Genomic DNA, 144,179 nt, shown 5'->3' on the forward strand with positions numbered 1-144,179 from the left:
CTGGATGATAAGGAGTGATAATTGACCACCTGGCTCATGAATCTTCTGTGCAGCCCAACCACACATGACTAACATGTATAGAATGAGAGAAATGCTGCCATATGAAACATCATTGAGCAAACTATTGGAGTGCTCAATCAATGCTTCCCCTGCTTGGATCCCTCTGGAGGAGCCCTGCAATGCATGCACAACTGGTGTCACGATTTGTCTTGATCTGCTGTAACCTGCATAACCTTTCCATCATAAGGGTATGCCCTTGTGACTATGGATACAGCAAACAGCTTAGGATGAGGAGAGGGAGGGGTAGGAGAGGGAGGGGTAGGAGAAGGAGGAGGAGGAGGGGAGAAGAAGGAGGAAGAGAAGGAGGAGGAAGAGGAAGAAGAGGAAGAGGAGAAAGACGACGAGCAGGAGGGAGAACGCAACCAACACATCGTTTTCCAGCCGGGCTGTCCATGATCACCTGATCTGACTACAGAACCAGTAAACATAACCCCAAAGCCCTATTCTACAAAAGTCTCACACCTTATCTTCCCACCATCACTGGCCATCATTTTGGACACAATGCAGAAATAAAAGCCACCACAAAACAACCATTCCAAATCCACTTTATCAAATAACCCATCCAACATTCCATACAATCACCCTTGTGCATTCCCTTAGTACCTGTGTTGCAGGTGCATTTGTCTGGTCTAATGTGCCTACACAGTGCTACCCCAATGGCTGTAGCATGACTGGTGGAAATCTGCTGACTTTCAGTGGAGGAGGCTACAGATGGCCTAGCAGGATGCTCTCGAACCGATCTAGGTCTTTTAGACCCAGCTTCGAACTGCACCATCTCAAGTATGGGTGACAGCAGTTTGGGTTCGCTGGCTGACAGGCAACAGCAAGGCCAATGGCAGAATGGCAGTGGTAGGAGGATGAATGCTGAAACAGGACAACAAGTTCATGCTCCATGGAGCCACTGCCACTCCCAAGGGCCGGCAGCTCAGCAATCCTAGTAATCTGTTGGAGGACAGATTGCTGGACTGCAGTGAAAGCCTGCAAACCCCTTTGAGAACTGGTATCCGCAACCAGTTGCTGATGGCAGCAGTCTGAGCTTGCCTGGCAACAAGTTAGGATTGCATGACCTCAGTCTGAGTTTTCATTGCAGTATGGAAGTGGTGGCTACCCGCATGAGAATACTTGCAGACTCAACCATGATGCAGTGTCTCATGGCTGATGTCTCAGTTTCCATTGCAGCACTCAGACTCTGGGTGGCTTCTGCTTCACTGCCGGGTCCTCTGTTGAAGGGGTGGTAGTTAATTAAGCAGTGTGTGAGACTAGTAATTTGTTTGTTAGAACATGGTACCTGATGATGAATTAACTGATCTTGCTCACTGTTGTAAGGTCATTAAAGATCCTACTGCACAGCATGTAGGTCCTCAGGGACCTGCTTGCATTGATGGCAATGGCTATCTGGTCCAACTGACCTCTAGGGCTGAACTTTATCAGCCCTTCAGGGAGGGGCAGAGAGGGAATGGGGGGGGGGGGGGGCGCAATAATAATGAGGGAAGACGGGGGGGGGGGGGGTGGCGGGTGGTGTGGCGGAGGGGGGTTGGCGTGCCCATTGCCTTCCTGATGCCATTCAATTTTGTCAGGGGCGGGGAAGGCCGAGGACAGCCTTCCAGCCCAGAGGCCACATTTTATCAACGGTAGGTTGGTGGGGTGGGGGGGGGCGGGCGCACCCTCCACCACATTGGGAGACTGCCCAGTAGAACCAGGCGACATCCCTGTGGGCTTAGGGGGCTTGGGGGTTGGTGTGGGGATCTCCTGCTTTGGGAATCTGTGGCCCACAGAGGGCCCCCGGCACTGAAGGCTGCCCCTGTACCAACATTCCCTACCACCCTCAAAAATAACCTCCTCCCCACCTCACATACCTCAACAGAGCCTGCCTGACTGGTCCCGGCGAGCCTGCCCCCACTGAGCTGCTCTCCGGGGCTCCAATGCTGCTTCTGGTCCCGGGCCTACTGTAGTACCAGCAGAGGCCACCACTCCCAGTGACACGGCAGAGACTGCTGAGCTTGCTGAGCTGCTGCCCCTCTGGTTGGTCGACAGCTCTTGGAGGTGGGATCCTCGTCCTTATCAGGATGGTGACCCCGGCGCCAGGCAGTTAATTGCCCGGGTGCCGTAAAATACAGCCAAAGATTCCCAAAATGACCAAGGCGGGGTTCCTCTCGTTTTTCTGGCCCAGCATCAGGACCCCCGCCGCCTGCATAAAATCCAGCCCTCAGTGTCCGTCTGTAGGGCCTTCTGTCCACCTGTGGATAGAGGACCTCTCACCTCCTGTCCACCTCCTGCACCAAAGTCTCCAGTGCCTCAGTGAATCTTGGAATATGCACTCTGCCCTGTTGCACAAATGTTACTCTTCGTCCTGCTCAAGCTCTCTTGAACAAGCAGTTCTGGTACCTGCTGCAGCCAGAATGCAACTCCCCTTTAAGAAGTGCAGGCTGGCTTTAAGTTGTGCAGGCTAGCTTTAAATGGTGCTCGCCTCATACAAACATGGGGCCCCTGCTGAGGTGGACAGCCACTCAGTAGTGCTTTTAGCACTGGGCTGCACAGTACCATCATTACAATTAGCAAGCCACACAAAGTTTGAGTGCTGCCTGCATTGCAACGAAAGGGTGCAGGTTAATTATGCATCGCATCCCCATGGCCCTTTTCAGGCCATATCCAACTTTTCCCCCATTGGGCTTTAGTCTGTCTGTGTGGATATGTGGATACAAATGCTCATTACATTTACTTTATACAGAGTAACACCTGCATTAAAATAATAGATGAAATAGCTTCATGCGAATATGTTAAAGACAATATCAGCACAGTGGAATTTCAAAGGCTGACCTATTCCATATTGAGGCCAGGTTTGGCAAAAATGGCTTAAAATATTGAACAATTTATAATGGGGAGGACAACACATATGCTGCTTACTGTCTACCACACCTGATATGAGTTGTGATTTAAAACTTTGGTGGGGACGAAACAAAGGTGGTAGCAGTTCAGTCACCCATTGTACATGCAACCTATTGAACTTTGATCTGCTTTTTTGCCCCTGCCAAAATTTGTGATGTATTCTTGGCCACTGAATCGAAGTTCAACTCTCATTTACAAATGACATTTACCCCTGGATTTTTGCTATGGATGAGTTTCATTAATTTTTAATAATTGATGTAAATCAGGCTGAGAAAATAATCAGGGGAGAATGATGAGTCCCTTCTCACACTAGTCAAGCACACGGGCTGTCAACCTACATGCCCAGCTAAGGAGATTGGTTTGGGTATAGGGAACTAATGTGGCAAAAAAAGGATGTAGTAAAACAGTAAGATGTGGGATTATGACCATTTCAGCAATGCTGTTGACTTGCGAATATTCATGATAAACTTATCAAATCATTTGAAAAACAAAATGTAAACTTAAAAATCTGGATTCACAGTTGTCAGAATTTTGCAGAAATTATTAATAAGTACAAAGTTTTCACTGTTTAATATTCTCAGTCACCAAAAACCCTGAAGAATACACATGTCCCACTTTTATATAATTACTTAAGTCACAGCACTAAAAGATTCGCTCATGATGTAATGAGATTTTCACTCTTCTGAAACCCACGTTGACATCACATTATAATGTAATAAAGAAAATCCTTTACTGCGTAGAATTATTTCCAATGCATTGAAATGTTCAATTAACAAATTTGCTCAGGGTTTAAATTGAGGAAGAGCAATAAATACCACAATGGTTTAAATCGAGAAACCTTGTTAATTAGGACCAACTTCACTTTTTAAATAGAGAAATTAAACCTGACCAGTTTAAGTGGATTGACAATTTTAACGGTTGCTGTAATTTAAATGCATAAGATCCATTAGTGACTATCATGGTTTGAAAGATTTGAATTGCAGCCATTACCAGAACCTACGTTTATGGCATCCAGAAGTTTGTTCTGTGTCCAGCAAATATCATCCCTCCCAAAAATATACTTCTGCCAGATCATTGATTTCAACTCTTTTTTTTGAATTGTTGGTAGATGCAGTTAATCTTACAGAAGAAAATAACACTTGGTTAAATATTGATATTTCTACTTTAAAGTTAGCACAGTGCTGAAACCAGTGACTAGCTCTTACTTGTAGATATTGGACAGTATTTTATCCCTGGCACGCCATTCCCGATGGCAGAACAGGAAGTGGATGGCTCTTCCGCTCTTTCTTTTTGCTGATTCACATGCAATTAATATTGAAAATTAAATGGTTGGCAGTGGGCACAGGAGACACACACCACCTTGGAGTGGGGGATGTTTCTCATTGGTGTAGCCCGGCGTCAGTCAACAATGTATCAAATATGGATGGGCTATAAATTAGCCTTCAATGTAAACAGGGAGGTTCTGCAGCATGGCTGTTATTCACAGAAGACGTAAGTCTAATTTGTTTATTTTTTAGTTTGCATAAGCTGTTACTTACCCTCACTGACCCTCAATCCTCTCATATGCCATCACAACATAGAACATAGAACATCGAACAGTACAGCATAGTACAGGCCCTTCGGCCCACGATGTTGTGCCGAAACTTTAACCTACTCTAAGATCAAACTAACTACCTACCCTTCATTCTACTATCATCCATGTACCTATCCAAGAGTCGCTTAAATGCCCCTAATGTATCTGCTTCTACCACCACTGCTGGCAGCTCATTCCACGCACCCACCACTCTCTGTGTAAAGAACCTACCTCTGACATCTCCCCGAAACCTTCCTCCAATCACCTTAAAATTATGACCCCTGGTGATAGCCCTTTCCACCCTGGGAAAAAGTCTCTGGCTATCCACTCTATCTATGCCTCTCATCATCTTGTACCCCTCTATCAAGTCACCTCTCATCCTTCTTCGCTCCAATGAGAAAAGCCCTAGCTCCCTCAATCTTTCTTCGTAAGACATGCCGTCCAGTTCAGGCAGCATCCTGGTAAATCTCCTCTGCACCCTCTCTAAAGCTTCCACATCCTTCCTATAATGAGGCGACCAGAACTGAACACAATATTCCAAGTGTGGTCGAACCAGGGCCTTATAGAGCTGCAGCATAACCTCGCGGCTCTTAAACTCAATCCCCCTGTTAATGAAAGCCAACACACCATACACCTTCTTAACAACCCTATCAACTTGGGTGGCAACTTTGAGCGATCTATGGACATGGACCCCAAGATCCCTCTGTTCCTCCACACTACCAAGAATCCTGTCTTTAAGCCTGTATTCTGCATTCAAATTTGACCTTCCAAAATGAATCCCTTCACACTTTTCCAGGTTGAACTCCATCTGCCACTTCTCAGCCCAGCTCTGCATCCTGTCAATGTCCCGTTACAACCTACAACAGCCTTCCACACCATCCACAACTCCAGCAACCTTCGTGTCATCTCCCTCATAATTAATTTGTGTTTTTCAGCACCCGCACCATGTCTGTTAACAGACAGAGACTGGCCTTACGGGTCAGCGATGCCTCCCTGCCCTCAGGGAAAAGCGAACGGTGTTCTTTCCTACAAATGGCATCAAAACTTGACCAAGGCGGCCTGGATGGAGGTGGCAGAGGAGGTGATCAACTGTGGGGTCTACCCAAGAATCTGGGTGCAGTGCAGGAATCGGGTCAATGACCTGCTGAGATCTGCAAGGGTAAGTGCCAGGGCCGCTTCATAACAAATGGTCTCTCGTGGGGTCTTTAATGCTTTATTTCTGCAAGTGGGCATCCATGCCAGGTGGATGAAGGTGTGATCAGCCTTAGAGCTACACTGTAACCAAGGCCAAAGCTTGTGGAAGTCTGGCAAGTGTGTGCGTTTGGATGCAATGTGCAACTGACAGGCCAGTATGTGTGATTGGGATGCTTACAGATTTATGTGCCTTACTTGATATGTCAGTTACTCTGCACTTTATCATGCGGGATAAACTGACCCGTAATGCACATGAGAGAGCCGAGACAGCGGGTGGAGTGGCAGACTTAAAGATACTCACCCCAGCTGAGGAGGAGGCTAAGCAGATTGCAGGAGAGGAGGGAGGATGAAATATTGCAGATGGTGAGGCTGGATCGGCTAGGCGTAAGGATGAAGAGGCAACCATAGTGGTGGTGGCATACGGGCACACAGAAGGTTCGTGAGAAAATGTGATGAGTTCATACTGTGATAATGCTTAAAGTGGTTCTGTTTGTTCTCCACTGCTGATGCCTGCAATCCTCCAGCCAGGCCACAGACAAGCCAGCCTGTGGACTCCGCCTCTGGGGACGATGAAACCAATGCGCCGGAGGATTCACCATCACCTTGCCTCTTCAGCAATCTCCACAAGCACAGTCACACACACATGGTCCACAGGGGGTGGTGGGTGGTGGTGCAGAGGTCACGTACAGAATCAGGGTCACAATCTGGTGAGCACAGCACAGACACATCCCAGTAACTGAGGGAAAATGTGACAGCAGGTACGCTGAAACTCGGAGGATCCCTGGGGTCCAGGCCCCACGCTGAGTCCCACGCTGTTGACAGTCCTTTGGCCGCAGTCACATGAAGCCTGCTGGCCATGCAGCGATAGTTTGGGGAACATATGCCAGAGATGTCAGAGAATTAGAGAATTAGAGAACATTACAGCGCAGTACAGGCCCTTCGGCCCTCGATGTTGCGCCGACCTGTGAAACCATCTGACCTACAATTCCATTTTCATCCATATGTCTATCCAATGACCACTTAAATGCCCTTAAAGTTGGCGAGTCTACTACTGTTGCAGGCAGGGCGTTCCACGCCCCTACTACTCTCTGAGTAAAGAAACTACCTCTGACATCTGTCCTATATCTATCACCCCTCAACTTAAAGCTATGTCCCCTCGTGTTTGCCATCACTATCTGAGGAAAAAGACTCTCACTATCCACCCTATCTAACCCTCTGATTATCTTATATGTCTCTATTAAGTCACCTCTCCTCCTCCTTCTCTCCAACGAAAACAACCTCAAGTCCCTCAGCCTTTCCTCGTAAGACCTTCCCTCCATACCAGGCAACATCCTAGTAAATCTCCTCTGCACCCTTTCCGTAGCTTCCCCATCCTTCCTATAATGCGGTGACCAGAACTGCATGCAATACTCCAGGTGCGGTCTCACCAGAGTTTTGTACAGCTGCAGCATGACCTCGTGGCTCCTAAACTCGATCCCCCTACTAATAAAAGCTAACACACCATATGCCTTCTTAACAGCCCTATTAACCTGGGTAGCAACCTTCAGGGATTTATGCACCTGGACACCAAGATCTCTCTGTTCATCTACACTACCAAGAATCTTCCCATTAGCCCAGTACTCTGCATTCCTGTTACTCCTTCCAAAGTGAATCACCTCGCACTTTTCCGCATTAAACTCCATTTGCCATCTCTCAGCCCAGCTCTGCAGCCTATCTATGTCCCTCTGTACCCTACAACATCCTTCGGCACTATCCACAACTCCACCGACCTTAGTGTCATCCGCAAATTTACTAACCCACCCTTCTACACCCTCCTCCAGGTCATTTATAAAAATGACAAACAGCAGTGGCCCCAAAACAGATCCTTGCGGTACACCACTAGTAACTAAACTCCAGGATGAACATTTGCCATCAACCACCACCCTCTGTCTTCTTTCAGCTAGCCAATTTCTGATCCAAAGCTCTAAATCACCTTTAACCCCATACTTCCGTATTTTCTGCAATAGCCTACCATGGGGAACCTTATCAAACGCCTTACTGAAATCCATATACACCACATCCACTGCTTTACCCTCATCCACCTGTTTGGTCACCTTCTCGAAAAACTCAATAAGGTTTGTGAGGCACAACCTACCCGTCACAAAACCGTGCTGACTTTTGCTAATGAACTTATTCTTTTCAAGATGATTATAAATCCTGTCTCTTATAACCTTTTCCAACATTTTACCCACAACCGAAGTAAGGCTCACAGGTCTATAATTACCAGGGCTGTCTCTACTCCCCTTCTTGAACAAGGGGACAACATTTGCTATCCTCCAGTCTTCCGGCACTATTCCTGTCGACAATGACGACATAAAGATCAAGGACAAAGGCTCTGCAATCTCCTCCCTAGCTTCCCAGAGAGGTCATGTGCAACTTTGCATAGGTGATGGAGGAGTCCATACAAGTCATGTGTTCTGCCATGTCCCAGGCATGTGAGGGCATGGCTTCCTCCATGGAGACGATGGCAAAAACCATGGAGGACCAGGTTGAGCAGTCAACCCATATGCGCTCTGACCTTCATTCCATCACTGTAGACATGGGCTCGATGCAGCAGTGGCTAAGCGAGAGGGGGACAAAGCACCTGGACCTCCCTCCAGGTGCCCCTTCCCCTCAGGGAGACAGGCAGGTGCCATTCTGCACACAGATGGAGGAGGAGCACATGCCAGCTGCCCCATGGCCTTCTTCGCAGGGCACCCCCTGGATGAGTGGCATCTCCTCATTTCCCCCCACCCCCAACATTGACCCTCTTATCTCCAGCAGGTGAGGCCAAGGGGGATGCCCACTGCACCAATGCAGGAGGCCCCCAATAGGATGGAGCCCTCAAAGGGAGACGGTGGCCTTGTGGTAATGTCACTGGCATAGTAATCCAGAGGCCCAGGCTAATGCCCTGGGGACATGAGTTCAAATCCCACGATGGCAGCATGTGGAATTTCAATTCAGTTAATTAATAAAGATCTGGAATTGAAAGCTAGTCTCAGGAGTGGTGCAGTGAAACTATCATCGATTGTTGGAAAAACCTATCTGGATCACTAATGTCCTTTAGGGAAGGAAATCTGCTGTCCTTACCTGGTCTGGCCTACATGTGACTCCAGACTCACAGCACTGTGGTTGACTCTTAATTGCCCTCTGAAATGGCCTAGCGAGCCATTCAGTTGTCAAGGGTATCAAGGGATGGGCCATAAATGCTGACTTTGTCAGCGACGCCCACATGCCATGAAAGAATTTTTAAAATGGCCCCATCCCTTCAGAGGATGCATGCCACAGTCATCCAAGGCAACGGGGCAGCGCACTGAGCAGACTGCCTCCACCTCAGCTATTGATGTCAGGGTAGCACCAACACATAGTGAGATGAAGCAAAAACTTAAGAAATTCTGAGCACGAAGATAGCATGGGTGTTCAACACAAATAGATATCCCACGTAAATTGTGCATAATATATATTGTTTCTGCTTTATTAATGTGTAGAGAATTGTCATTTTTTGGGACTAGCCTAGTCAGAGAGCTAAATGAATGGCACGCCTCATGGCAGTCAAGTTTTGATGGTTACAGAGGAGGAACAGACATTGCCTTTATTGTGGAAGATGCTTTGTCTTTGCATTCAATCTCCACTGAATGTTAATGTGAACTTTCAGTTTTGTACTCAACAGTCTGTAGGACATGGCTTAACATGCAGGCTCAGCTGGCTCTCCCTTCTATGCATTGTAAAGGGGATTGTCCAAGTATACTCTCTACTAGGAGACTTGAGATGGTGTGGGTGCACTCAAAGCACTGTAAAGATGAGCAGGATTTGATTTTTGGGGTCATGGTAGGATCAAAGAGATATGTCCAAGTGCGGCACAGATTTCCACAGTAACAGTATTCACATGCGAGCATGTGTAACAAAGCTGCGCCTCCTATGCATTTGTAGATGGCAGAGGACTCAGGTTTTGGATTTGGTCCACAGGGATACTGGCAGAGGTTGGTTTACATCCCAGGAAGGCAATGGAGTTCAGGCAGTGGAACAACGGTCATGCAGGTGCCTCACTCTTGGCCAAGCTGAGTGTATATATGTTTGTCCTTGGTATCCCATGCACATTTCTCCATGGCCCTGGCATCCAGTAAAGAGTCATTCACATTCATGGCCTCCTCCTCAGGCTCATCCAATTTATTCTTATCTGAGGGGGAGTGCTGTTTCTCCCACTCGTCCTGTTGCAACAGATGTCCACGTTACATGGCCAGGTTGTGTAGTGCAAAGCAAACTAGGACTATTCGTGAAACCCTCCAGATCAGCCAAGGCAGTGGAAGTGTATTTTCAGCAAGCAAATGGTGTGTTCAATGAGGGCTCTGATGGAGGCGTGAGCTGCATTGTATCACACTTCTTCTGCATTCTGGGGATGCCTCACTGGTGTCATGAACCATGTCTGCAGGGGATTGCCTTTGGCACCCAGGATCCTGCTGTCAACCTGGTCTGGGGCCTCAAAAATCTCTGGGAGCTGTGAGTTTTCGCAAAATGATTGTATCATGACAGCTCCCTGCTTCTTTACCTGTGGTCGCAAACCAGTTATATGTTCAAAGCCTTTGCAATTCACAAATGGAGCTGGCTGGTCTCAGGGAGCTCTAATAGCCACATGAATGCAATGACAGCTAAAATTCAATGTTCAAGTCCAGAAGACACCAGCATAAATCTGTAAAATTGGACCTGTTATGATTTATTTGATATTTGGTAACAAAACAATTTATTGCAAAATCTTAGCCAATCAAAGATGAATTATATTTGAACATTTTCAAACAAGCCAGCATAGCGCAGATAGTTTAATATCGTTTCCTTCTGATAATTTATAACATCACAGTCAAATCATTTGCCACAGAGCCTGCTTGTCAAGAATATTTATTATGTAGTCATTCTCAAATCGCATTTCATTCCACTGGGTGTGGAGATGTCATGCAGGCCTCCACCTGCCAAGAATGAGGCATATTAATTTTGTCATATGAACATTGATTTTACACTTGCTGGGAAGAGGAGAAGGCCTGTTACAAGGGCTGCGAGACACTTAGCAGCAAAACATTTGCATACTAACAGGTAGTGCTTGTGGAGACAAAAGGACCATTCCCTGACACATTCAACCCACAATGGATTTTAATCACCAGACATTGAAGGTGTAAGGAAGAGCATTCCAGAGACTGCTAAGGCGATACAATCCAAAAAAGCCAGGACTGATTAAATCAGATATTCACATGACTAACTGGCTGGTCCAAGGTTTTTGAATTAGCCGCAGAGTTTTTGAACTCAGAAAGACTATTTGCTCCTGGAGTGACAAGACCTTTGCTGTCTGCTCCCATCTCGTCCTCACAAGCCTCTGGGCCCATTGAGGACACATGAACTTCAAGAGAGAAAAGTCGCCTACATTGAACAAGGTTTAAGACGAATACTGGCCCCCAATGAAAAGCAAGACCAACCTACAATCAAGGGCTTTACAGCAAGCTCGAAGAACAGTAAGCAAAACCATCTTCAGATATTGCCTCAAACATTTCCACTTTATTTCTTATGCTCTTTTCTGTCTCTATCTGCATATGTGTATCGCGTATGCTAGCGTGGGCGTGTCATGCATCCATAGGCGTTAACTGAATTAGTGTTTAAGTTTAATAAAGTTCAACCTTTTTTCTTTAAACCTAAGAAAACCTGTTTGGCTAGTTTCTTTGCATTATGATTGGAAGTTAGTGAACAAGGATTCACTAAGGGGGAGCCAAAAAATGGTGTGTTTAAAATAAAACCCTGTTACAGTAAGACCAGGTGAAGGCTGAGAGGGAACCCTAGACCCCTTTCTCACCTGGTCGTAACAACAGCTTCACACTGGTCTGTGTGACTCCTCTAAATCCTCGCTGCATCTATCTGCAAGTCTCACATGTGATTTCTTACATTATCATGGTAGGAGGTATTCTTTACACTCTCTCAATATTAACCCTTTCAGACCCTTATACTACAGGAAAAAAGCTGACCTACTCCCCTGACCAGGCTGCAGTCCACTCTACACTACCCTCTAAGATATGTGCTGTGCAAGTATCTGAATTGGTGGCTGCGAGTGTCAGATCAAGAGGTGGTGCTTCTTCCTCAGCTAAATGCTACTAGTCTCGCCCTTCAACATGAGGCTGCAATAGCTGGCCATGTGGCAGTTCTTGACTATCTGAAAACACGAAAGCATGAGGGAAGGGTATGGGTGAGAGAAGAGTGGGTGGAGAGGAAAGCAGAAGGTCCAATGTCACTGTATCTGCAATTTCCATTTCATGGCACCTTTCGGGATGAGGGTGAGGAGTGGGGAAGGTGCATAAGGCAGCAACACATTATTATACTCGATGGCCTTGGCACCACCGGGTGCCACTGGCTCTGTGGCATTGGTCCTGAGAATTCTATGAACCATCTCCTGGAGGGTGCTGAGGGGACGCAGGTGTGCTGATCCTTGACCGGTTGTGTGGGTCGTGCACCTGCTGTGGGGCACCTTATTCTACAAGAGAGAGAGGGCCATATGTTAGTGACTCTGTGCCAGTGTGTTTGGCTAATGTGCCTACCACAGCTGAATAGCTGGAGGTTTGCTGTGTCATATAGAGGTGTTTGTAGGGCTGGTATGATTGTTGGTACAGGATAAGGATGTTCAGGCTGCATCCTGAGTGCCAGGGTGCGCTGCTGGGTGAGTAATGGGGGTATGGTGCATTGAACAGTGGGAGAGGTGGGTGGTGTGGTGAGTCTGAGATGTGAGGCTGAATTTAATTGCCCTTCGTGGGCCCCAGTGGTGGCACTGGATGAGGGTGGCATCCTGCTCATCACGTGTGCGGCTGACCAACTAGGGTCACATGGCGGTCATCCCATTTGAATGCAGGAAGTGTGGGGCCAATCCCATTGGAGGGTGGGGACAGGCGGCGAGAAACCAATGGCATCATCAGCTGAGACAAACTCAGGTTCTGGCACCATATTTAAAATGCTGCCAGCCCTGCTTGAACTGCTGCTTCACTTGAGTTTGATGCTGGTTTGCTTTTGTGCTCCTATGCTACTATGCTGCTGACCCCTCCTGGCTGTAGACCCTGTACTACTGTGCTGCTGACTGTAGACCCTGTGCTGCTGTGTTGATGAACAAGGCCTCATAAGGCCTCATAAGGCCAGAGCTGACCAGGAGCCAAAAGGGATCATGTCAGGTGGAAGACACCGGGTGGCCCCACGGTTCAGCAATACCTCCCTGCTGGTTCTCCTCCAGAATGTAACAGAAAGACGGGAGCTTCTCTTCCCAAGGGATGGCAGGAAGACACCCTCCCGCCTGACAAAGCAAGCCTGGATGGAGATCTCAGAGGACGTCAGCAGCCATGGGGTCACCCTCTGAAACTGGGTTCATCATTGCAAGAGGGTCAGTCACCTCCTTCACTCGGCCAAGGTGAGCCCTCTGTACTCATCCCATCTTTGGGCCTTGCCTGTGGCCAAGCGGGAGGGAGTGTGACATAGTCATGGAGCAGCTGTAAAGGGGGTGGCAAGGTTCTGAGGCAACAGCAGATCACATAAAATGCATGGCTACATCTCCAAGACAGCTGGACTTCTGTCCTAGCTTGCACCCTGCATTTTCCTTGAGAGTAGACATGAAGAGGAGGTATTTGGGATTTTCCATCAGGGGCCAAAGGACTGCCACCAGAACAAGTACCCTGCTGGTCTCCCTGGGAAGTCGAACTTTCTGCTCACAGGAGAAAATGGCCACTAGAGAAAGGGAGAAGGCTGGAGGTGGGATCCCTGACATCCAAGAACTGAGCCTAACAGAGGAGGAGGCCCTGGAACTAGCGGGATCCTAGGGCGGCCGTTCCATAGCAGATGGGGAGTCTGGAGTACCCACCCAAGAGAGTGAGGAGGCAATGTGTTCCTGTGCCTACCACTGCCCTTCTAGAGAACCACATCGTGCATGGTTAGCATGGGCAGATTCATTCAAAAGAACCCCTAAATCTTTGTGTTTTCTCATGCAGGTTGTGGCATCTCGGAGGAAAGATCGTCTGTTGACACCGCTGGAATCCCATCAGCCACTGAGGAGGAGGAGGATGAATCCTCAGAGGGTGCACTGTCACACTGTTCCCCTGCACTTTCCACCAGTGCAGATACTCTCACATCGGTGGGTATGGGCTTGGGCTTAGATTCAGTGTCACAAACTGGTGAGAGCACCACACATGCCTCCGAACAGCTGAGCGAGGCCGCGACAGCCAAAGCCACTGACAGTCGGAGGACAGTTAGAGGCCTGGCCCATGCTGGGCCCCCAGCTGATGATGAGCACCTGGTGTCGGAAACACAGAACATGCTGGAGTTGCAGAGAGAGGTAAAAGAACATATGGGGGAGCTGCCAGAGGCAATGTGCAGTCATGCAAGGACAATGGAGCCCTAGGAGCCCGCTAGTTCCAGGGCCTCCTCCTCTTCCGGGTCAGTTCTTGGATGTCAGGGATCCCACCTCCAGTCTTTTCCCTTTCTCTAGTGGCCGTTTTCTCCTGTGAGCAGAAAGAAGGACACTGTTAGACTTCCCAGGGAGACCAGCAGGGCACTCGTTCTGGTGGCAGCCCTTTGGTCCCTGATGGAAATTCCTAAATATCTCCTACTCCACACCATGAGTGCTTTGATGTCTTCGGCATGTGAGTGCATGGCTTCCTCCGTCAAAAGGTTGGTGACCCTCCTGGAGATCCAGATCCTGGAGATGGGCTCAGACCTGCACACGCTCGCCTCAGCAATGAGCTCAACACAGCAGTGGCAAGGCGAGAGGGGGACGAGCCACCTGGAGTCTTCTCCAGGTTCTCATCCTCCAATGGTCAGCAGTGAGGTTCAAGTGAGTCTTGAAAGAGAAGAGGAGAGACTGCCCTCCACATCTCGGGGCTCCTTTCAAGGTGCTCTGAGTGAATACAGTGGTATTATGTATTTTGTTTCATATGATATTTTAAGGACCCTTTTCATTGATTAAAATACAATGGTGCAGTGGTTAGCACTGCAGTCTCACAGCTCCAGCGACCCGGGTTCAATTCCAGGGACTGCCTGTGTGGAGTTTGCAAAATCTCCCTGTGACTGTGTGGGTTTTCGCCGGGTGCTCCGGTTTCCTCCCACAGCCAAAGACCTGTAGGTTGATAGGTAAATTGGCCATTATAAATTGCCCCTAGTGTAGGTAGGAGAATGGTGGGGATGTGGTAGGGAATATGGAATTAATGTAGGATTAGTATAAATGGGTGGTTGTTGGTCGGCACAGACTCGGTGGGCCGAAGGGCCTGTTTCAGTGCTGTATCTCTAAATAAACATGGACTGTTTTGGAAAAGGTTGGAATAATAGCAAGTCCACCAAAGCCCATAGGTGTTGCATAAGTTGGTGACGGCCTCCCTAGAGAGCCGTACTCTTCTCTGACACTGCCGCTCGGACATTTGACGGTAGTTGAGGCGAGTCCAGTACACTGTCTGCTGCAGATAGGCCTTCTTGGCACAGCAGATAACAGTGGTTCCCCTGGTCAACTTCATTAGCCTGCCCAGCCGCCTGGCCCTGCCTCCCTTTGAGTCTCTGCTGCGCAGGGCGGTGATCTACAAAGACTGGGTGTATGAAACACATGCCAGCCAGTCGCGCTCCCTCCTGTGCATTGTCCCTGGAGAGAGGACCTGGCCTTTGGACCCTTCCCCTTGCCACTCCCCTCTGAACATGGGCTAATGTCCCTCAGCACACTCACATGCAGAGAGTCCACCACTCTTGCCATGATAGCTGCAACCCCTCCGTAACCACACTTGCCTCAGGGGCCACACCGCTGATGGGCAATGGCCACTGCACCCCCCTATTCCCCTTCCTGCAATCATCCAATGCTCCCCATGGCTGCTTTACATTGGCAGCACTGAGACCTTGCCTCGCTGCCATCACCTTTAACCAGGTGGGGATCAGAAGGCATGTGATACCCGTGCACTGTTGATTAAATTCAGAACCCTTCATAAACTTGGAGTGAGGTCCATGAAAATGCATATTAAGTACCTGCTCAGCACCACCCTCATAGGCAGCAAGTTCCAGGTCATTATCACTCGCTGCATAAATAGTATTTTCCTCACATTTCCCCCGGCATCTCTTGCTGAAAATCTTAAATTTGTATCCTCTCCTCCTTGTACCATCAACTAATGGGAACAGTTTTTCTTTCGCTACCTTAACCAAACCTGTCATAATCTTGTACACCTCTATCAAATTTCCCTGCAATCTACTTTGCTCCAATGAAAACAACCCCAGCTTCTTCAACCTAACCTTGTAGATAAAATCCATGGATTCGCTCACCTTGTCCACCTGAACGAGGTCATTGAACTTTTTTCAGCACTGCTGCTACTCTGGGCATTAACCACCCTTGCCACCTGCTCCCATTCCCTTCTGAGGCTCTGTCTGGAAGGCTCCCTGCCCCCTGGCAGAAACATAGGCCCCTTCTTTGCCTTCACCTATCTGGCCAGTGCCTTCAGGGCAGTGTCACAGAAGCGAGGAGCTCTTTCCTTGCATGCTGTGATATCCTCCTTGTCCCTCAGAGCTCCAATGTGATTATCCAGCAGTCTGCAGTGCATTGCTACAGCTTCTCTTTAAAAGGGACTACACCATTGAAAAGGGAAGACTGCCTGGAGCGGGTGGTTTCTTCAGAAAGTTACGCAAACCCTGTGGTGCGCAGAGATGGCCAGTAGTATGGAGACCAGTTCAGTGCAGGAGCCACTTGAGACCATGCTACAGTCATGGAGATGATGTGGGCACATTAATTTTATGTGCTCCCCACCTCATTTCCAACCGGTGTGGAAGGTCATAAATCATGATCCCCCCGCCCCCCCACCCACTCACCCAAAAAATGGCACAAACAAATTTCTAGACATCAAAGAAGCCCACTTGAGTAATGTGTCTGTGGCTTTTGATACTATTTTGAACCAATTGAACATTTTTTTTGTACTGGAGATTAATATCAGGTCAATATTTAATGTCCTATCTGTGTACTGTATGAAAGCACTAACTTCAGCAGCTCCTTGGTCTTGGACTTTGACTCTGTGACTGGAATATTGCAACAGAATGAATTGCTTCTGTAGACCGGCCCTCCTTTAAACCTGACTGCCTTCTATTACAAATTATTATAGCCGCTCTATCGCTGCCTCAAACGTGAGACATGAGAACTCTACAAACCTTACTGAAGGCCCTATTTGTATCACTGCTGTAGCTCGTCTCATCACCAAATGGTAAAATACATCCAACTTTTGTTTTCAGATTTAGCTTAACTCTTTCCAATTATAACTTCAGTATGAGCACAGCACTTACTTTTCAATGCAATGGTGATTTTAGCCGCCTTTTCCACCTCGCACAATGTAGAGCATTATATTCAGTCATATTATAAAAGAGATGAAACCAATATCAGTGAAGGCGCACTTATTCAGAGTATGGTAAATTTGTAGGGAGAACTGAGGTAATTAGAAGGTCTCCTGGGTGAAAGTCCATTAGATGACTCTAGCAGCTGGCAAAGGTGGTTTAATAGCAGCACCATCAACCTCCTTATCTTCTATAAGTTGTCTCGTTGCTGATTTTTAAAAAATTTCTTCTTTTGGCTGGTTCATTTACATTTTTTGCTGTACTGAAAAGTTGTAGAGCATGCAGCAGACCAGAATGATGTATGAGACTCTTGACTACATCAAGTCGTACAATACTCACTGGGCTGTCTAGCAATTTGAGTCATGGCTTCATCATGTGTCTGCTGTGCTTGATAATCACTCCCATAAATAAAGGCACCTCATTTTATCTGTGCTCAAAATATATATGTGGCTTTTGTTGAGGGATCATGAGACATGGATACAGAGGGTAGATATGGTCTTTTAGGAGCTAACCTTGAGCTGTTCTTTATGGGTCAAATAATGGGAGCGCAATGGATTGCTATTAAATGAACATATTATTGTTGCCAGCTAAAATAGGTATTGAGCTGCATGATCCTAGCCAGGTGGACACAGATGATCTTCAAAGTGATGGAGTAGTGGCCTGTATGATTCATGAAAGCACCACAATTACATTCAAGAGCACATAAGGCTACCTGAGTGCAATCAAATGATGTCTTGGACTTTGAGAAATTCTGGAAAAATCCCAGCAATCCCGTCTGCTGTTGCCAATTGTATGTAGGTTTTATGACCAGCTCAGAAAGAGATCTAGGGGTTCCCTTTCAGCCTTCACTTGGTCTTACTGTAACAGAGTTTAATTTTCAACACATCGTGTTTGTAGCTCCCCCTTGGTGAATCCTTGTTCACCGTTTTCCAATTATAAGGCAAAGAAACCAACACAAACAGACTTTCTTAGGTTTAAAGAAGAAAAGTTAAAATTTATTGAACTTGAACTTAAACTCTAATTTGGTTGACGCCTATGGATATACAATGTGCCCACGCTAGCATGCATATGCGATACACACATGCAAATAGAGACAGAAAAGAGCAGAAGAAAAATAAAGTGGAAATGTTTGAGGCAATATCGGAAAAGTTTTTGTTATGGTTCTTCGAGCTCATTGTATAGTCTTTGATTTTAGGTAGATCTCGCTTTTCATTGGGGCCCAGTATTCTTCTTAAACCTTGTTCACTGTAAGAGACCTTTTTCTCTTGGGGTTCATGTGTCTTCTGTGGATTCAGAGGCTTGTGAGAAAGAGATGGGAGCAGACAGGAGAGATTTACTCAAACCAGGAGCAAACAGACACTCTGAGTTCAAACTGTTTGTACAATTCAGAAAAACCCAGGTTGCCCAGTAGGTTAGTCATGTGACTAACTGGTCTGACCACATCTTGGATTGTATCACCTTAGCAGTCTCTGGAATGCTCCTCTTACACACACTACCTGGTTCTCAAGGTCCATTGTGGGTTGAATGTGTCAGGGAATGGTCCTTTGTCCTTTCAATCACTGTCTGTCAATATGCAAATGTCTTTTCTAGCCACAGCTGATCTGTTTAACAAGTCCTCTCTTCACTCCAGTAACAGTTTAAAATCAATGTTCATGACAAAATTAATGTGCCTCATTCTTGGCAGGTGGGGGCCTAGCATGACAGTGGGGAAAAGTGATGACGTTGGTAGCTGTGGCAAACCATGTCTCAGTCACTTGCTTAATACATCAGTGGATTACAGTTTGACCAATGCTACTAATGTTTCATGCAACAGTTTGGAATGACCCTGAAGAATACAAGTTCAGGGTCAAAATGACACATCTGCCCTGACATTTGCAACAAATAGCACAACTCTGCCACAGCCATTCTGAGTAAATCTTAGCCTCAGCATACACTATTCCTCACATAAGTTCAGGTAAGTCTGCCGTTGCAGAGAAGGGTCATTGTGAATCAGTAAAGTCCTCTTCTAATGTAATTTGACATACTTGTCTTCCTTCTGTTCCTCTTCTTTTCCCTCTAAATAATCTAAAGAGGAACTCTGTTAAGGACACTCATTGACCTGAGAAATATGTTATGAAAATAATAAATGCACAAAAACTTCACATTTGAAACTGATATAAATTTCCCTTTAAATAACTTTGTATTCAACACTGTATGCCCAAATAATGTAGGCAAATTTAAGAAGTAGTGTACTTCTGGCACAAAAGCGTGGAAATAGCATTGATGTCTAATTGCTGACACTTCAGTTGAACTACCATGTTAAAAAAATATGTTCCCACCTGTTTCTGTCAGGAGCTTCCTGCACCGTTCATTTTTGTTATGTGCATTACAATTGGAGATCCGGAATAAATGATCTCTACTCAAATTTCCACTGTGATGCGTAGATTGTGTGCCTTTATGTGTCATTATGGAGATGAAAGTCAGGACCGATGACAGTTAGAACTGAGTCTTTCAGACATAGGAAAAGTTTTGTTAGATTTGTTCCAGACAGTTTTCCCACAGAAGGGCTAACTGATATCTCATTATGAAGAATTTTCCCTCCACATAATGCACTGGTGAAAACTTTAAAGCTATCTTAAAACTTTCTGGCTCGACGATGAGCAAATCAAATCCTACCATTCTATTTATAATGCAATTATTCTTTCCATAAATTTAACACTAAATTATGCCTCAATTATTATTACGGGCTGAATTTTATTTTCCCACCGCGAAAAAGCACTGCCATACCGCAGCGATCTAACATGTGGTAGCTCACTTCCATATACAGGGCGGTCCACCGCCACCCCCACCTCCCCCCAAATCACGTGGCGGGGCGGTCTCTGTGATGCCAGAATTGGCGTCAGCTGCCTCTGTGCAGGTGCTGGCACCACTTTTAAAGGGCTTTCAGACCCGCACAGAGAGAAAAACGTTCAACCTCAGGAACCCCACCCCCCCCCCCCCCCCCGCACAACTACACTGTACATAAATGTGTGACCCGTCCAACCCCTCAAAAGACAGAAAATAAAATAAATGGTAGCCCCATTTCCCTCTCCCCCAAAACATTTAAATTGAATAGTTGACACTAAGTGCAGAGATCACCCCTTCCACACTATAAATGCAGAGTTGACCCCCCACCGCGCACCCCACCCCTCCCCCCCCCTCCAACCCAACTACACGAAAAATCCTAAGCTCCCCCCTTCCACACCTCGGTGATGCCAGCTTTCCCTGGACAGGAAAGTGAAGGCTCGTGAGTGCCGGCCGTCACAAGGAGGATCACGGACAGCCGGTAAGACTGCAGCAAATGGTATGTTAATGCAGTCATGTCCTTAATTTAAATAGTTTGGTCCCATCGCCAAGCAGTGGGGGGGCCGCCACAGAGCATTGCCACTGCCAGGAAGATCGGGCCCTGCAATCCCGGCATTGGGCTCCATGGCGGGCCGCTGCTGCTGCAATTTTCCAGCGCCACACAGCGAGCCCCACTGACAATCTTAAATTGGTTGTCAGCGTAATTCTTAGCCCATTGAGAATTATTTAGCAAATAACCTTTAATCTAATAATCGGCTCACAGTGTGGTGCATTTACGCGTACTGGAAGCTACATATATTAATACACAGGGCCCTGTTCTTTGCAGACAGAAAGAACATGTATACACATGCACCTGTTTCAGCTAAACAAAATAAAGTGACAGCCATTCGCTGGTTCATTCCTCAGGGCAATGCCTTGACCAATCAGAGTCAAGCTGCCTGGTTTAAATTTCAAACAAAGCTTGGCAGTTAACTGTCAGTCACCATAAATTGGTGCATTCTCCATGGTAATGCCTCTACCAATCAGAGTCCACTTGCCAACCAATCAGCACTATCTTCTCGTACAGTATAAATTTGTTGTTTTCCCTTACTTTGGTATTCTTGCGAATTGTCCTGATGAGTGCAAGATGAAAAGCTTCGAAAAAATGTCTCTATTTTCAGCAATACTCAAGTTGTGTACTACCAAATGACTATTGTATTCTTTAGACTAATTTTGAATTCTAGTCAATAGATTGAATTTAAGCTTAATTTATTAAGTGATGAAAATTTGTTTCATTTGCAATAGCAATGAACTGTTAAAAAGTATGCTTTGCAATTTGAATGCACCAATATTTTAAATGTTCTTGACATAGTGTTATCAATATCAGCAGTTGCTGTTCAGAGTTCAAACTTTCACATTTGTTTCATTATGGATTTAAAAGTGCAACTTTAAATGCCAATTTTCATTTATTCAGTAAACTTCTGAAGACAATTTTCATGATGGAAACTGAGTGGGGAAGCAGTGAAGATTGCCCAGGTTGCTTACCATCAGAAAGAAACCAAGAACTCACTGTTCAGGAATTTTATTCAGCTTTATTACTCAACTGAAAAGGCAGCAAGGACAATTGCCAAAGATGGCAGGGTCATTCTTTACCTTTGGCATCATCGGGACATGACTGCAATTTTAACTGGTGTCCTGAGCAGGAAAGCTACTTTGGCTGTCCTGCCAGGTGAAGACAAGAGGAGGAGAAAGCCAGGGCTGGAAAAGGTCTAAACTGGTATGTTTCTTTACTTTCCTTGTGGGTCTAGAATGTGCAGGAGTGATTCTCCTGGTGCCACAAGGAAAGCCTCCCCATTCCCCTTCCCAAATGTAAGACCTTGTGAAATGGCCCCTGAAGCCAATCTCGCCACCTACTTTGTGTTGGGAGGCAGCATCTGGGCCATACAATTGTGTGCCGACTTTTCATCCATTGCAGATGCAATATTGGGATTTAAATGAAACCTGGGAGTTAAAACAGCCCTGCTTCATTTCTGGAGCAGCAGGTGAATTTCCAACTCATCGCACTAACCATCCGACCAAACATTGCATGGAGCTAAACTGGGGTCCTATCTAAAATCATGATTCAGTAGGTTTCTATCACATATGATTCAGAATTTTCTTCTCATATTCCATCAAAGCATTTTTCTGGTGATAATGAACTAACCAGTCCCTTCTCTCTAATTAGTGTCAGTGCTGATGATAATGGGTGAGATCTTGTCAAAAAAATAACAGCATATGAATGACACATGCAATTATCAATGTACAACCTGTAGTGAGGAAGAGATACCCTGTGAATCACTACAAGTTGCTGGTGGATTTGTGCCACTCTACTGTTAGCTTTGCGAAAATGGCATTTCACGCTTAATCTCTCCATAATTTTCATGAAGTTGATGTATTTGCATATTAAGTGTCCATTAAACTCGTCACAGAAAGTAAAGTCTAGTAATTAACAATGTAAGTAGCCTTATAACAATAATTGATATTTGTTAATGACTTCCAAGCAACCTTTCTTGTTCAAAAAGAGAACAATTATTAATGGGGACTCTTTCCTTCAGGTTGCGAACTGGTTTTGGAGATTTAAAAAATGTCTCATTTTAAATTTTTACATTTTTTTTCTTACTTTTCCTTTTTTTTTCTCTCTCAATCTTTCTTTTCCTCTCTCTTTCCATGCCTGATTTGACATTGAATTCACTCACTCTAAGTCACCCTCCTTTTTTTATTCGTTCATGGGATGTGGGTGTCACTGGCTAGGCCAGCATTTATTGCCAATCCCTCATTGCCCTTGAGAAGGTGGTGGTGGGCTGCCTTCTTGAATCACTGCAATCCATGCAGTCCTTCTTTGTCCTTTCTCGACTTCACAATCTTTAATTCTCATTGGTTAAGGTTTTGTTTGTCTCATTGTTCCCAGGTGCACTGTTTCCCTCACCGCACCATTATCAGCTCGCACTTCTGGCAATTTTGTAGGCAAAAGATTTTAAAACCTAAGCCTGCACAAACAAGTCCAACTAACAGAATGAGCCACAAGATGTCCCACTCCAGCAAAATGTAGTCTGTTCCATATATTTATTGTGTGGAACAAAATATTCTATCTTCCTATTTATTTCTAAGCACAGAAATTGTTATGAAATTATAAGAGGTTCTGTTCAGGAAAATAGGGAAAAGCAACTTGCCAAGGGCAGCAGATGCATGAGAATGCCACCACCTGCAAGTTTCCCTCTAAGCCACACACCATCCTAACTTGGAACTATATCATCGCTTCTTCACTGTCACTGGATCATAAACCTGGGACTCCCTCCCTAGCAGCACTGTGGGTGTACCTATGCCAGATGGACTGCAGCAATTCAAGAAGGCAGCTTACCGCGTCCTTCTCAAGGGCAATTAGGGATGGGCAACAAATGCTGGCCCTGCCAGTGACGTTTACATCCCATGAAAGAATTAAAAAAATTTCAGTGGGTGGTCAGACAATAGCTAGAGAACATAGATTGAAGATCATCACCAAATGAATGAAGAGAGAGGTGAAGAGCATGCTTTTTAATACAAAGGGTTGTTAGGACATGGAATTAAAAGACAGTTGATAAAAAGACCCATAAAAGCTTTTAAAAAGGAATGTGAATAAATAATTGAAAAGAAAAAGAAAGCTGGTATGGAGAATGGGGCTAAGTGATATCTCTTTCAGAGAGCCAGATGGTCTCCCTCTGTGCTATAAAATTCTATGATCCAGCCTGTAACAGGGGTGCACATCTGGGATGATGTGCTATTGAGGACAGTGTAATACAGTATATCTTGGCACTGGGTTTGCCAGTCAGAGCAATGGTGAAATGCCTGATCTAAATGGGGATAATATTTGAGAGTTTCCTGGGTATTTTTGCAGATGAATTGGCACTCTACTGGATGATTGAATGTCAAAGCTGAAATTATTGTCTAGTTTTCCTGGCAATTGAATATTGTGAATGCGTTCTAGATATTTACACTTGTTGAATTGTAACGCGATTCCCTCCAACACATACTGTATATGCACTGCATTAACTAAATAAAACTGGGCTCTCTCAAAGTTAAAAACAAAAGTATACCTACTGGTCTAATGGTCCAGGTCTTTATGGAAAGTTTGGCAAACTGGACCCATGAATTCCCTCTTGATAAAATTCACAGTGGAGTTTGAGTGCATGCAGGGCCTCATTGGTAAAATTGGCCTTTCCTCAATTGTTGAGCCATGTTGACAAAAACTGCATAATCAGCTTTTTCACACAGTCAAACTTTTCAATATTCATGATGGCTAAGGGGTCATTAGATACTTGAGGAGTATTAAAGGATCATTATTGCAACTCTGTCACATATGGCTGCGTATTTGTTATTGCTAATGAAACTGCAATCACCAGAAAACTTCATTTTAAAACTGCTTGTTCCCACAATTTTGTGTGTGGGTTATAAAAAAGGATGAGAAATGGGCACTTCTTCCATTGTCAAAGAAAAGAGAGGAAAATATGGCATTATGAGAGATCAGGAATTGGTGAAAAAGGATTGTGAATTTCTAAAGGTATTGTCAATGATGATGTGTGGTCCAATAGTTTTAACCTGCTTACTCTGTTGTCATCCCAGATGTTCACACAGGATGAGATTAGGTTGTGCAATGAAAATATGCAGTTGAAGGGAGCTGTGCCTTGAGCATGTTATGATATGTTGATGTGTAAACAGACAGAATGTTACTGTTATGGAGGAGCCCGGTAAGATCATGGGTTCAAGTCTCCGTAAGAACAGCTATTGTGTTGGCATCTCAAGTCACATGTACAAAAACTGTAACATTCCATTTTCAATTTGCTTTCAAGAGACTGTAATCAAACACGAGCGCACTCCTACATTTGTACGTAGATGAGAAAGTACCTCCATTACTGTGAGAATCAAATTAAGAAGCAGATTGAATAAGCAAAGAACTGACAAGAACAAGTAGGTTATAAAATTCCTCAGAGCAAAGCAAGTGAAGCATCCATCTGAGAAGCCGCAGAGCTCACCTGGACAGATCCCCTTCCTACAAAGCACTAAGTGGATGATTAAAAAGGAATGGGGGCTTTACTGTGGGGTATGCTTAGCATCCCCTGAGTACAAGAAAGCACTGAACCGAACAGCTACAGCTGTCCTCTAAACAAGTCAAACATTCTTTATTTATTTGTTATAAAATATTTATTGGTGTTACGAAAGGTTTAAAATAATGTGTCTGCCTTTTTTTGCCCTCACTCACTGTTTTCTAATGCATAAATAATTCTGGCCTGTGGACAGTGGGACAGCACATTAGGTGGGATGTATCCGCTGTATCACATTCTTTCTGCCTGAGAGAAAATATCATCCCCAGTAATTTTCTACACTTATACAATCTGCGTTGACAGTAAATAATTGATGTATGAATTTACGAATAAAACTCCGACACAATATGACTTTATGTCAAGGGTTACTCCCAGCAGATTTTGAGCTAAATCATCTCACAAAATGGGTTCCTTCAGTGGAAAAAAGCTTTTGAATTTTTTTAATGGAAAGATGGGACCTTCGTGTATCTTTCCTTTTGATGAGGTCTTGCTTTGCATGGGTGGCAATAACTAAGCAATCTAGCACATTATGAGATTGGAAATGTTTCATTTTGATCATAAATGGGTTTCACATTGACAGGAACCAATTTTGATGGTGTTAGGTAAGTATGAATGTGATGTGGCTGCCCTCTGCTTTTCATCACAATATCTGCCAAGTTACAATTACACTAGAAATTAGAAATTACCAACTCGATCCATTTACAAAGTGTACATAGAAATAAAGAATGTCAGTAAGAATTGTGAAGTAACTCTTTATGTACCACTATATTGCAATAGCAGTTGCAGTAATACAGTACAAAAATAAAGCATCCAAAAAGTCTGGTTGATATTCCTTGTGCCAGTTGACTTGAACTTTCACTGAAGCAACTTGTTCTGTTCAAATATTGCCATCTGCTTGTATCTGGATACAGTAAAGTGCAAAGGAAATAAGAAGCATTCATTTGCCAGATTGTAGCTTTATGATCATTGCCATATCTGCCAGCATTGCATTAATTTGACACCGCCCCCCACCCCACCGCCAACCAAGTAGAAAATTTCCTCACCGAGGTGGCTATTCTGCACCTGTGGATAATGAGTATCAACAGGCAATTCAACAATGGAAAGCAGCATAGTCCAGTATAATGCTCTCCTTATCTATTGGTACACACACACACTCCCACTATTGAACTGGTAATAATCACTTTTAGAAATCCTGGCAAACTTTCCTAATCCAGGACACTAAGGCCAAATTATACCACCTCAAAAACTGCCCCACATGATATCAGCTAATTTATTATAGACTGGGGACAGATCCTGAGATCGTCCTGCTCTTTATGACTCAGTATTTAATGGGTGTTGTATTTTCCTATTTTGCCATCAGAAAAGCTTTGGAATTATATAATTTGCTGGGTGATTGGATCACAGAGGGGGGTTTCTGTTAGTACTTTATTTCCCATTAAAAACAATGGAAACAGGGTTGTGTTTGCAAATGATAGGTAATGCAGTGTAACATACATTTTCCTACCTGTTGTTAATTGCTGACATGAGTGCACACTGTTATAAGAATAACAATGAGGTACATTTTTGTGTCAGGAAGGTTTATTTTGATGCAATCAATGGTCACAAAATTAATTTATCATGGAGACTTTAGTCAGATTCTGTCAGTGCCTCAGGGTCATGCAGGCACAGTGCACAAATCGGAAAATTAGACACCTAGGGCTGAATTTTCGGGGCCCCTGAAGATGGGAACGGAGGCAGGGGGGCCCCAAATATATGCATCTTGCGGCGTATCGCTTTCAGGGTACAATCCTGGCACCAGCAATAATGAGCAGCATGTGGAGAGAGCAGGACAGGAATCCTTTTTTCCCTCCAATTGACACCAATTAACATGGTTTAGAAGCTTGTTAAGAGCTTGTCAGCAGCTGACCTTTTAATTTTTAAAGGGGTGGACAGTTTACCAGCACCTTCAGAAACTGAGCAGCTGAAGGCAGGTGCATAAAGAGTGGGGAGTCAGTCATGGCAGCCCTGGGGCATCACCCTGACCTCATAAGAGGGTCATCAGGGAAAAGGGGGATTGGGCCCTTGGTACAGGTGTGCCCTTGGTGCTGCACTGGGGGCAGGGTGAGTGGGCACTCAGCACCCAGGCTTTGACTGGGGTCGGCACCCCCCTGGCATTGTGGGGGCAGAAGAGCAGGGGGCAAGGCTGCCAAGGACAATTGGGCAGCCATCTACCCAGAAGGAAGGCTGCAGCTGACAATGAGGACACGAATGTCAGATTTTGGGCGCAGTGGCAATGAGGGTCAACACCATCCATAGGAAGGGCAGAACCATGAGCAACATGAGGGTACAGTAGAGGAAAGAAGGGCAGGAAGGCAACAGAGGCCAAACTCACAACACAGGATCGACCGCCGAAGACAGAGCTACCTGGAGATGACCAAGAACCAGTGCTGCAGGCGACTGCAACTCTCTGGGTAGATGGTCACAGACATCTGTGCTCTCATCACCGAAGACCTTGCAACTCGCAGCACTGGTCACCATGCCCTGTCAGTGACCATCAAAGTCACTGTGGCCTTGAACCTCTTCACTTCTGGCTCATTCCAATGATCATTCCAGGACCTTAGTGGCAGCTCAAAAAACCGCTGTACACCACTGCATCTCGATGATCACTGATGCCCTCTTTGCCAGAGCTGGACAGCACATTCATTAAATGACAGACACAGCCTTAAAGGGACAGAGGGCATTGGGTTTCGCCTCCATCGCTGGATTCCGGCAGCTGCACAGCATCATCGATTGCACCCTTTGTGCCCATCAAAGCACCCAGTGACCAAACAATGAGATCCAGCAACAGGAAGGGCTTCCACTCCCTTGACGTCCAACTGGTCTGCAACCACAACAAGAGCTTCCTCCATGTGTGCACTGACTTTCCTGGCAGCTGCCATGACTCCTTCGTCCTCCATCAGTCCAACTGCTGCAGATCTTCACTCCAATCCCCAAAATGCATGGATGTATCATAGTGAACAAGGGAAATCCCTTGACGAGATGGTTACTGACACCTCTATGACAGCCCCAGACAAAGACACAGAGGTGATACAACCAATGCCACCTGCTCAGTAGTACAGCCATTGAGCAGGCCATTGGGCTTCTGAAGTTGTGATTCTGGTGCCTGGACCGCTCAGGTGGTGCCCTCCAATGCCCTCCTGGAAGGATCTTGGTCATTGTGTTGGTCTGCTGCATTCTCCATAACATGGCCCTCCAGAGAGGTGTGGACCTTGAAGACAGTGAGGCACTGGAAGGAGACAGTTCATCGGGGGAGGAGCAGGAAGAGGAGTAAGAGAAGAGGAGGAATTGGAGGCAGAGGGAGATGATGCTGAACAGCAAGTGCCCCTCCTGCACGCTGAGGTGGCCTCCTCCTGCCACCCTTTGGGAAGAGGACCTCCCTCCTTTCCCTCACAGCCTCCAACATTAGATCCAGGTCAGTGTCAATGAAGCTTCCCCACCTCAGGTCCAGAAAAGAATATGTTTGTTGAGGGCTGAATTTTGGGTTGGACAGTAGGGGGAACTCCCCAGTTCTTCTTCAAAATAGTGCCATGGATCTTTTATATTCACCTGAGAGGAAAGGCAGGGTGTTGGTTTACTGACTCATCCAACATGGCACATCCAACAGTGCAGCACTGCCTCAGTACTGCACTGAACTGTCAGCTTAAATTATGTGTTCAAGCCTCTGGAGTGTAACTTGAATCCATGGCCTTCTGACTCAAGTAAGAGTGCTATCACTGCACCAAGATTAACACTTAAAAAAGATCACACGGAGTCTCATCCATGCAAATCAGAACAATGTAGATAGCAAACTTGTGATTTCTTGCTGTTGAGTGAAGTCCTGACCCACAGCAGGAATGCAGAAAATTATCCTCTGAGAGTAAGATAGGGGAAAGAGGAGAATTAATTCTAATATAATAGTAACAAGATATAATAGTGGTCTATGTGTGGCAGCCACTTGCTGCCATCAAACATCTTTATGTTTGGCATGTGAGGTGACCTCTCAGGTACGTATGTGAATCACACGCCTTCCGAGACACAAGGAAAAGCACACTGGCACATCCTACTGGCCACATTAACGACACTTTTCTTATAGATTGTGCTTATTAGTTTTAGAGTCATAGAGTCATAGAGTCATACAGCATAGAAACAGGCCCTTCGGCCCACCGTGTCCATGCTGACCATAATGCCTATCTATACTAATTCCACCTGCCTGCATTAATTCCATATCCCTCTATGCCTTGCTCATTCAAGTACCTGTCCAGATGCCTCTTAAATGTTGCTACTGTTCCTGCCTCCACCACCTCCTCAGGCAGCTCATTCCAGATACCCACTATTCTTTGTGTGAAAAATTTATCCCTTTAATCCCCATTAAACCTCCTCCCTCTCACCTTAAATCTATGCCCTCTAGTTTTAGTCACCCCTACCATGGGAAACAGACTCTGGCTATCTACCCTATCTATGCCTCTCATAATTTTATACACCTCTATCATGTCCCCTCTCAGCCTCCTTCGCTCCAGAGAAAACAGACCTAGCCTATCCAATCTCTCTTTATAACTCAAGCCCTCCAAACCAGGCAACATCATGTGAATCTTTTCTGCACTCTCTCTAGCTTAATCACATCTTTCCTGTAGTGCGGCGACCAGAACTGCACACAGTACTCCAAGTGCGGCCGAACCAACGTTATGCACAACTGTAACATGACGTCCCAACTCTTGTACTCAATGCCTCAGCCGATGAAGGCAAGCATGCCTAACCCTAACCCTTCTTCACCACCCTGTCTACCTGTGTTGCCACTTTCAGGGAACTAGGTACTTGCACCCCAAGGTCTCTCTTCCACAACACTCCCCAGGGCCTTGCCATTCACTGTATATGTCCTGCCCTGGTTTAACTTCCCAAACTGCATCACTCCACACTTGTCTGCGGTAAATTCCATTTGCCAATCCCTTGCCCGCTTTCCCAATTTATCCCCAGTTTTGTTAGTGTGCTCATCAGAAAAGCAGCCAATAGCACTATGAATTAACAATACGTACAGATAATTGGACAAAACAGGTCGGATAAATCAAATAGGAAGTCCAAGTTAGCAGGGTTCTTGCACATTTCATTGCAATGACAATGTGTAAGATTCAAGAGACGAAATTAACTTTGATAGCCAGGGGCAGTATTGCCCTAACTGCACTGTTGCTGCTACCTGCTGCACATCATTTTCCTCCTGGACTTGCATAATATCTTGCTGCTCTCAGCAAATTCCGTGTTAAGACTTCTGTCTGCAGCAACATTGTGCATCATACTACACACCACTATAATTCTGTAATAAAAGCAAAATACTGTGGATGCTGGAAATCTGAAACAAAAACAAGAAATGCTGGATTCATTCAGCAGGTCTGGCAGCATCTGTGGAAAGAGAAGCAGAGTTAACGTTTCGGGTCAGTGACCCTTCTTCGGAACTGACAAATATTAGAAAAGTCACAGATTATAAACAAGTGAGGTGGGGGTTGGGCAAGAGATAACAAAGGAAAAGGTGCAGATTGGACCAGGCCACATAGCTGACCAAAAGGTCACGGAGCAAAGGCAAACAATATGTTAATGGTGTGTTGAAAGACAAAGCATTAGTACAGATTAGGTGTGAATATACTGAATATTGAACAGCAGCAAGTGCAAACCTGAAGAAAAACAACCTGAAAAAAACAATGGGTAAGCAAACTGAACAAACTAAGATGAAATGAAATAAATGCAAAAAAAGATTGTAAAAAATGTAAAAAATGTAAAAAGGAATGTAAAAAAAAAGGAAGAAAAAATAACTAAAAATGACTAAAAATGAAAGTAAAGTGGGGGGCTGTCATGCTCTGAAATTATTGAACTCAATGTTCAGTCTGGCAGGCTGTAGTGTGCCTAATCGGTAGATGAGATGCTGTTCCTCGAGCTTGCGTTGATGTTCACTGGAACACTGCAGCAACTATAATTCTGTAACCAGTTCCTGAAGCACCTTATAAGACCTCTGCTTGAATAGATCAAATGCAGAACATTGCTTGAGTGCCAAAAATCTTTGTGCCAGTATTTGCCTTTTGGTTTATCTATGTGCTTTGTTGTAGCTGTTGTCTGCCAGGATGCAGGTTTGAGTAGAGGTGCCATCTGGCATGGTTGCAGCTGGTAAGTTCCAGGTTCCTTTGAAACCAGCTGTTCATCTTCCTCTTAACAACAACTTGCCTTTATACAGTGCCCTTAATGTAGCAAAATGTTCTAAGGCATTTCATAGTCAGACATCAAACTGAACAGGAGGGAAAGGGGATGTAAAGAACATAAGAGCATAAGAACTAAGAGCAGGAGTTGGCAATTCAGCCCCTCAAGCCTGCTCCGCAATTCAACATGATCATGGCTGATCTCATCTCGTCCTTAACTCCACTTTCCTGCCCATTCTCCATAACCCTTCAACCCATTACTAATTAAAAATCTGTCTATCTCCTCCTTAAATTTACTCAATGTCCCAGCATCCACTGCACTCTGGGGTAGTGAATTCCATAGACTCACGACCCTTTGAGAGAAGTAATTTCACCTCATCTCTGTTTTAAATCTGCTACCCCTTTTCCCAGAACTATGACCTCTTGTTCTAGATTGCCCCACCAGAGGAAACATCCTCTCTACGTCTACTTTGTCAATCCCCTTAATCTCTTATATACCTCAATTAGATCTCCTCTCATTCTTCTAAACTCTAGAGAGTAAAGGCCAAAACTGCTCAATCTCTCTTTATAAGACAAATCTCTGGAATCAATCTAGCGAACCTCCTCTGAACTGTCTCCAATGCAACTACATCCCTCCTCAAGTAAAGGGACCAAAAATGTACGCAATACTCCAGGTGCAGTCTCACTAATGCCTTGTACAGTTGCAGCAACACTTCCCACTTTTATACTCTATTCCTTTAGCAATAAATGCCAAAATTCCATTTGCCTTCCTTATTACCTGCTGCACCTGCATACTAGTTTTCTGCGATTCATGCACGAGGACACCCAGATCCCTCTGCACTGAAACACTCTGAAGTTTATCTCCATTTAGATAATAATTTGCCTTTCTGTTCTTCCGACCAAAATGGATAACCTCACACTTGTCCACGTTAAATGCCATCTGCCAAATTTTGGCCCATTCACTTAACCTATCCCTATCCATATTCATTTGTAAATTTCTTATTTCTTTATTGCATATTACTATCCCACATATTTTAGTGTCATCTGCAAATTTGGTGATAGTACCTTCTATCCCTGCATCCAAGTCATGAATATAGATTGTAAATAGTTGAGGCCCGAGGACCGAACCCTGTGGCATCCCACTAGTTACATCTTGCCAACCAGAAAAGGACACAGTTATCCCGACTCTCTGTTTTCTGTTGGTTAGCCAATCCTCTATCCAAGCTAATAAATTGCCCCTAACCGCATGTGATCTTACCTTGTGGATTAACCTTTTGTGCGGCACCTTATCAAATGCCTTCTGGAAGTCCAGATATACTACATATACAGGATCCCCATTATCCACTTTACTTGTTACATCTTCGAAGAACACTAACAAATTAGTCAAACACGATTTACCCTTCATAAAACCATGTTGACTATGATGGATTGCGTTTTGACTCTCTAAATGTCCTGTTACTACTTCCTTAATAATAGATTCTAACAATTTCCCAACGACACATGTTAAACTAACTGGTCTATACTTTCCTACTTTCTGCCTCCCTCCTCTTTTGAATAAGGGCGTTATATTAGCATTTTTCCAATCCACTGGAACCTTTCCCGCATCCAGGGGATTTTGGAATATTATAACCAATAGATCCACTATCTCTGCTGTCACTTCCTTTAAGACCCTAGGATGTAGGCCATCAGGCCCTGGGGACTTGTCTGCCTTCAATCCCAATAGTTTGCTCAGTACTTTTTCCCTAGTGATGATGATTGTTCTAATTTCCTCCCTTCCTATAACCTCTGCATTACTTGTTATTATTGGGATGGTATTAGTGTCCTCCACCGTGAAAACTGAGGCAAAATACTGATTTAGTGTCTCCGCCATTTCTGTGTTCCACACCATTAACTCCCCAGTCTCATCGTCCAAGGGACCAACATTCACTTTAGCTACTCTCTTCCCCTTTATATACTTATAGAAGCTTTTGCTATCTGTTTTTATATTTTGCGCTAGTTTTCTTTCATAATTTACCTTTGCTCTTTTTATTACTTTTTTAGTAACCCTTTGGTGATCTTTAAACATTTCCCAATCTTCCAGCCTGCCACTGGCCTTTGCAATTTGGTATGCCTTAGTTTTTGTCTTCATGTTACCTTAACTTCCTTGCTTAGCCATGAATGTTTTTCCCCCCTCTTACAATCTTTATTCCTCTCTGGAATATATTTTAGTTGGGAGGATTTGAATATCTCCTTAAACATCTGCCACTGCTGTCCTACCTTTTAGTCTTCCTGCCCAGTCCACTAGGGCCAAATCTGTCCTCATGCCTATATAATTACCTTTGTTTAACTCCAGAATGCTAGTGTGGGACTCCAGTTTCTTGCCCTCAAACTGAATTCAAAATTCTAGCATGCTATGATCACTCTTCCCTCGAGGATCCTTAACTATGAGATCATTAATTAATCCCACCTCATTACACAATACCAAATCTAGAACAGCCTGCTCCCTGGTTAGTTTCATAAAATATTCCTCCAAAAAACAATCCAAGTCTCCCCTTGCCAATATGATTAATCCAGTCTATATGCATATTAAAATCACCCATGATTATTGCCGTACCTTTCTTACAAGCCTCCAGTATTTCCTGGTTTATACTGTGCCCCACTGTGGAACTACTGTTTGGGGACCTATAGATTACTCCCACCAGGGTCTTCTTTCTTTTGCTATTTCTTATTACTACCCAGACTGATTCTATGTCTTGATCTCCAGTACCTATATCAATTCTCACTACAGCACTGATCTCTTCCTTTGCTAACAAAGGTAAAAGTAGGTGACTGATGTTGATCCTTAAGGTCAGGAAAGGTGTAGCAAGATGAAGAAGTATAAGGAGTGATTTTCAAAGTGTGGGAAAGATGGCTGAAGGCTCTGCCATCCATTGTAACCTGGATGGAGGACAGAGTGGCAGCTGACCAAAGTTGGAAGAGAAAAGGGTGCAAGCAGTGAAGTAGAACAAAGGAAGTTTGAAAAGTAAGAATGGGCAAGACTGTGGAGTGATTTGAATACAAGAACAGGGATTCTCAAATTGATATAGTCAGAGATGATCAGCTAATGGAAATTGCCAATGACAGGTGAACAATATTTTAAACAGGAGAGGGGCAGCAGAACCCTGGATAACTTGGAATCAGTGTACAAAAATTGGACATGTATGACTGTCTGAGAATGAAGAAATTGTCGATGCCCCTGCACCCATGCATGATTTTCTGTGTCCAGCTGAGCAGAGTTTGTAGAGTCCTCCGGCCTGTTGTCCCTGCTACCACCATCTGCTCTTGCTCACTTTTGAAGAGTGAATCACCAGGTGAAAACCCATTTATCTGTCTACCATTTCTCGTACAACAAGGGAAATTACAGACCTATGAGTTACTGTACTAGCATGTGTTCAGCTGTTGGATGGGCATTTGAGGAAGTGCATTGAAATAGAAAGATGGGGGGGGGGGTGCAAGTTACGTGGGTGTGATGAGTAATGTGATAGAGTAGGCTTGAAATGGCAGAGTGAAGGTGATGGGTGGGGGGCGGGCGGTGGTGGTGGTGATGCGCACAGCAGGGAAGTGGAAATGTACCCACCTTTCCTGAACTGGTTAGGTCATTAAAGTGCTTCCTGCACTAAATCCAGGAACATGGCACAATGCTGCTGCATCTCACTTCCAGCCATGCCTCTTTGGTGTCAGCAGCAGGTTTCTTCCATTGCTGGTATTGGTATCTCTCTCTGAGTACCTCAGCAGTACATCAAGGAGGCGTCGGTGAACCTTTGCCCGTCTGCAGTCCATGGTCGGACTTTGTCTTGGCTTATTTCAAACTCCTACTCTTCCAAGTCCCATCTTTGAATTGACCATTTAAAGAGTGGAGTTGTGTTTGCATCATGCAGGTCCTCATCATGCCCACTGCTATGCATTGCTCAGCAAACTTGGAAATAAAATGATAATGAGCTGGCTGGGTTAAGAAGCCACTGGCAGATGTGCTGAACTTTCCTCCATGTGTCCCATATGATATTGGACCCTCTCCATGTCTCTGAGTTAGCATCAGCTAATATCAGGGCCAATGTGTTTGTCACATTGTATTTGCTTCCTGGGCATTAACATGCTAGAATAACAAAGGCGGAAGTTAGAAGCAATGTTGCACAGAGATCCTGGCCCCAAATCATCATGGGCTGTTGTCCCAGAAGTAACGCTGGGATCCTGCACACCAGAGTGCTCCAACACTGACCCTTCCAGAATTTGCAAGGTCATTAAGTCATCTAATTACCAAAGGAACAGCAGGCAATTACTAAGGACACATTTTTAGTACCCATCAGACATCACAGGCTGGAAAATCCAAATTCCTGCCGCTATAGGCGAGCCAGTGTGATGCACAATTCCACCTCCAGAGAAACAATTTGCTGGCCCCTTGTTAAAAAGCCAATTCAAAAAAAAAACATTTGATCTCATTGTTGGCAGTAGGCCTCTTCCCTGACCTGGAATAAGCCACACCACCAACACCAGCAACACCCCTGCCTGCGCCCCGCCCCCTCCCACCACCACTTACACCCTCCAGGAGGTTTGTATATCTCATCTCTGATGTGTGGACCATACTAAAGGTGGATAGGAATTCTGCCCAGCCAAGAATTCCCAGAGAATTCCAGCAAAGCTATATTCAGCTTCTGGTCTATTCTATGGGTATTTTGCTAAACTTCCGTTAGGGTTACACTGAGAGCAGTGTTGGTCACAGAGGGGGGTCGTAAAATGTGGTTGGGATGCATTTGGCTGGAAGTCATGACATTGCTTCCAAAATTTACGTGAGATAGGAACCATGGAAGGTGGACGTCTCACTACAAAATGGTGGGACATCAATTAAGTTAGCCAAACAGTGATCAACTCAAATTTAACATGCTTTTAGAATTATGTGAATGGTGCATGGGAACTAGGGGGCTTTAGAACCCTGCCTGGTTAAAGAAGGCAGCAAGGAGGTGAGAGTTCAGTGCTGCCTCTGTCAGCCAGCCATACTGACAGCCAACATGCAGTGGAAGGAAGGGGGGTGGGAATGGAGGCCATTGCCGGACAACGGCAGAAGTGAGATAAAGGTGGCTGCACTAACGGATATGATTTGTTGCAAGTTTCACAAAGGGGCCGTGGCAAGGAGCAAGGGACTAGCCAGGGAAAGGTGTTGGGGACAGTGGGCTGCAAAGAATGTGCAGTATTAGGAGAGAGCCCACCAGCCATGAGCCTGATCCACCCAATCTTCCTGGTCCTGCCTGAGGAGGAGCAGCAATGCAGAGGAAGGGAAGACCAGGCACTGGTGGGGGCACAGCAGGAACATCAGAAGCAGCAAGAGGGACAGCCTCCATGTGGGCACACCAGAGAAGGGTGCAGAGGGGCACCTCCTACGTGAAGAAGGGCCTACCCTCAGGAGAGCGTCTACCGTACATGGCTCAACTATCTCCAGATGTCCAAGTGTCAGCGTCAGTGTAGACTGAGGCTCTCCAGGGAGGCCATTACGAATTTATATGCCATGCTGCAGAATGAGCTGAAACCCATGGAGTTTGGTGGACACCCAATGCCGTGGCCCTAGAGATCACAGTTGCTCTTAACTCTATGCCTTCGAATCTTTCCAGGATCTACTGGGGACATGTGTACAATCTTCCAAGCTGCCTCTCATTGGTGCATCAAGGATGCGATCAAAGTCATGTTCAAGAGGGCCGGCGACTATCTGCACTACCGCAATGACCTGGACAATCAGATAGAGTTGTCCATCGGTTTCAGGACCATCACAAACATTTAGGAGTTTAGAGCTTCCCATCTCCTCATCCCAACCATGTCTGATGGGGAGCTCCATGTGTCCAGTGATGCACACATGAGCGCTATGCCTCATGTGCTGCCCAGAAGCAACCCTGTGGCCCTGCACTCGTTCACTCACTGTCCTGTGTTGACACTCCTGTTTTACCATCAGCAATCTGTCCTGCGACTCAGCCAGTTCCAGGGCCTCCTCCTCTGGCAGGGTGACGACATTCAGGTCTGGGAGGCCTCCATAGGTCTTGACCCTTTCTTTATTGTCATATGCCCACTTCTCTTGCAAGCAGAAGGAGCAACACTGTTAGTTTCCCCACAAAGATTGGCACAGTACTTATGCTGGTGGCAGTCTTTTGGTCCATGATGGAGGCTCATGAATGCCTCTTCCATTTGTCCACTCATCAGAGACCTTCGGCTGATCGGCGGCAAGCTTCAAAGATGGTGGCATGCACGTGCAGGATTTACTCTGTGGAGCTGCCGCGATATTAAACATGGCAGTTCACTTACATGGGCGGGGTGGACTGCCACCCCATCCACCCCTTGATGACGTGGGAGGGCGTTCCGTCCCCGACAACGCGTCTGGTGCCATTGCGCAGGTGCTGACGCCATTTTTAAAGGACTTCCAGCCCTTCAATGTAATTTAAATTTTTAAAGATACATGATTGTAAAAAAATAAAGTGATCGCAACCCACCCCGCCCCCAAATGACCTTAAAATTTATTACTTGCTGTCTCACCGCCAGAAAAACCTACGCTGTGATCCCGACTTTCCCCCACAAAGTTCATAAACTATGAAATTTACCCCTTCCCGCCACCCCCTAGACCAATAAAAAACGTTTCACGCCGGTCCTCCCCCTCCCGCTCTGAAAACTTATCTGTTCCCCCCTCCCACCCACGAACGGAGATCCGAAGGCGCGGGAGTGCTGACCGCCACCACCAATATGGCACTGGGACCAACAGCGGGAGAGGGCAAGTATTTAATTAATTAGTTTAAATACATCAACATATTCAAATTGCGATGCCACCGCTGGGCAGCGGGGGGTACCACTGGCAATATGGGGCCGGGCATTCCCGGCCTCGAGGCCCATAGTGGGCCTCTCACGGAGCCATTTTCCGGGCCCCCCCCCACCATGACTTCCAATGTCGGGGGGCCTGTAAAATCCAGCCCTTGTGTGGGGTCAGCAAAGACAGATGGCTGCCTGTCGCCAAGATGCAACCATGCATCAGACAGGATATGCTGCTGCCTGACCCCCTTGCCACCAGCTGGCTGATCAGTCCCTCCCCACATAGCACATCCCCTTGCATTGTCACATGCAAGCTTCAAAGAGAAAAGCGGTATGGAGAACTCACCTTGGTGGAGCAAAGGAGGTCATTGACTCGTTTGCGGCACTGGACCCATGTTCGGAGGGTGACCCCATGGCTGCTGACCTCCCCTGCAATCTCAGTCCAGGTTTGATTGGTCAGGCAGGTGTGTCTCTTCTTGTCGTCCCTTGTAGCTTGGAGGAGAATCTGCAGGGGGGAATTGCTAAATGGTGCAGCCACCCAGTGCCTTCCCTCTGTCTTGGTTGCAGCAGGCTCCCATTCAGCTCCTTTGGATTTATTTATTTTATGTAGAGATACACCACTGAAACAGGCCCTTCGGCCCACCACGTCTGTGCCGACCATCAACCATCCATTATACTAATCCTACATTAATCCCATATTCTCACCCCATCCCCACCTTCCCTCAATTCCCCTACCTACACTACGGGCAATTTACAATGGCCAATTTACCTGGGAGAAAACCGGAGCACCCGGCGAAAACCCACACGGTCACAGGGAGAACTTGCAAACTCCACACAGGCAGTACCCAGAATTGAACCCGGGTCGCTGGAGCTGTGAGGCTGCGGTGCTAACCACTGCGCCACTGTGCCGCCCCAACATTGGTTCTTCGGCACTGCAGTCAGTAGGAGGGGTCTTCTGCACTGTAGGTCAGGCAATTGTTTAAAACATGGCAGCAGTGCATGGAGGGCTGGCAGCCCTTTAAAAATGGTGCTAGCAACTGCCGCTCATTCAACTGCTGCCACCGTAGGTGCGTCGTTTCCCGCCTCCACTCTTTAATTGAATGGACCCCATGCCTCCTGCGAGTTTATTGTCCAGCCGCCGCGAGATCGCGTTCAACCTGCCGCATGTCACTTGAGTGGAAGCGGCATGTTGCCGCCGCTGGAACCTGCAGCCTATGTAGAAAATTCAGTCCTAAGAGTTCGCCAGAAGGCTTGTGCATTTTTGAAATTCAATTAAGAATACTGCAAAATACTGCAGATGCTCGAAATCTGAAATAAAAACGGAAAATGTTGGAAATACTCAGCAGGTGCGGCAGCATCTGTGGAGAGAGAAACCTGGTGCCTTCCCTCTGCCATGATTACAGCAGGCTCCTGTTCAGCTCCTTTGGGCTCTTTGGCACTCTAGTCAGCCGGAGGGGTCAACGACCTGAAATGTTAATTCTATTTCTCTCTCACAGATGCTGCCAGACCTGCTGAGTATTTCCAGAATTTTGTGCATTGTAGTTTTTATTATCAACTATAAAGGACTTGGAGTAATTATTTTAAATGGGAGAATATCAAAGAAGACACTTAAAGGGCAGGGAAATGCAATTGGGGGAGATAGCTCCATTTAAACAGTTAGAACTGCCATAGGCACAATGGTTCGAATAACCTCCTGCTGTGTCATCATTTACATGATTCTATGTTGCTACAGATTAATACTGAAGTCTGTGTATATGCTTGCATGTTTATGCATGGCAAACTGGTTGGCACAAGAGATGTCTCCTTTGGGTGGCTAGGAGAAAACTGTCAAGGTGATGTTGACTTTTACTTCCATTAGCAGTATCATGCAAGTGGGCTAGATGGACCAAATGGCCTCCTTCTGTGCCTTAAATGACTCTATGGGCTGGATTTTATAAGCTCGGAGCTTCAAAAGTGGCAGTCCGCCCGTGTGGACCGCACTCCACAGAGCCGCCACGATATTCAGTGTGGCGGCTCGGACTGCTCCCACCACCCCCCCCCAATGATGTGGAGGGGGCAGGCAGTCCGTCCCTGGCAATGGCGTCAGGCACCACTGTGCAGGTGCTGACGCCATTTTTAAAGGGCTTCGAGCCCTACATTATAATTTAAAGTTTTAAAGATACAGTGCTTTTAAAAAATGAAATAAATTTATCCTGACACTCTCCCACCTGCCGCCCACCCCCGCAATAACCATAGAAATAACAACCTGCCCTCTCTCCCCCTTCCCAAAACACTTACCGGACGGAGATCTGAAGGCGTGGGAGTACCAGCCACCGGCACCAATATGGCACCGGAACGGACGGCAGGAGGGGGTAAGTAATTAATTCATTTATTTTACTAAATTAACATATTTAAATTTTGGTCCCATCGCTGACATTTAAATGAATTGCCGTGCTGAATATCAAGGTGGCTCCGCGACATGCAGTCTGTGCGGGTGGACCGCCATTGTTTTCATCCGCCACTGTAATTGGCGGCGGAAATATAAATTCCTGCCCAGTGAGTTGCCTTTTATGTTTCACCCAGTGTAGCACTAGTGAGTGTATCCACGCTGTCATACACAACATTAATACTCTGTCAGTAGTTATATGACTTCTCTGCTCCTTTTTGAAATTCTATTGGCTCCCTTCTTTTGCACTATCAATGGTTTTTATTGTGCAAGAAGTTCAAAGCTGTGGATCTTTGCATAGGCTATGTTTAACTGGCCTTAACAGTTCCAACTTGACTTATCTTGAAACTGCTCCCCCTTCAGCAAAGCTTCCCCACTTCACTACACATTTCGCCATGCACCCCATCCAAATCATCATTGCAGTACCGCGGCTGTCACTACCAGACCCCAACTCAGGCATTCTCCCTACTCATTTGCCAGTGACTCCTCATGTAAGCACCTCACCCTTTTCATTCCTGTCACCTTTCATTTAAAGTCCTCATCATCTACCAAGACACGTAGCAACTTCCATGCCAAAATCTACATCTTTAGCTTTTGTATGATGTGATTACTCATCCTCAATGACTTCTCTGCATTTCCATCCTCACTTAACCTCATCCTTCCCAACCCACCCATAGACCTTGGTGTCGCATTTCGTGTGGTCTCTCCAACTCTGAGATCTGGTCATTGATAAGGACATCCATGGCCACTTTGATTTACAATCCTCACACTCTGTTTGTCTTCAACCCCACTTGCCCTCATTCTCCAACCCTGCAAAAACTTCCCCCATAAGAGTGGTGCTTTTGGAAAAACAAACATATTCAGTACTAGACTTCAGCCAAAACCAAAACACTGCAGATCTGGAAGTCTGGTAATAAAAACAGAAAATGCTGGAAATACTCAATCGGCTAGGCAGTAAGGAGTCTCCCAACATTTTTTGATTTGGCTGCTAGACTTGAGCTGCAAGGTAAAAAAAAGACTGCTGACATTTCAAAACCTTTCAATTGTTGAATGTTAGTTTAGCAAGAAAATCCCTTATGGTGCTGGTATCTTATTTATGACCAACACTTTGAGCAGAATTTTACCAGCAAGTGGGTGGTGGGCTGGGAGGCGGGGAGGGCTGATAAATAGCAGGGAGCCGAGTCAGGATGGCTCCCCACAATATTCAGCGGCAGACTGTAAGGTGGATCAGCTGTCCATTCCAAGCAGCCAGATCCTATTAAGGATCACTTTACAGAGCGACTAGCATTTTGCCGACAGCAAGGCCTGCCGTGTGGGGAGGCTGCCGACTTAATGGAGCTGGCCTCCCTGCTGCAGCCTAGGAGGTCATCAGACTCAGAGGCCCTCAGCCCCCTGAATTTTTCCTTTTTTTTACTTACCTGGAGGCACCCTGTGGTCTCCTGCCTGTCTTAGAAGCACCCACATCTCTCAGTGGTGGTGCTGCGGCTTCAGAGCTTCTGGCCTTCTGAATGGGCCACCATCCTTAATTGTGGGCCCGCAGGTAGCCAATTAGGAGGCCACTTGCAGTAAAATTGCCAGCAAGTGCAGACTTGGGACCTTCTTTTCTCCCTTAGGTCGGGGACCCAACGCCCGTGGTAAAATTCAACCCTTTGGTTTAAATGTTATAAATGTAACTACTTTTTTCTCAGTCCCAATCAGGTTGCCAAATAGTCAGGTTTATGGTGTTCAAATGGATGACAAGGTCATCAATATCACAATGAGCTTCCCAGTCCTTGATTGAAATGATGCCACATAGTATTAGTGATTGATTTGTTGAGCTGACCTTTTCATTCATCATTTCATAACTAAGAGAAGCATTGTTTTCCAAACCTTCTTTCATTACATGGATCTATTTAGAGGGATATGGTTTCAGTCATCTATAGTTTAACAATCTCAAAGTTTTAAATACCACACATAAAGGAGCAACAACTCCAACGTCTGCATATTCTTGGCTACAATGTAACCAATTTTGCCTGCTAAAACTGACAAGATACCATCTTACGTTTTTTATATTTCATCTTTATTAATCATTAATACAGCAATAACATCATTTTGGAGGGCATTGCGGTCATTATTAGCCCTTATGCGATTGCTTACTTGGGCTAATAATGAGAGCCTCAGGACTAGTAATGACCTAGAATGTCTGAACAAGATGATGTTACCATTATTAATGTGCTCTTTTTCAAATCTTCCATTCTCTGTCTATAACTTTCTTTGCTTCTCAAGTGGTTTGTAAGATAAAATTTGATGTCAGATGCTACATTTGACATTTACAAGGGCTTTGATTGGCAGCTTGGTTCTAGTTAAGTTAAATTTCAGCTGTGGCATTGTTTATTGATCATTTGCCAAAAAATGTTTATTCAGTGCACTGGCACAAGCATTTTGTTTTTAAATTATGTAATTGTATTTTGAATCTCATCAGGCCCTCTTTTTCCGATGCCAGGTCCCTCAATCAGGCACCATGTGCCTTTTAATGAGGGACACTCCCCCGGAGCTGGCAAGCAACCTGCATGGGTTTGCTTGCACGCTCCCCGTGTGGTAACACTTCCGCCTGCTGCTGGGCTAATTCTGGGAGTGGTGGGATGCGAATTGAGCATCAATTGTCCACTTAAGGGCCTCAGTTGGTGGTGGGGCAGGAAGGCTGTCTATGAGCCTTCCCACCTTGGACTTAGTTTGGGTGGAGGCAGGAAGGTGGTGGGGTCCCGCCCCGGCATCATCCCACCCAATTATATGTTCTCCCCTGCGGCAAATTTGGAAAGCCACTGCCTGTCCTTGCTGCCCCCTCCCTCATGACCCCCACCTCGCAAAAACCCCTCCCGCCCTGCCTCACCTGTGGCTTGGGTCCAGTGCCTCCGATAAGTCCAATACTTGCAGCAGCCACTGCATCTGCGGTGGTGTTGCTCAGCTAAAGAGCTGCTGGCCTCTGATTGGCCAACAGCTCTCAGCAGTCGGGACTTCCCTTGGCCAGGTCCTTAATTCTGTGGAAGGCCCATCGCTGTCCACTTAAGTGCCTAATTGGCACATAATGCCATGGTCCTTCCCCAGAGGAGGCGATGCAGGGCTGTCGCCGGCACTTCAGTCAGTGGCTGAAACCCCGTCGCCCAGATAAAATCCCAAACCATGTGTTTCATTCGCATATAATTTAGATATTTAAATTAGATCTTGTGGCAACAGAGGTGATAATGTGATATTCAGCTGCTACTTTTTTTTCTGCTGAAGACAATGGTCAATGTGCTAACGTCAGAAAATACAAATAGATGCCGAGAAGCTAACAAGGATCAGATCTTTTAAGGGAAAGAGAATGAAGTAAAAACAGTTTTGTTTATTTGGTTTGACTTTTAATTACCTGTTCCTTATTATTTTTAATGAAGGCACTGTTTTTGCTATTAAGTTTACACACATGTGGCATTCAATAAGTGAATACATCTCAATGCATGCAGCAAATTTTATATTTGTTATTTTGAAAGCTTCACAAAAATCAGTCATTCTCTAGTAGAACATTCATTGACAGTGCAAAACAACTACTTAGTAGTTTAAAACTTGTACCTATGATCAGAGTGAATGAGATTAGATTGTGCACTTATGTATATGTTGAAAACAATCATATTGGTTAAGATAAGTGGAGATAATTATAATTTTTCCATCAAAATTAGCTGTTGTTGATTAACAGATGATTAAATGCACCTGTTTTCTCAATGAGCCTCCAGATAGTAGAATCTAACATTGACTTCCCCCAGAAGCTATTCCGTTTGGAGGCCTGAGCCAACAGATACTCTTTTGTTCCCTTGCAGGGTTGTAGATTGCTGGATGTAAATGTTATTCCAGTAGAGACATTCAGCTTACTGGCTGCTTAACAAATTGCCATAACAAATCCAACCCCTGCCATAACACTTCCACATGAAAGAACTATTGTTGAACAAATGGTACAGTAAATTAAGTCAAGATCACTAAAAGGGCAAAATAATGTTAGCACTGATTTAAAAGCATTCGTCCATCTATCGTGATTGTTGGGATGTAAGTGCTGTGTGTTAGAACTGAATGAACTTGTACAATTATTGACTTGGATATGTTTTTAAGTAAGAGGATGAATTGAAGGTAGAACATTCAAACACAGCAACCTAGCTCTGCAATTCTCATCATTCATCAAGTTTTCTGATGTCCCCTCAAATTTTTGTGCAGGTAGTAAATTTGTGAACTTTACTGTATAATTGTTTTATATTTGTACCTTGTGAACTTACTTTTTAATGTAAGACAAGTTAAGTGATATAATCCAACAAATCAATAATAAATGGGCTAAAGTGGCAAACATCCTTAAGACTGAGGCCAATTATAATTTCCCTACTAGACAACAGTAACTGGGTTCAGATGTTCTTATCATGTGCTCTTTAGTTGATTTATCATTAGCAGGTTCAACCATAGGAATGGAAATTCAGTATTAAATTATAAATGGCAGTATTGTCATGTATGTTAGTTCACCCAGGTGAACTAGCTTTCATATCATGGGTGTATTCACTTAGAACTATTTGGGCTATTGTGTCTGAGCCTCTGACTGGCTAGGTGATGAACTGACTATTTGGTCTTACTAGCTTTGTGAGAATCCCAATTTCAGTCCAGCTACTTTGCTCACATAGTTTGAAGCAAGCACTAATGGTTCAGCACTGTACAATGTTGCCAAAGTGAGACTTAATGCTACAAATCAAAGGAAAGAAAGAAAAGATAAAACTTATGGCATGAGTTCACTAAATATCCAATCAATTACAATACGCAGACAGAAAATGATTGCCACGAAACACTAGCGAGATTGTTGTAATACAAAAGTGTGTGAACAAATTAAACAGATGGGCTAAATACCTGAAACCAAAAGAATTTGGCAACAGTAAGTAAAACTAACCAGATTTAGGACATGAGACAGACGAATAGACCATGAATCCCAGGAAATTATGATAAATCTATACAATGCTTGTACGTTGACACCTGGAGTACTGTGTACAATGGGGGCAATTTTAACCTAACCCACCAGTGGAAAACTCACTAGATCAGGTGGAACACTGATTTTCTATCTCACCCAATGTTACTTGTTGACTTTAATCAAGAGTAAAATCAGGTGGGGTGTAAACCCAATATTGCACCCAATCCTGAAATGGACTATGGAGTCTTTTCTGATCCAATACCCATGTAAGAAATGGCAGGTCATTCTTAAAGTGGTTAACTATATGGCAATGCACATTGGAACAACTACTAATGGGTGTTCATTCGCAAGGATAGAGAAAGAAAAGGGTGGATTTGGCTATCAACCATGCAATCTGAAGCTGCTATGAACAAGGCTAATCAAGTATTACTTAGAATTACATAGCATTTACAGCACAGAAATAGGCCATTCGACCCAACTGGTCTATGCCAGTGTTCAGGCTCTGCATGAAACTCTTCCTACCTTACTTCATCTAACCTAACAGCATATCTTTCTATAAATAAAAGCAAAATACTGTGGATGCTGTAAACCTGAATTAAAAACTGGAAGTGCTTGAAATACTCAACAGGTCTGGCAGCATCTGTGGAGAAAGCAATAAAGTTAATGTTTCAGGTCTGTGACCTTTCATCAGAACTGGCAAAGGTTAGAAATGTAATATCCTTCTATTTCTTTCTCCCTCATGTACTTATCTAGCATCCCCTTAAATGCTATTTGCCTCCACTACTCCATGTGGCAGCAGGTACCACATTTTAACCACGCTCCTGAATTCCTTATCTATTTATTAGTAACGATCTTATATTTATGTCCACTAGTTTTGGGCTTACTAACAAGTGGTAACATCTGCTGTGTGCCTACCCATATAATTTTAAGGAGCTGAGGATGCAGTATGGGGTGAAAATTAAGAGCATTAGGTTATAAGTTAAAACAGTTTATTTCACACTTGTATAACTGGATAGAAACTGAGTGGGCTCTGTTATTTTTCCCTGCCCAGTGGGTTTTCCCTGCCCAATTTTTCTTTGTTCATTCCACTCAGGCAATTATTTACACCCAAACAAAAATGAGGAAAATCTACCCTGTATCTTTAAAACGATATTGATGCAATGGAGTCTTTTCAATGTTTAAATTTGTAATATGAACAGAAACTCAGAGATTAATTCTTTTCACTGAAGAAAAAAGAATGAAGCAAGAAATGACCAGCTCTTTTAAAAAAATGGTTGTGGATCATGTAAATATGAGAAGGTTATTTGGCTGATTGTGATAACAGAACTAGAGGATACAAGTGAGATGATTATTTTTCTGACAGATTAGTGGATATGTATGGGGTCATTTTACAAACTCATGCTCCTGGTGTGGATTTTATCCACTGAGAGCATACACAGGGAATTTGGGCACAGAGGTCAGTGACTCTACAGAATCTTCTAATCATAATGTTTGAAAAATCCTGTGCGACCTGCTAAGTACTGCTTCCAAATTCCCGATTTGGGCTCCCAGAGGGTGATGCTCCACAGTAGGCATGCAAGATATTACAATTTACCCTGTGGAACTCCCAGAAAAAGCAAATTACCCTGCTAGTTAATTCTTTTAAAAATGCTGGATAAATGTTGGTTTTAAGAATGATCTTGATGGTTGGAATGAGAAATATAAAGAGAGGTGAACAAATTCTGCATTGAACACAATGATTCCTGTGCAACTAGGACCTTAAAAATGTAAGCCTGAAAACCCGTGGGTCTTTGATCGTAGCATAAATGCAGGGATCCGGTGACCTGCAGCACTGACCCCACCAAAGTATAATTGAAAATGTGTTTGTGCCATGAAAGAGAGGAACTTTGCCTAGGATTGATAATTCAAAGATCGCAACTCTTGCCTCCCACTGGAAAAAAAAAGTAGAAGAGCTTTGACTTGTAATGTAATGATTCCAGTTTTAGCTGCTTTCTCCTAGCACTATTTCTCACCCATACCTTGCAGTGTTGCCAATCTATGTGCAGTAAATTTACATAAAAGAATGTTTTCATAAGCTCTGTTTAAAGATAAGTGCACTGGGCTCCTCACCAATAATAAGAAAATAATTAATTACTCCATCAGCCACCCATTGCGAATTGACATCAACAGTGCTTGGAAAAAATGGTCTAATTTAAGTGCTATGGGAGTCATAATCATCTCTCATCTCACCCTTGTGGGAATTGTGGTCTAAGTAAGAAATCGCTGTTCCCAGAGAGTGTTCTTCTGTACTTGATTGCAGAATCGTAAGCACCATTTCACATTCTTGCTGGCATGTTTTCAGTCATCACAATCAAATCACAGGAAGACGATAAAACAAAGTGAAGTAAAAGTTACCTGAAAACAGAAACTAAAGTGAAGAACCTGGGAAGAGTTCAGTTTTTGTACAAATATTTAGTAGACGCATCAGATCATGTGAACAATTTTATTGCAGGTAGAGAATTATATAAAGGCCTAAAAATTCAATAAGGCCTATTAGTGGGCACGGGAATTGCGATGCACAATTATTCTACACTTGGTCGAAGTGATGTAGACAATTCATAAACTTCATGCTGCCTCCTCACCCGAATGATTGTGGCATGCAGTCCAGCGCTGAACATGCTGCTGACTGGCTACACACGAAACAGAGGGCCCAGGTGCCTGTGTGGCTAGCATGAGTCACAGCTAGCTGGCACTTCTTAAAGGCACTATGAGCCGTTTATAGGAGATGTGCATTCAGGCTGCAGCAGCTGGTGGAGCTGTCTTCAAAAATGCTTCAGAAAAGGAATGACTACCAATGGAGCTGTGGGCCAGAGAGATGGCTCCTACGGTCTCTGATGTGGCATTGGAGGCCATAGTCCAGGAGGTCAATGTAGTATAAGGTACATAGCTTTTGCTGGATAGACTATGTATATAGACAGGATGTGATGTCACGAGTCTGAACCTCGTGTTGCTCAGTGTTAATGTAGATGCCTTTGAGATAAGACTCCTGTAAATAAACTCTTGTTACTTTGACCCAAAGTCTACTATCCTCATTTAATATTAACAGCGCATTGACCAGTATATTACATGGTGGTAATGGTAAAAATGGCTTTTGTAGGGTAAAGATGGAAGATATCGAAAACATCAGAGAGAAGCATGGAAATGTTGATACCCTTACCAGAGAGCTTCGAGCAAGTGGCGGGGCCCAACCAGGCTGAGACGTGGCTGAGATGGATTCAAAGATTCGACAGATGCCATCTGCATCAGGTCTAGCGGCATGACAAGACAGGGAGCAGGTCAGTGTTTTACTTTACACCATGGGAGACAGTGCGGATGACATTTTAACTACCCTGGGGATCTATGAAAAGGAAACTCCACATGGCGAAGTAATAAAAGCCTTGGAGGAATACTTTAAGATTAGAAAGAATGTAATCGTGGATAGGGTGAAATTTAGCAAATGCACCCAAAAAGATAGTGAAAGTACTGATTCATTCATTAATGATCTATATAAAATAGCAGAGGATTGCAACTATGGGAGCTTATGAGAAGAACTGATTTGGGACAGAATAGTAGTCAGGGTCATAGACGAAGTGCTGGCAGACCAACTTCAGTCGAAAGAGGATTTGACTTTGCAAAAGGCCATTCTGATGAGCAAGCAGGCAGAGGTTTTATTTATTTATTTAGAGATACAGCACTGAAACAGGCCCTTCGGCCCACCAAATCTGTGCCGACCAACAACCACCCATTTATACTAACCCTGCAGTAATCCCATACTCCCTATCACCTACCTACACTAGGGGCAATTTACAATGGCCAATTTACCTATCAACCTGCAAGTCTTTTGGCTGCGGGAGGAAACCGGAGCACCCGACGAAAACCCACGTGGTCACAGGGAGAACTTACAAACTCCGCACAGGCAGTACCCAGAATCGAACCCAGGTCCCTGGAGCTGTGAGGCTGCAATGCTAACCACTGCGTCACTGTGCCACCCTAAAAATTAAATCAACTACTAATTCATGGGGATTGGTGGAGTCCAGCTTTGGAAATTCTAGAAATACTCAGCAGGTCTGGCAGCATCTGTATAGAGAGAAACAGAGTTAACGTTTCAGGTCTGTTCTGAACATTCATCAGAATGTTCTGATGAAGGGTCACAAACCTGAAATGTTAACTCTGTTTCTCTCTACACAGACGCTGCCAGACCGGCTGAGTATTTCCGGCACTTTCTGTTCTCATTTCAGAGTTCCAGCATCCGCAGTATTTTGCTCTTATTATTCGAAAATTCTAGAAACAATTGAGTCTATGGAGAAGGCAGAGAATAATGGTGCCAGAAAGTCCAAGAGGCGGGAAAAACATCTACAGGCAGCAAGACTGAATTGCAGCAGGTGTGGCTGGGACCGGCACCGGCAGGAAAATTATCCAGCCTGGGAAGCTGAATGCTTCTGGTGCAAGAGAAAGGGGAACTTTCAGCAGGTCTGTCATAGCAGAAAACAAACGCTGCAGTCTAGCAAAAAAATAGATGAAATAAAAGAGAAACAAACGATCAATACTCTCATCCTTGGGGAAGTGCAAGAGAAAAGCAAAGATTGCTGCGAAGCAGAAATCTTAATGGGGAAAAATAAAACCAACTTCAGGTTTGATACAGGAGCAGCAGTTTCTGTCCTATCTGACAAAACACCATGGCTGAGGAAGGAAAGGCTTAGGAAACTCAATAAGAAATTATATGGGCCAGGAGGAATTCAATTAAGGGTTGCAGGAGAAATGCAAACAACCTTAATACACAGAAATAACGCCATTCTGGAAACACTATATGTTATATAGTGTGTTACATGTTATATAGCCTGTTCATTACTCAGTAAGAAAGCTTATTTAGCCTTACAGATGTTACACAGGGTGGAATAGGTCAAGGAACAAGGGAAACAGGTCAGTGATTTTAGAGATGAGTTCCCCAAATTATTTGGAGGTTTAGAAAAAATAAAAACAGTGTATCACATTACTCTCAACAAAGAGGCAGTAGCGGTATGTTTGTTCACACTGAGAAAGGTTCCACACCCACTCCTGGAAAAGGTAAAGAAGGAAAACGATGCCTTGCTAAACCAAGGTGTTATTTCTACAGTAACTAAACCCACTAGGTGGTGCTCTGGGATGGTTCCAGGAAGAAAACAAAATGGGTCTATTAGGCTTTGTGTGGACCTTGCCGAACTCAATAAAGATGTAGAGAGAGAGATTCACCCTATGGTGTCAGTCGACAACAGCCTTGCCAAATTGAGAAAAAGCTCCATATTCACCAAATTAGATGCAAATGGTGAATTCTAGCAGTTGCCTTTAGACAAAGCGTCTAAATTGATATGTACATTTATTACACCCTTCAGTAGATTCTATTTCAAAAAAATGCCATTCCATATTGTGTCAGTGCCAGAGATATACCGGCTGACAATGTCAACAATCCTGGAAGGCTTAGAAGGGATCATCTGCCACATGGATGATATTCTGATTCATGGAGCAAACCAAGAAGAACACAACACAAGGGTAAGAGTGGTATTACACAGATTGCAAGAAGCAGGTCTCATATTAAATGAGAAGTGTGTATTCTTACAGTTGCCACTGAGGTTCCTTGCCCACATAATTGATGGATCTGGCCTCAAGATAGGTCCACAGAAGATGAAGGCAATAAAGGATTTCCCAGAGCCAAAGAACATAATAGATTTACAGCAATTGACGGGTATGGTTAACCAGGTAGGGAAAAACCTACCAAATCTAGCCACTATTAACAAGCCTCTATGACAACTGCTAAAGAACAGCAATGCCTGGTGGGAGGGAGACTGCCAGAAAAAATCTTTGAAGAAGATCAAGGAAATGAGCCGCACCCCATCCACCACCTTCAACATTCATTCCCTTTACCACTGGCACGCAGTGGTAGGAGTGAGTAGCATCTCCAAGATGCACTGAGGCAACTCACCAAGGCTCTTTCGACAGCACCTTCTAATGACCTTTACCACCTGGAAGGACAAGGACAGCAGACAGATGGGAACACCACCGCTTGTAAGTTCCCCTCCAAGCCAGACACCATCCTGATGGTGGGTTCCGATGAAGGGTCACTGACCCGAAACGTTAACTCTGTTTCTCTTTCCACAGATGCTGCCAGACCTGCTGAGTGGTTCCAGCATTTCTTGTTTTTATACCATCCTGACTTGGAACTATATCGCTGTTCCTTCACTGTTGCTGGGTCAAAATCCTGAAACTCCCTTCCTCACAGTACTGGGGTGTGCCTACCATCTTCTCAAGGGCAATTAGGGATGGGCAATAAATGCTGACTATGCCAGCAATGATCACATCCCAAAAATAAATAAATTTACAAAAACGAATGGGAGTAGGTAGCCAGGGAAGTGAATTCAAAAGTCTAACCCTGAGGACTCTGACCCTGCAAAGAGTTCAATGAACTCAGCAATCCTAACATTCAGATGCTCCATCTCACCGGCTCACACACCATGGGCTGAATATTATTCTTCTGCCACTGGGAGCAGCGTCAGGCAAAAAAAATGGAGGCCTACATGTGCGAGCCGCGTGCTGCCATACCACAGTGATCAAGTGCGCTACAGTTCATTTGCATATGTTGGGTAGTCCGCTGCCCACGATTGCATGGCGGGGGCGGGCTCTGTGACGCTGTTAACAGCGTCTACTGCCTCTGTGCAAGCGCTGGTGCCATTTTTAAAGGGCTGCCAGACCTGCACTATTGAAGTCCATACCACGCACCCCCCCCCCCCAACCCCACAAAAACACAGGGAATTGATTTTTGGCCCGTAGCCCCCATCCCCTCCATACAAAGAAAAAAATGGCTGCCTAGTTCCCCTCCCCAAAATACTTGTATTTAATATGTGACCTGCAACTGCACATTGCGCAGAGGTCACCCCTTCCCCCCTTCCCTACACTACACAGATTTGAACCCATTTCCCTTCCCCCGCCACCACAACTAAAAATCCTAAGTTCACCCTTCCCCACCTCGGTGGTGCCAGCTTTCCCTGGATGGGAAAGTGAAGGTGCATGAGTGCCGGCCGATGCATGCAAGATTGTGGACAGCCGACAAGATCGCAGTGAAAGGTATGTTAATGTATTCATGTCCTTTATTTAAATATTTAAAGTTAGGTGCCATCACCAAGCGGTGGGGGCGGGGGCCACCACAGAGCCTTGCCGCTGCCGGGAAGATTGGGCTCGGCAATCCCGGCGTCGGGCTTCCTGGTGGGCTGCTGCCTTAGTGATCTTCTGGCCCCCTCCCGCCATGGAGCCCAAAGTCAGGAGCTCAACAAAATTCAGCCCTACTACTGCTAATCAAACAGACACCTTGAAACACACTCACTGACATTCTTCCCTCTCCTTTTCAGGACAAGGTCACACATAACAGGAGGAAGGTGCAGAGAAATGAAGCATGACAGGCATGCCTGCATCTCCTGAGCCCCTTAGAGGAGATGGTGCTGTGAATTATTGGGCCGGCTGTGACTGAGGCTGTTGCAGCTGATGTCACTGAGAACATCCATGATGACGACACTATCTGGCATGAAGTGCAAACTGCAGAGGGTGTGATCATGGACCTCTTGCTTTCCACCCATTCCCCCTTCCCAGACTCCAAACCTCCACTTCAGCATTTATGTTTTCAAATACCCAAGACCTGCCACTTGGCCAGCCAGTGCTGCCTCACCATGAAAGACACAAGCAAAAGCAGACATCTGAGGAGAAAGTACTGTCACTTGATCTCACACTCTGCCACAGCACATACTTTAGAGGAGAGTATACACGGGGGATCAGCAAGTGGTGAGTTACTGGGCATGAGTGTGCTGCAGCAAAGTCGGGGGAAAGGATAGTGCATGTGCCACCCCCCTCAATGGCAGATGAGTTCTAATGCATAGGATTCAGATTAGGGCTTTATGATCTATGACTCTATGACTTCATGACTTCAGTGGAATGCCACTGTCACTGTCAATGAGCATGGAGAAGCTCAGCTTCAACTCGGCACAGAGCTTCGTGCAGAGATTGAAGTCCATCCTTTCCAGCGTGGAAGTGGTGGCGAACCCCTTTACAACAGTTGCAGGCTCAGCTGTAATGCAGCATTTGGTGGCTGATATTTTAGCTTCCATTACAGCACAGACAAACATCAGCCAACATTAGGTTGCTGCAATGGAAGCTTAGGCTGAGCTAATGAGATTTATACTTGCTGCCATGCAGGCTCAGACTGTTGCCTTTGTGGCTGCCGATTCCAGTGCTCAAAGGGACATTTAGGCTCTCACAGCAGTCCAGCAATCTGTGCTCCAACAGATTACCAGGATTGCTGAAGTGCTTCCTGGAGAATGGCAGTGGCTCCATGGTGCAATAACCTGTTGACCTTTGTCAGGATGACAACATTCATGCTCCATCTATTGCCAATCCACCAGAGCCTTTGCTCTTGCCTCTCAGCCAGCCAGCTCACACTGCTGCTGTTCATGCCTTGTGGTGAAGTCTGAAGCTGGGACCTCAAGGCCCAGAAATGCTCAAGGCCATCTCCAGACTCCCTCAGTGAAAGTCAACAGTCTTCCATCAGGCATGCTCCAGGCACAAGGGTAGCATTGCATAGAAGCACGAGACCAAGCAAAGGTTCCTGGAAGACAGGTGCTAAGGAATGCATAAAGAAGAATAGTTGAGTTTAGTGTGCATTATTGGAAGTGTTGTTGGATAAAGTTGCTGTGGAATTCTTTCTGTGGTGTCTTTTATTTCAAGATTTTGGCCAAGAAGACACTGTGATGGTCCACAGCAGAGTGATGGATTACAAAGAACAAAGAGAACAAAGAACAGTACAGCACAGGAACAGGCCATTCGGCCCTTCAAGCCTGCGCCAATCTTGATGCCTGTCTAAACTAAAACATTCTGCACTCTATTCCTTCTATTCCCATCCTATTCATGTATTTCTCAAGATGCCACTTAAACGTCGCTATCTTACCTGCTTCCACCACCTCCCCCGGCAGCAAGTTCCAGGCACTCACCACCTTCTATGTAAAGAACTTGCCTCGCACATCCCCTCTAAACTTTGCCTCTCGCACCTTAAACCTTATGTCTCGTAGCAAGTGACTCTTCCACCCTGGGAAAAAGCTTCTGACTATCCACTCTGTCCATTCCCCTCAGAAATTTGTAAACCTCTATCATGTCGCCCCTCCACCTCCGTCGTTCCAGTCAGAACAATTCGAGTTTATCCAACGTCTCCTCATAGCTAATGCCCTCCAGACCAGGCAACATCCTGGTAAACCTCTTCTGTACCCTTTCCAAAGCCTCCACGTCCTTCTGGTAGTGTGGCGACCAGAATTGCACACAATATTCTAAGTGTGGCCTAATTAAGGTTCTGTACAGCTGCAGCATGGCTTGCCAATTTTTATACTCTATGCCCCGACCAACGAAGGCAAGCATGCTGTATGCCTTCTTGACTACCTTATTCACCTGCGTTGCCACTTTCAGTGACCTGTGGACCTGTACGCCCAGATCTCTCTGCCTGTCAACATTCCTAAGGGTTCTGCCATTTACTGTATACTTCCCACCTGTATTAGATCTTCCAAAATGCATTAACTCACATTTGTCCGGATTAAACTCCATCTGCCATTTCTTCGCCCAAGTCTCCAACCGATCTATATCCTGCTGTATCCTCTGACAATCCTCATCATTATCCGCAACTCCACCAACCTTTGTGTCGTCCGCAAACTTACTAATCAGACCAGCTACATTTTCCTCCAAATCATTTATATATACTACAAACAGCAAAGGTCCCAGCACTGATCCCTGCGGAACACCACTAGTCACAGCCCTCCATTCAGAAAAGCACCCTTCCACTGCTACCCTCTGTCTTCTATGACCGAGCCAGTTCTGTATCCATCTTGCCAGCTCACCTCTGATCCCGTGTGACTTCACCTTTTGTACCAGTCTGCCATGAGGGACCTTGTAAAAGGCTTTACTGAAGTCCATGTAGACAACATCCAATGCCCTTCCTTCATCAATTATCTTCGTCACTTCCTCAAAAAACTCAATCAAGTTAGTGAGACACGACCTCCCCTTCACAAAACCATGCTGCCTCTCACTGATAAGTTTGTTTGTTTCCAAATGGGAGTAAATCCTGTCCCGAAGAATCCTCTCTAATAATTTGCCTACCACTGACGTAGGGCTCACCGGCCTATAATTTCCTGGATTATCCTTGCTACCCTTCTTAAACAAAGGAACAACATTGGCTATTCTCCAGTCCTCTGGGACCTCACCTGTAGTCAATGAGGATACAAAGATTTCTGTCAAGGCCCCAGCAATTTCTTCCCTTGCCTCCCTCAGTATTCTGGGGTAGATCCCATCAGGCCCTGGGGACTTATCTACCTTAATGCTTTGCAAGACGCTCAACACCTTCTCCTTTTTGATAACAACATGACCCAGAATAATACACTCCTTTCCCTAGACTCATCATCCACCAAGTGCTTCTCTTCGGTGACTACTGATGCAAAGTACTCATTTAACACCTCGCCCATTTCCTCTGTCTCCACACATAGATTCCCTCCTCTGTCCTTGAGTGGGCCAACCCTTTCCCTGGTTACCTTCTTGCTCTTTATATACGTATAAAAAGCCTTGGGATTCTGCTTAATCCTGTTTGCCAATGACTTTTCATGACCCCGTTTAGCCCTCCTGACTCCTTGCTTAAGTTCCTTTCTACTTTCTTTATATTCCTCAAGGGCTTCGTCTGTTCCCAGCCTTCTAGCCCTTATGAATGCTTCCTTTTTCTTTTTGACTAGGCTCACAACATCCCTCGTTATCCAAGGTTCCCGAAATTTGCCAAACGTATCCTTCTTCCTCACAGGAACATGCTGGTGCTGGATTCTAATCAACTGACGTTTGAAAGACTCCCACATGTCAGATGTTGATTTACCCTCAAACAGCCACCCCCAAACTAAATTCTTCAGTTCCTGCCTAATATTGTTATAATTAGCCTTCCCCCAATTTAGCACCTTCACCCGAGGACTACTCTTATCCTTATCCACAAGTACCTTAAAACTTACGGAATTATGGTCACTGTTCCCGAAATGCACCCCTACTGAGACTTCGACCACCTGGTCGAGCTCATTCCCCAATACCAGGCCCAGTACGGCTCCTTCCCTAGTTGGACTATCTACATATTGTTTCAAGAAGCTCTCCTGGATGCTCCTTACAAATTCTGCCCCATCCAAGCCCCTAGCACTAAGTGAATCCTAGTCAATATAGGGGAAGTTAAAATCACCCACCACTACAACCCTGTTACCTCTACATCTTTCCAAAATCTGTCTACATATCTGCTCCTCTACCTCCCGCTGGCTGTTGGGAGGCCTGTAGTAAACCCCCAACATCGTGACTGCACCTTTCCTATTCCTGAGCTCCACCCATATTGCCTCGCTGCATGACCCCCTCCGAGGTGTCCTCCCGCAGTACAGCTGTGATATTCTCCTTAACCAGTAATGCAACTCCCCCACCCCTTTTACATCCCCCTCTATCCCGCCTGAAGCTTCTAAATCCCGGAACATTTAGCTGCCAATCCTGTCCTTCCCTCAACCATCTCTGTAAGAGTAACAACATCATAGTTCCAAGTACTAATCCAAGCTCTAAGATCATCTGCCTTACCTGTTATACTTCTCGCATTGAAACAAATGCACTTCAATCCACCAGTCCCGCTGTGCTCAGCTACATCTCCCTGCCTGCTCTTCCTCTTAGTCTTACTGGCCTTATTTACTAGTTCCCCCTCAGTTATTTCACCTGCTGTCCTTCTGCTCTGGTTCCCATCCTCCTGCCACACTAGTTTAAACCCTCCCAAGTGACGCTAGCAAACCTTGCAGCCAGGATATTTGTGCCCCTCCAGTTTAGATGCAACCCATCCTTCTTGTACAGGTCCCACCTGTCCCTGAAGAGATCCCAATGATCCAGATATCTGAAACCCTCCCTCCAACACCAGCTGTTTAGCCACATGTTTAGCTGCACTATCTTCCTATTTCTCGCCTCACTGGCACTTGGCACAGGGAGTAATCCCGAGATTACAACCCTAGAGGTCCTGTCTTTTAACTTTCTACCTAACTCCCTAAACTCCCCCTGTGGGACCTCGTCATTCTTCCTGCCTATGTTGTTGATACCGATGTGTACCACAACCTCTGGCTGTTCACCCTCCCCCTTCAGAATGCCCCCTGTCTGATTGGTGAGGAATTGTGGAGCAGCGGATGTGAGGATGATTTTAGCGCAACTGGAGTCTGATTAGCTGCTTGTGGACAACTTGCCTGGAGTGAAGTGGACCTGGATGCCCCCTCCCTTGCTCTTCATCCTCCTCTTCCTCCTCCAGGAGTCCTCACCAAAGGCCTGGTGGCAAAGGCGGTGCTCTCATGAGAGCCAGGTTGTGGAACATGCCACAAATTTGGAGACATGCGCTGGTGAGAATTGTAGGGCTCTCCCCTGAATGGTCCAGGCAGCAGAACCATTTTTTTGGGACACCGATGATTTTCTCCATGACATTCCTGGTGGCAGCATGGCTCTTGTTGTACACGTGCTGTCCATGTGTGTTCTGGTGGTGAAGGGGAGTCATGAGCCACATTTAAAGCAGCTAGCCCAATCACTAAACAGCCAGCCTCTGGTTGGTCGTGGTGGCTTGAATGTGGCTGGAACAGCTGACTGGCGCAGGATGAAAGCAGCATGGCTGCTACCTGGATAGTGGGCATTCACCGACATGATGCTCTGTGCATGGTTGCACACCAACTGCACCTTAAGGGAGTGGTACTGCTCGCAGTTCCGGTGCATCTCCCCAATGATATGTTGATGACTCCCTACACCATTGGGAATCCCGCTACAATGGCTAAGCAACTCCGCCTGCTTCTTTCTGCTTAGAAAAGTCTGAGACATCCCCTCTCCTGGCATATCGTCCCTTTGTTATCACCCTGATTCAGCAATGCATGGCAAATTGTGAGACAATAGGCAATGTCACAGCTCCAGTCTGGAAAGATCAGCTGGGGTAGAAATTGACGTCCATGGTGATCTTCACAGTCACTGGTAGCGACATCCTTGTCCTGCTTTGTGGCTGCAGGTCTGGTTGGAGGAAGTGGCACAGCTCAGTGACCACTTCATTGGTGAATTGGAACCATCTCAGACACTGCTTCTGGCTGAGATGGAGGTAAGAGAAGTGTTCTCTGAAGACCTAAGATGGGTACAGCCTTCTATTGAGAGAACTCTTCCTCCTCCCTTTGCACACAACTCCCCATTCTGTTGCCTGTGCTCCATCTCCCTGTTGTGGAGCAGCCCAAGAGGGACTCAAACTATAGCCCCAGTAAGTACTGACAAGCCTTTAAACTCCATTGAACTCTTTCAAAAGGTCCAGCATCATTCCCTTCTGACTCCAACAACTTTTCAGAACTCCTCCAATAACAGTATTTCCACAAACACTGCAGCAGCACAAGAAAGTCAAAAGTACCTCACCTGCAAGTTCCTTTATATAGTGCTAGTTGGGGGTGGGGTTTCCCTCGTACAGCTGGATGCATGATCTGTTGGGAGTGTTTAAGACAAAGGATGTTAATAGGACCTGATCCAAAATGGTAGATCAGGTGTCAAATCAGCATTTGAAGCTGTGTGATGTCACAAACTTCCTGCTCTGCATGCTTCCTGTGCACACACGGCACACCCATGCTTGCACCCTTACGAGCATCGCGCATGCCACGGGCTGCGCCAGAAGTTGCTAGATATAGATTGGCTGCCATTTTTCTGACTCGTGGCTCCTGTAATGCCAACACCAGTGGCAGTATTGAACTGAATTTTGCAGCCATAGAAACATAGAATAGGACAGCACAGAAGGGGACCAATCAGCCCATCATCTCTGCTCGGTATCCTTTCTGCCTCTCCTTGTTCTTCTTACCAAAATGTATCGCTTCACACTTCTCTGCATTAAATTTCATCTGCCACATGTCCTTCCATTCCACCAGTCTGTCTATGTCCTCTTGAACTCTATCACTATCTTCCTCACAGTTCACTGTACTTCCAAGTTTTGTGTCATCTGCAAATTTTGAAAAAAAAAATATATATATATATATCTATATCTCAAGAAAATCCCTGGGGAACCTTCATCCAATCTGAAAAACAACTGTTCACCACTACTCTCTGTTTCCTGCCACTCAGTCAACTTCGTATCCATGCTGTCACTGTCCCTTTAAGTCTGTGCGCTCTAACTTTGCTGACAACCTGTTATGTGGCACTTTTATCAAATACCTTGTGGAAGTCCATATACACCACATCACTGCATTACCCTCATCAACCCTTTCTGTTACCTCATCCAAAAACTCAATCAAGCTAGTTAAACATGATTTGCTTTGAACAAATCCATGCTGGTTTTCCTGAATTAATCCACAGAGTCAATTTTGTCCTAGATGATTGCTTCTAAAAGTTTTCCTACCACTGAGCTTAAACTGCCTGGTCTGTAATTGCTGTGTTTATTCTTACACTCTTTTTTGAACAAGGGTCTCACATTTTCATTTCTCCAGTACTGGCACCACTCCCATATCTAAGGAAGATTATGGTCAGTACTTCCACAATTTCCACCCTTGCTTCCCTCAGCATCTTTGGAGGCATCCCATCTGGTCCTGGTGACTTATCAACTTTAAATATAGCTATATTTTATAATACCTCTTCATTAATTTTTAGTCCATCCAGTACTGCAACTACCTCCTCCTTCGCTATGACTCTTTCCACATATCCATGCATCTTTTCCCTTCAAGTATTTATTTAATTCCCTATTGAAAGCTATTATTGAATCTGTTTCCATTGTCAGGCAGTGCATTCCAATCCTAACCACACGTTACATAAAATAGTTTCTCCTCATGTCACCTTAAATCTATTGCGATTATCAACCTTTCAGCCAGTGGAAACAATTTTATTTATTTACTCTATCTGAACATGCCAGACCTCTAGCAAATTCCATCTTAGCCTTCTCTGCTCTAAGGAAAACAGCAGCAGCTTCTTCAGTCTATCCATGTAATCTTATTTTTTCATTCCTGGAACCATTCTAGTACATCTCTTTTGTGATGTCTCCAATGTCTTCACATCCTTCCTAAAGTGTGGTGCTTAGAATTGGATGCAATAATCCAGCTGGGGCCAAACAAGTGATTTTTTTATAGGTTAAAAATAACAGCCAGGTCTCTGGTCTAGCATCCGCTTTAATATTGTACATCTTAGCTTGTATTGTTTCTCCACTTAGCTTGTATTGTCTCTCCTCACTCTTCCTACCAAAATGTATCACCTCACACTTAACTGCATTGAATTTCATCTGCCATGTGTCTGCTCATTCCACCAGTCTGCCTATGTCCTCTTCAGATCTATTACTATCTTCCTCACTGTTCACTGTCCCATTTTTGTGTCATCTGTAAATTTCAAAGTTGTGCCCTGTACCCAAGTCTAAGTCACTAATACCTATCAAAAGCAGGAGTCATATTAATGCTGAGGAACATCGCTGTATACTACCCTCCTGTCCAAAAAACAGTTATTCACCACATCTCTTTGTTTTCTATCTCTTAGCCAATTTTGTATTCATGTTACTACTGCCTCTTTTATCAAATGTGCTTTAAATTTGCTAATAAGCCTAATATGTGGCACTTTATCAAATACCTTTGGAAAGTCTATATACACATCAACTGCGTTACCCTCATCTGCCCTCATTGTCACTGCATCAGAAAACTCAACCAAGTTAGTCAAACATGATTTGCCCTGAATAAATCTGTGCTGGCTCTCCTATATTTATCCATACTTGTCCAAGTGGCTGTTAATTTTCTCCCGGATTATTTTTTCTAAAAGCTTCCCCACCACTGACTTTAAACTGACTGGCCTATAATTACCAGTTTTACCCTTCTCCCCTTTTTTGATCAAAACAATTCTCCTGTCCTCTGGCAGCATCTATTGTTGTGTGATTGCCTTTAAGGGTAATGTACCTTTAAGATCTTAGTATGCTAATGAGCTGAGTACCAGTATGCAGTCATTTGACTACCTGCCAGTTGGACTCAGTAACTGTAACACCAAGAGGCAAGACCTGTAAATATATAGCTCTGCACTGTATATACTTGTTAGCTGTTAATAAACCTGTTTGAGATCTTCAATCAACTGAACTCCACACATCTCATTTATGTTGCACCAGACAACATAAAAAGCTTCTCATTTGCACCTATGTCTTTACATTTTTGGCTAATTAGGAACACAAATATGAACTGGTGTCTTATTGAAATTAAATTTTTTAAAAAGCCTTTGGTGATTTACAAACCCCTATTGAAAATGGCAACACATGTGTATTGATCCTTTCTTGAATTAGCTAAATTATTTCATTATTTTGATTATTCATATGGAAGTATTTTACTTCCATAATGCATTTAATGAGATACAATGAACACAATAATATCCTGGTTGGATAATTATGTTCTGAAATTGTCAGATCGTTGAAACAGATTATATGCTAATACCTTAAAAGAAATTAATAAAATAGCAATAGAAAGAACATGGGTTTCACTTTTCATTGTCTTTACTACTAGTATAAACTCCAAGTAAAACTCTTTACTTATGACCTGAAGAAGGACCCTGAAGTCCTCATTGCATGTTAGATTATTTTGGATAGTGTTTCGCTGATATTTTGTTTATAAACTTGTTTGTATTTTCTGGCTGCATCCCTCATTAAACAATGAACTGCTGTGGGAGTTCTCTTGATTTGCTTCCATAACTTTGACAGAAAACCCATTTTTATGCGGTAAATAGGGTTTCTGCCAATTTTTCTAGAACTTACTTTGTTGGATTGGTATATAGGATAATGGATACAAAACTATCAGCAATTAAAGGGACTCAGATGGCCTCATAAGACAAGCTTTTATACTTTGTGAACTGCATAGCTGTGAACCAAGTAGCTTTGGGACAACTTATTAAAGATAATGGTCATCTGGATCCAAGTTCTCATTAATTTGCATATATCTTAAGTTGCGGATATAGATCTTGCTGTTCTGATTCAGCATTTCTTGAATGAGGTCACAATGTTTATAGCCCCTATTCCAAACTTCCAGTTCCACAAAATTCATATAAGAAGTACAGGGTAACATGTCCGTAGGGTTCTTTTGATCTCATACCATTTCTCGGTGGAAAATTAGCAGACATTATGCAAATAGCCCTCTTTACCATTGGAAGGGTCTCTCTGATTCCTTACCAGAGAACCCTTGCCAAAATTCCAGGTAATAAGTGAAAATAGAATTAGAATACCTGAGTTTCAAAGGCTAGGCTTGCACGCATTTTGTGGCCCATGAACTGCAATTTGGATACCTCTGTCATCAGCCACCATATTAGTTTATTGTCTTAAATTCATTACTTATAATATATAGCTTCCACATCAATGTGTGTGTGTCCTCTCCTTTTGGTGCTGAAGCAGTGTGCAAAGCAACTGAATTATATTTTCTCTAGTCATAATGCCATTGACAGTCTATGTGATCAATGGCCATTGCTATGACATAGGAGTTCTAGTGTTATCAGGTTATTTTTGATAGTTTCCATAATTCACTATCATAAATGCATAAGAAAACATGCGACTGGAACATGTTAATTCAATCCAGCAAGGCTGCACCTTCTATAGGCCTTATGCAATCTACCCCATCATGGACTCTGTCCTGCCAAATCCAGTGAATGTGACATAAGGGGACAAAAATCTTCTTTCAGTGAAAATAAGTTGTTAGCATTGTTATATTCCAGAAAGCCAGGCAGTGAAGGATAGAACTGGAGCCAATCAATACACACTTTTATTAGCATTTATTTACAGAGATACATTACAAACATGCAGCTCCTAACCTTCAGTCTGTTCCTATTTCTAGGACAGAAATGAATCTCCAGTTAATGCTCAGTACCTGCATGCAATTAAATACAATCAATGTACATTTAACAAGCAGTTTATTAGTTATGGAGAAAACCAATCATTCTCCCATTCTTCATTAAGATAAATTTTCAATGCTCTAAATAATTGCTTGCATTAACAAGTTCCACCTCTAACTTTGTAACATGCCTATGGCCATTGCTTCAGCTTATTTTTTATATTCGTTCCATGGTATGTGGGCATTGTTGGCGCAGCCAGCATTTGTGGTCCATCCCTAAATGTCCTTGAGAAGGTGATAGTGAACCATCTTCTTGAATCACTGCAGTGGCATGGTGAAGGTATACCCACAGTGATGTTAGGGAGGGAATTCCAGGATTCTAACCCAGCAATGATGAAAAAATGGTGATATATTTTCAAGTCAGGATGACTTGTGTGACTTGTTGTGGGGATTTTGGAGGTGTTCCCATGCACCAGCTGCTCTGTCCTTCTACGTGGTACAGTTCCTGGGTTTGGGAGGAGGTGGAAACTGTTGTTGAAGAAGCCTTGGCAAGTTGCTGCCATGCATCTAGTAGATGGTACTCACTGCAACCACAATGCAACCACTGTGAAAGATCACAGACCTGAAAGGATAACTTTGTTTTTCTCTCCACAGATGCTTTCTGCCCTGCTGAGTATTTCCAGCATTATCAGTTTTTGTGACTATTTTTATTTGTAGATAAACCCTGAAATTGTTCTCTGTGAATATTAATGTAAGAATATTGTCCTACGAAGTTCCTTTTTCACTGTGTTAAGTGTCATGCACATCAGAAATGCAAAGATACAACAATCACGGGCTAACTCTGAACAGTTGTGAAAAAACAAACATTGTCTTTAAAAAAATGAGCCTTTATTTTAAAAATTGAACATTGGTCCAAAATAGCCACCAAAGAGAAAAGGGGATTGGCCTTTCGTGTATCGAAACAGTCTGACAAAGACAAAGGGCAAATCTTCAAAGCCAACGGGTGTTAAAGAAATCCATTTTACACCTATCCTAAAAACATTCTAGAATTGAATGTCTTCTTCTAAAACAAAGGTGGTGTAAAGTAGCCACATCCTGCACCATTGTGTGATCACCATAGGGAAGAAACCAGAATGGAGGTGAGAAGTGACACAGTTTTACCATAAAAAAGACAGCTAAAGCGAGAGAGTCTGACCCAGAAGTTGAAGCTATTTGTAACAGCTGACATTCCAGTAAGCCAGAAAGCTCGTGCCCTGCTGAAAAAATCCGACACTACATTATACAGCAGAGAGAGCTGGAAATGACCCACCATCTTCAACAAACTCTTCAATCAAGAGAAAAATCTACACTCATCTCAGGCCTGCAACCATCTAGAATTTGAGTCTCAAGAGAATTCAACAGATTTATCGTAACCTTTCTTCCCCACTAAAAAGTACCCTTTCTTTTTTTCCTTCACTATCTGTTCCTGCTTGTGCGTGTGTGTATGTGTGCGCACGAGTGAATGCGTCAGTGGATGTGGTTGTAACAATTTTGGGATAAGGCATATTGATCAATAAATAATTGACTTTCTGTTTTTAAAAATGACAAGAAAACCTGTTGCTGTCTGGTTACTGGAAAAATAAAACACTGAAGGGCTGAACTCTAATACAAATACACTTGTTGTGGTCAGGTGACGAGTTGAACAGTGAGAACTACCCACGTCACACTATGTGGCCGTAACAAAAGAAAAGCTTGAACCAGTTTATTTTAAGTAAATATTGCTACCATTAAAGTAACGGTAAATGTCATTTCACCGGAATGAGTTAAAAGTCCCTGGACAAAATGTTGTGAGGCCAGCAGGAGCAGGAGTGGAGATGTTGTGGGGGGGGAGGGGTGGGGTGGGGTGGGGAGAGGTGGATGGCTGGGTGGGGCGGGCTGAAAAGTTAGGACAGAAGTGCTCGCCTGGAAACCTGATGTCATGACGTTGGTTCCAGATTTTTTCGGTGGAAGGAAAACTCCAAGGTGCCGTTGCCGCCCCGATGCAGCGGGACTGCAATTTGAATTGGTGAATGACTCTTTTAAACATTAACATTTAAGTGAACACAATTCTATGGGGCAGGGGGGCACTAGAATTCAGTCAATGGCATGCAGGGATCACCCGCCTTCTGAATACCAGCCATTTAAAAGTAACAGCATCGAGATGAGACCTCAGTGGATCCCGCGGAAAGGCAACCATGGGAAGCAGTACCTAAAGGAAGAGGGCGAAGCAAACGCCATTGTCAGCCTGCAGTGCTGGGCACTCTGTACGAGTGGGCAAAGTATCGGCTGCCAGGGTCGGGTGGGCACAGTATTAGGTGCCAGGTCCACTGACAATATCTTAGGTGGCAGGGTCTGATGGGCTATATCTTGGGTGCCAGGGTCGGGTGTGCATAGTATCATGTGCTGGACTGTCAGCAAGGGTGGGCACTGAGGGGCACTGGCACATTTTCCGATGGAAGTAACAAAGGGAAAGGTGCCAAGGCAAGTTCATCTCAGCAAGGACAGTGGCTAGGAGGGCTACTGATCAGCTGGCATGGGTCTCACACACCCCGTCTTTTTGGACCCCTGTGTCTTGTAGCAATGACTCAGACAGAGGAGGGCCAAGATACAACTGCACCCACCCGTGAAGCTGCAAGAAGAGAGCGGCAGCAGCCAATTACGCCAAGAAGGGCCTACTTGGGCCAATGAGTCTATCGGGCTCGCCTCAGCTACCTTCAAATGTCTGAGCAGCAGTATCAGCAAAGACTGTGGCTCTCCTGGGAGGCTATCACCAACTTAAATGCCATGCTGCAGGACGAGATGCAACAGATGAGCTTCAGTAGAAACCCAATGCCCATGGCCCTGAAGGTTACTGTGACACTCAAAATTTCCATGTCTGGCTCTTTCCTGGGATCTACCTCGGACATGCATGGGGACTCCCAGGCAGCAGTCCACTGCTGGATCAAGGAGGTGACCATTGACCTGTGCAAGAGGGCTAGTGACTATGTGCGTAACCAGACCGACCCTGACTGTCAGGCGGAGAGAGCTATCGGCTTTAGAGCCATCGCTGGATTCTCCCAAATGCAGGGTGTCAGTGACTGCACTCATGTGGCTATCAAGGCCCCCACAGAGTAGCCAGCCATCTTCATTAACAGGCAATGATTCCATTCCATCAATGTTCAACTGGTCTGTGATCACTGAAAGATGTATCCTGCAGGTGTGTGCCCACTTCCCAGGAAGCAGCCATGATGCCTACATACTTCGACAGTCCCAGGTGCCACTGCTTTTCAGGCCCCCACTCACTTTCAGGGATGGATTCTTGGGGACAAGTGATACCCATTGAAGATATGGCTACTGATGCCTGTGAGAAACCTCGCACAGCAGCAGAGGAGAGGTACAACACTTGCCACGGCTCCACCAGAGCGACCATCGAGCAGGCCAATGGGCTGCTGAATATGATATTCCGGTGTCTCGATTGATTCGGTGGAGCCTGCAGTATGCCCCGGTGAGAGGCTCGGGTATTATGGTGGTCTGCTGTGCTCTGCACAATCTAGCGCCGCAGAGTGGGGAGGCCTTGCATGAAGAGGACAAGATGGATCACCAGTCTTCAACCCTTGAGGAGGATGTGGATGAGGCTACTGAGTAGGCAGCACAGGGTTTTTAACCTCCGCATCAGAGGCCAGGGCCATTGAGAGGCATGCAGGGGAGGCAAGAGACAATCTCATACAGACCCGCTTCCTGCCATCATGATGGCTTCTCAAAGTGAACTCCTTAAAGAGTCACCTCAATGTATTCCGCCTGTCACCTCCTTCTTATCTCGAAGGAGTGCCCAGCACCCAGCTTCACCATGCACTCTGGCACATCTGAGATGCTTATCAAAAGCGGTCTGTACCTACACTGGCAGGCCAATGAGGGAGGAAGGGTGAAGGCAGCAGCTCACAGTTCAGGCATGAAATAAATGAGCATTTCACAACAATGAATGTTAACTCTATTTACGAGAAAACACTCTTCTCAGTTGTCGTCGCTACTGGAGCTGGGGTCACGGGCAGAGGTGCTGAGGATCCACTGTCCACACTTGGAGCACCCTGAAGGAAGTCCCCAGCTGTGCAGGTCAGCCTCTCCTCCTCCCTTTCAAGGCTGACTTGAACCTCCCTGCTGACCAGAGAAGGACGAGGACCTGGAGAAGACTCCAGGCGCCTTGTCCTTCTCTCACCTTGCAAGTGCTGCATCGAGCTCACGGACAAAGCGATGATGTGCAGGTCTGCGTGCATGTGTGGGATCTGGCTCTGCGTGAGGGTCGCCAACCTCTCGATGGAGGAAGCCATGCACTCATGCGCCTAAGACATAGCAGCACTCATGGCATGGATGGACTCCTCCATTGTTCGTTCGTGGCTGCGCATGGCCTCTGGCAGCTCCACCAGATGTTGCTTTACCTCTCTCTGCCACTCCAGCATGCCCTGTGCCTGACATCAGAGGCTCATCATCAACCTGAGGCTCAGCATGAGTCTGGCCACCCACAGTTCTTTGACTGTCAGCAACCTCGGCTGTCATAGCCTCAGTCAGCTGCTCGGGCGCGTGTATGGTGCTCTCACCAGCTTGTGATCCTCAATCAAATTCGCCACCTCAGAGGGCTGTGGAGGGTCAGTCATTGTCTTGAATATACTCAGAGATTGATAGATTTCTAGACATTAAAGATAGCCAGGGATAGAGGGATAGTGCAGGAAAATGGTATTGAGGTAGATGATCAGCCATGTTATAATTGAATGGTGGAGCAAGCGGCCAAATGGCCTACTCTTGCTCCGATTTCCTATGTTACTATATTCCTAATCCCGAACGCATACCCACCGAAGTGAAAGTTTTGTGCTGGTGGAAGGTGCAGGAGAATGATGTGACAGTGCAGCCTCTGACTGCTCCTCCTTCTCAGAAATCAACAACTGTCCCCTTGTCGCAGTGTCAGCACTAGTTTCCTGGCGATGATGACCTGTATGAGAGAACACAAACATTTGTGCAGATCTCCTCATGCTCGCCCATTCATTTAGCCTATCCAAATCCCATTGAAGCCTCCTTGCGTCCTCCTCACAGCTTACATTCCCACCTAGTTTTGTGTCATCAGCAAATTTGGAAATATTACATTTGATCCCCACATTTATATAGATTGTGAACAGCTGTGGCCCCAGCACTGATCCTTGCGATACCCCACTAGTAACAGCTTGCTATCCTGAGAATGACCCATTTATTCCGACTCTCTGTTTTCTGTCTGTTAACCAATTCTCAATTAATAGCAGTATATTACCCCCAATCCCATGTGCTCTAATTTTGTTTCCTAACCTCCTGTGTGGGATGTTATCAAAAGACTTCTGAAAATCCAAATACACTGGGCTGGATTTTACGCCGGGCAGACGGGAGCTGGCCACCGATGTAAAACTCGGTGGCGAACCTACTTCCGCCTGGCCCGGGGATCCGACCCGTATTTTACGGGTTCCCGGGCTTTAATTGTTCCAAGGCAGGAATTCCACCTGCTTGAGGGAGGAAGTCCTGCCTCATTGAGGTATTCAGTAGGGAGTGGCATACAGTAGGGAGGGCGTTGCCCGGGGAGTCCTCAACATCGACTGTGGACCCCATGAAGTCTCATGGCATCAGGTCAAACATGGACGAGGAAACGTCCTGCTGATTATCCCCTACCACCCTCCCTCAGCTGATGAGTCAGTACTCCTCCATTTTGAACAGCACTGAGGGTGGCAAGGGCACAGAATGTACTCTGGGTGGGGGACTTCAATGTCCATCACCAAGAGTGGCTTCGTAGCACCACTACTGACTGAGCTGGCTGAGTCCTAAAGGACATAGCTGCTAGACTGGGTCTGCGGTATGTGGTGAGGGAACCAACAAGATTAAAAACCTACTTGACCTCGTCCTCACCAATCTACTTGTCGCAGATGCATCTGTGCCTGACAGTATTGATATGAGTGAACACCGCACAGTCCTTGTGGAGACAAAGTCCTATCTTCACATTCAGGGTACACACCGTCGTGTCGTGTGGCACTACCACTGTGCTAAATAGGATCGATTTTGAACATATCTAGCAGCTCAAAACTGGGCATCCATGAGGCACTGTGGGCCATCAGCAGCAGCAGAATTGTATTCAACCACAATCTGTAACCTCATGGCCCGGCATATCCCCCACTCTTCCATTACCATCAAGCCAGGAGACCAACCCTAGTTCAATGAAGAGTGCAGGAGAGCATGCCAGGAGCAGCACCAGGCATACCTCAAAATGAGGTGTCAACCTGGTGAAACTACAACACAGGACTATCTGCGTGCCAAACTGCATAAGCAGCATGCAATAAACAGAGCTAAGTGATCCCATTACCAACGGATTAGATCTAAGTTCTGCAGTCTTGCCACATCCAGCCGTGAATGGTGGTGGACAATTAAACAACTAACTGGAGGAGGTGGTTCCACAAAATCCCCAACTTCAATGATGGGGGAGCCCAGCACATCAGTGCAAAAGATAAGGCTGAAGCATTTGCAACAATCTTCAGCCAAAAGTGTCGAGTTGATGATCCATCTCGGCCTCCTCCTGAAGTCCCCAGCATCACAGATGCCAGTCTTCAGCCAATTCAATTCACTCCGCGTGATGTCAAGAAACGACTGAAGGCACTGGATACTGCAAAGGCTATGGGCCCTGACAATATTCCAGCAATAGTACTGAAGACCTGTGCTCCAGAACTTGCCACACCCCTGGCCAAGCTGTTCCAGTACAGCTACAACACTAGCATCTACACTGCAATGTGAGAAATTGCCCGGGTATGTCCTGTACATAAAAAGCAGGACAAGTCCAATCTAGCCAATTACCGCCCCATCAGCCTACTCTCAATCATCAGTAAAGTGATGGAAGGTGTCATCAACCGTGTCATCAAGTGGCACTTGCTTAGCAATAACCTGCTCAGTGACACTCAGTTTGGGTTCTGCCAGTGCCACTCAGCTCCTGACCTCATTACAGCCTTGGTTCAAACATGGACAAAAGAGCTGAACTCATGGTGAGGTGAGAGTGACTGCCCTTGACATCAAGGCAGCATTTGACCGAGTATGGCATCAAGGAGCCCTAGCAAAACTGAAGTCAATGGGAATCAGGGGGAAAACCCCCCGCTGGTTGGAGTCATACCTAGCGCAAAGGAGGATGGTTGTGGTTGTTGGAGGTCAATCATCTGAGCTCCAGGTCATCATTGCAGGAGTTTCTCAGGGTAGTGTCCTAGGTCCCATCATCTTCAGCTGCTTCATCAATGACCTTCCTTCAATTATAAGGTCAGAAGTGGGGATGTTCGCTGATGATTGCACAATGTTCAGCGCCATTCATGACTCTGCAGATACTGAAGCAGTCCGTGTAGAAATGCAGCAAGACTTGGACAATATCCAGGCTTGGGCTGATAAGTGGCAAGTGACATTTGCTCCACACAAGTGCCAGGCAATGACCATCTCTAACAAGACAGAATCTAACCATCTCCCCTTGACATTCAATGGCATTACCATTGCTGAATCCCCCACTATCAACATCCTAGGGGCTACCATTTTCCAGAAACTGAACTGGAGTAGCCATATAAATACCATGGCTACAAGAGCAGGTCAGAGGCTAGGAATCCTATGACGAGTAACTCACCTCCTGACTCCCCAAACCCTGTCCACCATCTATAATGCACAAGTCAGGAGTGTGATGGAATACTCTCCACTTGCCTGGATGGGTGCAGCTCCAACAACACTCAAGAAGCTCGACACCATCCAGGACAAAGCAGCCCGCTTGATTGGCACCCCATCTACAAACATTCACTCCCTCCACCACTGACACACAGTGGCAGCAGTGTGTACCATCTACAAGATTCACTGCAGCAATTCTCCAAGGCTCCTTAGACAGCACCTTCCAAACCCGCAACCTCTACCAACTAGAAGGACAAGAGCAGCAAATGCATGGGAACACCACCACCTGCAAGTTCCCCTCCAAGTCACACACCATCCTCACTTGGAACTATATCGCCGTTCCTTCACTGTCACTTGGTCAAAATCCTGGAACTCCCTTCCTAACAGCATTGTGGGTGTACCCACCCCACATGGACTGCAGTGGTTCAAGAAGGCAGCTCACCACCACCTTCTCAAGGGAAATTAGGGATAAATGCTGGCCTGGCCAGCGACGCCCACATCCCATGAATGAATAAAAAAAATTGAGCTGCTGGCTAATCATCGGGCCGGCAGCTCTTAGTCGCAGCAGTGCCACCGGGAGTGGTGGCCACTGCTGGGACTGCAGTCCAGCCAAGGATATGGAGCCCAGAGTCCAGGTAAGTTAGTGTTGCCTTGCCGGGCTAATCGGTCATGGCCCAGCGAGGCAAGGATGGTCATTTGGGGTAAAGTGGGGGGGGGGGGGGGGAGTCTTGGGTCCTTGCAGTGGTTTCACCGGGCAGCCCATTTCAAAACTCCCGGACGCCCACTTGCCACGGGTAAAATCCCTGTGAAGACGGGCGAAGGCCCTTAAGTGCCCGTTAAGTGGCCACTTAAGGGCCTTGATTGGCCTGGGGCGGACGGGCTGTTTTCCACCCCCCACCCCCTGTAAAGTGGGGCGGAGGTGGGAGTGGGTCAGGACGGCCTCCCAGAGCCTCCCGCTCAATTTTACGCCGACCCCGCCACCATCTGGCTCACTGGGGTGGTGTAAAATTACAGCCATATATCCACTGGTTCTCCTTTATCTATGCTACAGGTAACATCCTCAAAAATCTCCAACAGTTTTGTCAAACATGATTTCCCTTTCATAAATCTGCCCAATCATATAATTATTTTCCAAGTGTCCAGTTATCACATCCTTTATGATAGATTCTCACATTTTCCCTACTACTTATGACAAACTAACAGGTTTGTAGTTCTCCATTTACTCTCTCGCTCCCTTCTTAAATAATGGGGTTACATGTGCCACTTTCCAATCTGCAAGACCCCTTCCAGAATCTATAGAATTTTGAAAGATAACCACCAATGCATCCACTATCTCTATAGCCACCTCATCTGGTCGAGGGGATTTATCAACTTTCAATCCAATTAATTTTTTGGGTACTACATCTTTATTGATACTAATATCTTTCAGTTCCTCATTTTTACAAGTCCCTGGGTGCCCGAGTATTTCTGTGAGATTTTCTGTATCTTCCTTCGTGAAGACAGACACAAAGAAATTCTTAAGCCTCTCCACCATTTCCCCAGTCTCCATCGCAAAGTCTCCTGTCTCTGCCTGTAATGGACAAACATTTTTCCTTGCTAATCTTTTCCTTTTCAAATACCTAATGAAGCTTTTACAGTCAGCCTTTATGTTTCTCACTGGTACACAGTCGGCGCATTATCGAGTGGCCTAGGGCATGAGCGAGCCTGCTCCTCTGCCCCCACAAAAATGTTTTCAACGCTTACTGTTTTGGGTCTTTTTCTCCTGACTGCCAGGTTTCATTGATTGGAGCACACACTGCACATGTTCTGCCCAGGAGGCCATTAAAATTTCAATGGAATTATTTGTACATGGTAGGACCTTGAGTTACATGGATTCATGTGGTTCTTCCTAATTCAGGAGGGTGCATGGCCCAGTGGAAGGTCCCAAGAAAATTGGAGGTGCCATGGGAATGAAGTGTTAATTTGGCAACATTGGCTGGAGGTGGAGGGTGGGGGGTAGGGGTGTAAAATTGAGTGGGAGGTGAGGGGTGCTGTTCCCATTGCCTTCCCGCTGCAATTTTATGAGAGGCAGTGGCAGTGAGAAGCAGCCAGCCCACACCAGGCCAATTAAGGCCCTTAAGTGGTCAGTTAACTGCCACTTAAGGGCCTCCTTGCACTGCCCCTGGTATATTACCAGCAGCTGGTGGCTCAAGACTTCAGGAGGCCGCTCAGTAAAGTCTGCCAGCCTCCTTGCGCACTTGGGGGTGGGGGCGCCCTCCTGACCAAGCACCCTGTGCCCACGGAGGGCTCCCCCATGGCAAAAGCTGCCCCAAAGCACTACTTTGCCCTCCCCACTGCAACCAAGCCCTTCTTACCTCTCCAGGGCCTAGCTGATAGTCCCTGGCAAGACCCCACACACTTACCTTCATTCCCGGGCCGGCGTCCCTCCTGTTCTTCTGGCTGGGTACAGTCCCTGCAATGGTCATAACTCCTGACGGCGCTGCTGGGACTGAGAGCTGCCAGCCCACTGATTGGCTGGCAGCTCTTGGAGGTGGAACCTCCTGTCTCAGAGGGGCAGAAGTCCCACCCGCGGCCAATTAAGGGCCTGGGCCACGTAAAATCATAGCCTGGCTTCCAGGACTTGTGGAGGCGGGCTCACCCCTAACTTTTTGGTGGTGGGCGGGGCCTCCAGCCCAACATAAAATTCCAGCCATTGACTTTAACTTCGCTATCATCCCATTTGCACCAAAAGAGTAAGAATCCCCCAGTGAATTGCACTTTGCTTACAAATAGTAATGGCATTAACACTGCATCACATGATCCCATCAAACTCAGAACCTGAACGCCAATGATTACATTGAAATGCAAGGTTTTAATATGCATGAAATCATAAGAACATAAGAACCAGGAGGAGGTGTTGGCAATTCAGCCCCTCGAGCCTGCTCCGCCATTCAATACGATCATGGCCAATCTCATCTCGGCCTCAACTCCACTTTCCTGCCCGTTCTCCATAACCCTTCAACCCATTACTAATTAAAAATCTGTCTATCTCCTCCTTAAATTTACTCAATGTCCCGACATCCACCGCACTCTGGGGCAGTGAATTCCACAGACTCACAACCCTTTGAGAGAAGTAATTTCTCCTCATCTCTGTTTTAGATCTGCTACCCTTTTCTTAAAACTATGACCTCTTGTTCTAGATTGCCCCAGCAGAGGAAACATCCTCTTTATGTCTACTTACGTCAATCCCCTTAATCATCTTATATACCTCAATTAGATCTCCTCTTATTCTTCTAAACTCTAGAGAGTAAAGGCCTAAACTGCTCAATCTCTCTTCATAAGACAAACCGCTCATCTCTGGGATCAATCTAGTGAACCTCCTCTGAACTTCCTCCAATGCAACTATATCCTTCCTCAAGTAAGGGGACCAAAACTGTAGGTAATACTCCAGGTGCGGTCTCACTAATGCCTTGTAAAGTTGCAGCAACACGTCCCTACTTTCATACTCTATTTCTCTAGCAATAAATGCCAAAATTCCATTTGCCTTCCTTATTACCTGCTGTACCTGCACACTAGTTTTCTGCAATCCATGCACGAGGACATCCAGATCCCTCTGCACCAAAGTGCTCTGAAGTCTCTCTCCGTTTAGATTATAATTTGCCTTTTTATTTTTCCAACCAAAATGGATAACCTCACACTTATCCACGTTAAATCATTCACCTAACCTATTCATATTCATTTGTAAATTACTTATTTCTTTATTGCAACTTACTACCCCACATATTTTAGTGTCATCTGCAAATTTGGCAATAGTACCTTCTATCCCTACATCCAAGTCATTAATGTAAATTGTAAATAGTTGGGGCCCGAGGACCAAACTCCATGGCACCCCACTAGTTACATCTTGCCGATCATGACAGATTTATCCCGACTCTCTGTTTTCTGTTGGTTAGCCAATCCTCTATCCAAGCTAATAAATTGCCCCTAACTGCATGTGATCTTACCTTGTGGATTAACCTTTTATGCAGCACCTTATCAAATGCCTTCTGAAAGTCCAGATATACTGCATCTACAGGATCCCCATTATCCACTTTACTTGTTACATCTTCGAAGAACTCTAGCAAATTAGTCAAACACAATTTACCCTTCATAAAACCATGTTGACTCTGATGGATTGCGTTTTGACTTTCTAAATGTCCTGTTATTACTTCCTTAAGAATGGATTCTAACAATTTCCCAACGACACATGTTAAACTAACTGGTCTATAGTTTCCTACTTTCTGCCTCCCTCCTTTCCTGAATAAAGGCGTTATATTAACATTTTTCCAATCCACTGGAACCTTTCCCGCATCCAGGGAATTTTGGAATATTATGACCAATGGATCCACTATCTCTGTTGCCACTTACTTTAAGACCCTAGGATGTAGTCCATCAGGCCCTGGGGACTTGTCTGCCTTCAATACCAATAGTTTGCTCAGTACTTTTCCGCCAGTGATGATGATTTTTCTAAGTTCCTCCCTTCCCATAACCTCTGCATTACCTATTACTGTTGGAATGGTACTAGTGTCCTCCACCGTGAAAACTGAGGCAAAATACTGATTTAGTGTCTCCGCCATTTCTGTGTTCCCCACTATTAACTCCCCAGTCACATCATCCAAGGGACCAACTTTCACTTTAGCTACTCTCTTCCCCTTTATATACTTATAGAAGCTTTTGCTACCCCTTTTTATATTTTGTGCGAGTTTTCTTTCATAATTTACCTTTGCTCTTTTTATTACTTTTTTAGCAACCCTTTGTTGATCTTTAAAAGTTTCCCAATCTTCCAGCCTGCCACTGGCGATATGGTATGCCTTAGTTTTTGTCTTTATGTTATCCTGAACTTCCTTGCTTAGCCATGGATGTTTTTCTCCCTCTTACAATCTTTCTTCCTCTCTGGAATATATTTTAGTTGGGAAGAATTGAATATCTCCTTAAACATCTGCCACTGCTCATCAACTGTCCTACCTTTTCGTTTTCCTGCCCAGTCCACTAGGACCAAATCTGTCCTCATGCCTTTGTAATTTCTTTTTTTTTCTTTCTTTTGGGCCTCCTTATCTCGAGAGACAATGGATACGCGCCTGGAGGTGGTCAGTGGTTTGTGAAGCAGCGCCTGGAGTGGCTATAAAGGCCAATTCTGGAGTGACAGGCTCTTCCACAGGTGCTGCAGAGAAATTTGTTTGTTGGGGCTGTTGCACAGTTGGCTCTCCCCTTGCGCCTCTGTCTTTTTTCCTGCCAACTACTAAGTCTCTTCGACTCGCCACAATTTAGCCCTGTCTTTATGGCTGCCCGCCAGCTCTGGCGAATGCTGGCAACTGACTCCCACGACTTGTGATCAATGTCACACGATTTCATGTCACGTTTGCAGACGTCTTTATAACGGAGACATGGACGGCCGGTGGGTCTGATACCAGTGGCGAGCTCGCTGTACAATGTGTCTTTGGGGATCCTGCCATCTTCCATGCGGCTCACATGGCCAAGCCATCTCAAGCGCCGCTGACTCAGTAGTGTGTATAAGCTGGGGGTGTTGGCCGCTTCAAGGACTTCTGTGTTGGAGATATAGTCCTGCCACCTGATGCCAAGTATTCTCCGAAGGCAGCGAAGATGGAATGAATTGAGACGTCGCTCTTGGCTGGCATACGTTGTCCAGGCCTCGCTGCCTTTGTAATTACCTTTGTTTAACTCCAGAACACTAGTGTGGGACTCCAGTTTCTCACTCTCAAACTGAATTTGTATTGATCACTCTTCCCTTGAGGATCCTTAACTATGAGATCATTCATTAATCCCAACTCATTACATAATACCAAATCTAGAATAGCCTTCTCCTTGGTTGGTTCCACAACAGATTGCTCCAAAAAACAATCTCTAATACATTCAATGAACTCTCCCTCGAGGCTACCCTTGCCAATTTGATTAAACCAGCCTATATGCATATTAAAATCACCCATGATTATTGTCGTACCTTTCTTAAAAACCCCCAGTATTTCCTGGTTTATACTGTGCCCCACTGCGGAACCATTGTTTGGGGACCTATAGATGACTCCCACCAGGGACTTCTTTCCCTTGCTATTTCTTATTTCTACCCAGACTGATTCTGCGCCTTATTCTCTAGTGCCTATATCATTTCTCACTACAGTACTGATCTCTTCCTTCACTACAAAGCTACACCACCTCCTTTTCCTTCCTGCCTACCCTTCTGAAATACTGAGTACTCTTGGATATTCAATTCCCAAACCTGGTTTCCCTGCAACCACGTCTCAGTAATCGCCACTAAATCATACCCATTTGTCTCTATTTGCACTGATAACTCATTAATTTTATCCCAAATGCTTCGTGCATTCAGATACAAAGCTTTTAAGATTGTTCTATTATCAACAATCCCTACTCTTGTACAATTCCTTAGTGCAATATGACTTTCACACGTTCTGTCCCTACCTTTTATTTTCTGGTAACCATCAGCCTCATCACTAACCTGCACTCCTACCTTCTCCTTTAACTTTGACTTCCTAATTTTCCATGCAACTGAACCCACCCCCCCCACTATTTAGTTTAAGGCCCTATCGATAGCCCTTGTTATGCAATTCTCCAGGACTCTGGTCCCAGCATGAATCCCATCGGAACAGCTCCCTCCTTCCCCAGCACTGGTGCCAATGTCCAATGAATTCGAACCCATTTCTCCCACACCAATCGTTGAGCCACGCATTTACCTCTTTAATCTTATTGATCCTGTGCCAATTAGCTCGTGGCTCAGGTAGTAATCTGGAGATTATTACTTTTTTGGTTCTGCTTTTTAATTTAGCCTCTAGCTGCTCATATTCCCTCAGCAGAACCTCTATCCTCGTTCTACCTATATCGTTAGTACCTATGTGGGCCATGACAACTGGATCTTTCCCCTCCCACTCCAAGTTCCTCTGCAGCCTAGATGAGATATCCTGAACCCTGGTACCAGGGGTAGGCAACACAGCCTTTGGGACTCTCGATCCTGGCCACAGAGAACAGTGTCTATGCCCCTAACTATACTATCCCCGATTATAACTCAATTTCTCTTTTCTCCCCCCACTTGAATGGCTCCCTGTACCACAGTGCTATCGTCAATTTGCTCATCCTCCTTACAGTCCCTGCTCTCGTCCACACAGGGAGCAAGAATCTCGAACCTCTTGGACAAGGACAATGGCTGAGGCTCCTGCAACACTACCCCCTGGATCCCTCTACCTGCCTCACTCATAGTCACACCCTCCTGTCCCTGACCACTGGCCGAATTCAAGGTAGTTAATCTCAGGGGTGTGACTGCCTCCTGAAACACAGCGTCCAGTAACTCTCCCCCTCCCTGATGTGTCGCAGTATCCAAAGCACAGTCTCCAGCTCATCAACTCTGAGCCGGAGTTCCTCGAGCAGCCAACACTTGCTACAGATGTGGTCACTAGGAACCACAATGGGGTCCACCAGCTCCCACATCATGCAGGTACATCACATCACCTGGCCCTGCATCTCTATTTTATTTAATTAGATTTTAATTTGTTTTTTATATTTCCAACTGGTATTTAGTTTTTATTCTGTAACATATTTCTCCTAGTCACCTTGAATCTGAAATCAACTTCGAATAGGTAATTCAAATTAGCAGTTATTTACCAACCAATGAGCTTACGGTTTTCCTGTGATGTCACTCTGTTTTTTTTCACTCTGTTTTTACTCCCTTAAAAAACCCCAAATTAGATTATTTACACTAGGAACCTTGATTCCCTGAAAAAAAACTACCTACTATATTAAAAAATGAACTGTCGACCTTTTCTTTAGTTACTTACCGTGCTATTTCTAGTTATTACCTAGCAGCTGTAACTCACCAACCAATCACCTTGTAGCTTTCCTGTGATGTCACTGTTGACTTTTTTTTCAAATCTCTTACGTGCCTGGACTGCTTTAGGCACAGGTCCGACTGTTCTCTGCTCCTGGAAGGTAGGTGAAGGCCCCGAGCCTCACGCTGAATTTATCCGCTCCCCATTCTAGGCATTCTCACACAGGTCCAAATGCTGTCTGCTCCCAGAAGGTAAGTGAAGGCCCCGAGCTTTGTGCTTAATTTATCCGCTTCTGGTTCTAGACATTCTCACACAGGTCCGATTGCTCTTCGCTCCCGGAAGGTAAGTGATATCATGTGATCTATCTTCTCTTCTTTGGCCTCCTTGTCTCGAGAGACAATGGGGAAGCACCTAGAGTTGGTCATTGGTTTGTGGAGCAGTGCCTGGAGTGGCTGTAAAGGCCAATTCTAGAGTGACAGACTCTAACACTGGCGCTGCAGATAAAATTGGTTGTCGGGGCTGTTACACAGTTGACTCTCTCCTTGCACTGCTGTCTTTTTTCCTGCCAGCTGCTAAGTCTCTTCAAATCGCCACTCTTTAGCCCTACCTTTATGGATGTCCGCCAGCTCTGGCGATCACTGGCAACTGACTCCCACAACTAGTGGTCAATGCCACAGGACTTCATGTTGCGTTTGCAGACGTCTTTAAAGCAGAGACATGAACGGCCGGTGGGTCTGATACCAGTGAGGAGCTCGCTCTACAATGCGTCCTTGGGGATCCTGCCATTTTCCATGCGGCTCACATGGCCAAGTGATATCATGTGATGTGCTCTCTTTCTCATATGATTGAGAGGGTTGTAATATCCAATGTAGTACTTAATTAGCATTCTTGCTCATGCTGCCCTATTAAGTTTTTTTTATTCATTCATGGGATGTGGGCATCACTGGCCAGGCCAGTATTTATTGCCCATCCCTAATTGCCCTTGAGAAGGTGGTGATGAGCTGCCTTCTTGAACCACTGCAGTCCATGTGGAGTAGGTACACCCACAGTGCTGTTAGGAAGGGAGTTCCAGGATTTTGACCCGGTGACAGTGAAAGAACAGCGATATAGTTCCAAGTCAGGATGGTGTGTGTCTTGCTGCATTTCTACATGGACTGCTTTAGTATCTGAGGAGTTGCGAATGGCGCTGAACATTGTGCAATCATCAGCGAGCATCCCCACTTCTGACCTTATAATTGAAGGAAGGTCATTGATGAAGCAGCTGAAGATGATGGGACCTAGGACACTGCCCTGAGAAACTCCTGCAATGATGTCCTGGAGCTCAGATGATTGACCTCCAAGAACCACAACCATCCTCCTTTGCGCTAGGTATGACTCCAACCAGCGGGGGGTTTTCCCCCTGATTCCCATTGACTTCAGTTTTGCTAGGGCTCCTTGATGCCATACTCGGTCAAATGCTGCCTTGATGTCAAGGGCAGTCACTCTCACCTCACCTCTTGAGTTCAGCTCGTTTGTACATGTTTGAACCAAGGCTGTAATGAGGTCAGGAGCTGAGTGGCCCTGGCGGAACCCAAAGAGAGCGTCACTGAGCAGGTTATTGCTAAGCAAGTGCTGCTTGATGGCACGGTTGATGACACCTTCCATCACTTCACTGCTGATTGAGAGCAGGCTGATGGGGCGGTAATTGGCCAGGTTGGACTTGTCCTACTTTTTATGTGCAGGACATACCTGGGCAATTTTTCACATTGCAGTGTAGATGCCAGTGTTGTAGCTGTACTGGACAGCTTGGCTAGGGGCGCAGCAAGTTCTGGAGCATGGTTCTTCAGTACTATTGCCGGAATACTGTCAGGTCCCATAGCCTTTGCAGTATCCAGTGCCTTCAGACCTTTCTTAATATCACATGGAGTGAATCAAATTGGCTGAATTCTGGCATCTGTGATGCTGGGGACTTCAGGAGGAGGCCGAGATGGATCATTAACTCGGCACTTCTGGCTGAAGATTGTTTCAAATGCTTCAGCCATATCTTTTGCACTGGGCGGCACAGTGGTGCAGTGGTTAGCACCGCAGCCTCACAGCTGCAGCGACACGGGTTCAGTTCTGGGTACTGCCTGTGCGGAGTTTGCAAGTTCTCCCTGTGTCTGCGTGGGTTTCCGCTGGGTGCTCCGGTTTCCTCCCACCTCCAAAAGACTTGCAGGTTGATAGGTAAATTGGCCATTGTAAATTGCCCCTAGTGTAGGTAGGTGGTAGGAGAATGGTGGGGATGTCGTAGAGAATATGGGATTAATGTAGGATTAGTATAAAATGGGTGGTTGTTGGTCGGCACAGACTCGGTGGGCCGAAGGGCCTGTTTTAGTGCTGTATCTCTAAAATAAAAAAAAATTAAAAAAATGTGCTGGGCTACCCCATCATTGAGGATGGGGATATTTGTGGAGCCAACTCCTCCAGTTAGTTGTTTAATTGTCTACCATCATTCATGGCTGGATGTGGCAGGACTGCAGAGCTTCGATCTGACCCGTTGGTTAAGGGATCGCTTAGCTGTGTCTATCGCATGCTGCTTATGCAGTTTGGCACGCAAATAGTCCTGTGTTGTAGTTTCACCAGGTTGACACCTCATTTTGAGATATGCCTGGTGCTGCTCCTGGCATGCCCTCCTGCACTCTTCATTGAACCAGGTCTCCGGGCTTGATGGTAATGGTCGTGTGGGGGATATGCCGGGCCATGAGGTTGCAGATTGTGGTTGAGTACAATTCTGCTGCTGCTGATGGCCCACAGCGCCTCATGAATGCCCAGTTTTGCATTGCTAGATCTATTCAAAATCTATCCCATTTCGCACGGTGGTAGTGCCACACAACACGATGGATGGTATCCTCAATGTGAAGGCAGCACTTAGTCTCCACAAGGACTGTGCGGTGGTCACTCATACCAGTACTGTCATGGACAGTTGCATCTGTGGCAGGCAGATTGGTGAGGATGAGGTCAAGTATGTTTTTCCCTCTTGTTGGTTCCCTCACCAGCTGCCACAGACCCAGTCTAGCAGCTATGTCCTTTAGGACTCAGCCAGCTCAGTCAGTAGTGGTGCTACTGAGCCACTCTTGGTGATGGACATTGAAGTTCCCCACCCAGAGTACATTCTGTGCCCTTGGCACCCTCAGTGCTTCCTCCAAGTGCTGTTCAACATGGAGGAGTACTGACTCATCAGCTGAGGGAGGGTGGTAGGTGGTAATCAGCAGGAGGTTTCCTTGTCCATGTTTAACCTGATGCCATGAAACTTCATGGGGTCCAGAGTCGACGTTGAGGTCTCCCAGGGCAACTTCCTCCCGACTGTATACCACTGTGCCGGCACCTCTGCTTGGTCTGTCCTGCCGGTGGGACAAGACATACCCGGGGATGGTGATGGCAGCGTCTGGGACATTGTCTGCAAGGTATGATTCCGTGAGTATGACTATGTCATATGCTTGATTGTCTGTGGGACAGCTCTCCCAACTTTGGCACAAGCCCCCAGATGTTAGTAAGGAGGGCTCTGCAGGGTCGGCAGGGCGGGGTTTGCCGTTGTTGTTTCTGGTGCCTAGGTCGATGCCGGGTGGTCTGTCCGGTTTCATTCTTTTTTATTGACTTCATAGCGGTAAGATACAACTGAGTGGCTTGCCAGGCCATTTCAGAGCGCATGTAAGAGTCAACCACATTGCTGTGGGTCTGGAGTCACATGTAGGTCAGACCAGGTAAGGACAGCAGATTTCCTTCCCTAAAGTACATTAGTGAACCAGATGGGTTTTTACAACAATCGACAATGGTTTCATGGCCATCATTAGACTAGTTTTTTAATTCCAGATTTATTAATTGAAGTCAAATTCCACCTTCTGCTGTCCCCAGAGCAATACCCTGGGTCTCTGGCTTACTAGTCCAGTGACAATACCACTACACCACCACCTCCTCTTGTTTATAAGTTACAGTTTGGAAGATCACATTGGATTACATTGCTAGTAATGTACATGCTAAAATTGATTATAAATCCATCCTAGGTTACTGAGGGAAGTAAGGGTGGCAATTGCAGAGGCTCTGGCCTCAATCTTCCTATTGTCCTTGGATGTGGGGGTGGTGCCAGAAGACTGGAGGTTTGCAGATGTTACACCCCATTTAAAAAAAAAAGGGCGGGATAAACCCGGCTACGACAAACCAGTCAGTTTAACGTCAGTGTTTGGATAAATATCTTCGTACACTTTGGCTTGCCATACACGTGACATTATGATATGTAAATAAAGGCTTTTGGTAGTCGCCATTTTATGCACCACATTGAACAGTCAGGGAGGCGAATCTTTTAGCAACGATAATCTGGGACAAAATTAATTATCATTTGGAAACATATGGGTTAATCAACGAAAGCACGAATTTATTAAAGGCAAATTATGTTTGACCAATGTAGTCAAGTTCTTTGATGAAGTTAAAGTGAGGGTAGTGCGGTTGATGTTGAATTTATGGACTTTCCAAAGGCATTTGACAAAGTACCACATAAAAGACTTGTTAGCAAAATTATAGCCCATGGGATTAAAAGGATGGTGGCAACAGGAATACAAAATTTACTAAGGGACAGAAAGTAGAGAATAGTGATGAACTGTTGCTTTTCAACTTGGAGGGTAGTGTACAGTTGGGTTTCGCACAGGTTGGTATAAGGAACACTGCTCTTTTTGATATACATTCATGACCTGGACTTTTATATACAACACATAATTTTAAAGACTTCAGATGATATGAAACTCAGAAATGGAGTACATAATGAAGAGGATAGCAACAGAATTGAGGAGGACATAGAAAAATGGACAGAAACATAGCAGAGTAAATTTAATGCAGAGAAGTGTGAAGTGATACAGTTCAGTAGGAAGAATGAGGAGAGGCAATATGACCTAAATAGTACAATTTTGAGGTAGGTGCAGGAACAGAGAGATCTGGGGGTGTATGTACACAAATTTTTGAAGGTGGCAGGGTAAGTTGAAAAGGCTATTAAAAAACATATGGGATCCTTGGCTTTATTAGTCAGGGACTTTTACTCAAAGCAGGGAAATTTTAAACCACTAGTTGGGGGACATCTGGAGTATTATGTTCAATTTTGGCATCACATTTTAGGAAAGATGTCAAGGCCTTGGAGAGGGTGCAGAAGACATTGACATAGGAACATCGGAACAGGAGTAGACAATTTAGCCCCTCAAGCCTTTTCCTCAGTTCACCAGAATGGTACCAGGAATGAGGAACTTTAGTTATCTGGAGAGGCTAGAGAAACTGGGTTTTTTCTGTTTAGAGCAGACGACATAACGAGGATATTTGATAGAGGTGTTCAAAATTATGAATGGTTTTGGTGGAATAAATAAGGAGAAACTACCTCCTGTGGATGATCAGCCATGATCATAATGAATGGCGGAGCAGGCTCGAAGGGCCAAATGGCCTACTCCTGCTCCTATTTTTTATGTAAGGGTCAGAAACCAGAGGACACAGATTCACGGTGATTAGCCAAAGAACAGCAAATTGTTGTGCTTGGGAATGCACTGCCTGAAAGGGTAAAAGGAAATTGGATAAATACTTGAAGGGGAAATGATTATAGGGCTATGGAGAAAAAATCAGGAGAGTGGGATTAATTGAATAGCTCTATCAAAGAGATGGCACGGGTAAGATGGGCCATGTGGCCTCACTCTATGCTTTATGTTTGTATGGGAAGAATTTTAAGGCCAAAAAATGAATGGGTTTGGGTTGGATGGGATGTAAAAATGCAAAAACTCTCAAACGTGACCTAAACCCACCTCAAACCTGCCATTTCCAGTTTTAACGGAGGTGGGACGGGGGTTGGCGACCAACCCACTCCCAGGAGGTGGGTCACTCATTTAAATATTTTACCGAGGTTGCGTGCTTAAGATTCTATCTGTGTTTCCGGCTTAACACTGGCCGGCCTGCTCAGGACATCCAACGGTTAAAGAGAGGTAAGGACTGCATGGAAGAGGTATGTGCATTTCCACCACTGCTTGTGGGCCAAGAGGAGTAGGAGTGCTTCCCCCCCGCCCCATCCCAGCCCGCTCAGCAGAACTATTAACCTCCTAAACGATGGGCCACCCTCCCATGATCACCTACTGCCCCCACCCGCAATCACCGATTCCCCCCCCAGACCTCTAATTTGAGCTGATTTGTTTTCCCGCCGCTGGGAGTTGCGGTGAATGAAAACAATGGTGGTCCGCATGTACGGACCATGCACCGCCATGCTGCCATGACCTTGCGCGCAGCGGCTAATTTAAATATGCAGGGCGGGCCATTACCCCCCCCCCCCCATCCCCCCCCAATCACATGGTGGGGACAGCCTCAGTGATGCCACGAATGGCGTCAGCTGCATTAGCAGAGGCACTGGTGCAATTTTTAAAGGGCTGCCAGACCTGCCCAGAGACTGCAGAGTTGAACCCTGTACACCCTCTAATAAACCGCAAATAATTATATGCCCCATTTTCCCCCACAAAAAAACACTTAGATTGCAGAGTTGCCCTCTCCCCCTACAAACAAAGTGCAGAGATCACCCCTTCCACCCCTCCCACACTACAAATGCAGAGTTGACTACGTTTCCCACCCACCCCCCTGACTTCACTAAAAATCCTAAGATCCCCCCTTCCCCACCTCAGTGGTGCCAACTTTCCCTCGACGGGAAAGTGAAGGTGCATGATTGCCGCCCATCACACAGAAGATTCTGAACTTCAGGTAAGATTGCGGGTAATTGTATTTAAATGTATTCATGACCTGTTAAAGTCGGGTCCCGTCGCCAAGCAGCTGGGGGGGGGGTGCCGCCATGGAGTCTCACCGCCACCAGGAAGATGGAACTTGGCAATCCTGGCATTGGGCTCCGTGGCGGGCTGCTGCCACTCCGAATTTCCGCCCCCCCCCCCCCTTCCACTAACACCCCTGCCGCTACAGAGCCCGACGTTGGGAGCTTAACAAAATTTAGCCCTTTTGCTTTGATCTCTCTCCATCCCCCTCTGATTTCTCTCCGGCCGCCCTTTGATACCTCTCCATGCCCTCCATCTCTCCCTCCAATCTCTCTCGAACCTCCCTATCATCTCTCCCTGAACTCCCCACTTCTCCTCCCTCTGATCTATCCTCCACCTTCCCATCTCTATCTACGATCTCTCCCCAAACCCCTGCAATCACCCCCTAACCCTCCAAACCACCCATTCCCCATCTTGTAATCTCTATCTTGAGCAACACAAACTTGTCTGGTCCTGGGCTGCGGCCTCTTCTACAAAGTTCTCTACCCGACAGGAAAACAAGCTTGTCAATCAGGTTGGCTTCCAGGTGGAGAATCTGTTAAAAAAACACACACGCCACAGAGTTAAATCGCCACAACGTTACCAGAACTCCTCCTCCCTGACTTGGAAATCCCAACCTAGTAAATATCAGGGCCTATTTTTTTATAAAGCTTGTGATCAATGCTTTAGGTCACATTGGATTGTGAAGTGTGCACTCCACATTGTAACTCAAATTGAACCTCAAAGTTTATCATTTTACAGTTGAAGCCTTTGTACACCACCTCTAAACAAACTGTACATTTTGTAATGTGCACTCTAGATTGTAGTAGATTGTAAGACTCATAATGCAGACTTTCAGATTACATTAGATAATCACTGACAAATAAGACTCAAACTATTTTCTTTTAAATTCGGGTGCCTTTAAGATCAATGCATGTTTCTGCCATTCTGAGACGTGGTGAGCCTATGGTGTATTAATCAGAAATGTTAAAGTAATCATCATAATTAACAACCACAGGGGCAGGAAATAAGTACTGTGGGCATTTTCAGGAAAGATTATTTTAGACATAAACTTCAAAATGATTAATTTAAGATCAAACCACACAGTTATCAACAGCTGAGTTGTTAGGTACTTTTCAGAGCATCTGATGAAACTTTCCATTGCATAACAATGTGATTTTAAATGTTGATTGTGCTTGGTACAATGCAGACTAAGAGGCAATGGTTGCATAAATGCTATTACACTGATAAACATATAAGAGGATCAATGCCTGTCTCCAAACTCTCAGATGTTTTGAAAAGAAGACAAGGTAAATTGCAGAATGATAGTTGGCATTCTGCACCATACATCACAATCTTTCCTTATCCTTAGTAAATAGCCATAAAAATGACCCCAGGACCCTCCAGGCCTTCACTGATGTAGAGGATCAATGGCAACTTTATGTGGCTCTTTTAAAAATAATGCTTGGGGCTAGAGTACCACTTTGAATTCTGCTGATGTGTATAGTTACCCTTATGCTCCAGTAACAGGCACCTGCAATGTAACTGACAGAGCCCAGTTGCAAATCTATAGCGTTTCTGGCCATGATTAATCTGATAAATAATAAATATATCAATCTAGTCTTTCAGACAAGGACAAATTCGTACCAGCAGGGAAGCATGAGTCCTCTTTTACAACAGCCTGTAGTGGCTGGATTAATTATTTAATGCTTAATTCTTCAGGAAATGAGAAAGTTTTGATTAATGTTGTCCGGGTGTCAGTTCTCAGTTGTTTGATATGTGTCAGATAATTTTCTCCTTGCAGTTGCACCAGAGGACCTGGAGGCTACTGTCACTGGGATCAGAAGATGAAGTTCTTGAGATTAATTGAAGTGAAAATTAAGAGAAATGTTCTGTAAGCCCCTGCCTGGGATAACATTTCACGTGCTAAATTTAGTTGTGTTTTGTAATGTTAGCCTCTCTGTGTCCTTGTTTCAAACATTTATTTTTAATGCTGTGAAAACCATTACAATTTTCTTCCATTAGAAATTGCTAAATGTAGGTGTGCTAGTATAAGATGCATATTGTATCCGTCGTGCAAGTTTATGTAACCATAATTATACTGTGTTTAATTGTGGTAGAACAAACATAGTCTCTTTAATGCGTGATTGGTTTCCTACTATTTTACACATTCATCTGGAGACATAAATTTAAGATGGTTGCATAAAATTTGTTAGAGTGCACATAGTCATTTTAATGCTGCTTTTTTATTTGCAATCAGAGGAATGTTTACAACAGCTTAATGAAATGACAAGTATAATGTTTATATTGGCTAGACTCTAGTAATTAATGAATAATTAGGTGTTAAACTGATTTGTTTGAATGAACATTTGAGAAAACATTCAGAAAGGTGAGACTAGGAACCCCTGAGCCATTTCTTAAGTGTATGTGTATAGACTGCAACATTTCAACACTACATACTAAGGGCTCAATTTTACCGGTTCCTCGACGTTGCGGGTCGCAGCTCAGGGGGCGGTAAAATTCTGCGGGAAGAGGCCCACCTCGACCTGCGATGCCGAGAAGGGCCCACTGCATATTACCAGTGGCGGGGGAGCCTTGGTGTGACCCCCTCCCACCACCTGGTGGTGGGCCCTTCATCTCCATATGTAGATTACCATTAAATATATTCAAATTGACTTACCTGCCATCCCACGCCGATTTTACAGCTTCGTTTGGCCTTCATGTACTTCTGGAGTGCCGGACTTCCGAGGCGAGAACCTGGTTGGGAGGGGGGAGTAATAAAAATTTCAGGGCAGGAGGGGTGGAGCAGCAGGGAAATCAATTTTTATTGGATGTGGGGATGGTGGGAAGGGGTTGAAGGGCAAAAGATTGAAGGTTGGTGGGGGGGACGTTTGGTTATTTGAAATATCAATTGGTTGTCATTTCGGACAATGAAATGACCATTGTGGAGTTTGGGGAAGGGCTTCCATCATATAATTTAATATATAATAAAAAGCAGCAATGTTTTCCATTTAAAAATTAAAACAAATGTAAGGGCTTAAAGCCCTTTAAAAATGGCGCCGGCGCCTGCACGATGCCGCTGGACACCGTTGCCAGATACGTGGCAGCCGCCCCCTCTATGTCATTGGGGGTGGCCCCTCCACCTCCTCCATTTAAATGAGCCCCCGTGCATAATATCGCGGGTGCTTGGCGGCTGCGGCTGAATGCGGGCAAGCCACTGTGTTTAAAGGGCACTGCCCCGGAGAGTGGTGCCCGAATAAAATTCAGCCCTAAATAAAAATGATACTTGTAACAGTTGCTTTTATAAGATAAATAAATGATGGGTAGTGGAACAGTGAACAGATAAAAGTATAATAATGTGTTTAAATGGAATAGATTGCATTTGTTAGGATTTAAATCAAATATTTTGTTATACCCATCAAATCTTTGACTCATTAAAATTAAACATAGTTTTAAGAGTTTAAGTCTTTCAATTGATAGCAGTGAAAACGTCCAAGTGTAATCTTCATGATATTATGAGTTTGGTACCCATATTATTATTATTCTATGAATCACAATATTTTAGCCCTTTCTCTTTGTTACTTCATTGGAGGATTTTCCCATACATTTTTATGTGTGACCTTCTGTTGAAACTGTGAATAATCACTGGAATTTATAAGAATCACTGGCATTGATGTTATAGATGAAATTCTGATTCTCATTGCATCAGGTAAAACATAGAGTTCTGTCATTTCGAAGGTTTTTTTCTTTCCCTTTTCAGGAGAAAAACCTTTACCAAACATCTCCAGGAGTAACTTATTGCTTTTTCCAGGCTGTTCCACTCACCACATACCCACTCAAATGGCTAGCAGGAAGATACAATGCCTTTAAAAGTTAAGTGGGTCTTGCTCTGATTGCTTCCTAGTTAACCGCCCACCTGCTGGAAGCAAGCAGCCAGTATTTCTGCAAACCATAATGGAAATAAATAGGGGCAGTGTTGGGATTAACCTATCACCTCTCTTAAACAGCCAATTTGGAAAATTCCCAAGAAGGAAAATTTAATATGGGGTTGACTCTGGTGCATTCTTACAGCTGCTGAATTTTTGATTGTAAAACAACAATTATAGACTACTTTAAAAAAAAGAATGGCTTCCTAAGAAATTCCTTGTAACTGATTTGGATATACTTTCTCAAGCTATCTTTTGTCACTGTCTAAAATAGAATACTTACATAGCATTCCAGTTTAAGTACAGTGCTGTCCCCACTGATAGTCTTTTCTGCATTATGAGTGAGGCATCTTTAAAACCATCCTCTCACATGAAAAAAAAACACAACTGCATCTTTCTAGAAAAATACTTCAAACAATGCGGTATTGTTGTGCTTTTCTAAGCTTTTTGTATTTATGTGAGTTCTGCATCATACGACATCTAATTTGTTCGGAAATCTTTATTTAAATGATTACTGGTCAACTCTTGCCTTCCTACTTACATGGTAACCTATTTAAATTAAATGGTGAATATTGTTTTTTTGGCATAATGTTAAAAACCATGTTATAGTAGACAATAAGATAAATCATCGCTCTGATACGTTTTATTTATTGTCATATCTGCCATGGTATCAAAGGTGTATTACCATACTGGCACCTTCAAGAGTCATATACCCCAGGGCTCTGATTTGATTGTACAGAACAAACCAAACAAAACCTGTTCTGCCCCAAATAATAATTTTCGTTTACCAAAAATTTGTTCTGTTTGCAATGGAGTATCATGTGGTGACTGACAGAATGCTTTGTCCAATACAGCTTTGCTGGTTGTAACAAGCATCAAGACATTAGACTAAACAAAAGCTGAATTGGCGGCATCATCAATCACTGGGGTTGACAGTCGATTTCAGTTTGTTTGTTACACTCTGCATAATAAGTGATTGGATCAGGTTTAATTAGATATTGGGTAATCAATCATTGCCAACAAGGCACACAGCTTGGGACTTCACAGCCATACTGCAAAAAAAAAATTAAAGCAAATCCCTTAAGAAACTCCAAGCACATGTGGTACAGTTAAAAAAAAAAGGGAAGCTGGGTGAGATCCCACACCCTTGCCATGGAACAGCAGCCAGCATTGATGAGACAGTGTTACAAGTTTACAACAGCTGCTGACTAATGTTTGATCAGTGATAAAATATGCCAAGGTGACAACATCTTGCTGCCCTGCATTTCAGGGACTAGCATTAAAAATGCAGCGAGGTTAGAACTGACCCAGAAGGTCTCCTGTTCCCTCAAGATACAAGAGAAAGAGACAACTTTATAGGATGTCAAGAACAATATCCATTTGCTTTAACTGTTCAAAAGCCAGCAAAGTAGCCTTTTATTTATCTCACTATGTTTGAAGATGGTGGGTAAGGTACCGCAGAGAATTAATAAAAACTGAGCAAGGAAAAAGGGCACACTGAAGTTGTCTGAGGGAAAGAAAAACAGATATCAGCTGTCACTGGCATTGGGCCATGTTCTGGAAATTATTCCATGATGGAAATTGTTTACTTCTTCCAAAAAGCTTTTTACAATGAAGCTGGCAGCTTGGGCATGCCAAGCTAATTCTCTGAGTAAATGTCACCTGTCTGACTGTGACTCGTCAATCCTAGAAGGTGCACTCGGGTATAACGCCTCTCAGGAACAGGCTCTGGCAGCCATATTGTTTGGAAAATGGGCCAGCTCCATCTGACTGTTCTCATAAATGTTTATTAAACAGCACGCCTGCCAACTTACATAAAGCAGCCACGCACAGTAATTGACTTTTCAATAATATTGTGATAAGGTTTCTCGCAATAATTGAACCGTAAGATTTTTTAAACTAATATTGAAACAGCTAGGTATTGCTGGTGTAGTCATGTGAATTAAAATCTTAAGATGGCCCAGTGGTAGGTAAAGTGAGGCTATCAGCCTATTCACAGTAAACTCAATATTGTGGAAGATTTATTTTGGCTTGGTATAAAAAGAAACAAAAGATTTATTTTTAGGTAATACAATTTTAAAAATAACTAATAATTAAATGATACAATAGCATACATTATAATTATTTCAGGAGAGGAAACCTCTGCATTTCAATACGGAAAATTCCCAGGTTTCCAGAAAAAATTATAAAGGACGTCAGGTAATGACATAAGCCATACAACACATGCCCCATGATATTCACTTTAAAATATGTCAAAGCGAAAGGAAATATATTTTACTGATAAAATATTTAATTCATTTTAATATTAATTTTCAAAATGGCATTTCATCTGCATATTCTGTTTCTTTTTCTATTTACTGCCTTCTATTCAGTGTTATCAATGCAGTTCTGTGATCTGCCAACAAGAAATGCACTTTAATCTGCATGAACTGCGTCCATTTTTTTTCTCCCGTCTTCTCCTGTCTGACAACCTTGCCAAGAATTGACAAACTTCACTCCCAACTGTGAGGGGCCGACTCAAGTGACATGTAACCCTGGGGCTCAAAATCGCAACCATCTGCTTGGAAGGCAAACGCTGTAATGACTGGTACCATCAACGCATCACCGTTGAACTAAATTTTAAAGCTAACACCACATAAAAAATCCTGGGAAAGTTAGTAAAAAATTAAAGCATGCAATCAATTTTTTATCAATTAATCTGCCTCATTATATTAAATCAGTCACACATTTTAATTAGTCCTCCCTTAAAGCTGTAATATCCCTTGTGATTGACCTGCATTGGCTGTATTTAAAGACTATGAAAATTGAAACTCTTTTAGTACACTCTAGCTTCTGTAAATCAATTCAAATGGATTATGTTAAACTCTGTAATTGATTGCTTCACTGCATTTTCTCAGATTTTGAGGGTGAAATAACAATCTTGTGAGTATGTGTAAACCTAGCAAGAAGGTTTTCTCTAGTTGCTGCATGCTGGTGACCATATAGATATAAAGGAAGATTTCCTATGCTCAATGCTTCTAGCAAAATCACAAAAGTGCTCTAAGCACATCTATGATTTTATTTCAAATAACAGCCAGTGAAAATCTTTATGCTATATTTATAATGTCACAATTGTGAGGTAATTAGGGAAAATATTACCACCATGTATGCACAGTCTCAACCACATAGTAACTAGAGAAAATCTCTCTCCCCACCTCCTCTCCACTGCCGATCTCGTTAGATATTTCCTTGGGGGCCAAGAAGAAATATATTGTAGCTCTGAATCTAATTTCCTATGACTGCTTTTAACAGCACAGTTCTCACTAGCAATGGAGCTTCTCCCACTTGTTGCGTCAATACTATTACCTTCCAAATGCCACCTTCATATGTTAATATTCATGCAAATGCCAAATTAATATTGAGTGCAGTTTTCAGGTTGCTTCTGCCATTTCCTATAGACCTAAATATGCAATAAAATGCAGCTATTAATGCTTTACTTTTTAGGTTTCTTCTATCAAATCCCTTGCTCTCCCCACCCTTCCCCCCTGGACTGACACTATGTAATCTAGGAAGATCTCCATCAACTTTTTAAACCAAGGGCATATTTACATGATCATTTTAGTGTAAACAAAAAGCATTTTTTGTTTCACAGCAACATTTAACATGCAGTATAATCTGGAATCCGGATCCGTTTTGACTGACCCAGACTCCATAGTGAAGCAAAGTGAGATTCCCAGGAGGGGATTGTCTCACACTGTGTTCACTTGATAATGCATGGCGTGTAAAATCCAATATGATGCCAAATCTGTTTTGCAAAGTGCTGAGGAACCCCTGGACATTTTGTAAACTGTGCAGTCCTTAATTTAAATGTTTGAGAACAATGATTCACTCCATGCTTCTCTCTAAACATTTCTAACCATTGGACAAAAAATATGCATGTATCTGGGCATGCAAGAGCTCCTAAACAGGGCAGTTCAAGTTTCAAATAAGGTAGGAGCCAACCTTATGAACAGAGCTTTATCTGTTTGGAACCATGACCATACTGTGAACGCTCTTTAAGATTACTGGAACATTGGACTGGAATTTAATGAGCAGGGCCATGTGGCTTTGAGAACGGATGGGCGGTTAAAGCTGGCGAAATTGACATTGCGTCGGAACGCCAGCTCCAATCCGCTGACTTCCGCAATTCACTGCGGCACGATGGGCTGCCTGCAAGCAATCCCTTCAAAAGGGGAAGGGTTGCCAATTAACATACATTAATTGCTCAATTAGAGTAATATCAACATTGTTTTTCAACTTTAATTTTGGGTCCACCGGGTTCCCGGGCTTTCTAAAAACTGGAACTCACCTGTGAAAGTAAGGTGAGGAGACAATGTCAATAAAAGGGGTTGAAGCCATGTCAGGGAAAAATGCCAGTAAGTACTCAGTACTGATAGCTGTTTTCTTACCTGCTTCTGGGAAAGGGGTTGTTCCCAGTTCTTGTATGAGAGAGAAGTTTACACACTTTCAACATTTAGTCAACACTTTGGAGGTTTCTTCAACACGGAGAGATTTGTAGGACCTCTCAGTTGGTAGCACACAAATGCATAAGACAGGTAACTGATAGCTTCTTACGCACCAGCCAGGGTCTCCAGAATGATTGTGGTGTGCTGCGATTTGCATAACATTGCAGAGCAGTGAAACTTGGATCTGCAAGAGGACCAAAGTGTGGAGCTCATGTCTCCTTCGGACGATTCCAAGCAGGAGTCGGGGGAGGAAGACAAAGAGGAGGAGAAGGAGGAGGAAGATAAGGAGGCAGAAGGTGATGGAGGCAATGTACCACCAGTGGCACACATTGCTGCCTGGGATCCCCTGATTATTGAGAGGCTCACTTAGGTTGCACCCATCTAATAATCACAAGCAAAAGCCACTTTTACCCCACCATCCCCCACCCAATGCCACTAACACAAAGCAGTCCTGCAAACAACCACGCCTCCTTTTCATAGCCCGCACTGCTTAGGGCCAGTTCATGTCTTTCCATTCATCATTAAACAACTGAAAAGACTTGCCCACCAGCAACCAGCAACTAAGAATGGGCAACATATGAAAGTAATATTTATATGCATCAAATAAACAAATTGACTTAACAGTACAAAATGTCGAACATACATGTGCCCAGAAATATTTGCAAATTAAGAGATGGAAGGAGGGGGAACTTAAAACAATTACAATAACTAGGGAAAGGGTACTGAGAAAACTATTAGAACGAATGGCTGACAAGTCTCCAGGACCTGATGGACTTCATCCTAGGGTCTTAAAAGAAGTGGCTACGGAGATACTAGATGCATTGATTGTAATTTTCCAAAATTCCCTAGATTCTGGAAAGATCCCATCAGATTGGAAAATAGCAAATGTAATTCCTCAATTCAAGAAAGGAGGGAGACAGAAAGATGGAAAATACAGGCCAGTTAGCCTAGTATCTGTCATAAGGAAAATGCCAGAATCTATTATTAAGGAGGCTATAGAGGGCGCTTAGAAAATCTTAATGCAATCAGGCAGAGTCAACATGGTTTTGTGAAAGGGAAATCATGTTGACTAATTTATTAGAGTCTTTGAGGAAGTAACAAGCAATGTGGATAAAGATGTAGATGTGGTGTACTTGGATTTCCAAAAGGCGTTTCATAACGTGCCACATCAAAGGCTACTATACAACATAAGAGTTCCTGGTGTAAGGGGTAACATATTAGCTTGAATAGAGAATTGGCTAGCTAACAAGAAGCAGAGAGTAGGGATAAATTGGCCATTTACGGGTTGGCAAGCTGCAAGCAGAGTGCCACAGGGATCAATGCTGGTGCCTCAACTATTTACACTCTGTATAAGTGACTTGGATGATGGGACCGAATGTATGGTTGCTAAGTTTGCAGATGACACAAAGATAGGTAGGTGAGTATATTGTGAGGAGGATATAAGGGGCTGAATTTTATGAGCCCTCCGGCATCGGGGGTCATGGCAGGGGGGCCTGGAAAATTCTTTTGGAAGAGGCCTGCCACGATCTCCAACGCCAAGAAGGCCCTGCCGTATTTAATGGGCGGCAACAAGGCCTTGGTGCGCCCCCCCCCCCGACACTCACCGGTGGGGCCTTCATTTTAATATGCAAATCATATTACAATTAAAGAATAATTACCTACCTGGTATGACTTCCGTCCCACGGCGATATTCCGGCCACCGGCTGGAACTCCCACGCCTTCAGAACTCCGTTCGGAGTTCCGAGGCGTGACACTGGTGGTGAGGAGGGAGGAGCAAAATTCCCAGGTCGTGGAGGGGGGTGGGGGGAAGCGGGGAAAACTCTTTGGATTGGTGGGGAGGATGGTGGGAGGGTTAAAGTTATTAAAGATTGGGGGGAAGGTCAGGATCTGAATCAAAGTTGTTTTTGGGGGGAATGGGCTATTAATGATTCAATTATTCCTTCGGGTGTGGGTGATGGGAGTGAAGATGTTCTGTAATGTGTAACTTAAATATTACAAGTTTGTTCCCTTTAAAAATTCAAATTTCTTCTAAGGGCCTGAAGCACTTTAAAAATGGCGTGGCGCATGCACGGTTGCACCAGATGCTGTTGCCGGGGATGGATCAGCCTACCCTCTATGTCATCGGGGGCGGCTGCTCCACCCCCTTCATTTAAATGAGCCCGTGTGTGAAATATTGCAGGGGCTCAGTGATGGCGCATCCGTGCCAGGAGACTGCCGGGATCAGAGCACGCTGCCGAGATTTGTGGCACTCTCATAAAATTCAGCCCCAGGAGTCTGGAAAGGGATTTAGATAGGTTAAGTGAGTGGGTAAAAAATTGATAGATTGAAAATAATGTGGGAAAATATGAACTTGTCCACTTTGGCAGGAAGAATAGAAAAGCAGTATATTATTTAAATAGAGAGAGATTGCAGTACAGAGGGATCTGGGTTTCCTGGTACATGAATCACTAAAAGTTAGTACACAGGTACAGCAAGTTATTAGGAAAGCAAATGGAATGTTATCGTTTATTGCAAGGGGATGGTATATAAAAGTAAGGAAGTTTTGCTACAGTTGTACAGGGTGTTGATGAGACCACATCTGGAGTACTGTGTACAGTTTTGGTCTCCTTATTTAAGAAAGGATATAATTGTATTAGAAGCAATTCAGAGAAGTTGAACTCAACTGATTCCTGGGATGAAGGGGTTATCTTATGACGAAAGGTTGGACAGGTTGGGCCTGTATCCATTGGAGTTTCAAAGAATGAGAGGTGATCTTATTGAAACATATAAAATCTTGAGGGAACTTGGCAAGGTGGATGCTGAGAGGATGTTTCGCCTAATGCGAGAGACTAGAACCAGGGGACACAGTTTAAAAATAAGGGGTCTCCCATAAGATGGAGATGAAAAATATTTTCTCTCAGAGGGTCGTTAGTCTGTGGAATTCTCTTACCCAGAGAGCAGTAGAGGCACGTCATTGAATATTTTTAAGGCTGAGTTAGATGGATTCTTGATTGACAAGGGAGTCAAAGGTTATAGCGGATAGACAGGAAAATAGAGTTGAGGCCACAATCAGATCAGCTATGATCTTATCAAATGGAGCAGACTTGAGGGGCTGAATGATCTAATTCTGCTCCTAATTCGTATGTCCGGATATTCATATGTTCGTATGCTCATGTGTGCATTCCCTTGTGCAACTGCAAATCTTTCTTATAATAAAAGCAAAATACTGCTGATGCTGGAAATCTGAAATAAAAACAGAAAGTGCTGAAAATACTCAGCAGGTCAGGCAGCATCTGTGGAGAGAGAAGCAGAGTCAACGTTTCAGGTCTGTGACCTTGCATGAGAACAAATCTTTATTCTTCCTTTTCCTAGTGCTTCTATGTAGTGCAACCCCAATGGTTTCAGCAGAGATAGCAGCAAGCTGCTCAGATCCCTGCTCTGACTTTTGAGTTGCTTTGTCCTGGATGGTGTTCAGCTTAAGTATTGTTGGAGCTGCACTCATTCAGACAAGGGGAGAGTATTCCATCATTCTCCTGACTTGTGCCTTGTAGACGGTGGAAAGGTTTTGGGGAGTCAGTAGGTGAGTTACTCACCACAAAATTCCCAACTTCTGACCTGCTCTTGTCGCCACACTATTTATTTGGCTAGTCCAGTTAAGTCCCTGATCAATGTTAACCCCCAGGATATTGATAGTGGGAGATTCAGTGATGATAATACCATTCATCAGGGGAGATGGTTAGATTCTTTCTTGTTGGAGGTGGCCATTGTCTGGCACTTGTGTAGTGCGAATGTTACTTGCCACTTAACAGCCCAAGTCTGAATGTTGTCCAGATCTTGCTGCATGCAGGCACAGATTGCTTCAGTATCTGAGAAGTTGCGAATGGTATTGAACACTGTGCAATCATTAATGAACATCCCCATTTCTGACCTTATGATGGAGGGAAGGTCGTTGATGAAGCAGCTGAAGATGGTTGGGCCCAGGTCACTACCCTGAGGAACTCCTGCAGTAATATCCTGGGGCTGAGATGATTGGCCTCCAACAACCACAACCATCTTCCTTTATGCTAGGTTTTTCTACAACCAGTGGAGAGTTTTCCCCCGATTCCCATTGTCTTCAATTTTGCTAGGGCTCTTTGATGCCACATTGGGACGAATGCTGTCTTGATGTCAAGGGCAGTCACTTTCACCTCATCTCTTTTTTTTCTGTTTCTGTTTCATCAATAATAATCAATTATTTAGCTTCATGTAAAACCTGATTGTTTTCTGCCTATTTTCCTCTCTTGTAAAACATTCTTGGTTCCTAAAACAAAATCCTCTTTGTGTTGGAAAAAAATGAGCTGGTGTGTGTACAGCAGATGTTCTGATCATTAACAGTAATCTCACTCTCCATAATCTGTAGACACTGGTGTGATTCAAAAAATTGCGTCAGACAAAGTCAGAGTGTTTTCTATTCCTTAATATGTCACAGCCTTTGTTGGATTCACACAAGAATTTCTGAAACTTATTAAATGGTTACAAGAAGTTTATATATTGTGCTTATTTATTTTTTTCGCATTACAGATGAGTAGGGTCTTGAATTCAATTTGAGGTTGATCTTGTTAATGGCTTCGTGGAAGCCATTGTGGTGTTAATGTTGTCAGTATCTACTCTCATTTTAGTTTGAAATTATGAGAGCCCTCACATAATCCCAGGAGCCAAAGTCAAAATGAACTACAGTAATTATGTGTTAAACATGATTAAAATCCCAGTGACCTGGGGATTCAAAGAACACAGAAATGCAATATCATTATAAAACAGCTGCTTATTATTTTACTAGAAAAAAACAATGCAGTGCACTCTTCTTAAGTGTATAACTAATTTTCGAACATTTGTATATACTTAACTACATTTAACAAGGGTCTATAAAAAGCATGCTCTCGGATAAAAACTAATTTATTTAAAAGAAAATGTTGGTTCATATTTACAGTAATAAAGCTCTTCAGGACATCTTGAAGAAATTTGCACTGGCTAGACTCAAATAGTTAGCAAATAATGAGCTGTTAAACTGACTCATGTAGATGCACAATTAACAGATGCACATTCACAAATATGAGAATGGAGTTACAGTGGAAACACTCAAAGCGATTGCTCTTGGGAATGCCTGTTGCCATCACGTCAGCTGAACATTTTCTCTAACCAAATCAACTATTTTGTACCCTGTGTTACAGTATAACTGTCTCATGCCTTATAAATGTTCAATTACTTTAACAATTTTTGTATCTTAAATGTAAGAACAAGATTAAAAGTTACCACCAATACTTCAGAGCTATACCATCAAAAAAAGAAAGGTGTAAGTGAAATGTATGTACATCTGGTATATGCTCAACAATTAAACATATAGGAGTTGCAACACAGAAACAGCACAACCAGACTATGTTGGTGTTTATTCTCCACATGAGAATAAATCCTAATCCCATGTGCCCATTCTCTTCTGATATTGTTTCATTCCACTTTCCTTGAAACACTTATCTAATTCTATTCTTAAAAAGTTAAGATATTCCCTGCTTCAATCATTAAAATTAATGCTGCAGGAGTGTTCAGGGTAGTGTCCTACACCCAACCATCTTCAGCTACTTCATCAATGACCTTCCCTCCATCATAAGGTCAGATGTAGGGATGTTCACTGATGATTGAACAGTGTTCAGTTCCATTCACAACTCCTTATATAATGAAGTAGTCTGTGCCCTCATGAAACAAGATCCAGACAACCTTCAGGGGCTGATTTTTACGAGGGTGCTGCCAATTGCGGCGGAGTACTTTGAAGATGGTGGCCTGCCAGTGCGGATCTCCTGTCGCTGAGCCCCGATATATTAAGCACGGAGGCTCACTATCATCACAGCGACGAGCCTTCTCCCACTGCACCCCCCCCCCCCCCCCCCCCATATTACGTGGCGAGAGGCGGGAAATCCAGAGCCATGATGGACATTGGCTCAGCTGTGTAACAGGTGCTGGGGCCCTATTAAAAGCACCCCAGCACCTGCTTCCTGACAGTTGCCAAATAAATACTTACCTCACTATTGAAAAGTGAGGATGCTGGCAATCTGGCAGCAAAGCAGAAAGTGCTGGAGAAACTCAGCAGGTCAGGCAGCATCTGTGGAGAGAGAAGCACAGTTAACTTTCAGGTCTGTGACCCCAGGAGATCACAATGATGGATACCATTACCGTACTGAGTCACCTATCAACTGAAACTCAAGATGTTTTCCACTCAGGAATAGTTATAGCTCACTTTTTAACCCTTATAGTGAATCTGTACACATCGCCCATGCTGACCACTTGTTCCAGAAGTCATTGACTCTCCAAGTAGAAGAAGTTCCTGACATCTAATCTAAATTTATTCTTCTATAGTTTATACTGACTGTTTTCATCTGCTTAGCTACTTCAAATGACCTACCCACCTAGACAAAATCTATTCCCATCATAATTTTAAAAACTTCAATCACATCCCTATGAAGTCATTGGGCTATTTATTCAATTGTGCCATTATTTTGCCAGGGGGATCACGATTCCTGACCTGCCCTCGCCAGTCCTGATGGAAGCAGGCAACACATAAATTTTGTGCAGCCTCCTCATTTACTTGATTGTGGCGTGCAGCCGAGCACGATCCATGCTGCTGGCTGGCAGCACTCATGATGTGATGGGGGTCCTAACAGTTTGTGAGGCTAACACGTGCCTCCAGTTTCTAAAGACAGTCTGTTCCTCTTAAAGGGAAGCTGCACTGGAGAAATGAAGCTGCAAAAAAGACATAGTTGAAAAATGAAGGTGAAGAAAAATGGAATGCCAACCCAAGGAGAGGCCTCCATGATGCAATGATGCCATCCTGTAGGAACTAGTCTCATACGCGTGCTCAAGGAGAAAGGCAATGTTTCCATAGGGTAGCTCGGAGGGTCACTGACATTCTGCCCTCTGTTTTGCTGGATAAGATGACTCATAATGGCAGGGAGAACCAGAGAAGTAGGGGTCCTGCCATGACACTGTCCATTAAGCCGGATGGAGAAGATGATATTCCAAATCAAGAGGTTGGCTACAACAGAGACCGTGGTATTCAGCATCGCTGAGACCATTGAGGATGACATTAAGTTCCTGTCTTATGCCCTTTTCAACTCCGTCCTCACCCTCATCTTGAGCTCTGGCATGAAGTCAATGCTTTCCTCCTCAGCCCTTACCCTCAGCCCAACCCTCCCCGTCTGCTTTTATGCTTTCAAATACCTAAAAAAACAGCCACAGCACACCATAGAGGAGGAGAGATAGAAACCCCACACCAGTGATGAGGAAGCACAATCATTTCATCTGACACTCGCAGTACCAGCCCAGCTTGGTACCATGCAGGCTCAGACTGCTGCCATCGTGTTTGCAGATACCAGTGCTCAAAGGGGCATGCAGTCTCTCACAACAATCCCGCAATCTGTCCTCCAACAGATTACGAGGATTATTGAGGCACCATCCTGTGGGAGTGGCAGTGGCACCATGGAACATGAACCTACTGTTGTCTCTCAGCCAGCCAGCCCAGACTGCTGCCGTCCATGCTGAGGTGGTGCAGTCGGAAGCCAGGCTGTTAAGGCCCATAGCTGCTCAAGAGTATCCTGCAAGTCCATCTGCAGTCTCTCTCATGAAGGTCAACAGCCTTCCACCAGCCAAGCGGCAGCCACTGGGGTATCAATGCGTAGGAGCACTAGGCCAGGCAAACCCACCCACAAAATAGGTGCTGAGGGAATGAATAATAGTTTATTTCTGTTTGTATAATTGGATGCGTTGTTGGATAAAGATGTTATGGTAAGATTTTTGTTGGTGGATGCTGGCCAAAGGGATGTTATGAATAGGGTGTGTCAGTTGGTGTGGGGAAGTTGTTTCACTGAAACTGGAGCCTGATAACCCGCTCTCTCAAAGCCTGTCTGGTTATACCGGGTCCAGGATGCCTCCTTCCTGCTTCCTCCTGTTCCTCTTCCTCCTCATTCTCCCAAGTTGGCCTCTGGATTCCTGGAGGTAATGGCTATGCCCTCATAAGAGCGATGATGTGGAGGATGTAGCAGACCACCACAAACTTCGAGACCATGAAGTGCTCCTCCCAAACGGTCTAGGTAATGGAAGCATTGTTTGAAGAGGCCAATTGCCTTCTTGACAATGTTCCAAGTGGCACCATGGCTTTCATTGTAGGCCGGTCTGCTTGAATGATGGGATGGTGGACAGGGGTCCGGGGTCAATAGCCACGTGCAGAGCAGGTAGTCCTTGTCCATGAACAGCCAACCTCTGGAGGGCTGAAGAGGGTGAGTCGGGCCAATTGGCAGAGAATGAATGCATCGTGGCTGCTGCCAGGATAGTGAACATTCACCAAATAATGATCACACACCTTAAAGAAATGGAAAGCCTTGGGGTACCTAAACCTCTCCCGGTTGGCCTCGGGGCCCACTAAGCCACTTGCCTGCAGTCAACGATGCCCTGCACCATCAGGAATCCAACTTGCCTGCTGATGCCACGTGCTTTCTCATCCTGCTTCTTCCTCCTCAGTGAAAAGACACTGAACTGCTCTTATTGTTAATAGATAGCCTCCATGACCTCCTGGATACTGCGATGTATGGCATACTGGGAAAAGCTAGAATTCAGCAAAGGAGGACCAAGGGATTGATTAAGAAGGGGAAAATAGAGTACGAGAGTAAGCTTGCGGGGAACATAAAAACTGACTGTGAAAGTTTCTATATGTATGTGAAGAGAAAAAGATTGGTGAAGAAAAATGTAGGTCACTTACAGTCAGAAACAGGGGAATTTATTATGGGGAACAAAGAAATGGCTGACCAACTAAATGCTTACTTTGGTTCTGTCTTCACAAAGGAGGACACAAATATCATACCAGAAATGTTGGGGAACACAGGGTTTAGTGAGAGGGAGGAACTGAAGGAAATCAATATTAGTAGAGAAATGGTTTTGGGGAAATCGATGGGATCGAAGGCCGATAAATCCCCAGGACCTGGTAATCTACATACCAGAGTATTTAAGGAAGTGGCCCTAGAAATAGTGGATGCATTGGTGGGCATCTTCCAAGATTCTATAGACTCTAGAACGGTTCCTAGAGATTGGAGGGTAGCTAATGTAACCCCACTATTTAAAAAGGGAGGTAGCGAGAAAACAGGGAATTATAGACCAGTCAGCCTGACGTCGGTAGTGGGGAAAATTCTAGAGTCCATTATCAAAGATTTTATAGCAGAGCACTTGGAGAACAGTGGTAGAATCAGACAGAGTCAGCATGGATTTACGAAAGGGAAATCATGCTTGACAAATCTACTAGAATTCTTCGAGGATGTAACTTGTAGAGTTGATAAGGGGGAGCCAGTAAATGTGGTTTATTTGGACTTTCAGAAAGCTTTCGATAAAGTCCCACATAAGAGATTAGCGTGTAAAATTAAAGCGGATGGGATTGGGGGTATTGCGATGGATAGAAAATTGGTTGGCAGACAAGAAACAAAGAGTAGGAATAAACGGGTCTTTTTATGAATGGCAGGCAGTGACTAGTGGGGTACTGCAGGGATCGGTGCTAGGACCCCAGCTATTCACAATATATATTAATGATTTAGATGAGGAAACTAAATGTAATATCTCCAGATTTGCAGATGACACAAAACTGGGTGGGAGGGAGAGTTGTAAGGAGGAAGCAGAGAAGCTTCAGGATGATTTGGACAAGTTAAGTGAGTGGGCTAATGCATGGCAGATGCAGTATAATGTGGATAAATGTGAGGTTATCCACTTTGGTAGCAAAAACAGGAAGGCAGATTATTATCTGAATGGCTATAAACTGGGAGGGGGGAATATGCAACGAGACCCGTGTGTTCTCGTACACCAGTCGCTGAAGGTAAGAATGCAGGTCCAACAAGCGGTAAAAAAGGCAAATGGGATGTTGGCCTTCATAACGAGAGATTAGAGTACAGGAGTAGGAATGACTTGCTGCAATTATACAGGGCCTTGGTGAGGCCATACCTAGAATATTGTGTGCAGTTTTGGTCTCCTTATCTGAGGAAGGATGTTCTTGATATAGAGGGAGTGCAGCTAAGGTTACCAGACTGATTCCTGGGATGGCGGGACTGACATAAGAGGAGAGATTGAGTCGGTTCGGATTATATTTGCTGGAGTTCAGAAGAGTGAGGGGGGATCTTATAGAAACCTATAAAATTCTAACAGGACTTGACAGGGTAGATGCAGGAAGGAGGTTCCTGATGGTGGGCGATTCCAGACCAGGGGGTCATAGACTAAGGATACGGGGGAAACCTTTCAGGACTGAGATGAGGAGAAATTTCTTCACCCAGACAGTGGTGAGCCTGTGGAATTCGTTACCACTGAAAGCAGTTGAGGCCAAAACATTGTATGTTTTCAAGAAGGAGTTAGATATAGCTCTTAGGGCGAAAAGGATCAAAGGATATGGGGGGAAAGTGGGAACAGGTTACTGAATTGGATGATCAGCCATGATCAAAATGAATGGCGAAACAGGCTCGAAGGGCCGAATGGCCTACTCCTGCTCCTATTTTCTATGTTTCTATGTTTCTAAGTTGCTGATATCTCCCCTCCCACTTGGAAGGAATGACCCAGAGGTATAAAAATAGAGGGCAACTGTGACCTATACAGTTACCGACAGGGCTTTCCTTTCCCTGCTCTCCAGGTTGGGTTGAAGGAGGTGGCACAGTTCAATGAGCACATCCCTGTTAAACGTGAGTCACTTCAGGCTTGCTGCTGTGCCAGGTGTAGGTAAGAGAAATGCTTTTGAAAAACCTTTGTTGGGAAGGGTATTCTGTACGAAGCCCTCCTCCTCCTCCCTCCTCACAGATCTTCCCCTCTCAGCAGCCTCAGCTCCATTTCCTGATCATGTTGCAAACCAAGCGGTACTGCCACCACAGCCCCTCTAACTGGATCGGGTATTCCTCTGTCCTCCCTGACTATAGGCACCAGGTCTCAAAGATCAACTCCTTCCACAAACTCAGACTAAGCAGAAATAAATCAAAAGCACCTCATCTGCAACTTTTTGACTGGCCCCTTAAATAGAACTGGTTCAGGGGCTATCTTGCAGCTGAACGCTTGATCTTTGTTGAGTGATACGTGAATTAATTTAAAGGACTTGCATGCTCTAAATTTGGAAAATGGGCGTCATGTCAGCCGATAGGGCTGTGTGACATCATGGTCTCACCAGTTCCATTGTCTCCGATGCTCACAAGGTGACGCCCACACGAGCGCCCTTCTCAAGCTGGAGTGCTGGACAGGCCTTACGGAAATGGTTGGTGGCACAGCGCTTACCCCCAGGAGAACGTTCAGCTTCGTGCCTTAATTTTGCAGTCCAAGGTTTTCCAAGGTAAATAGTTAAAACTCCCTAGGCCATTTCTAAGAGCCCTTAAACTAGGTATCAAGCAGCTTTTCCCAGTGCTGCAATTTCATCACACTCTTGAAATTTATTTACCTGTATGTCTAAAGTTTGAAAAGACGTTAGGAATAGTTTTCAGATGTATTCGGAGAACTTTTTTGGTGGCTTATCTACTCTGCTTTTATTTGATTTGCACAGTTTCTACCTCTTCAGTTGTGATTTGTTGCTCTTTATAAATGTGATATTTAAGCCAATCAGCTGGAAGAATCTTTTACATATACATACATGACAACCAAGGTGTGGTGCAAAAATATAACATGAGAGAAAGAGTGCACGAGAGGCAGGGTTCTTATTTAGACTAGTGGGTCAACCATGATGTTACTCATGGTAAGTAAAATAAATGGTGTTAATGTTTTTTCCAAGGTTTCTGGGCTCTTGCACCACCATTATGGTGGATGAGCAGGACACTCCCCAAGGTTCCATATGTTCTGGGGTCAATATTCTTCTGCCAAACACAATGGGTGCAAAATGGGTCTTGAAACTACATATTGTTTGGGCGCTAGGGTGACGCTCGGGGATCAAAATTGCATCCAAGCACATATGCTGACTGCTGCCATGAATCATGCAAACGTCATCATGGAAAGCATGTTAGCACGTGGGCAGATAACGTTCGCCGCAAGTATGCAGTACAAACAGATCATGACGTCAATCAGCGTCCAACTAATTTGATGCCAACAGTGACATGTTGGACATCCATGCTCCAACCAGCTCCATCACTTAAACTTGCACTGCTGAGCACATGTTAAGCAGCAGGAAATACTCTCCACAAGGGCTATTTAAAGGAATCATTAACGACTTACAGGTTAGTTGATGGTTGATTTCTTCTGGCTGTTGCTACAATTCTTTAGGTGTTTAGTGCTTTCCATAGTGCTTTCAAGTTGCTAAAATCTAAGGGAGTAGTGTGCAAGTGCTGAAGGATTTTTTTCCTGACTTTAAGGTTCTGCACTGATCAGTTGCTCCCAGACATAGTTGCACTAGTAGGCATTGCCCTCGGAATATAGCATGAGTTGGAGAATGAACAGAGGCCCCACAGAACAGAGCAAGCTGCTGGAAGAGGAAGGAGGAGGTGGAGCGGGCCTCTCACTGGGAGGCCATATTTGCCCAGGGTGTTCAGGGAGTAATTCTCCTACCCGAACTTCAGCGAGTAACAAAAAGAAAATGTGCATTTATATCGCGCTTTTCATGACCATTGGGCACCTCAAAGTGCTTTACAGCCAATGAAGTATTTTTGAAGTGTCATCACTGTTGTAATGTAAGAAACAATACGTAAGATGTTGGCACTTCAATAATGATGTCCACACTGAACTCTGCCACTTGCTGTAGCTGCAACTGCAACCTCAGATCAGGGCAAGGACCACATTGCCAGTAGCTGTAAAGATGACCACAATAATGAGCTTTTATTTATCTGCACCATCCCAGACTGGAACTGCAGATATTTTGACATCTTGCAGTTCACTCTTGTGGAATGGAGGTCACTGAAGTTCTCTATTTAAAATCACAGAATCACAGAATCATTACAGCGCAGAAAGAGACCATTCGGCCCATCGTGTTCACACCGGCTCTCTGAAAGAGCAACTCCCTCAGTTCCATTCCCTTACCTTCTCCCCATAACCCTACACATTCTTCCTTGTCATATAACTGTCTAAGTCCCTTTTGAACGCTTCAATTGAACCTGCCTCCCCCACGTTCTCAGGCAGAGCATTCCAGACCTTAGCCAATAGCTGCGTGAAGAAGGTTTTCCTCATGTCACTTTTGCTTCTCTTACCAAATACTTTAAATCTGTAAAAGACAGCAGAAAAAATCATTCTCTCTTTCCAGAGACTAGCAGGTAGAAAAAGCACACGGCATTGTTAGGATTACAGGCTTCTACGTGTTGCAGGGTGACATTGACTACATGCACATCACTTTGAGGGCACTGCTTGTCAATTCTGCCCGAAAGGGATTCCACTGGCTCAGCATCCAGCTGGTGTGCAACCATAGGCAATAAATCATGCAGGTCAATGCCCACTATCCTGGCAGCAGTGACAATGCCTTCATTCTGCAGCAGTCCTTTCCGCCATCTGCATTTTAGCCACCACAGCAAGCCAAAGGGTGGCCACTGGGCAACGATGGCTATCTGCTGACAACATGGCTGATGACTTTGTTTTGAAAGCCATGTGCACATGCTCAGCATGCATCCAACAAAGGGCCAGATCTTGTTCTCATCCCGATGGCGGGATTCCGGGTGGGTGGGGGGACAGGGGCTGCCGGAGAATCAGGGCAGAACTGTCCGCCATGGAACCCAACACCGGGATTCCCAGTTCCGATTCACCTGGGGGTAGGATAGGCCAATAACATTCCCACCCAGAGGCCGACTGAGGCCCTTAAGTGGCCTATTGACAGCCACATAAGGGCCTCTTCCCACCGCCTCTGGGATCTTACCAGTGGTGGGGTGGGGGACCTCTGCTGCATGGAGAGGATGACTTGGAGGCGGGCTTGGGGTGGCGGGGGGGTCCCTTCTTTGTGGGCAATTTGTGGCCCATGGTGGACCACCACTGGGAACCAATTCACCCCCCCTCCCCCGGGACCCCACACCCCCGGATTGCAAGAAAACCCCTCAAACCCCACTTTCCGGAGCCTTCCATACAGGCCCAGGCGACCCCACCTCAACTAACTCTTCTCTGGGGTTCCAGCGCCAGGCCTGGATCTGAGGCCTCTGCAATACTGGCAGTGGCTTCCACTCCGAGTGAGGCTGCGATACTGCTGGCTCTGTGATTGGCCGGCAGCCCTTGGGAGGCTGCTTCCCCATTCCTATTAAGTATTTAATGGGACGGGGACTTCCCTCCTAAAACCTTGGCAGCAAAAGACAGAAGGATCGCTCCAGGGCGGGGGAGGGCTGAAAAAATGCAGAGGCGGAAGCTGCACTTCTTGCACAAAATCCAGCCCAAAATGAGACAGAGCAGACCATTGGCATGCTGAATCAATGCTTCCAGTGCCTGTACTGCTCTGGAGGAGCCCTGCAGAACTCTGCAGAGCTGGTGATGAGGTTCGTCTGCTGCATGCTGCATAACTTTGCCATAATGAAGGAAGTACTCTCACCACCAGCTAAACGGTGAGCAACAGAGGAGGAGTGACATGAGGTGGAGCAGGTGGTGGTGGAGGAAGAGTAGGAAAAGGAAGGGAGGGCCAACCTTGACCACCACTGAAGGTGAAGATAAAAGGTCACAGCTCTGAAACGTTGGGCCGGATTTTCAAAGCCTGCTGAGTGCAGGAGCGGAGGCCAGCGCGATTTCAAGATCGCATTCATGGAGGTCGGCACTGGGTCCTGCTGCTTCCGGAACGCGACGCCATTTTTAAAGCAAAGTCAGCAGCGGGGGAACGAGTTGGGTTCATGTTAAGTGCCTGTTGAGCTCATTACAAATCTCATTAACAGGCTTGTCAGTATCAGTGAGCAATTTTTGAAGGCTGAGAATGGGAAGACACCATGGGGAGATTATGACAGGGTTGTGAAGATGTGAACAGTGTGGAGGGCCATGAAGGCTATGCGAAGGGCTGATTGAAATAAAGCAGAGGCAGCAAATAAAGCTTAGCTGCTTCAGATGTGCCTCAGAGTAACTATAGCTACAGCTGGAAGAGTTGAATTTCTCATTGGTAAGTGGCAGGAAACTGGAGGAGGGCATGTGCCCACTGGTATCACAGAGGCAGCTGGGGTTGGCAGGGGGTCAGATGGGAACAGGTTACTCTGAGACATTGGACTGAGCAGCCAGGAGGAGCTGCGGCAGATGCAACCTACTAGACAGCAGGAGGCCAGAGGAGGACAGCGGGGGGCTGCAAGGGGAGGAAGACATTTGATGCACAGCCCAAGAGTCAGCTACCTGCAAATGACAGAGTGCCAGTGCCATAGGAGGGTGCATCTGTTCAGGCAGATGGTCTTGGTCCTTTGTGCTCTGATCTACAATGACTTGAGGCATCATGGCCCCCATGGCAGTCCCGTACCAGCAGCCGTCAAGGGCTGGGTCACCCTGAACCGCTGTGCAACCAGGTCATTCCAGGAATCAGCTGTAGACCCAGGTGGCATCTCACAGTCACATCTGATTAGACCATTAGGCAGGTCACGGATGCCCTTTTCCAAAGGGCAGGGGACTTTCATGTGTTCTTTATGTGATGTTAAGCAACACAATGAGGTACATGAATTCCTGTGCCTTGACGATCTCCAACAGGTTTACTAACAACTTATTAAAGATGTCTCATACGCTATGAGTAAAAACACATAAAATTGGATAACATCAAAATTAGTTGTACAGGGATATATATTATAAAATTTACAAGTATGAAGATAGGGATTGTGAAATTTAAGAGTGCAGAAGCTTAAGAGTCCATATATTGTTTCGGTTGTTTGACAACTCTTGCTCAGAGAATTTGCGTCTCATCTGTTGCTGTTTTTTCTGAAGCTTCTCCCTTTCTGCATTCAGTTTTTGTTGCTCTGCCTTCAGCCTGCTAATATGCTCTGTTGTTTTTCTCAGGATGACCACTTTTGTGGCCTTTTCATTCTTGGAAATTTCCGGCACCTCATCTCAAAGAGCCAACAGACAATGCTTCAACTCATTTCTCATCTGCCTCTTCAGGACATTGTACATCCTTTGCCTCTCCTCATCCTCTGCATCTGAAGGCCTGGGGCTCAAGGTCGACGACTTGTTGGGGAAGGAGGTACCTGACTGTTCTGTCTCGTTTTGGTGCTGGCGGTTCACTGGAGAGCAGCAGTGAGGGCGCAGCATAGTTATGTTGTTGCTGGGTTTCCAGACTGCACCACTGATGCTGGCCAGAGTCTGCGAGCGGGTTCCAGTCCTTCGGGATTTCTCCTTGGCAATGCTCCTCACTGCCAGCCTTTGTTTCTCAATGGTTCTAATGTCAATCTCTTCTCTGAGTCACTGAAGTGTGAAGAAACCCTGCCTGTTGATGAAGAACTTTCACCATCTGAATTTGGATCCTCATTCTGTTGGTGTGGTGTCTCTGAGAAGGGGCTGATACTCTCCAAACCAGAACCACTGAGATCCTGGAAGAACTGTGACTCAATCTCAGACATCAGGAGGCTGGATACAGTGGGTGCACCCTCTCTGAGGTGCAGTACAACATTGCCTTTGAAGTCTCCTATGGCGTCGAACCTGTCTGGGTGTGTTTGTTGTAAGTCCTGCACTGACTCAATGCGGGTATTCTTGGTCTCTTGCTGTAGTGGATACCTTGGTGACCCCGTGGATAGTGACAATGTTAAGGTCCTTACATGCTGGTCTGCTTGTGTCTACCAGGTAAAATATTTGTGGTTTCCATGCTGACTTGCCATAGATGCATTGCATTGTTAGTGTGCCACTGCAAGGATTGGGTGACCCATTGGATGCAGATAACTTTATAGTTGTCAATTATATAATTAGTTTCTGATGACCCTGGTACATATCCTTCAGGATTCGGACTGGTAGGGTATTTGCATGAGCTCCGGTGTCAATCTTAATCCTGAAGGCTGGTAAGCCTTACGTCAGTGGTAGGGAAATTATTAGAGAGGATTCTTTGGGACAGGATTTACTCCCATTTGGAAACAAAAGAGCTTATTAGCGAGAGGCAGCATGATTTTGTGAAGGGGAGGTTGTGTCTCACTAACTTGATTGAGTTTTTTGCAGAAGTGACGATGATGATTGATGAAGGAAGGGCAGTGGATGTTGTCTATATGGACTTCAATAAAGCCTTTGACAAGGTCCCTCATGGCAGACTGATACAAAAGGTGAAGTCACACGGGATCAGAGGTGAGCTGGCGAGATGGATGCAGAACTGGCTCGGTCATGGAAGACAGAGGGTAGCAGTGGAAGGGTGCTTTTCTGAATGGAGGGCTGTGACTAGTGGTGTTCCGCAGGGATCAGTGCTGGGACCTTTGTTGTTTGTAGGATATACAAATGATTTGGAGGAAAATGTAGCTGGTCTGATTAGTAAGTTTGCGGACGACACAAAGGTTGGTGGAGTTGCGGACAGTGATGAGGATTGTCAGAGGATACAGCAGGATATAGATCGATTGGAGACTTGGGCGGAGAAATGGCAGATGGAGTTTAATCCGAACAAATGTGAGGTAATGCATTTTGGAAGATCTAATACAGGTGGGAAATATACAGTAAATGGCAGAACCCTTAGGAGTATTGACATGCAGAGAGATCTGGGCGTACAGGTCCACAGGTCACTGAAAGTGGCAACGCAGGTGGATAAGGTAGTCAAGAAGGCATACGGCATGCTTGCCTTCATCGGTCGGGGCATAGAGTATAAAAATTGGCAAGTCATGCTGCAGCTGCACAGAACCTTAGTTAGGCCACACTTAGAATATTGTGTGCAATTCTGGTCGCCACACTATCAGAAGGACGTGGAGGCTTTGGAGAGGGTACAGAAGAGGTTTACCAGGATGTTGCCTGGTCTGGAGGGCATTAGCTATGAGGAGAGGTTGGATAAACCCGGATTGTTTTCATTGGAACGACGGAGGTGGAGGGGCGACATGATAGAGGTTTACAAAGTTATGAGTGGCATGGACAGAGTGGATAGTCAGAAGCTTTTTCCCAGGGTGGAAGAGTCACTTGCTAGGGGACATAGGTTTAAGGTGCGAGGGGCAAAGTTTAGAGGGGATGTGCGAGGCAAGTTCTTTACACAGAGGGTGGTGAGTGCCTGGAACTTGCTGCCGGGGAGGTGGTGGAAGCAGGTACAATAGCGACGTTTAAGAGGCATCTTGACAAATACATGAATAGGACTGGAATAGAGGGATACGGTCCCTGGAAGTGCAGAAGGTTTTAGTTTAGGCAGGCATCAAGATCGGCGCAGGCTTGGAGGGCCGAATGGCCTGTTCCTGTGCTGTACTGTTCTTTGTTCTTTGTTCTTTGTTCTTTAAATCTGTGTTTGCCAACTTCCTTTGGGCACATGGATATTAATAGTCGCAAAAACTTTGACTTCACACTTATTTGAGCCCCTCCCTTGATCTGACCCACTACCATTTTCAATCCCACTGGCTTGAAGTGGACAGGAAACCCGTTTCCATACCAATTAAAGGCTTTCCCACTTGAACATTGCAATGTGAATCAGCTTCCCACAGACCCAAAAACAAACCCAGTTCGTTTTTCCTGCCTCCATAATGAAAATCCAGCCCATGAGCTCTGTTTCTCTCTCCGCAGATCCTACCTGACCTGCTGAGTGTTTCCAGCATTTTCTCTTTTGATTTCAGATTTCCAGCATCTGCAGTATTTTGCTTTTGCATTGGAGCAGTCTGTGCTGCTTGGCTAACAGGCAAAAGCAAAGACACTGATGGAGTGGCAGTGGCGGGAGGATGAGTGCCATCATCCTGAGCCAGGACAACAGATTCGTGCTCGTTGGAACCACTGCCACTTCCCCATGGTGGGGTAGTAATCTGCTGGAAGCTAGATTGCTGGATTTTCTGTGACACCCTACGTTTATCCCTTTAAACTCTGTATTCACAGCTTTGATGGCAGCAGTCAGAGCTTGCTTGGCACAATGCTGACCTGCATGACCTCAGTCTGAGCTTCTACTGCAGCACGCAGATGCTGGGTGGTTGCTGCTTGTGCTGCAATGGAAACTGCAACATTGACCAAATGCTACATCATGCTTGGATCCATAAGTACGCAAACTGAGTTGGCCACCGCTTTCATGCTGGAATAGACAGGCTCCAATCTCTGCGCAAAGCCCTGCCCAACTTGGTACTGAACCCCTCCAAGCTCCTTGACGTTGAACACAGATTTTCTGCACACTTCCCATGAGCCAATCATTTTGTTGTTATGCATACCCTTCAGCATTCTTCTGCATGCTGTCTTATTGAAGTCCTCATCTGAGTCCTCTGCAGTGGAACCTGTGTGCAATCTTGCCCTCCAGTGAGCTGGCAACTGCACTATCACGTTCCTTGGCCTCATGCCGGTGTCTCACCATACGCAGATCCCATTTCTAGCTCTCCTCTAAAATACAGTGTCTGAGCGGGTGGCTGCGATTATGAAATCAAGTGACAGTCTCCTCTTTGTGTTCCTCCACTGCCTGGCCAGGTTGCATCTCTTAGATATCTGAAAGGAAAACAGCACAAGGGTAAAGTTGTGGTGTGGGGAAGGGGGAAAGTAAAAGATGTTGCTTACATCATCAGCAATTTGTAAATCAGAAGAGAGTGTGGAATGAAGGCCAAGTAGGATTTGAGGAGGATTAGGTGTGAGGATACTGTCACCTTCAATGGTTTCAGCCCCACTGCCGCCCATGGCCTCAGCAACGGTCTTCCAAATTATTGCCAGTGCCATCTCCTCCATGGGTGTTAGAAAATGCAGTCGCACCCGTCCCCCTCTAGTTATCTCCTGCGGCCTCCGGTTACACGTCACCTTGTCCTGCAAGAGAGAGGGAAGTGTGTCAGTGAGTGTGTTGCAATCTGCTTGAGTGATGTTGCTATCATGGGTGAAAAACTCGTAGAGTGTGCAAGCTGTGAGTTGTAGGTGTGAGACTTGCAGCAGTGCTAAATATGTGAGTGTGAGCTGAAGCTATGAATGTTTGGTATAAGTCATAATTAATAGAGATTGTTAGTAGGTGAGTGATGGTAGTGTGATAATTTTTTTTTAAAATTCATTTGAGACATGGACATCATTGCCCATTCCAATGCAAATAAATGGCTTGCTAGGCGATTTCAGCGGGTAGTTAAGAGTCAACCACATTGCTGTGGGTCTGCAGTCACCTACAACGAAAACAACAAATTGTATTTGTATCACACCTTTAATAAAAAGTTTAATAAAATGTCCCAAGGTCCTTCACAGGAGCATTATAAAGCATAATTTGACACCGCATAAGGAGATATTAGGGCAGATGACCAAAAGCTTGGTCAAAGACATAGGTTTTTAAGGAGGAAAAAAAGGTGGAGAGGTTTAAGAAGGGAATTCTAGAGTTTAGGGCTTTCACAGCTGCAGTCAGGGCCACCAGAGGTGGAACGATTGAAATCAAGGATGCTCAAGCATCCAGAATTAGAGGAGCGCAGGTATCTCAGAGGGACTGGAGGAGATTACAGAGATAGGGAGGGGACAGGTTTCATGGGTGAACGGGACTTGATGCAAGTTAGGACATGGGCAACAGAGTTTGGATGACCTCATGTTTACAGAAGGTAGAATGTAGGAGGCCAGCCAGTAGTACATTGAAATAGCCAAGTCTAAAGGTAACATACAGGCCAGACTGGATAGGGATTATAGATTTCCTTCTCCAAAGGACATTTGTGAACCTGATGTATTTTAAGACAATCTGATAGTTTCATAGTCACCATTACTGATGATAGCTTTTTTTAAATTCCATATTTATTTAATTAATTGATCTTATATTCCCCAGCTGCCATGGAGGGATTTGATCTCTCATCTCTGGATCATTAGTCCAAGCGTCTGGACCACTAGTCCAATAACATAACCATTGTGCTCCCAAACCCAATTTGTGCAGTGGCTGAGGCTAAGGGTGCAGTTGGTAGGATATAGCATTTGAAGATGCATTCATTGGTCTGGACCACTCATGGGAGGTCATTGAACTTATTACAGCACTGCATCAAGTCCTCAGGGCTTGACTCTTGGCATTGGCCTCCATGGCTCTCTGTCTTTTGACCGTGGGCTAAATTTTCCCAACAGTGTGTGAACCCAAAGTGGGATCATTTCTGGGTCCCGACCCTGCTTAAGGTTGTTGCGTGATGTCAGGCAGGATATTGCAACCAATTAGTGGCTTGACTCCACGATCGCTGTCCAATTAGGAATAGCAGGTGCATTCAGGAGGCGGGAGCTAGACATGGCAGACTCCATTTAAAGGGATCAGCCATTAATGCAGCTGCAGGCAGATTGTATCATTACAGAGTGTGTCAGTGCAGCAATATGGTAGGCAGTCATGAAAGGGTGCCCCACAATTCAGAGACGCCTTCCTGGTGGTTCTGATACAGGCAGTGAGAACCCGCAGGAATGTGTTATTTCTGGAGAGCGGTAGAAGAGGCTTGTCAGCCAAACTAAACAGGCATGGCTGGAGGTTCCTCGAGAAGTCAGCAGCCACAGTGTGGTGAGCAAGATATGGATCCCGTGCAGTGGGCACTTAACAATCTTCTGATGTCTGGTAAGGTGAGTAAGATGCCACGCCCAGCTGGCAGACATGAACTCAATGCACGTTGACCTCAAAAGAAGAGATGCCCTCTGAGGGTCCATCTTCACAGGAGTTAGGGGCACCCTCCATCAAGGTAGATGCACACACGTCAGTAGGGCTTCAAGCACACTTAGAACAGATAGCACAAGGTGAGCATCATGACACATGTGAGCAGGAGCAGGTGATACCTGCAGCAGTAGCTGTGGGTTGTCCCAATCGGAGGATGGAGGACAGCTCCAGCCATGCTCACCTTGCCAGAAATGCTGGGCCTCGGAGGTCAAAAACAAAGCGGGTGCTTGTGGAGCAGCAAAGAGAAATGTGTGGCCATCTGTCAGAGTTCCCTGAGGCAGTGCAGACCCTTGGGTAGAGAATGCAGAGTTCCATTCTTGTCATGAGCAACCCATTGTCTCAGGCATAGGGACATACTGGAATGTGCCCCCTGACCGGTCAAGGCACTGGAACTGCATCTTCAGAAGACCAATGGCCTGCTTAATGCTGTCACTTGTGGTGAGATGGCAGCAGTTGTATCGCTCCTGCACCTTCCATTGTCAGATTGTGCACAGGTATCAGCAGCCATCTCTTCAATGGATATCCATTGTCAGTCAGGCGCCATCCACGGAGGCTGTCTGGTTACATGAACAGTGGTGGTACCCGTGACTGCCTCAGGTCGAATGAATCATGCCAGCTGCCAGAAAACCTAGTGAACACCAAAAGGAACCATTTGTGATGGTCATACTCCAGCTGTACGTTGAATGAGTGGAACCCCTTCCTGTTGATAAAATCCACCAGGCTGACCACTGGGGCCCAGATGGCGATATGAGTCAAAGAACAAAGAACAAAGTCCTGTGATCATACCTTGCAACTGGGAGAATCCTGCTATGGAGCTAAACCCCACAGCCCTCTGTGCCTGATTGGCCACATCTGTGGCGAATGCGATGGAGTCCAATGCTCTCTCATACAGGGCATCTGTCATCTGAGTGGTGCTGCTGTGGGTAACTATCTACAATATCACACATAGGTCTGCAGCTGATTCCTGAAATGAACCAGACACTAAAAAATTCAAGGCAACTGTCACCTTGACAGCTACTGGCAGTGGGTATCCACCCTCTCTCTGCAGCCTAGGAGGGTGCACAGATCAGCCACCACCTGCCTCGATAGGTGCAGCCGTCAGCGGCATTGCCGCTCAGACATGTTAAGGATGCTGAGCCTTTGCCGATGTTGTATGATTGTCTTTAAGAGTGATGTCCCTTTAAAATCTTAGTACTCTAATGAGCTGAGCACCAAGATGTAGTCATGTGACTACAAGCCAGAGTCACTGTGCAACTGTAACACCTAGAGGAAGGTTCTGTAAATAGTTTGTTCTGTACCGTACATACTAGTTTGCTGTTATTAAGCCTGTTAGAGACTTCAGCAAGCTGGACTCCATGCATTTCATTTATGTTGCATAAGACAACATAAAGAATTCATTACACGGTGGCTGCTGTGGTGAAAAGACAAAGTCTAAGTTGAAGACGACGGGTAAAACAGCTGTGAAAATGACCATTCCTACAGCCACTGGAGAGAAAGTTCAAGAGAAATATTGGCCCAAACAGTGGAAAGAAGAAAAACTTACCTCCCGTTGTAGAAGACACAGGGCAGTGTCTTAGGGCGGCACAGTGGCGCAGTGGTTAGCACCGCAGCCTCACAGCTCCAGTGACCCGGGTTCAATTCTGGGTACTGCCTGTGTGGAGTTTGCAAGTTCTCCCTGTGTCTGCGTGGGTTTCCTCCGGGTGCTCCGGTTTCCTCCCACAGGCCAAAGTCTTGCTGGTTGATAGGTTAATTGGCCATTATTAATTGCTCCTAGTATAGGTAGGTGGTAGGGGAATATAGGGACAGGTGGGGATGTGGTAGGAATATGGAATTAGTGTAGGATTAGTATAAATGGGTGGTTGATGGTCGGCACAGACTCGGTGGGCCGAAGGGCCTGTTTCAGTGCTGTATCTCTAAACTAAACTAAACTAAACTAAGACAGAGCTCAGAATGAAAGGCTGCAAGTAAATTCCTGTGACGGGTGAGTCCCCTTTAAAATAAAGCTTTGAAGGCTTAAAAAATTAATTTGTTTTCAAAGGCTCCATAAAAAATGGGGATGACCCAATTCCTGTCTCAGGTCGCCCCATTACAGGAGGCATCCAATAGCAAAAAGCGCAGAAAACCTACAAACACTGCAGAGTCTTCATTCAAGCAGCCAAAGTTTAAAAAAATTATCATTAAACCACTCAAGCATGAAGACGAGTCTCCATTCACGCAGCCACAGTAAAACAAACATTTGACCACTCGAACATGAAGAACATAAACAAACCCCAGTTAAAAAAAAGCAATTGAACTGCCTATTGAACAGCTGTGTAAACAGACAAACTTAAGTGCTGCAAGCAAAATAAACAGAGAGCACGGCAAAACACCTGCTCCTTCCCATCAAAGCAGCCAGTCTAAATAACAGAGAGTTTCTTAAAGGGGAAACGGTGCAAAGTCACAGAAAAAGTCTTAAAGCAAGTTTTGAGCAAAATTCTCCAGCATGAACGGGAAAGCCATTGGTATCCTATCCGAGTTCAAACTTTTCAAACAAAGAATGCAGTTATGCTTCACAGACCAAGTGATTGTAGAACCAGAGAAGCAAGCTCTAAAAATACTGAAAGCAGTTGGAAATGAGGCATTACACAGAATCAATACCTCTGGCTTATTTGAAGAGGACCATAAAGATCCTGCAAAGATTTAGAAAGTGCTAGAAGATCAGCTCCGGTTAAGAGTGAATGTTAGAAAATTTACTACCTGGAATCGATGTCCTAAAGGCAACAGCCACAGGAATCAATAAATCGGTTCATCAGTAAATGTTGTACTAAAGGCAACGAATGGGATTTTTCAGTAACTGAGCTGTCGGAGCGACTAATGGAGCTGGTGATTGTCTCAACACGCATTGAAGCATTTCAGAAAAACCTCTTGGGGAAAAAGAAAGGTAACGGCATTGATGTGCTGCTAGAGATGGCAGGAAACATGAAGCCATTGTAGCTGGACAACATCATCTGCAAGGATGAGGTGCAGCTGACAGGATTGCCATGATAACCAGGTCGAAAAGAGCAAACGAGCTGTGTGGTAAGTGTGGTTGGTCCCACTCACCGCGAAGTTGTCCTGCATGTCAAGACCTGTGCAAGGCGCACGGTGTAAAAGGACATTGGACCCACCTATACAAGAAATCTGGCTCCAAAGATGCAGCCAGAAGTCACATTCGGACACAGACAAACAGAAGACAGTGCAGCAACAGTGCAACAGCAGCAAGGAGAGCTCCAGAGACCTGCGTAAATGCAAGCCGATACATGAATTCCACAATGAAACAGATCCGAAACAAAACTCAGAGAGGAGTAATTTTTAGCCACAAGATGAGCAGGTGTTTCACATTGTGAACTTGACACATTGGGCTGGATTTTAATAGCCCGCTGCCAATCTCGGCGGTGAGCTCAACAAGTGGCAGCCCACATGCACGAACCGCACGCCAAAAAGCCAATGCTATCTTAAGCGCGGCAGATCATTTAAATAGCCGGGGTGCCCCCCCACCCCCAAACTCATGTGAGGGCTGGGTGTCCTTCCCTAGCAATGGTGTCAGCCGCCTGTGTGCACGCGCTGGCGCATTTTTAAAGGGAAGCCAGCCCTGCAACCCAATTTAAATTTTTAAAGTTCTAACCCCCAAAATTAAATAAATATCTAACGGCCCTTTCCCATCCCCCAATAACAATTACATTAACTATTAGCCCTCCCTCTCCAAAGCACTTAACTTTAACATCTGACCTTACCCCCCCAAAACTGCACAAAGTTTAAGGTTCAACCCTTCCCAATATCCCCGACACCCATTATGTTTATTTGATCTCATCCCTCCCCACTCTTGCACTGACAAACTACCTGGAATCGATGTCCTAAAGGCAACGGCCACCAGTGTGGCACCGTGCTTCCCCAGATGGGGATCTGAATGCACAGGAGTGCTGACCGCCACACCGAAAATCGCGGTGGGCCCTCAAGATTGAAGGTAAGTGTATGTAAAATTATTAATTTTATTCATTTGCATATTTAAATTATGGTCCTATTGCCCAGCGACGGGAGGCCTCCACAGAGCCTTGCTGCCGCCAGGAGGATTGGGCCGGGCCCTGCTGGTGTCGAGGTCCATAGTGGACCTCATCCAGTGCCATCTTCTGGCAACCACCCCCCCTCCCCCCCACAGATCATGACATTGAAGACTTGGTAAAATCCAGCCCATTGTGTTGATGAAGTCAAACAACTGGAAGCTTTTGCTACCACTAAACATCATGTGCCCAGAGAAAGTTTGCAAACATACGTTCAGGATTAAGATTGACACCGGAGCTAGTGAAAATATCCTACCAGTGCAAATCATGAAGAATATGTACTGGAGTTGTTGGAAATCAAGGATACAATTGTTAACTGCAATGTTATCTGCATACAATGGGTCACCCATCCCTTGCAATGGCAACTGACAATGTGGTGCAGCTGTGCCAAGTCGGCATGAAAACCACAAATATTTTACCTGATAGACATGAGTGGACCAGCAGTGGCAGGACTACCAGTGTGTAAGGACCTCAACATCGTGACTATCCACGAGGTCACCAAGGCACCCATTACAGCAGAAGAGACCAAGGGTACCCGCATTGAGTCAGTCCAGGACTGACAACAAATATACCCGGACAGGTTCGACGCCATAGAAGATTTCAAAGGCGATGCCGCACTGCACCTCAGAGGATGCAATTCCGTCAATCGACCCTCCCAGAAAGTGCAGCGGGCACATTCAAGAAAAGCTTAAGCGTGAGTTAGATGACATGGAACGCAATGGCATCATCCGTCGTGTGCATTATCACACAGACTGGTGCAGCTCAATTATGTGCGTACTGAAGAAGGATGGAGTAATCACGGTATGTCTAGATCCGAGGCGTCTAAACTTCTCCCTAAAGAGATTCCCCCACAAGGTTCCAACACTACAGGAGTTGAATTCCAAGTTCACAGGAGCCAGATTCTTCTCCAAGTTGGATGCTAAACATGGATATTGGTCAGTACATCTAGCTAACGAATCTCAAGAAGTCACCACCTTCAGAACACCATTTGGAAAATATTGCTTCCAGACATAACCCTTCGGCTTATCTGTCAGTCAAGATCTGTTTCAGCGGCATATGGTCAGAATTATAGAAAACGAGCCTGGCTGTATATGCATTGCCAATGATATTGCGGTAATGGGCAAAACCAAAGAAGAACATGATCAAAATCTTCACTTACTGATAGCAGTAGCTCATCGCGAAAGGCTTGTTTATAAAAGCAAGAAGTGCCAGGGGAATGTAGGTCAGATTTGTCTCCATCTATTCAGATTGTGGAATCCATCCTGACCCAGGCAAAGTCAAAGATGTAAGGCATATGCCTAACCCACAAGACAAGGAAGACCTCCAGAGGTGTCTTGGATTTTTCAACTTGTTGGCACCATGCATTCCAAACTTTTCTGACAAAGCATCATCATTGAGAGAGCTCCGAAAGAAAGATGTACCATTTGTATGGCAGGAGGACCATCAGCATATGTTTGAGTCTCTCAAACAAGCATTGTCAGCAGAAACCTGTACCCTGCAGTACTATGATCCAAGGAAGTAGACAATCCTGGAAGTTGACACCACACAGAAAGGGCTGGGAGCGTGCATCCTGCAGGATGGCAAACCAATTGCATTCAGGTCCAAATTTTTATCCTCAGCACAATCCAACTACTCAAAAATAGAGCGTGAAACACTTGCTCTGGTGCTTGGGATCACAAGGTTCTACACCTAACTGTTCGGTAAGGAGTTCACTGTGGAAACTGACCACAAACCACTGGAGATGATCTGATGCAAACTATTGACAAGCACACCACCTCGACTACATAGAAACGTAGAAAATAGGAGCAGGAATCGGCCATTTGGCCCTTCGAGCCTGCTCCGCCATACATTATGATCATGGCTGATCATCCAACTCAGTAACCTGTTCCGGCTTTCGCCCCATACCCTTTGATCCCTTTAGACTCGAGCTATATCTAACTCCTTTTTGAAAACATAGAATGTTTTGGCCTCAGCTTTCTGTGGTAGTGAATTCCACAGGCTCACCACTGTCTGGGTGAAGAAATTTCTCCTCATCTCAGTACTGAAAGTTTTACCCCGTATCTTTAGACTATGACCCCTGGTTCTGGACTCCCCCACCATCGGGAACATCCTTCCTGCATCTACCCTGTCAAGTCTTGTTAGAATTTTATAGGTTTCTATGAGATCCCCCCTCACTCTTCTGAACAGCGAATATAATCCTAACCGACTCAATCTCTCCTCATACGTCAATCCTGCCATCCCAGGAATCAGTCTGGTAAACCTTCGCTGCACTCCCTCTATAGCAAGAACATCCTTCCTCAGATAAGGAGACCAAAACTGCACACAATATTCCAGCTATGGCCTCACAAAGGTCCTGTATAATTGTAGCAAGACATCCCTGCTTCTGTACTCGAATCCTCTCGCTATGAAGGCCAACATAGCATTTGTCTTTTTTACCGCCTGTTGCACCTGCATGCTTACCTTCAGTGACTGGTGTATGAGATCACCCAGGTGTCACTGCATATTCCCCTCACTCAGTTTATAGCCATGCAGATAATAATCTGCCTTCCTGTTTTTGCTACCAAAGTGGATAACCTCACATTTATCCACATTATACTGCATCTGCCATGCATTAGCCCACTCACTCAACTTGTCCAAATCACCCTGAAGCCTCTCTGCATGTTCCTCACAACTCACCCTCTCACCCAGTTTTGTGTCATCTGCAAATTTGGAGATTTTACATTTAGTTCCCTCATCTAAATTATTAATGTATATTGTGAATAGCTGGGGTCCTAGCACCAATCCCTGCGGTACCACACTAGTCACTGCCTGCCATTCCAAAAAAGACCCATTTATCCCTACTCTTTGTTTCCTGTCCACCAACCAATTTTCTATCCATCGCAGTACACTACCCCCAATCCCATGCGTTTTAATTTTGCAGGCTAATCTCTTATGTGGGACTTTGTCGAAAGCCTTCTGAAAGTCCAAATAAACTACATCTACTGGCCGTTCCTCATCAGTGGCTCTTAGTGAAAGTACAGGGGTACGACTTCGGCGTCAGCTACAAACTGGATACCAAAATGGTCACCTCGCTGTGCAGATTACCAAACCCGAGCAAGAATGAAGAGGTTCCACTGGATCTACAAGTAAACAGCATGAATATCGAGGTGGAAGATGTGCTCAAAATCGGTTTACTGAATTTTGGTTGGCACAAATGTGACCAACTACAATAAGAAACAGCCAATGACCTACAACTGAAAGCATTGTGGAGAGTCATCATAGAAGGTTGGCCGGATACAGTAAAAGAGGTGGCAAAAACCCTCAGAAGGTTTTGGCCTTATAAAGATGAACTCGGTATCTCGAGAGGTGTCACCTTCAAGGGAAAACAAGTGATTGTGCCCAAAGCTCTCCAACAGGACATCTTGTCACAACTTCACCAAGACCATATGGGTATAGAGTGAATGAGATGACTGGCACGATACACTGTTTGTTGACCAGGGATCAACGGTGACATTGAAAGGTGAGTGATGATGTGTGAGGCATGCCAGAGCCACCACCCACAACAACACAAAGAACCTCTACACCCTCACAATTCCGTCAGTCCCTTGGTCCAAAATTGCCACTGACCTGTTTTCCATCAATGGAGACGACTTTATCTTAGTCACCGGTTATTTCTCCAAATTTCTAATTGTCAGACAGGTAAAAGACACTTCAAGCGTGGTCGTCACAGACACATTGAATGCCATATGACTACACGCATCTCATTTATGTTGCATAAGACAACAGAAATAATTCATTACAGTCGATATACCATGTGCTGTGGGTAACATCTTCTTGCACCTCCTGTCCCTCACCCAGCACCTCTGCAGCGCCTCCTGTCCCTCACCCAGCACCTCTGCATCTCTGTGCACCAGGGCACTGCCTTTGCTGCTGGGGCCACTGCTCCTCCACACTGCTGCTCCACACCTCTGGGTAGGTGGCCCCTTGTCCAGAGACAGCCTCAATTACTGGAACCTCAGCTGTCAAATTTCCCTTGCACCTTTCAGTGACTCAGAATGACCTCCTACTCAAAAACCCTCCTCACTTTCAGCACTCCCAGTCCTGGAGCTCTTCTTCCACTATGGCAAGTCAGTGGCAATTCATGAGTTCCTGTTGGCTAATTCCTTCTTTTATGTAAAGGATTTAATGGCTGTCACTTTAGTCAATGGCTTCACATTATACAGTCACCTCAACTTCTTGGACGAGGTGCTGACACAGCATAGGGCCCATGCACCTCTGACGAAATTGCAATGTTGTGTCAAAAGGTCTCTCAAGTGCCTGCTTAGTCACCCAAATTGACTGCCCGCCGCTATCAGGCAGGTGGCCATCACCCCCGAAAAGCTGCCTCAGGAAAAATTGCACAGAGACAGCAACACATCAGGCAACCAGCACATTGCCCTCTTGTGCAAAATTGGCAGCATGCCTACTTCCAAACCCGCTTCTGCCTCTGTGGCAAAATTCATCCCCATGTGCCTGGAGGGCTTCCTGCCCGTCTGTGGATACAGTACATCTCTCTTCCTTTCCACCTTCTCCACCAAGACTGCCAGTATAGTGTCCGGGAACCTTGGAGCATCCTCTCTCCCATGTTGTACCATTCCTCAATGCTTTCCAGGACAGATTTATTTTCTGCATGACTCCCAGCACTTGCTGCAGCTACAATGCTCCTCCCCTTTAAGAGGTGCAGGCTAGCTTTAAGCAATGCAAGCTAGCTTTATGTGGTACTAGGACGTTACGATTTTGGGCCCCCATCTGATTATGCACAACCAATGAACAGCGCGGTTAGTGCTGGCTGCACACAAAAATCATTATATGATCAGGCAGCATGAAGTTGTCACGCTGCCTGCATTTCAATCAATTGCCCTGGTAAATTACGCATCGTGATTTTCAGGCCTAGTTTTGGGGCAATCCAAGTTAGCTCATAATATGTGTAGCTAGCTTCCTGGCAATATGCAGAGGAAATTGGAATCGAGATCATTTCACCTGGTTACCATGCCTTTTGTATTTGATATGCATTTCTGGGGGCATTCCCAGCATGGACGAGAGTTTCTGCCTGAAACAGGTGGGATCATTTAAATATAATGCAAATGAGACAGAAGTGATATCATAATACCTCTCGTGCCATTTTCCTGGGATTCTATTGGAGAAAATCACCAGAGAAAGCAGGCATTAGACATTGTAGCCAGTTCCTTCCATCAGTCAGAAGCCCCACACTTACAGCACTGACTGTGGAAAGATCTCTTTCCACATCCTTTCATTAGCCAGAAGGCTGAACACCCAATCGGGATTTGTGCTGGTTCAGGCCATTCATGGGCAGAATTCCTGCCTGTCTGAAGACTAGGTCTTGCAAATTACTTGAAACTAGAAATCCATGCAGGTTCAGGTACATTCAAGTTATGTAGGTTTCTGAATCACACTTATTTTGGTCGTGGGGCAGGTAAGGAAACTGACCCCTCTGACATGCACTTTATAATATTTTGCTGTGAGACTTTACCTGAAGTGACTTCTAAAAATCATTTGTGCAAAGACCCATATCAAATTTTTCAATGAGAAAAGTAATTACTTTGGAATTCAAATATAATCAGCAGTGCAATGAACAATGTTTCTCTTTTATAATAAAAACAAGAAATGCTGGAACCACTCAGCAGGTCTGGCAGCATCTGTGGAAAGAGAAGCAGAGTTAACGTTTTGGGTCAGTGACCTTTCATCGGAACTGACAAATATTAGAAAAGTCACAGGTTATAAGCAAGTGAGGTGGGGGTGGGGCAAGAGAAAACAAAGGAGGTCTAGATTGGACCAGGCCACATAGCTGACCAAAAGGTCACGGAGCAAAGGCAAACAATATGTTAATGGTGTGTTGAAAGACAAAGCATTAGTACAGATTAGCTGTTAACACACTGAATATTGAACACGGTTGGACACGGTTGAGGGCCCTGTCAACCACAGTGGGGGGAAATCCTCGGTTGAGGAAAAAGGAGGTCATATCAGAAGCACATCATCAGAGCAGATCCGTCTCCGACTCAACCGTGTCCGGCCCATTCCCCGCACCTCTACCCTCACCCCTTCCCCTCCCTCCCAGAACCGTGACAGGGTTCCCCTTGTCCTCACTTTTCACCCCACCAGCCTCCATATCCAAAGGATCATCCTCCGCCATTTCCGCCACCTCCAGCGTGATGCCACTACCAGTCGCATCTTCCCCTCCCTTCCCCTGTCAGCATTCCGAAGGGATCTTTCCCTCCGCCACACCCTGGTCCACTCCTCCATTACCCCCACCACCTCGTCCCCGTCCCATGGCACCTTCCCCTGCAATCGCAGGAGGTGTAATACCTGCCCATTTACCTCCTCTCTCCTCACTATCCCAGGCCCCAAACGCTCCTTTCAGGTGAAGCAGCGATTTACTTGTACTTCATTCAATGTAGTATACTGTATTCGCTGCTCACAGTGTGGTCTCCTCTACATTGGGGAGACCAAGCGCAGACTGGGTGACCGCTTTGCGGAACATCTCCGCTCAGTCCGCAAGCAGGACCCTGAGCTTCCGGTTGCTTGCCATTTCAACACACCCCCCTGCTCTCATGCTCACATCTCTGTCCTGGGATTGCTGCAGTGTTCCAGTGAACATCAACGCAAGCTCGAGGAACAGCATCTCATCTACCGATTAGGCACACTACAGCCTGCCGGACTGAACATTGAGTTCAATCATTTCAGAGCATGACAGCCCCCCATTTTATTTTCATTTTTAGTTATTTTTTTCTTCCTTTTTTTTTTACATTCTTTTTCACATTTTTTACAATCTTTTTTTTTTGCATTTAGTTCATTTCATCTTAGTTTGTTCAGTTTGCTTACCCACTGCTTTTTTTCAGGTTTGCACTTGCTGCTGTTCAATATTCAGTGTATTAACAGCTAATCTGTACTAATGCTTTGTCTTTCAACACACCATTAACATATTGTTTGCCTTTGCTCCGTGACCTTTTGGTCAGCTATGTGGCCTGGTCCAATCTAGACCTCCTTTGTTATCTCTTGCCCCACCCCCACCTCACTTGCTTATAACCTGTGACTTTTCTAATATTTGTCAGTTCCGATGAAGGGTCACTGACCCGAAACGTTAACTCTGCTTCTCTTTCCACAGATGCTGCCAGACCTGCTGAGTGGTTCCAGCATTTCTTGTTTTTATTTCAGATTTCCAGCATCTGCAGTATTTTGATTTTATTTTAATGTTTCTCTTTTTTTCTCTTTCTCTGTCTGACTCTTTGATGTACAGACCACGAATATGTAAAGGCAATCAGCGAGAGAGGGAAAGCTTCATATACAGTATTGGAAGATACAAAATAATGTGATAAAATGGCACAACTTTTTCTATCAGCATTTTCAGTCATGTAGATATTGCATAAAATGAAATATTCATGGACTGTGTTTGAGGTTTTACACAATGTAAATGTTCTGATGACCTTCTGTCTTGTGGTTTATTAATGCCATCTTAACCTCTCAGCTGTCTTTTGTCCTTTTAAATTTATATATTCCATATTGGGGTGCATTTTTATGGACTTCATCAATTTGGACTCCAATCACTTTGTTGGAGTATGGAACACTATCTAGCTTTGGACACCCAGGGTATCATCAAGCACTTCAGGATAGGTATACTGCCCTTATACTAAGATGTGCAATACCATCAATGAATAAATACAACAAAGAAAATCCCAACATAATGACACTGAATCCAAGTGACGTCAACCCGGTTAAAACTCACCCATTCTGGTGGTCTGTGTAAACTTATGTTTACTACACAGCATTGGCAAGATGGTGCCTAAGCCAATGAGTGATACAATGCCACTGTGGAGTCAGTGGACAGTGTATAATGCATTTGTGGCAAGTTATATTGGTGATACATTGGGTAATAAGAGTACCAAGTGCAAATTTACAGGCAGGTATGTAATGTATAGCTTAGATCATTATTTGTCGACACATGCATAGTTACACTCATCTTGTATAAGTTGGCTATCACAACTCAGAAAATTATTTAAAGCACCTCACTTTATCTCATTCTGGCATGCTGTATACCTAGAGTATAGTGCTTTTAAGATGCAAAGTTAACCTTTTCATACCACATTAATAAAGTGTCAGAACACTAATATTGGAAGAGCAACTCCATTGCACCACTGCAGACGTTTCCACTTCCCACGGCAGCGATCCTTCTGTTATCTCCACATGAGATTGATGAGTCACATCAAATTGGAAGCCACTTTGCGCTTTTGAGCAACTGCTCAAATTCATTTTGCACAGGATATTTATATTGTGCTTATATTGCATTCCCAATATGATGACAGTGCTGCAATATAAACATATCACCATTAGTTTTCTTTTGCTCAACCGGAGGCACAGCCTTGACACTGGCAAACGTAAACTCACACTGTTGGTACTGCTGAATGCTGCATGTCACAATTTTTGTTAGCCACAGACACAAGATTCTATACAAAGCTATTGAAGATAGAAATTATCTCTTAATGAATGGTGGGGTGATTGAAAATAGGTAAAGAGCACCAAGGCTCCCCACTGCATAAATAGATAAATTCCACACCCATTCGATTGACATTGAGTAATTTTGTACTATATTGTAAAATGTACTAGTTTATTTTATTATAATACTTTCTTTAGCACCCATTGAAGCAGGTGGAATGTGGCGGGACAGAAGCTTACTGACCGGGGGCTGCCCGGTTTGAGGCAGGCGGTAGCTGTCCAGTGAGATGCGATGATCTCTCCCACCGACAAAGGCAACCAATGGCGCCCAATCTCTATGCCAATTGAGCTGGACTTATAACCCGTAACTGCTGCCTTCCGTGTTGATTTGGTCACTGTGAGGCGACGATGGAGTGACCTCTACATGGCACATGACTGGGCTGATGTATGGAGGTTGTGAGTTGCCCAAGCGTCAAAACCCCCCTCTCGTACTTCCTGGTGGGGTCCAAAGGAGTGGCAGAGCACGACGTTTGGCACCGGTATGGCTGCAGGGACTGCCGGAAACATGCCAAAGGTGACAGATGACTGCCTTTGGGGTTCCGCTCCGGATTTTCTGTTAGGGTTTACTCCCTTAGCCTTGGTCTCTCCCGAGACGCCCACAAGGCAGTGGGGTTGTTAGTGCCCCTACACAGGGGTAGGTGGATGCCGGTGGGAGGAGGTGGGGGGAAGGAGGTGCAGGGGTGGAGGGGGTGCGAGGAGGAGGGGTGCGGTGGGAAGGGGTGGAGGGAAGGGGGTGCGAGGGGGAGCTGGGAAGGGGGCTGCAGGGGGTAGGGGAGAGGAGTGCAGGGGAAGGGGGTGCGAGGGGAAGATGGTGCGAGGGGGGAGCTGGGAAGGGGGTGCGAGGGGGGTGGGGGGAAGGGGGTGCGAGGGGTGTGAGCTGGGAGCGGTGGGGGGGAGAGGGGGTGCAGGTAATAAAACTTTTCTGCCCGACAAGTGGACTGTAACACCGCATCAAACAGCACGACCAAATAAGGAAAGAAGGTACCAGCCCTTCGTTTTGCAAGCTGGAACGTCAGAACTATGTGTCCTGGCCTGTCGGAAGACCTTACACAAATCAACGATTCTTGGAAGACCGCCATCATTAAAAACGAGCTCAGTAGACTCAATGTGGACATTGCAGCACTTCAGGAGACATGCCTCCCTGCGAGCGGATCTCTAAGCGAGCAAGATTACACCTTCTTCTGGTAGGGTAGGGATCCTGAGGAACCAAGACAGCATGGAATGGGCTTCGCCATCAGAAACTCTTTGTTCAGCATGATAGAGCTACCCTCAAATGGCTCGGAATGCATACTGTCCATCTGACTGTTCACCGCCTCTGGTCAGTACACCTACTCAGCATCTATGCTCCAACACGCTGCTCCCCACATGAAGCTAAAGACCAGTTCTATGAGGAACTCCATAATATCATTAGTAGCATCCCCAACACCGAACACCTGTTCCTGCTGGGGGACTTTAATGCCAGGATTGGGGCCGACCATGACTCATGGCCCTCCTGCCTTGGGCGCTATGGCATTGGTAGGATGAATGAGAATGGACAGAGATTGTTTGAGTTGTGTACCTATCATAACCTCTGCATCACCAACTCATTCTTTCACACTAAACCCTGTCACCAGGTTTCTTGGAGGCACCCAAGATCACGTCGTTGACACCAGCTGGACCTCATCGTCACAGGGCGAGACTCTTGAAACAGCGTGCAAACCACACGCAGCTTCCACAGTGCGGACTGCGACACCGACCACTCCCTGGCGTGCAGCAAGGTTAGCGTCAAACCAAAGAAGCTGCATCACTCCAAGCAGAAGGGCCACCCGCGCATCAACACTAGCAGAATTTCTCATACACAGCTGTTACGTAAGTTTCTAAATTCACTAGAAAAAGCCCTTCAAAACAGTCCCACAGGGGATGCAGAGACCAAGTGGGCCCACATCAGAGACGCCATCTACGACTCAGCAATGACCACCTATGGCAAACGTGTGAAGCGGAATGCAGACTGGTTTCAATCTCACATTGAAGAGCTGGAACCTGTCATAGCCGCTAAGCGCATTGCATTGCTGAACTACAAGAAAGCCTCCAGCGAGTTAACATCCGTAGCACTTAAAGCAGCCAGAAGCACTGCACAAAGAACAACCAGGCGCTGCGCAAATGACGACTGGCAACACCTATGCAGTCATATTCAGCTGGCCTCTGACACCGGAAATATCAGAGGAATGTATGATGACATTAAGAGAGCTTTTGGGCCAACCATCAAGAAGATTGCCATCCTCAAATCTAAATCAGGGGACACAATCACTGACCAACACAAGCAAATGGACCGCTGGGTGGAACACTACCTAGAACTGTACTCCGGGGAAAATGTTGTCACTGAGACTGCACTCAATGCAGTCCAGTCTCTGCCAGTCACGGATGAGCTGGACGTACAGCCAACAAAATCGGAACTCAGTGATGCCATTGATTCTCTCGCCAGCGGAAAAGCCCCTGGGAAAGACGGCATTACCCCTGAAATCATCAAGAGTGCCAAGCCTGCTATACTTTCAGCACTGTATGAACTACTTTGCCAGTGCTGGGATGAGGGAGCAGTACCACAGGACATGCACGATGCCAATATCATCACCCTTTATAAGAACAAGGGTGACCGCAGTGACTGCAACAACTACCGTGGAATCTCCCTGTTCAGCATAGTGGGAAAGTCTTCGCTCGAGTTGCTTTAAACAGGCTCCAGAAGCTGGCTGAGCGTGTCTACCCTGAGGCACAGTCTGGCTTTCGAGCAGAAAGATCCACCATTGACATGCTGTTCTCCCTTCGTCAGCTACAGGAGAAATGCCGTGAACAACAGATGCCCCTCTACATTGCTTTCATTGATCTCACCAAAGCCTTTGACCTCATCAGCAGACGTGGTCTCTTCAGACTACTAGAAAAGATTGGATGCCCACCAAAGCTACTAAGTATCATCACCTTATTCCATGACAATATGAAAGGCACAATTCAGCATAGCGGCGCTTCATCAGACCCCTTTCTTATCCTGAGTGGCGTGAAACGGCTGTGTTCTCGCACCTACACTGTTTGGGATCTTCTTCTCCCTGCTGCTCTCACATGCATTCAAGTCTTCAGAAGAAGGAATTTTCCTCCACACAAGATCAGGTGGCAGGTTGTTCAACCTTGCCTGTCCAAGAGCGAAGACCAAAGTACAGAAAGTCCTCATCAGGGAACTCCTCTTTGCTGACGATGCTGCATTAACATCTCACACTGAAAAGTGTCGACTCATCGACAGCATTGCGGCTGCCTGCACCAAATTTGGCCTAACCATCAGCCTCAAGAAAATGAACATCATGGGACAGGACGTCAGAAATGCCCCATCCCTAAATATCGGCAACCACACTCTGGAAGTGGTTCAAGAGTTCACCTACCTAGGCTCAACTATCACCAGTAACCTGTCTCTCGATGCAGAATTCAACAAGCTAATGGGAAAGGCTTCCTCTGCTATGTCCATACTGGCCAAGAGAGTGTGGGAAAATGACGCACTGACACAGAACACAAAAGTCCAAGTGTATCAAGACTGTGTCCTCAGTACCTTGCTTTACGGCAGCGAGGCCTGGACAACGTATGTCAGCCAAGAGCGACGTCTCAATTCATTCCATCTCCGCTGCCTCCGGAGTATTCTTGACATCAGGTGGCAGGACCGTATCTCCAACACAGAAGTCCTCGAGTGGCCAACATCCCCAGCACATACACCCTATTAAGCCAGCGGCGCCTGAGATGGCTTGGCCATGTGAGCCACATGGAAGATGGCAGGATCCCCAAGGACACATTGTACAGCGAGCTCGTCACTGGTATCAGACCCATCGGCCGTCCTTGTCTCCGCTTTAAAGACGTCTGCAAACGTGACATGAAGTCCTGTGACATTGATCACAAGTCGTGGGAGTCAGTTGCCAGCGATTGCCAGAGCTGGCGGGCAACCATAAAGGCGGGGCTAAAATGTGGCGAGTCGAAGAGACTTAGCAGTTGGCAGGAACAAAGACAGAAGCACAAGGAGAGAGCCAACTGTGTAACAGCCCTGACAACCAATTTTATCTGCAGCACCTGTGGAAGAGTCTGTCACTCTAGAATTGGCCTTTGTAGCCACTCCAGGCGCTGCTTCACAAACCACTGACCACCTCCAGGCGCTTACCCATTGTCTCTCGAGACCAGGAGGCCAAAGAAGAAGAAGATTTTCTTTAAGCACAAGCTACAGTAAATGTGTAAAAACATCTTAATACCTTCACTATCTTTACAAGTGACTTTTAGTTTCTTCCAAAAGGTTTTATCCAACACTTTACAAATCTTATAAATTCAAATTATGGATAAAATTATAAATAATTACAGCCCAATTAATGAATTATGTTTTTATTAATTTCCATGAGGTCTTGGGCAGGCTAAAGTTTGCAAACAAAGGTATTTAATGAATGCAGGAATCAAACCTTTTTATTTGTTTCTAAAAACAGATGCATCCTCTCCGTGTCAATTCTTTTCTAACTCAGTAATGTTGGAATATACTGTTTCAATGAGTCACACAGATAGAAACTTACAGAAAATCATTACAAATTGTTAACAAGTACTTTTTTTACATTGTGCTGACTGAGGTAATTCTGGGTTTACTGGGAAATTAGTTCCATTCCCCAGAGCTGAATAAATTATGCAAATAAGAGACCATGATTAAGAAAAACTTATTTAATGGTCTGCACCCCATGAGTGGTATAAAAAAGGTTATTCATTGTATTGTGCACTTAATGAATTATATGTTAAAGAGGTCTGCAGCCTTAAGGAACATCAGGCATGTTTGGCAGTTTCTTTTTTCTTGGGTACTGTGAAAATATATTTTACAGAAATTCATCTATCATCTAAATTAATATTAGGAATGAGCAAACGCAAGTGTTGGTTCATTTTGAAACAAGTTGAAACAAACCCACCAAGCTCAATGCCAGAACAAGGACAGAGAAGATGTTCTGTCATTTTCCGCTAGCTCTGTCTAAATCATAGAATCATACAGCACAGAGGTTGGTCATTAGGCCCTTCGTGTTTGTGCTGGCTCTTTAAAAAGCTGAAATGAGCAGAACAATTAAAGTTCTAGGGACAGGTTTGCCTCATGCTAGTGGACGCTTCTACACCAGATTCCAGGGTGTTGAGATAAGGAAAAAGAGCAGAAACCCATTACGTCACATCAGCGATCTATTGCCATATGACTCAACATGGTAGGAATTTAATTTCTGACGTTGTTCTGGCATTACGTTTAGTGGGTTTGTTTCAGCTTATCTGAAAAAGAACAACCAACTGGAACACTGGATGGATTAGTCGTTCTTATATTTTCACTTATGGTGTGCATTCTACGAAAGTACATTTTCACAATATCTAAGAAACAGGAAATTGGCAAACATGTCTAGTTTGGCAAACAGGGACTGGGAAAGTGCAGGAGGATCCCACTGGAAAGAAGCACACACAATTAAGTTCCACTGCAATGACACAGAGGTGGCTTCACATGACCTTCCTCATAATTTTCCATCATTAACATTGTTCATGAGGAAGGGAATAAGAATGCCTATATAAACTTGGCATTAATAATTGCTGGATGAGACAGAAAGCTTATTAAAAGAGCAGGCTGGAAATATAGACCCTCATATTTATTGAAATTGAATTTTCAAACAATGGGGGAGGAGCTCTGGTTGGGAAACCAGGAAGCCCTGGTTTAACTCCACAGCATGCGTGTTTTTTTTAACAGGTACACTGCTGAAAGCCAGCCTGCTTGACAGGCTTGGCTTCATGTTGGAAGGGAAATGTTCCACAAGATGTCACACAGCAGGAGAAAGTAAGTTTCTTGGCGCTCAGGTTTTGAGGGAATAGGTATAGCATGGTTTAGATGGTCAGCATTGATTGAGGGGGGCGTCAGAGAGAGAGATTGGCAGCAAAGATAAGAGTGATTGTGGGGGCGGGGGTTAGGTGGAGAGGTCGATGATCTCAAGTGGGGTGTCTGTAATTGTGGGTATTGGTGTTTGCAGGGGCTTCAGTGACAATGGAAGAACAGTCAATAATCGCATTGGGGTTCAGTGATTGCAGGGGATCAGCTAACTGGGGATCAGTGATTGTGGGGTGTCAGTGACCATGGGGAGGGTCAGTGGAGGTCTGTCATCACAATACAGGGTCCGTTTGTGTTGGTGGGGAGGTGAGGTTTCTTATCGTGGGGTTCCGATGATGCAGGGATCCGATTGATGGGGATATCAGTGATCCCAGTGGAGGTTTCAACATGTGAAGCTCCATTTGCAGGGTTTTTAAGGCTGGTTTGGGGTCCTTTTGTCACCATTGCAGAGTAGATGGGAATGAGGTAGGTAACCTCATAGGTGGCACAGTGGCGCAGTGGTTAGCACCGCAGCCTCACAGCTCTAGCAACCTGGGTTTGATTATGGGTACTGCCTGTGCGGAGTTTGCAAGTTCTCCCTGTGACCATGTGGGTTTCCGCCGGGTGCTCTGGTTTCCTCCCACAGCCAAAGACTTGCAGGTTGATAGGTAAATTGGTCATTGTAAATTGCCCTAGTCTCGATAGGTGGTAGGGTAATTGAGGGAAGGTGGGGATGTGGTAGGAATATGGGATTAATGTAGAATTAGTGTAAATGGGTGGTTGAGGGTCGGCACTTGTGCAGGCTCACGAATAGCCTGCTGAAGTTATAGTGGGAAAATGGCAGAAACTCTGAAGGAATGGCATTCCTCAGCTGCATGCATCATTTCTAAAGATCTTTCACCAATGTTACAACAAAAGATACAGAGAATTCAAAAGGATTGGCTGGATCTTGTTGTCCCCCTGGCATCGGGTTCCATGGTGGGGGTGCCAGAAGATGGGTCCGGATGATGCCCGTCGAGGAATTTGAAAGGGAATTAGACTATTATCTAAAAAGAAAGAATGCGCAGGGTTACAGGGAGAAGGCGGGGGATGGCACTAGGTGAATTGCTCATTCGGAGAGATGGTGCAGACATGGTGAGCCAAATGGCCTGCTTCTGTGCTGAAATGATTCTGTTATCTGTAGCACCAGTCAATCTGGAGTGCTTCGCTGCATATAGCAACTGACTTATTCCTTGCATACGAAACCAAAGCAGTCCATTACTTTCCCCATCAGAAACAGTGAATAACAAAACCTGGATCTTTTCAAATGGCGTGCAGCTCTACATGCCTCCGTATACCTGTATGTCCAATATATGAATTGGAAGGACCTTAACTTCATAATTGGTGAGATCTCTTTTGGGCCTCCTTATCTCGAGAGACAATGGATACGCGCCTGGAGGTGGTCAGTGGTTTGTGAAGCAGCGCCTGGAGTGGCTATAAAGGCCAATTCTGCAGTGACAGGCTCTTCCACAGGTGCTGCAGAGAAATTTGTTTGTCGGGGCTGTTGCACAGTTGGCTCTCCCCTTGCGCCTCTGTCTTTTTTCCTGCCAACTACTAAGTCTCTTCGACTCGCCACAATTTAGCCCTGTCTTTATGGCTGCCCGCCAGCTCTGGCGAATGCTGGCAACTGACTCCCACGACCTGTGATCAATGTCACACGATTTCATGTCGCGTTTGCAGACGTCTTTATAGCGGAGACATGGACGGCCGGTGGGTCTGATACCAGTGGCGAGCTCGCTGTACAATGTGTCTTTGGGGATCCTGCCATCTTCCATGCGGCTCACATGGCCAAGCCATCTCAAGCGCCGCTGACTCAGTAGTGTATATAAGCTGGGGGTGTTGGCCGCTTCAAGGACTTCTGTGTTGGAGATATAGTCCTGCCACCTGATGCCAAGTATTCTCCGAAGGCAGCGAAGATGGAATGAATTGAGACGTCGCTCTTGGCTGGCATACGTTGTCCAGGCCTCGCTGCCGTAGAGCAAGGTACTGAGGACACAGGCCTGATACACTCGGACTTTTGTGTTCCGTGTCAGTGCGCCATTTTCCCACACTCTCTTGGCCAGTCTGGACATAGCAGTGGAAGCCTTACCCATGCGCTTGTTGATTTCTGCATCTAGAGACAGGTTACTGGTGATAGTTGAGCCTAGGTAGGTGAACTCTTGAACCACTTCCAGAGCGTGGTCACCAATATTGATGGATGGAGCATTTCTGACGTCCTGCCCCATGATGTTCGTTTTCTTGAGGCTGATGGTTAGGCCAAATTCATTGCAGGCAGACGCAATCCTGTCGATGAGACTCTGCAGGCACTCTTCAGTGTGAGATGTTAAAGCAGCATCGTCAGCAAAGAGGAGTTCTCTGATGAGGACTTTCCGTACTTTGGACTTCGCTCTTAGACGGGCAAGGTTGAACAACCTGCCCCCTGATCTTGTGTGGAGGAAAATTCCTTCTTCAGAGGATTTGAACGCATGTGAAAGCAGCAGGGAGAAGAAAATCCCAAAAAGTGTGGGTGCGAGAACACAGCCCTGTTTCACACCACTCAGGATAGGAAAGGGCTCTGATGAGGAGCCACCATGTTGAATTGTGCCTTTCATATTGTCATGGAATGAGGTGATGATACTTAGTAGCTTTGGTGGACATCCGATCTTTTCTAGTAGTCTGAAGAGACCACGTCTGCTGACGAGGTCAAAGGCTTTGGTGAGATCAATGAAAGCAATGTAGAGGGGCATCTGTTGTTCACGGCATTTCTCCTGTATCTGACGAAGGGAGAACAGCATGTCAATGGTCGATCTCTCTGCACGAAAGCCACACTGTGCCTCAGGGTAGACGCGCTCGGCCAGCTTCTGGAGCCTGTTCAGAGCGACTCGAGCAAAGACTTTCCCCACTATGCTGAGCAGGGAGATTCCACGGTAGTTGTTGCAGTCACCGCGGTCACCTTTGTTTTTATAGAGGGTGATGATGTTGGCATCGCGCATGTCCTGGGGTACTGCTCCCTCGTCCCAGCACAGGCATAGCAGTTCATGTAGTGCTGAGAGTATAGCAGGCTTGGCACTCTTGATTATTTCAGGGGTAATGCTGTCCTTCCCAGGGGCTTTTCCGCTGGCTAGGGAATCAATGGCATCACTGAGTTCCGATTTGGTTGGCTGTATGTCCAGCTCATCCATGACTGGTAGAGGCTGGGCTGCATTGAGGGCAGTCTCAGTGACAGCATTCTCCCTGGAGTACAGTTCTAGGTAGTGCTCAACCCAGCGGTCCATCTGTTTGCGTTGGTCAGTGATTATGTCCCCCTATTTAGATTTGAGGGGGGCGATCTTCTTGATGGTTGGCGCAAGAGCTCTCTTCATGCCATCATACATTCCTCTGATGTTTCCGGTGTCTGAGGCCAGCTGAATATGACTGCATAGGTGTTGCCAGTAGTCGTTTGCGCAACGCCTAGCTGTTCTTTGTGCAGTACTTCTGGCTGCTTTAAGTGCTGCGGATGTTAAATCGCTGGGGGCTTTCTTGTAGTTCAACAGTGCAATGCGCTTAGTGGCTATGACAGGTTCCAGCTCTTCATTATGAGATTGAAACCAGTCTGCATTTCTCTTCGCACTTTTGCCGTCGGTGGTCAAAGCTGACTCATAGATGGCGTCTCTGATGTGGGCCCACTTGGTCTCAGCATCCCCTGTGGGAGTGTTTTGAAGGGCTGTTACAAGTGAATTTAGAAATTTTTGTAACAGCTGTGGGTGAGAAATTCTGCTCGTGTTGATGCGCGGGTGGCCCTTCTGCTTGGAATGATGCAACTTCTTTGGTCTGAGTCTAACCTTGCTGCACACCAGGGAGTGGTCGGTGTCGCAGTCCGCACTGTGGAAGCTGCGTGTGATTTGAACACTGTTTAAGACGGCTCGCCTTGTGACAATGAGGTCTAGCTGGTGCCAACGACGTGATCTTGGGTGCCTCCATGAAACCTGGTGACAGGGTTTAGTGTGAAAGAACGAGTTGGTGATGCAGAGGTTATGATAGGTACACAACTCAAGCAGTCTCTGCCCGTTCTCATTCATCCTTCCAACGCCATAGCGCCCAAGGCAGGAGGGCCATGAGTCATGGTCGGCCCCAACCCTGGCATTAAAGTCCCCCAGCAGGAATAGGTGTTCGGTGTTGGGGATCCTGCTAATGATGTTATGGAGTTGTTCATAGAACTGGTCTTTAGCTTCAGGTGGGGAGCAGAGTGTTGGAGCATAGATGCTGAGTAGGTGTACTGGACCAGAGGTGGTGAGCAGTCGGATGGACAGTATGCGTTCCGAGCCATTTGAGGGAGGCTCTATCATGCTGAGCAAGGAGTTTCTGATGGCGAAGCCCACTCCATGCAGTCTTGGTTCTTCAGGATCCCTGCCCTGCCAGAAGAAGGCGTAGTCTTGCTCTGCTAGAGAGCCACTCGCGGGGAGGCGAGTCTCCTGAAGTGCTGCAATGTCCACATTGAATCTACTGAGCTCGTTGTTAATGATGGCGGTCTTCCGAGAATCGTTGATTTGTGTAAGGTCTTCCGACAGGCCAGGACACATAGTTCTGACGTTCCAGCTTGCAAAGCGAAGGGCTGGTACCTTCTTTCCTTTTTTCATGTTGTTTGGTGCGGTGTATCAGTCCACCTTTCGGGCAATGACCCTGAGCTCCAAGCACCCATTGAAGCAGGCAGACTGTGGCGGGACAGAACCTTATTGACCGGGGGCTGCCCGGTTTGAGGCGGGCGGTAGCTGTCCAGTGAGGTGCAATGACCTCTCCCACCGACAAAGGCAACCCGTGGCGCCCAGTTTCTACGCCAATTTATCTGGTCTTATAACCCGTAACTGCTGCCTTCCGTGTTGTTTTAGTCGCTGTGAGGCAACTATGGAGTGACCTCTCCATGGCGCATGCCTGGGCAAATTTATGGAGGTTGAGAGTTGCCCAGTCGTCAAAACCCCCCTCTCGGCCTTTCTGGTGGGGTCCAAAGGAGTGCAGGACACGACGTTTGGCACCAGTATGGCTGCAGGAACTGCCGGAAACATGCAAAAGGTGACACATGACCACCTACGGGGTTCCGCTCCGGATTTTCTGTTAGGGTTTACTCCCTTAGCCTTGGTCTCTCCCGAGACGCCCACAAGGCAGTGAGGTTGTTGGGGCCCCTACACAGGTGTAGGATGGTGCCGGTGGGAGGAGGGGATGCAAGGGGGAGGGGTAGAGGGAGGGGGTGGGGGGGGGTGCAGGGGAAGGGGGTGCGGGGTGAAGATGGTGCGAGGGGGGGGCGGGCTGGGATGGGGTTGTGAGGGGGTGAGCTGAGAGGGTGGAGCAGGGAAGGGGACGGGGGTGGGGGGGGGTGGAAGGGGGGTAAAAGGGGGGGTGGGGGGGAAGCTGGTGCAGGTAATAAGCCATTTCCTCAGTGCCCACCATCGACGTCCGGAAAGCTCATCCACGTCCTTCGGGAGGTGAAGCATCATTTGGCAGACTTAGAGGTGATCACATTTGCTAAGGGTTTTTTTTTGCAGTGGTTTAAATAAAGGCATGCAGCATTGCCGACAGTGCGCTGCAGATGCTCTCCGAGCCATCTCCCGCGGGCGCTTTGAAGTTGCGGCCAGGGGGGCCGTTCGTGGATTTTTTGGGTGTTCGGGGCACCTTTTCTCAGGACTTCTCTCGGGTCCCGCAGCTCCTTCTTCACCTCAATGGACTGACCGCATGCCGTGGCTGCAGACACTCTGGACTGTGAAGACAGCAGGATCGGAGATTGAAGTATCGGCAGCTGTGCTCGTCAGTTTCATCCAGATCAATTTCATTGAGAAAACAAAGAGCAGGTGTGGCTGGGGGAGGGCAGTGGGCCCAGGTAACATACACTAAACTAACTGTTAGCCTTTAGATCGGGCTAAAATGAACTGATTTAAAGAGCCAGGGGAATTTAAACAGTTTAAGAGGGCAGATTGGGGGAGAAAACGTTAGGTGTGGGAGCAGATGGCCATGGATAGAGTTGAACAGCAAGGGAGCTTCCTAGGGAGCTTCCAGCCCTTGGTGAGATATGCATGACCATTTACACATACTATTACATTTACCGCCTTCATTCAAGAAGGAACAGAAGAATAAGCCAAGTAGATAGAAAAGTCAGTCTAACATCATTAAAGTCATAATTGAAGAAAAATTAGTCACCATTTAGAAATGCAGGGTTAATCAAGAACAGCAAGTATTGACTTAATAAAAGCAAGTCACATATGATAAAATTAATAGTGTCTTTTGTAAGAGGTGACTAATTGAATAGGTGGCATAGATAAATTATTAGAGGTTTCATATAGGATATCTCATATGAGACTTGTTAGAAATATTCAATTAATGGTAAGGAGGAAATGTAACTGCATGGATAGAAAGTTCATTAATGTATAGGAAACAAAGAGCGTTTTGGTGTTGTTTGGATTGGAAAGAGTTGAGCATTGTGTACCCAGAGGTCACTGCTAGGTTCACGTCTTATTCTAAGTATGTATAAACTTAAGCATAAGGGGCACATTTTAAAATTTATTGATGACATAAAGTTAGGAGGTTTGATAAATAATGAGGAGGATTGTAAAGATTTCAAGATTTCCAAATTAACAAAATGGGCAGACATGTGGCAAATGCAGTTTCACGTGGATAATGTGGATAAGTGTGAGGTTAAGAAGGTTTGGGAATGGAATGGAGTATTAATGCATTAATGGAATACACTAAAGAATGCAAATGACAGAGAGAACCAAGGATTGAAATACATAATTTCCAGAAAATGTCAACACGTACATAAAGCCACAAACAGGCCAATGTCAATATAATACATTATAGCCATGCTGAAACAGTGATTTTGATGCCTTGATAGGTCAAGGGTATGCTTCTGTATAAAATAGGTAGAGTTTTGCAAACGATTATGGTATGCTGCATTCTCCACAATCTGACAGTTAAAAGATGCATCCACACAGAGCCAGCACCCACCAAACAGCAGATGGAGGATGTCACCGAGGAAGCAGCTAGAATCAGCTGGCAGGCTATGATAGCAACCTTTTCCATACTTCCCACCATCAGCCCACTGCGCAACTCCCCATGCCCTGCAATAAATCATAATCACCAAAGTTGTCTTGCTACCCTAATTATCTGCGAAGTAAGCTACTCTATTTTACTGCACATGTCTTTTCCACAGCCATGCTCCTTGCAACTCCTGTGACAGCATATTTTAATGACCTAACAATGATGTGCTCTGGTTCAGCTGTTTGCGACTGTAATGCTTTTGTCTCCTCTTTGTGACAACCCCATGCCTGGGGTGTGGCTAGCAGCTGAATGTCTATGCAAGGCTGTTGGGATGAAGAATGGCAACAGTTGGTCGAGCTTCAGCCCACTGCACTACTACAGGTGTGGGAGGAACCTGACCTTGGGGGTTTTCTGCCACATGTGAAGTTACTGGAGGGAGTGGTGTGGCTATGTTGTAACTAGGAGGTGTAACAGTAACGTTATCCATGGTCGCAACTGACCTGCCTCTACTCACTGTGCTCACTGATCTATGAATGAGAAGACCTCAATGCAGCAATTTCATTGCTGAGGCCCTTATCCTTTTTGTTAACTTGATAATGCAAGCTGCCGAGGGAGGAGAAGGTAACACTCCAGCTCAAGGTCAGTATAGCAGCAATTTGAACATTCATCCAAAGATTGGTATAATGACCTTGGCTGCGAGGGTTGCAGTGATGATATCCCTGAAGTTGCTCCTCATGCTAAGGCTGATGTCAATAAGAACCTCACACAGACAAGTTGAGGAATCCTCTACATTATTCAATCGAAAGGAAAATCAGGCAGGTTGTTTAATGGGTTGCTGATCAGTTACTACCATTTTCTGACCCCACCAATGTTAAATTTCAGCTCCGATGTGCCTGAATGTTCCCAATGACTCCAACATTCTCTCATGCTCTAAAAACATCCTTCTTTTAAAATTTGGACCTCTGAGATTAGGATCACTGCCCTCATCAACTGTTGATGAAGATAAGAATACTGTCTGGACAGATGTATTTTTGCTCCAACTATGCAACTTTCACCTGCTTCTGATCACTTGTGGTCTGTGATTCAGCCAGAGCAGTGCTCCCTTGAATTGACTGGCGAAATCCCTCAGGTGGCTGGACCTGTGCAGATGTTTGGCAAAGTGAGACAGCATGATGTAAGGTGCATGGCAAATCCAGTTGAGAAGACCTCCATTATCACTTCTTCTGCCATACCAGAAGACACACAGAGAGGAACAGGGTTACTGTTAAACTTTAATGGCAACTAGTTGCCAAGCAGTCTTTAACATGGAGCTACTGATAGGGGGTTCAGGGGTGGAATGAAGGTTGGAAGGGAGGGTGGAAGAGATAGAGAAGCTCCTCATTTCTTTCCTTGATTCATTATACAATCAGTTCCCATCTCTCACTTTTCTGTACTCAGCTCCTATCTCATGGCTTCAATCCCAGAACTCACCAACTCCTTCCCACAATTTACATTTGGGTTCTGATGGCATGAGTCTTATAATTTCAGCCAGTTATGCTTCATTATCATTCAGATAATCAGCTTTTCCAATCCTGTAAGTTTCTGAAGGCAATACTTTCAAGATATCAGTCCGCTAAATGGAGTCTGCAGGTTGAAAGATTACAATGACTTTTCAACTAGGCATTCCCCTATTCTGTCTTATCATGGAGGACAAGAAGAAAGCTCATGCCACATGAAGCACAGTGCTTGAGGATCCATGACCAGAGATTGCACTGAACTCAGCACTACACTGCCCAGCCCCCTCCTGCAACCCCCTCGCTCCACCCTCACTACCGAGACAGTACATCAGGAACAACAATGCCCAACATAGCATTCTATATGTAAATGTTAAGCATTCAGGGAAGATTTCATGATGCTTTTGTCCTTCACTATCCTGCTATGCATGACTTATTCAACAAGGAGGGACAAGGAGGCACAGATGGATGTTGGAGAACAAGGCCAACCTCCTGAAACCATGACAGATAACCACTGTTTTGTGTCACCAGTAATACAGCACAAGAATGATACAACCACATACAAACAATAACCCAGTTGATGGTGGACGGCTGCGCTCAGAAGCCTGGACAGGTTATGGGGGTGGGGAGAGCTGTTGATGTCTCACAGTACACCCTTAGTAACTGCACAATGTTTTTCAGCAAGCTTTTGTAGCAACGTATGAAGGTTTTCGGGATCTGCCATTGGTGATACCACATATGAGGTCCCTGCTTCACTGTTATACATGCTGCAGCATATTCAAATTACTTTTCCAGGAAATTTTGGAGAATTTTTACAACAGAAAGTTTGGTGTAAGGTACGGTGTACATTGCCAATCAGGCCATTCCAGGAAATTCCTGGCAAATTTGGTGCTCAAATTGAGGCATGGTGGTGGTGGTGAGGAAACAGACAGCCATCTATTTTTCACATCAGCCATTCTGTGACATGAATGTGACTGTCAGGGACGGTTTACTATATGGGCCTATGCTGACAAAGAACTGGATTATAACTATTCATTTCAACTAGCAGAAACAGCTTCTTTTCATCTGCTGGGGCTGATTCAAACCCAAATTCCAGTGGTAAACAGCAAGTGTGCTTACATACTTTTACCCAACCCACAAAATATAAATATTTATTAATTATAGTATGCATTCATTGTGGGTATGAAGATTTGGCTCAGTGTGAAACTATGATTTACTATGATTTTGCTCTACTAATGTAAAGTACTTTCACTCTACTGAATAGTATTTGATTAAATAAGAAAATAAGGGAGGTAGAGTTTCCGCTTTGGGCGCAATTGGGAAATTGCACTCAAAACGTGCTTGAAATTGAATTGGTTAAGCTACAGTTCATGCTTCTGCTAAAATTCATTTGCATAATTATAAATGTTAAATCATCCATGAACCAGCACCATCAGGCTACGTAAAAGAACATAATCATATTTTTTTCATTCCATTGCAAAGTATTCCTAGATGTATGTAAGAGTAGCAACCTGGTACAGTTTTATCATTACCACTGAAAATGGGTTTATTACTACAAAAAAGCATTTATAATAAGGGTGCCCAGTCCTCATTGGAAATGACTTCAAAAAAACTACATTGAACTGAATTTAATAGTTTTATTGATGTCCACTTGTCAGTTTCTTCATCAATTAAACATTT

Source organism: Heterodontus francisci, chromosome 2, assembly GCF_036365525.1.
Source record: "Heterodontus francisci isolate sHetFra1 chromosome 2, sHetFra1.hap1, whole genome shotgun sequence".
Taxonomy (NCBI): domain Eukaryota; kingdom Metazoa; phylum Chordata; class Chondrichthyes; order Heterodontiformes; family Heterodontidae; genus Heterodontus; species Heterodontus francisci.